The 144,179-nt window shown below is 45.9% G+C and overlaps 1 protein-coding gene across 1 annotated transcript; it reads right to left on the bottom strand.

Annotated features, from left to right (window-relative positions):
- Window positions 1-62,006: 62,006 nt before the first annotated feature.
- LOC139051381 (inner centromere protein B-like) lies at window positions 62,007-127,491 on the bottom strand. Its single transcript, XM_070528399.1, has 14 exons — window positions 127,334-127,491; window positions 122,577-122,720; window positions 121,725-121,805; window positions 120,193-120,433; window positions 116,610-117,521; window positions 111,798-111,980; window positions 101,678-101,802; window positions 93,781-93,936; window positions 92,444-92,528; window positions 87,044-87,106; window positions 85,155-85,234; window positions 80,021-80,308; window positions 74,611-74,753; window positions 62,007-64,967 (listed from the first exon to the last, which is right to left on the bottom strand). Exons 1-14 carry the CDS (start codon window positions 127,339-127,341, stop codon window positions 64,813-64,815), a joined length of 2,664 nt encoding a protein of 887 aa, XP_070384500.1. The 5' UTR covers window positions 127,342-127,491; the 3' UTR covers window positions 62,007-64,812.
- Between the last annotated feature and the right edge of the window lie 16,688 nt (window positions 127,492-144,179).

Here is a 144,179-nt window from a genome sequence, read left to right as displayed (position 1 = left end):
GATTTCAGACCAGAGAGGACATTATGGCTGCAACGACAGCTGAGCTAAACTCCATTCCGAAATAGGCCTTCTCGGAATGCATCCACCAATGGCAGCACCACTGGGGGAAGTGTGTGGAGTCCCAAGGAGACTACTTTGAGAGTGATTAGGTTTCAAATGCTCCAGTTATGCCAGGTTTTTTTTTTTTCTTCAGCCAAACGTCGGATACCACGTATTGCCTTCGTTTATCCATATACCAAGGCATTTATATTCTTTTACCTAAGTTATTTCCTGACCCTGTATTGCCACTGTATGTTCGCTGTTTTTATTCAATACCATAACACCTGATTCTTTAATGCTAAATTTCAGACCCAACTTATCGGCTTCTTGACAACAGATATTAATTAGCCTGACGTTGCATATCACTTTGCTTAGACAGCAACACAATGTCATCCGCATCAAAAAAACCTGGAAGCTGTTGTCTGTCTGTATGAGAGATTAAACCCGATATTACTTCCTTCTAGTGTCCTTTCCATCCTGACTATGTACATCATAAACAGCAGTGGGGATAAACGGCACCCCTGCCTCAAGTCCCCTGTTGATATCAACTTTCTCCTTGCTCTTAATCCCTTCCCATTCAACGCAAATTGTATTTTATAGGTAAATCTCTCTCAAAAGCTGTGGACAATCGTAGACTAAGCCTTCCCTCTCCAGTATATCCGACAACATGTTGCAGTCTACGGTGTCATACGCTCCTGTAACTGTCCGGTATTCGTCAAACCTTAGGCTTTTTTCTACTGCTTTCAACAGAGCTCCCTAACTTCTTGGTCTTAGTTATTTAATCAGCATAACGGGAATCTCGTCTAGCCCTGTGGCTTTGTGCTTTGGAATTTTCTCTTCGGTTTTCTTCCAATTGAAATTTGTCAGCACCAGCCTCTTTTCCATCTGATTCTCTTTCATGCCTCTTTTTCATGCCCCTAAAACCTCGTCATTGCCTGGGAAAGATTCGGCTGTTATTTTTCGGATGTAATTTAATGCCGCGTCCCCTTTCAGTTTGTTTCCATCTCCGTCTAGAAAGCTTTGGCACGTTCTTGTCTCTCTAGGGCATATCTTGGACAGTGGCACAGCAGGTGGTCGATGTTTTCTTCGGTGCCACAGACCTCGCATGCTGCACTGTCAGTCACTCCAATTAATGTAGAGTATGCCTTTGTGAAGGCCACTCCTAACCAAAGGCGACAGAGAAGCCTAGCTTCACGTCGAGGAAGTCCGGGTGGAGGTCGGAGCTGCAGTGAGGGGTTTAGTCGATGTAGTGTCAGTCGTAAGTTTTGCGAGTTCCACTCGGTCACTGTGAGGCTACGTGCCAGGTGTCGAAGCTGCCTTGCAGCGTGAGTCCTCGAAAGCGGAATCGGAACGCTGTGCGCTTCTTGATGAGCTGTGCGAGCAGCGTTATCAGCGGAATCATTGCCACTGATTCCACAGTGGCCAGGTACCCACTGAAAAACGACTTCGTGGCCTTTTTGTTGGACATCATGGTGAAGTTTCACGACTTCGTATGTCAATTGGTCATGACATCCGTGTCGGAGAACTGACTGCGTGCACTGTAATGTGCACGCAGAACAGAACACAGAACAGAATCACAGAACACAGCCCATTTTCTGGGTCTTTCCGAATCAATGAATTCCAGTGCTCGACGCAGGGCCGTTAGTTCTGCCGCCGTTGAGGTCGTGACATGCAACGTCTTGAACCGCAGTGTCATTCCTCGCGTTGGTATACCCACGGCACCACCAGAACTGCACGACGTAGTCGATCCGTCGGTATAGATGTGCACGTGGTTGCTGTACTTTTCATGCAGAAGAAGTAAGTTCAGCTGTTTTAGAGCAGGGGCCGGTAGATCTGCCTTCTTCTGTAGTCCTGGAATCATTATCTCAACTTGTGGACGGCTCAAACACCATGGAGGAAACGCTGGCTTGGCCGCAGGTGCGTACCCTGAGGTAAACGACGCACGATGTGCGCTAACAATACCGCTAAACTGGACAATTCGGCCGCTTTCTGGGCAGGTGCTGCTGGAACACCACCCCCATCGCCCGTCGGCCCATAAAGCGGTGAAGACACTTTTGTGTTTCTTAAGGACGACGGGTTTGTGCGACCACCTGTGACTATTAAGGCAATTTCTGTAAAACCACACGCGTCAGCGAACTTGCCGCAATTTCCTTCTTTCCTTCCCTCCTCTCTCTCCCTGTGATCTTCCCTTTCCCATTCCCCCGGTGTAGGGTAGCCAACCGGACGTTATTCTGGTTAACCTCCCTGCCTTCTTCTTTTCTCTTTCCTCCTCCTCCTCCATCTTCGTCTAGGATATGTTGTATTGTTACAGACTTCGTGCATAATAATTTTATGTGGTTCCAAAATATTCTAGGTGCGAACTTATTTTTCTGACGCATTTCTGACAACCAACGTTCGCACGAAGTGCAACTCTTGCGACGTCATCTGGCAGTGCTCCTCTTCACGCGAGCGTTGTGAGACGCCTGGTAGCTATTAGGGCGGTGTTCATTCTGCACAGCCGGAGTACCCTTGCGTGATGCGTTGCGCAAATAAGTCGTAACCGCGTGTAGTGAGAACGCCGTCCGAGGAGTTGAAATGCTTCACTAAAACTTGCTATTGCTGTCGATGCTTCGCCCTTCGTTCTGTTTTAAAGCGGTCTGCTTTCTTTGTTTACATATGCCGTTCATATTGTCACGTGGTAGTGACTGTGACGAACACAATTGGCGGCGAGGAGTTATGGAGTCGCCATCTAGCGGAAGCACCTCGCTGGCGTAGTATGAGGGATCAAGCGGCGCGTTCCTCATAGGTTTTGCTGTCAGCACTCACTGAAAACACCACGCGCGAGCTCTCCCGGACATTTCTGTAACTACTTTCGAAACGAGAGAAGTTTTTTTGCTGTTTAAATAATAATCTTGGGCAAACTGAAAGCACACAGTTGTTTACAGACGCCATCTCTTTACCGAATACGTACAGTGAACGCCATTGCACGCGGTCGCACCACGATGGAGTCTCCCGAACCGGCTTCTTGCGTGAAAGGTCGGTAAACGCTGAGAGCAAGCTATGTGAAATATCTTCTTATAGTGTTTGTATAACTAAATGGAGCGTAATAGAACGAAGCCTCAATGCAGCGATCGCGCAGATTCCCAGCGACCGGCGCGTCTGCATGCTTGTCCGCGCACTGTTTAGCTTTCTCCGCGCGCGCATTTTCGCACCGTGCCATGAGCTTCAGGCCGCAGAATATGAGCATTTGACAGTATACAAGCAACCATTGTTGCGTGGGTGCTATCAGAGCTGTGCAAAAATAACTTCATTGTAGAGATTTCGACGCCTACGGGGACTGTGATGTGCCGTCGCGACGATTCAATCTTTTTTTTTTTCTTAAAAATTCTTTGACTTTCCATATTATTTCTCGAGTTGCGTCGCACTGTATGTTTATCGGTGTCCTCAGCATGCCGTTTCCCGCTGCTCCTTTTTTTGTAATCCAGTGCATTAATTCATAACACAAACATGACCATATGCCATGCTTTTTTTAAATGTGCTTCTTACCATTGCCTTTCCACTTCACTCAACTTGCCAGTATCTATCGACAAGTTCATAGACCAAACCGTCATGACATTAGTCGGGCAGCGGACTCGGGCGAGCGTCTCAGTGCGCGTTTTCAGAACATCGCAGACCGGGCGCCGTAGCAGCAATTTTCCTCGCGTCTGTGCTTGCTGCATACCGAGTTGTAGCCGATGACTGTTTGCTGGTTTTATGTTTCGCGAGCCAAGCTTCACGCAGCTTCTTGTCCTGCGGCTACGTGTGAATAAGGCTGACTGCGGGCTCCGTTGCGTACATCCGGTATTGTGGCACCGAGCAGTAGCCTACCATGTTGCGCGCCTTCAAAGGCAGCCACTACCTATTGTAGTGCTTTAAGCGTTGTACAGGAGACACTCGAAGCGGGAAAATTTCGCCACTAAATGAGGACCGCAGCGTACGAGGGAATTGAAACTCGTTTTCAGCTCGCTTCGGCGCTCCCGAAGCAGCCGACGCGGCCGCTATGTCCACGTGATCCCTCCTAGCACGTCCCGCCGACGGTGGCGCCAGCTTTTCCAGTGGTGGAGCTCGAGGCCAAAGTGTAAATGGCTAAACTAAATCTTTATTGGGCGAACTTGTGGCCTGAAAGGCAAGTTACACTTAAAGCACAACGATAGCGGCGAACACAGTCGGCGATCGTCGAAAGTCTGATCAGCGGGTCAAGCGCGTCCGCTTGACACGCTGTTCCAGTAATCGCTGGGACCCGCGTGCTTTCCACAAAGTTCTACGTTATTCGCGTCGCGCGCACATGCAATCAGATTACACAAGGTGCGGTCACAGACAGCGGATGGAACCATCGATAACATTACAGAAACTTCCGATACATGCAGGCGTGTCCTGCGCTGTGCGATAACATTTGTTAGGCGGTGAAACGTTGTCGCCCGATAAAGATAAACAAGTAGAAAGCATCGAGTCGATGCCTCTTAAAGGCATCGACTCGATGCTGCAAAAAACGAAAGTAAAGAAAAACCCCCGTAGCAAAGAAACAATAAAATAAGGAAGTTCGTCAGCGTGCGTAAGAGGGCTTAAGACGCACCACGTGGACCACTTCAGATCGTGCGCGGCGCCACTGCGAATGCGAAATGCCGTCTGGCTTGACCTCATAGTACCGTTCGCCAATATGTGGGATGATCTTGTAGGGTCCGAAAAAGCGTCGCATTAGTTTCTCACCGAGTCCTCGTCGGCGTATCGGGGTCCAATCCCAAACACGGTCGCCGGGCTAGTACTCGACGTAGCGTCGTCGGAGGTTGTAGTGTCGGCCGTCGGTACACTGGTGGTTCTTGATCCGTAGGTCGGCGAGCTGTCGGGCTTCTTCCGCGCGCTGGAGATAGGTGGCGACTAAAGCCGCTTAGGGCTCATTCCCACCGGCGACTGACATGGATCGCGCGACTAAATTGGTCGCTGAGCGACCAGTCGCAAATGGTCGCAAACGGTCGCATTTCTCGAAACGCGACCATTTTGGGCCAGTTGCTCTCTGCGCGATTTTTAAGTCGCGTGACCGTGGTCACAAAACTGATAAACCAATCAGCGGCGCACCGGAAATGATCTTTCATGTGTCTACATCCGGCCTCCTCCAGCGTCGCGGCAAATTCCGCGTAGATTCTGAGAGTTCTTGCTGAGAACGATAATCTCCGGGATTGCGACTTGCGGGTCGCGCTCAGCCGGGCTTGCCGGTGTGAACATCAGTCGCCTTCGGCCGCTTTTTGATCGCGAGTATAAAATGTTCGGGCGACCTCCTCAAGTCGCCGGTGTGAATGAACCATTATACTTCGTAAAGTAGCGATTCTCCTCTTCCGCCGTCACTCCTCCTCGTTTCTCCTGCCTTTCACGCTCCCTCCTCGACCGTGGCGCCGCCTACACTGCTCGAGCGTAGCAACGGCGCCAACATGCGTTCCTCGCCACTCCGTAGACGCTTCTCGAGCAAAAATGGCACTGATGCACGGCACGAGGGCCCAGGTGATGCTATTCGGCCAATAGCGACGCGGCGTCGGCCTCGGCCAGAGCGCGCTAGGAGGAGGCGGCATTCTTCAAAGAGTGGCAACACTTTACCATGTTTAAAGGGTTTTAGTGGCGACGTCAAGATTATCTTCGTCGGTGACGTGCGGCAGCATGGCGCCCAGAATCGTCGTCGGGTTCCTCCCGTAAACCAGCTTGAACGACGTGAACTGTTGTTTCCTGCACCGCCGTGTTGTAAGCAAAGGTTACGTACGGAAGGACCGCGTCACACGTCTTGTGCTCGAGGTCGGCGTACATTGCTAGTATGTCGGCGAGGGTCTTATTCAGGCGCTCCGTAAGATCATTCGTCTGTGGGTAGTATGCAGTGGTCCTCCTGTGCCTTGTCCGACTTTACTGCAGAATGGCTTGGGTTAGCTTTGTTGTAAAAGCCGTTCCTCTGTCGGTTATGAGGACTTCTGGGGCGTCATGTCGCAGCAGGATGTTCTCGACGAAGAATTTCACCACTTCGGCTGCGCTACCTTTCGGCAGAGCTTTCGTTTCAGCGAAGCCGGTGAGGTAGGGTGTCGCCACGACGATTTTCTGTTAACGTCGGAAAGGGTCCCAGCAAATCCATCCCGATCTGCTGAAACGGTCGGGAAGGAGGCTCGATCGGCTGTAGTAATCCCGCTGGCCTTGTTGATAGTGTCTTGCGTCGCTGACAGTCTCGGCATGTCATGACGTAACGGGCAACGTCGGTGATCAGGCGCGACCAGTAATAGCTTTCCGGTATCCTCGATTGCGTCCGGGAGAATCCGAGGTGCACAGCGGTCGGATCGTCATGCAGGGCTTGCAGTAATTCCAGACACAGCGCTGAGGGAACAACAAGAAGGTAGTTGGCGCGGACTGGTGAGAACTTCTTCCTTACTAGTAGGTTGTTTTGAAGCGAGAACGAAGACAATCCTCGCTTAAATGCCGTATAGGGACAACATCGGTGTTCCCTTCCAAATACTCGACGAGGCCTTTTAGCTCCGGGTCTGCTCGTTGCTGTTCAGCGAAGTCTTCCGCGCTTATTATTCCAGGGAAGGCGTCGTCATCCTCGTCATCTTGCGGCGGCGGGTCAATAGGGATGCGTGATAGGCAATCGGCATCACAGTGCTTTCGTCCGGACTTGTAGGTTACAGTGATGTCGTATTCGTGTAGTCTGGGGCTCCACCGCGGCAGCTGTCCTGAAGGATACTTTAAATTCGCTAGCCAACACAACGCGTGATGGTCGCTGATGACTTTGAATGGCCTGCCATACAGGTAAGGGCGAAATTGTGCTGTAGCCCAAATGATGGCAAGGCATTCCTTTTCGGTCGTAGAATAATTGCCTTCCGCTTTTGATAGCGACCGGCTAGCGTAAGCTATCACTCGTTCAAGTCCGTTTTTTCCTCTGGACTAGAACGGCACCAAGGCCTAGGCTACTGGCGTCAGTATGGATTTCTGCATCGGCGTACTCGTCGAAGTGCGCAAGTACCAGTGGCGACTGCATGCGTCATTTGAGTTCTTCAAATCCGTCGGCCTGCGGCATTTCCCACTTGAACTCGACATCACATTTGGTTAGATGTGTCAAGCGCTCAGCGATGCGTAAAAGGTCCTTGACAAAGCGCCTGTAGTAGGCACACATGCAAAGGAATCTACGCACTGCCTTCTTGTCGATGGGCTGCTGGAACTTTGCGATGGCGGCTGTCTTCTGTGAGTAGGGGCGGACTCCAGATTTGCTGATGACGTCACCCAGGAACAGAAGGTCATCGTAGGCGAAGTGGCACTTTTCCGGCTTCAGATTGAGCCCTGATGGCTTGATGGCCTCTAGTACTGTCGCAAGCCGCTTAAGGTGATCGTAAAAATTTCCGGCAAAGACGACGACGTCATCCAAGTAAACAAGACAGGCCTGCCACTTCAACCCAGCTAACACCGTGTCCATGCCGCGCTAGAACGTTGCACGCGCCGAGCACAGTCCGAATGGCATGACCTTGAACTCGTAGAGGCCCTCTGGCGTGATGAAGGTGGTCTTTTCGCGATCTCTCTCACCGACTTTTATTTGCGAGTAGCCAGAGTTGAGATCCATCGACATGAAATATTTAGCGTTTCAGAGCCGATCCAATACGTCGTCTATCCGTGGGAGAGGGTATACGTCCTTCTTCGTGATCTCGTGAAGCCGCCGATAATCGACGCAGAAACGTAGGATTCCATGCTTTTTCTTCGCCGTGACTACAGAAGAAGTCCACGGGCTTTTCGACGGCTGGATGATGTCGCGCCGCATTTCGTCGACTTGTTGCCTAATAGCTTCACGTTCTCGCGTCGAAACTCGGTAAGGGCTCTGGCGGAGCGGTTGAGCCCATTCTTCGGTTATTATGCGATGCTTTGCGACAGGTGTTTGCGAATCCTCGATGACATCGAAAAGAAGCTTTTGTATCGTCGAAGCAGACTTCTGAGCTTTTGCTGCTTAATCATGGGGAGACTTGGATTTATGTCGAAGTTTGGTTCGGGAACTACGGTCGTCGGAGTAGATGAGGCGAGAGGACAAGCGTATTGCTGGTTTCCAGAATTTCCTGGATGTAGGCAATCGTCGTGGCCGTGTCGATATGCTTGAACTCCTGGCTTAAGTTTGTCACCAGCACTTTCGTTTTGCCTCCGTGCAGTCGGGCGATCCCTCTTGCGACACAAACTTCCCGGTCGAGTAGTAGACGTTGGTGACCCTCGATGACGCCTTCTACGTCAGCGGGTATTTCGGTGCCGACGGAAATAAGTATGCTGGAGCACGGCGGGATGCTAAATTGATCTTCGAGCATACTCAAGGCGTGGTGACTACGAGAGCTCTCCGGCGGTATCGCTTGACCTTCCGACAGCGTTATCGATAAAGAACACAGTAGCAATACTGTGAAAGATGAAATTAAATTTTATTGGGCGAACCTGTACCCGCAAAAACAGGCCACACTTAAAGAACGGCGACAGCGGCGAACACAGTCGGCGATCGTCAAAATCTGATCAGCGGGTCAAGCGCGTCGGCTTTTATACATCAGTCGTCGAATGTTGCAGAGTAATCTCTGGGACCCGCGTGCCTTCCACAAAGTTCTACATCATTCGCGTCGCGCACACATGCAATCACACTACGCAAGGTTCGGTCACCTCAGTGGCTATGGCGTTGGGCTGCTGAGCACGAGGTGGCGGGATTGAATCCCGGCCACGGCGGCCGCATTTCTATGGGGGCGAAAACACCCGTGTGCTTAGATTTAGGTGCACGTTAAAGAACCCCAGGTGGTCAAAATTTGCGGAGTCCTCCACTACGGCGTGCCTCATAATCAGAAAGTGGTTTTGGCAAGTTAAACCCATAATTTTTTTTTAAGGTTTGGTCACAGGCATCGGATGGAACCATCGATAACATTCCAGAAACTTACGATAAATGCAGGCGCGTCCTGCGCTGTGCGATAACATTTGTTAGGCGGTGAAAGTGGTCGCCTGATAAAGGTAAACAAGTTGACGTGTCAATATGGTAACAATGTCGTATACAGTTTTTCTGGCTGCTGCTAGAGGCTGCTCGGGAATTTAACGTACTCTGAGACACCGCGGTCCGTAAACTTTTGTGGCCGGATGTACAGGCGCAGCTACTTTAGAGGTAAAAATTGGAGGACGCTTAAGCTTCGCCTTCAAGAGTGGGACGCGACAGCGTTCCCGTCGACCCGCCAAGGGGTATAAGACAATGTGCTACGGCACAGCGATCACTTACGATGCGCCCCGCATCGGACTTAGCGCCCACCTATCACGCGGTGAGCGTCGAGCAACGCAGCGTTCGGCGCGGCAACGAAACGTGCGCCTGAGCGAACGGAACGAACCAAAGAACTCGGTGTCTCGGAGGGGAAACGATCTACGCCAGCCAAACGTCGCGATCGGCACGGGCAGAGAGATAGTAATCTAAACCGGGAGCACGGCGAAGCGTCGTCAGCGGAGAGGGAGTCCCGCGACGCGCCTGGCAGCAGTCCCAATGCGCGCGCGGCGCGCCTCCTGTCGGGGCAGCGCCGTACATTGAGAGGAGGGGGTCTTCTGTGTTTGCCGCAAGATGGCTCTGCGTGTGCGGAAAGCGCAGAAGAAATGCAGCGGAAACGCACTTCACAACTCGTGTAATTGTGACTTCTGTACGTTACATGTTCATAATTACCGACATACCCCGCAGTATAACTTTCCACGGCTCGTTTCGAAGGCAACACCGCATTCACTAGAGGCGCGTTTACACCGCTTGGAAGCATCGAACTCGTGGCTGAGTGGTAGCGTCTCCGTCTCACACTCCGGAGACCTTGGTTCGATTCCCACCGGGCCAATCTTGGAAGTTGCTTTTTATTTATGAAGCGCCTGCCGTGATTTATCGCTCACGGTCAACACCGCTAACGCCGACACCGACGCCGACGACACCGGCTTTTCTGCGACACGAGCTCCTTAACGCTATCGCGTTAACAAGGAGCGGGTGGCCGCGCTTCGAGGAGCGCCACGACGGGCGCCGCGAGAAGTATTGCGGCTCAAGCGCAATCAGCGCTAGAGGCGGTTAGCTGCGCGTCGGCTGCTACGGTCCCTCCCACTTCGCCGCGAGCAGCGAAACCTAGATTGCGCGCGCGCTCTAGAGTACACAAACCCTGTAGCAATGGTGCGTCAACAGGTAGTATTCTAAATCAGTTATTAAAGCACGCAGGCATGCTATACGCCTAAAATTTCAATTCCGCCTGTTACTTCTAAAAGGTCCCTTTTGTCACCGAAGGTCGATTTCAGAATTCGCTTGCTAAGGAAGCACAAAAATCACACTACACACAAGGCATATTAATAAATCTATGCTTCAGATGTACTATATGGTGAACACGAAGAAGCCCAGACCACTGCTGCAGATGAAGCTTAGATGAAGGTCTCCTTCCTTTCGAGCACCATGGCTGCAGTCTTTTGCACCAGAGCGCGTGTGGCGAAGTGAGAAGGGTCGTAGCAGACGACGCGCAGCTAACTCCGCCTCTGGCACTGATTGCGCTTGCGCCGCAATACTTCTCGCGGCGCCCGCTTGGTGGTCCGAGGAGCGCGGCCACGCTAGGCCACGCAGGACTTTAGGCCACGCGCGCCGTGTTTTGGCCGCGCCTGTACATAGGCACACTCGTGCGGTATGCGTCGACTCTCCGGCTGGAAGCGCGGCGCCCAAGAGGAGAAGGGCAAACGGCGTTTGTAATTTCAGCTCTTTCACGCCGCGTAGCGATGTTATACTTAGCAGACACGATCGCTAGGGCGCATTGTATGCACGGCGCTTGTCAGCTCAAAATGGCCAGACCTGGTGAGGGGCCCAGCGGTCGTGTCTGCAAAGTATTATATCGTTACGCGCCGCGGAAAGGTCTGACATATCAATCCGAACGCCGTTTTACCCTTTCCCTCGTGGCGACCGCGCTCCAAGCCGGACGGTGACGTACTCGTGTACCTGCGCCTACGTACTCGTGTCCGCAGTGTGACGTCGTTCACAGTGGCACGTGATTTCTAGAATTATTCGAGGCAACATTTGTTATGTGTGTGATCTGTTGCTTGAATTGATGAATTCAAGTATAGAGAAATAATAAAACATACAAATGGAATGGCTGCGTGTTTTTTTTTTTTTTTACTTCGCACCGAAGCAAGAGAGATATACACCCGCCGTGGTTGCTCAGTGGCTATGGTGTTGGGCTGCTGAGCACGAGGTCGCGGGATCGAATCCCGGCCACGGCGGCCTCATTTCGATGGGGGCGAAATGCGAAAACACCCGTGTACTTATATTTAGGTGCACGTTAAAGAACCCCAGGTAGTCGAAATTTCCGGAGTCCTCCACTACGGCGTGCCTCATAATCAGAAAGTGGTTTTGGCACGTAAAACCCCATAATTTAATTTAATTTTAAGAGAGATATACTTCCGCTTCGTCTGCTTGTTCCCACGGTCGTGCAGTCCCGGGCAAAGCTACCGAAACTATGGCATTTTCTACCTTGTTCCAGCGCGTGATCACGCTCTACGATCCGCTTGTTTTGCCTGAGTATTCGTGTAGCACTGAATTACACCCCTAGTCATCTGTCCTTGTGCACAGCGCGCAAAATCGTGCGCTGCGCGAAACCAGACAATCAGAATAGCTTGTGGGTGACACCGTCAGCAAAAGTGCGCAGCGCCACAAAAAAAGAAAAAAAAAGAAACGAGGAGAAAAAAAGCGAAAGCGGGGCCCATGACGTATGCGTCACGCGATCCTCGAGGCCCGGTATGGGAGAACGCCGGGAAAGAATTTCGCTTGCGGAGGCTAAACGGGACGAGTGGAGTGAGCGTCCTCCTTGGCAGTGGAGCTTGCCTCTTGAAATCATTGGTTCGCAGCATTGAAATATTTCTGTCTCGACTATTGATGAGCCTATTCTTAAAAAGAAATTGTGGCTGAACGCTCCCTAGAGGGCATGTAACAACTTCCAGCGTATAACCAGAATTTTCTATGGGACCCTTTAAGGAACCCCAGGTGGTCCAAATTACTCCGGAGCCCCTCACTACGGCGTGCCTCATAATCACATCTATCATTGTTTTGGCACGTAAAACTCTGAATTAATCTTTCTTTAATTACGTGACCTTCAACACTAGCCGCGCGAGAATACAGTGCGCACGAAGCTACCATTCATCTCGGCTGGCCCTTGTATATCATTTGCACCCGCATCAGATTACCACCAAGATAAGGCATAGAGACATTGTAGAGGCCTTTCTGCGCCGCGCCGTGTGCCGCAACGCCCGGACCTAGTTTAATCTATTATTGCTAATTACTGGAGTTCCCTCTAGTAATTATTGTAATGGCCTCGAGCTCCACCTCTGGAAAAGCTGGCGCCACCGTCGGCGTGACGTGCTAGGAGGGATCACGTGGACATAGCGGCCGCGTCGGCTGCTTCGGGAGCACCGAAGCGAGCTGAAAACGAGAGCTTCAATTCCCTCGTGCGCTGCGGTCCTCATTTAGTGGCGAAGTTTTCCCGCTTCGAGTGTCTCCTTTACAACGCTTAAAGCACTACAATAGGTAGTGGCTGCCTTTGAAGACGCGCAACATGGTAGGCTACTGCTCGGTGCCACAATACCGGATGTACGCAACGGAGCCCGCAGTCAGCCTTATTCACACGTAGCCGCAGGACAAGCTGCGTGAAGTTTGGCTCGCGAAACATAAAACCGGCAAACATCGGCTACAACTCGGGTATGCAGCAAGCACAGACGCGAGGAAGATTTCTGCCACGGCGCCCGGTCTGCGATGCTCTGAAAACGCGCACTGAGACGCTCGCTCGAGTGCGCTGCCCGACTAATGTCATGACGGTTTGGTCTATGAACTTGTCGATGCTATAGATACTGGCAAGTTGAGTGGAGTGGAAAGGCAGCGGTAAAAAGCGCATTTTAAAGAAGCATGGCATATGGTCATGTTTGTGTTATGAATTAATGCATGCACTGGGTTACAAAAAGGAGCAGCGGCAAATTGCACGCTGAGAACACCGATAAACATACAGTGCGACGCAACTCGAGAAATAATATTGAAAGGTCAAAGAATTTAGAAGAAAAAAAAAGATTGAATCGTCGCGACGGCACATCACAGTCCCCGTAGGCGTCGAAGTCTCTACAATGAAGTTATTTTTGCACAGCTCTGATAGCACCCACGCAACAATGGTTGCTTGTATACTGTCAAATGCTCATATTCTGCGGCCTAAAGCTCATGGCACGGTGCGAAAATGCGCGCGCGGAGAAAGCAAAACAGTGCGCGGACAAGCATGCAGACGCGCCGGTCTGCGGTCTGCATGCAGACGCGCTGGGAATCTGCGCGATCGCTGCATTGAGGCTTCGTTCTATTACGCTCCATTTAGTTATACAAACACTATAAGAACATATTTCACATAGCTTGCTCTCAGCGTTTACCGACCTTTCACGCAAGAAGCCGGTTCGGGAGACTCCATCGTGGTGCGACCGCGCGCAATGGCGTTCACTGTACGTATTCGGTAAAGAGATAGCGTCTGTAAACAATTGTGTGCTTTCAGTTTGCCCAAGATTATTATTTAGACAGCAAAAAACTTCTCTCGTTTCGAAAGTACTTAGAGGAATGTCCGGGAGAGCTCGCGCGTAGTGTTTTCAGTGAGCGCTGACAGCAAAACCTATGAGGAGCGCGCCGCATGATCCCTCACACTACGCCAGCGAGGCGCTTCCGCTAGATGGCGACTCCGTAACTCCTCGCCCCCAATAGGAAACTCTAGAAGACGGCGCGCAAACCACCATCCTTCTCCGCTCCCCCTCACTTGCTTTTGCTCGCTCCTAAAGCATACGATGCGCAATATGATCTCATCGCACTTGGACTTTATACGAAACCTCACGGCGACGGCAGAAATTCGCCTAGAATGTCCCTATAATTGCTATATCGGAATAAAAAGTAGATGAATACAAATGGGAAGCCTACTACTGTTTGCACATTTTTCCAAGGGCAATTTAGGAAAAGTAGGATACATAAAATAAGAATAATAAATATGAAGTCCTCCCCATGCAAAATGGACATGCTCACATTTGCAAACATTTGCCATTGCAGACGACTGAAAACAGAAATGTGCAGTTTGTCAACTCAGGCACATCGGTTTTCTACTAAAACGACGTTTTCACAAGCGGCGCCTCTGGCCAAAAACATTGACGACAAAGGTTTCACAGAACAGCCATAACAACTGGCGTTCAACGCAATCGCAGATGTTTTCAATCAGGCTCTCTTGACCTCCGCCACCCAGCTCCCCGTTGTACCACTCGCCTGTGTCGTCTGCTCGCTAGACAGCAAAGTAACCTGCAGTGTTGCACACTTCTATGCCATGTATAAACGGCCTTCTGTGTAGTCTTTGCACTGGAACGCGACTTCCGATCGTTTAGCTTGCGGCTTTGCGGCGAACACGGTTCGACAGCTGCCTACGTCGAGATTTGCAGCACAACGATAGCCTCATGGCGACTCTGCAAGAGTCGCAGCGAGAAGCGTCGGCTCTGGATAGCGTGCGCACGATTTTCCAGCGGCAAAAGCAGTTTCCCACGATAATTGTATGAAACTATTGAGAGCGTGAAAAGGTGGTTCCGGAGTATTTCGTTCCCGTGGTCTACACAGACGCAGCCAGACACCTTCGCGGCGACCTCATGACCGCGGTGGTAGCGGATCACAACGGAGGACCGATAGAACATACAACAATCACGGCTGGCCGAGTGCTGGAAGCGGAGGAAACCGCGATTGCCATGGCCATGCATGCGGAAGCGAGTACCGTCATCAGCGACAGCAAGCAGGCCATTGGCAATTTCGTCCGTGGTAGAATTTCCAAACAGGCGCACCATGTCCTCACACGACGCCCCCTAAGCGGCTTGAAAACCCTCGTGTGGACCCCCGCTCACGCGGCTGTGCCCGGCAACGCGTCGGCTCATAGTTTGGCTCGAGATCTCGCGCGCCGAGCCTCGTCCGGGTATGCGGACAGCGTGAATGAGGAGGAGAGACACGAGGAACCCTGCGATACTTATTATGAAATAGCCCATCGGTATCGCTTGAGGCGTCGCGCGCTCCCACCACCGGCCAAGAAACTCGACAAAACGCAAGCGGTCGCGTTTCGGCGACTTCAGACAAACACATACCCACACCCAAAATACATTAACGAAATCACAGGGGGCAGGGAAAGCGACAAATGTAGGCTCTGTTCAGAAACAGGAACACTCACACACATAATGTGGGAATGCACCTCGCTCCCGTCCTCGCTTAAAGGGACCCTGAAACGATTTTGGCGATTTTCTACAAACGTACTGAGTCGTTAGAGTAGGTCCTTCTGATCATTAATTGACACATCTAAGTGCTCTGCGTAAAGCGTGTAATTTATTATAAGGTTTTAAAAATGCACATCGCTGTCGATCGCAGCGCACTGCTCGGCGGAATTTTAAGCCGCCCCTACCCATATGATGCAAATAACCCATATTACGTCACATGGGCGAGCTATCTGATTGGCTGACCAGGGCGCGTGGTCGATAATTTTTCCAACTTTTTGGTAAACAAATGATCTTCGTAATAGTTGGAATGTTAGTTAATTTGTTTTTATAAAAAGAAAGTAGCATAAAGAGAATGCACAAGAACAATTTTTCAGTACACTTAAGCACTTCCGGCACACAGCAAGTGTCGTCTGCTTGTGTTACAACGTACTCCATTTTGACGAGAGCTCCGCGGTCAGAGTTGGTGTCAGTCTTTTCGCGAGCACTATGATTCGACTTTGTTGCCTTGTGTGCTGCAAACGTAGCGACTGGCAATATGTCAAGCTGTGACATCGTGTCCCTCTGCAAGGCAGCGTACGAGCGAACTGGCTGCTGCGCAGGATTTGCGCGTTTGTGGCCGTCACTTTACACCGGAAGATTACTAACGCAATAGCGTTTAGGCAAACGTAAGCGCAAGGGGACAGGATCTGGCCGCTTGACTGTGCCGTAACGGGATGAGCCGAAATGAGCAGAAGGGCAAATGTGAATGGTCTGCACGGTGCAGCCACCTGGTGGCATAGAGCTCAACCATACACAGTAGCAGCAACGAAGCGTTTCCTTCTTTGCTGCTGGTGCGTACTTTTCGCAGGAGTGTAATCATCAACACGTTGTTTTTATAAATGTTTAAAATGTTTTACACCTCGTTAGAGCAATATTAGCGCTTTGTTTGACTGGTTAAGCGCTGCGCCAACAAGTGTCTGAACCATGCAGACCGATCAGGCCGCTCACGTACGTCTACGCCAAAGTTCCGTCATCAGCTTGAGTTTATGCCTCCAGTCATTTGCCGAAATGACCAGCTTGCCTGTGGTTAACGGAATACCAGACACGTTCGGCGCTACGACAGAATGCTCGCAACGCACGCTGCTTCGATAGCTCTCGCTTGGGGTCGACAGCCAAGCAGCTAGCGGAGAGGTTTCGCGCGGGCGGGGGCGGGCTCCAAAATACCCGGAAGTCGACGATGTGACGTCGCATCGTGACGCAGGACCAGTGAAGGCGGAGCTTAGCCCCGCTCGCTCGGCGGACGAGTTGAGGAGGAAAAGCATGGCTGGGGAGGAGGGTAACTTATAATCGCTTGTAGCTCCATTAATACGTAACGCTTCGCTTAAATTGTGGTGCGAATGTTCTACTTAAGCTGTACCCTACGCGTCTACAAAATTTTTCCGAACCGTTTCAGGGGCCCTTTAAGAAAAACAAAAAGCGTTAGGCCAGTACCTAAGAACATGGACCCCAACCTCCACGAGAGCAGAAGGCAGGCGCGAGCCGAATACGTGGAAAAGACACTCGCGCTACTAGAGAACACGGTGTACGCGGATGCTGCCACGTACCCGCGAGAAGGGAAGCGCGCGGCCACGGCGGTGGTGGTGGACGGCGACGGGAATCTGATCACATGTGCGACGGCAAAGGCAGCCGACACAGCGGAGGCCGAAGAAATTGCCGTGGCGCTGGCGGCAGTAGAAGGATATAGGACAGGCAGGCCTCTAAACATCTTAACAGACTCGAAGGAAGCGTGCAGAAATTACACGAGGGGCAGGATTAGCAAAGCCGCCCTCAGAATTCTTGGCGGAGCCAACTTCGCCGAGAGGAACGTTACGCACAAGTTAATCTGGATTCCGGCCCACGCAGGCATAGAGGGTAACGAAAGGGCAGACAGCCTAGCTCGAGAGACCACGTTCCGAGCAGAGCAGTCGCGCGCCCCGGAGTATCACCCACACGCTTGTGAGGGAGGATACACAGAAATCTTAAACTTATACAGAGGGACGAGAGCCAAACATCCCCCACCGCACAAAGCTCTAACGCAGGAGGAAGCAACGAGTTGGCGCAGATTGCAGACAAACTCCTTCCCAAATTTATACATCCTAAACAAAATGTACCCAACACAATACAGAGACAACCTGCCCATGGTGCGGGGCCACACCCACACTATACCATGTCACATGGGAATGTAAACACAATAAATCATTCCACCAACACAATAACCCGAGTGCGGAGCAATGGGAGAGTCGGCTTACCAGCTGCAAGCTCACGGCCCAAAGGGCCTTAGTGCAGCACGCTAGTGAGGTAGCTAGGCTCAGTGGAGCCCTGGAATAGGGGCCCACCCTTGCTGGAAGAGGCTCCAAGTCGCCGGCGCCCAAGACGACCGAGACCTCGAGAAGCTAAATCCTTGATGGAACCAAAATAATGTTTCTCTCTCTCTCTCTCATCCCCCCGTCAGCAGCGAGACTGACTGGACAGCCTGGCTCAGTTCCGGGGAAGTCGACCGACAACTTGAACTGGTGGACTGGGCGGAAAAGGCCAAGCAGGCCCAGGGCCTTACTTGAGCCCTAACCCTCAGCCACGTCCCTCTTTACCCTTCCCCCTTTCAATAAAGTTTATCACCACCACCACCTCCCGATCGCGATGCAATACGGTTGTACGGAGCCTATAGATACAAGCAGTAAGCCGACTTGAGCGCGAATTGCATGATGTCTTCATGTGCGAGACTACCACAGCACCTGCCAGCGGCGCTGTTTATCACGACCTGAGAAATTCAATTTCATAGCATATCCCTAGATATCAACTTTAATTTTTAAGGCAAATATCTTTATAAAAGAAGATATATGCTCTAATACACGATTGCTTAAACAAGGCACAAATTTAACACAAAATACAGGCAACAATGAAGCGTAGCAGTAAAAACTGGCAACACTGCGCAAAGTTTAGATATTTGTTTGTTGTATTTATAGAGTTTCTAAATAAATACGCTAGAGGGAAATGTGGCGCTAGAGTCTACGGTGGGCTCTCCTCAACATACATGGGAATGATGGGAAGTACAGGCTTCGGATTGACTTCAATCATTGGACTAGTGGCGTTTGCTTGCGGCGCAGTAAACGAAGCTATACTCAAGTATTGTCGCATATAATCTAATTTTATTGCTGCAGTATGTTATATAATGTACAACGCGCTACATAAACTTTGTATGACAGAGTTTCTAAAAATACTATTATACGAAACTCTATGTTGTATGACTTTGAGACGGAAGCACGGTTTACTATGGTTTATCACTAGGGCACACCAGGGTATGTATTCTTGAGTGATTCTGTTCCCGATTTAACGCCAGAGAATAATTATTTATTAATTTTTTCAACAGCAAAAACAATGGTGCATGTACTTATATAGAAATACTCATCAAGTATTTATGGAAATAAGAATGTTGTATTGTGAGAAAGTGTTGCGCCCTTGAGAGGAATGCTACAAGTGTCGTCTGCTACGCGTAGCCTGCTCGCTGCAAACGCGAAACTTTTCTCGCAGACGACAGTCACTTGCGAACTCTCTCGCTCTTTCGAAAGGCTGCGTCGGCTGTCACGATTGCTGAACGTCTTCAAGTACTTTTAAGCACATCTGCTGCAGTGCTAGCTAGGACGCTAGTGGCCTCCTACGAGTATGATTCATCATATCTTATATTGACGTACCGCTTCCGAAGCGTTACAACGTGGCTTTGCACTTACCCATTTTGCGACACTAGGCTACAGCCAGGCAGCAGCAACCTTTCCTAGCACAAGTAAGTTTGTATTCTCAAAGTCCTAAAACATGCATTTCAATGAGCACATAAACGAACAATGCATAATGAAGCCCTCAATAAAATTTGGTTGTCAAGCCACTAGAAGTACACCTGTCCATGTCTTGTATCAGTACTGCCTTCTCTTTCTTATTCTGAAGCTTCATAAAGCTCGTAACGCTACAGCGCCAAACCCAACACACTTAACAAACCAAGGTCCAAACGGTCAAAACATGTTCTTTCATCGTTTACGATGCCGTCGCTTTCTCGTCAGGGCTTCGACTCCACACCGCGACACAAACGTCGTCCCAGCCGCTGGCCCAGCGCGCTATCGCCACTTCGAGTAACAGAACAAAGGCAGAGACCTTTGCATCGCACTGTCCCACTGCAGGTTATAGCAATTGCGCTTGGAGCGAAACCAAAACTGCCAAAAAACACTTGTAGACTAGCTCGCCTGTCAACAGAATGCCAATCCGGTCCACTGTTACGTTTCGCCTACGACGCGCGGTGTAGCCGGCGCGGATGCAACGGACCCCGGGGCTTCGTTCAAAGCGGCGGACATTTTGGCCCGTTCGGAGCGGCCGCGACGCATCCCCGCCGAACGCGTCCCGGCATGTTCAGTGCCACGTGTCTTTGTGTGTGCGTGTGTGTGTGTGTGTGCCCACGCTTGTCAAAGCGCGGCAGCCGGGGAGAGGAGCTCCCCAAGTGTGAAGCGAGGAGGTCTGACCGGCGCCGGTCCGTCTGATGCGTCACTACACTCGTCTCTACATGTCTCTCAGTCCGTCCGCGCCTCGCTGTCACGTGGTGTCATCCCGTGACCTTCCTTCTTGCCCGCGACGCCAAGAGTATAAAAGCAGCTGCTCCCGGACGCCAAGAGAGAGGCTCCGATTTCTTCTGTTGAGAAGCGTGCTATCCCGTCTCTCCACTTCGGTCGACCTGACCGGCCGCTCTTTTGCGATGCTAGAATAAACAAGTTGTTCTGTTAGAAGTCGACTCATGCTTTGCCGGGACCTTCGGATGCTTCCAGTGTGCCCCAGGCCGCCAGGCCAAAGCTACCCTTGGGGCTAGCGACCCATTCGCGACAACGGGCGCCAGCGGTCCGATTGCAATAACGGGCGTCAGCACTGAGGTTCCAACAGCTGGTGGCAGCGCTGAGATTCCAGTAGCCGGTGCCATCGGTGGGATTCCAACAGCTGGTTGCCAGCGGTGAGATCGCGACAACGGAGGCCAGCAGCGAAGATATGCGGTTGACTGTATGCTGAGCAGCACAACGACCATCCGGGAGCAGTGCAACGAGCCCTGCTTGATGACTGGTTGCCTGCAGCGGAACGACTGCGCTGAATTCTTGGCTGCGAGGTTTGGTGAGTGCGGGACTTTCTTCTTCTGAGTTTTGCCAGGCTTTTGTTAGTGTCAGAAACAGAGCTGGTAATTGTGGTTGTCGTTGCTGCCGGGTTAGTTTGCGGCAAGACAATAGTAGGCAGTAGAGAAAGCAGCATTCATAGCAGCCATGGATTTGAAGTCGTTGCGCAAACCGAAATTGTTGGAGCTTGCAAGGGAGTTGGGTCTGGATGTCTCAGACAAACTCAGAAAACCAGAACTGCTGAGGGCTATTCTTGAGTTAGAAGCTGAGGATGACGAACTGTCGGAATGCCTTGAGACCATTGAGGAGAGGGCAAAAAGACAGGAGCGCGAACTAAAAGAACAACAAGAGAAAGATGAGCGTGAACGAAGAGGAGAGAAAGATGAGCGTGAACGAAAAGAACAAAAAGAGAAAGATGAGCGTGAACTTAAAGAACAGATAGAACGAGAGCAACAAGAGAAAGAAAGAGAGCGCGACCGTCAACACGCTTTGGAAATGAAGCGTCTCGAGTTAGAGATGGTGTCAAAGATTGATGGTGGGGTAGTTGCACTCTCCAAACCGGAGGGGATGGGGCGACAACAAACCCACCCCGCGTGCGTTTAGGGAAGGTTTCGACTGCTGAACGGCGATAGGGTCCACGCCTGATCGACCGTGAACCAGAGGCATGAGACGGGAGGCGACGTCGTACAACACACACTCGATTTAATACAATAAAATCATGTCCGAGACATACTCGAAAAACATACACATTACCAGTAGCGGGGCCTAGTTCGCGGAGAGCGTGCGGGTCACACAGCACACGCCCTGACGCCACTCGCGCGACACTAAGCCCACCACGTGGGAACCACTAACACTCGCGAAATACAAATAAAATATGCGACACAAATACAAAATACACGCGACAATAACTACGGCAAGCACTACACTAGCAGAACATACAATAATTAACCCTCGATGGCTAAACAAATGAAAGATTAAACGCGATTGGAAAAGAGTCCGGCGGAAAGTTTGAGAGCGGCCCGGAACACGAGGCTTATCTGGGGCGTGCTTGCCGAGGTCCCGATCTGAAGAGCGTCGGGCTGCTGCTACCTCGCTGCCGAAGATCCTGACGAACTTGCACCGTCTGTCGCTCGACCGGCGAAGACTTCGGCCTGGAGATCTCAGCCTGCCGACCACATCTTCAGCTGTTCCCCGGTGCACGACCTCGCTCCTCGTTCCCCAAGCTGCTCTGCTGCTCGCCGGGCCGCCGCGTCCCTCCGTCGCGCTCGGACGACCCACGTGATCAACCCGTCGGGCGGGTTCGGGGACAATGGGCAGCGCTCTCCCTCGTCGCCGTGCAAGCAGCGTTGCGGCTGTGGTGGCAATGTCGGCCCACTCGAGAGGGGCGCGGGCATGCAACTCTGTGACAGATGGAGCGCGCTCGTAATGGAAGTCAGGCACACGGTGCAGGAGAACGAGTACTGTTCAAAATGACTGACCTGATGCGGCCGTTTAAGCTTGGAGAGGACATTGGTTTGTTCCTGGTTAACTTTGAGCGAACGTGCGAAAAGCAGGGGTTCTCTCGGGAAACGTGGCCACAGCGCTTGCTCACTTTGTTACCTGGCGAGGCGGCCGACGTAGTCGCTCGCTTGGAGAGAGAGGAGGCAGAGGATTTCGACAAAGTGAAATTGAGTCTGCTAAAAAAGTACAGGCTGTCAGCGGAGGCGTTCCGTCAGAAGTTTCGGGAAAATGAGAAAGGTAAAAGCGAGTCATATACAGAGTTTGCCTACAGGCTTATGTCAAACATGCAGGAGTGGCTCAAAGAAGAGAAAGCGTTTGGTGACCACGAGAAAGTTCTGCAGTGTTTCGGGCTGGAACAGTTTTATAGTCGGTTACCTGAGAACGTGCGGTACTGGGTCTTGGATAGGCCAGACGTTAGTACGGTGGCTAGAGCCGCTGAGCTAGCCGAAGAGTTTGTGACGCGTCGGGCTCGTGGAGCTAAGGACGGTCAAAAGGGTGAATTTGGCTCCAAGTTTGAGAGGCCGAAGTTCACGCCCATGAGAGCAAAGGGGGACACGCGTAGTGCGGATGCGAGTGAAAGCAGTCCGACCGAACGTAAGGAGACGGCGGCAACCGAAGCCGAACGCAGAAAGCTGTTCGAGACGAGGCAAGCACGCGTTTGTTATACGTGTCAGAAGCCGGGTCACTTTTCGGCGCAGTGTCCAGAAACAAAAACAAAAGTCGTGTTTTTGTCATTATGCAGCACTGACAAAAACATGAAGCTTCTCGAGCCTTACATGCGAGACCTCCTCATGAACGGGAAAGAGTGCCGAGTGCTTCGCGATTCCGCAGCTACGATGGATGTAGTTCACCCCTCTTACGTAGAACCCGATATGTTCACGGGCGAGTGCGCATGGATCAAGTATGCCGTGGAAGCTCACAGCGTGTGTCTGCCCGTAGCAAAGGTGCTTATTGAAGGACCTTTCGGAGCACTTGAGACGGAGGCTGCAGTGTCATCTATGCTGCCCCTCCCCCCCCCCCCCCCCCAGTACCCGTACCTATTTTCGAACAGGTCCGATCATCTCCTGCGTGAGAAGGGGCTTTTGTTTGGTGAGGCTAGCGTTCAGGCCTTAACCAGATCGAAGGTTCGGGAGCTCGCTGCAAAGGCGGTAGTTGCGGGACCGACGTTGTCGAACGATGAAAAAGGGTCAGAGGCGCAGCAAGGTGATATTCAGAGCACGCCCGAACTGAATAAAATTGAGCCTGTAGCGTTAAAGGCACCAGATACTGGAGAGGAAATTCCCGATGCGGGAAAGTTAGAAGAGCTATCTGCAGATTTGCTCATCGCGCCTACGTCAGACGGACTTAATAGGTTGCTAAAAGTCAGCCGGTCGGCTTTGATAGCCGAGCAAAAGAAGGATGGCAGCCTAGAAAACATACGCTGCATTGTCAAGGAAGGTATCGCCAAGAAAAATGCTCGCTTTGTGGAAAGAGGTGGGGTCCTGTACCGGAAGTATCTAGACCGCAGGGGAGTGGAGTTCGATCAGCTGATCGTGCCTCAATGCTATCGTCAGGATCTGTTGCGCTTGTCGCATGGGGGTTCGTGGTCCGGACACCTAGGAGTTAAGAAAACTAAGGACCGTCTCTTGCAAGAGTACTATTGGCCAGGGTGTTTTCGGGACGCAGACCACTTTGTGAAGACATGTGACACCTGTCAGCGGGTGGGCAAACCAGGGGACAAATCGAGGGCGCCGTTGAAGTTGGTACCTATCATTACGGAGCCTTTTAGACGGCTCGTTATTGATACAGTGGGACCTCTGCCGGTAACAGCCACGGGGTACAGACACATTTTGACTGTGATCTGCCCAGCGACAAAGTTCCCTGAAGCAGTGCCGCTTAAAGAACTCAGCTCAGTTGAGATAGTCAATGCACTACTGTCCATATTTGCGCGAGTTGGTTTTCCTGCGGAAATCCAATCAGATCAGGGCACAGTGTTTACTAGCGCTTTGACGACAGCCTTTCTCGAAAGGTGCGGGGTAAAGCTGCTACACAGCTCAGTGCACCACCCCCAGTCGAATTCCGTTGAGAAGCTCCACTCCGTCATGAAGCGCGTGTTGAGAGCATTGTGTTTTGAACACCAAACTGACTGGGAGCTGTGTCTGCCTGGGGTGATGTTTGCATTACGGACCGCGCCGCATGCGGCTACGGGGTTTTCGCCAGCTGAGCTGGTGTATGGTCGCTCGCTGCGGTCTCCGCTTCGCATGCTTCGAGAATCGTGGGAAGGCAGGGGCGACGACCCAGTCGTGGTGGAGTACGTGCTTAAGCTCCTCGAACGCTTAAGAAGGGCACAGGAGTTGTCAGGTGAAGCAATGGCAAAGGCCCAGCAGAGGGCCAAGGTTTATTATGATCGGACAGCCAGGGCCCGTCGTTTTGAGGTGGGCGATGAGGTCATGATATTGCGCACATCGCTAAAAAACAAACTCGACGTGCAGTGGGAGGGCCCAACACAGATTGTTCAAAAACTGTCGGACGTTAACTACGTGGTGAGTCTGCCAGGAAAACGGAAAGCACAGCAAGTTTACCACTGTAATCTGCTCAAACCCTATAAGCAACGGGAAGCAGTGGTGTGTATGATGGTAAACGTTCCCGAAGAGCTTCCGGTCGAGCTTCCGGGACTAGGCTCAGTGACGAACAGGGAAGACACCGATCAAGTCATTAGTGACTTAATCAGTAAAGCACCGCTGTCGCCTGAGCAGAAAACCGAACTGCGCCAGCTCTTACAAGAGTTTCAAGGTCAGTTCTCTGAGAGGCCTGGTAGGACTTCTGTCCTTACTCATGATATAGAACTTACCTCCCCAGAGCCAGTGCGATCCAAGGCGTACCGGGTGTCACCCCGCCAGCACGATATTATGGAGGCTGAGGTAAAGAAGATGCTACAGCTCGGTGTTATTGAGGCGGGTGAGAGTGATTATACCTCCCCTTTGATTTTAGTTGAGGTACCGGGCAAGGAACCTCGTCCTTGTGTCGACTACCGCAGGCTAAATTCCATAACTAAGGATCAAATTTATCCTATCCCTAACATCGAGGAGCGCCTTGAGAAAGTTAGTAGCGCTCAGTTTATTTCCGCCCTAGATCTTGTCAGGGGTTATTGGCAGGTTCCACTTACAGAAGAGGCTAGTAGGTATGCGGCGTTCATTTCACCAATGGGAACATTCCGTCCTAAAGTGCTGAGTTTTGGTTTGAAGAACGCGCCATACTGTTTTTCAAGCCTCATGGATAAAGTGTTGCGGGGACAGCAAGAATTCGCTTTACCGTATTTAGACGACGTAGCGATATTCTCCGCATCCTGGTCTGAGCATATGGCACACTTGCGGGCAGTGCTAACCCGCCTGCGCGAAGCGGGCTTGACAGTCAAGGCTCCCAAGTGCCAGTTAGCACAGGCCGAGGTTGTCTACCTCGGTCACATGATTGGTCGGGGTCGTCGCCGCTCCTCTGAAATAAAGGTGGCCGCTGTGCGAGACTTTCCGCAACCGCGCACGAAGACCGATATTCGGTCGTTCTTAGGTGTCGCCGGCTACTATCAGAGGTACATCCCCAGGTACTCTGATATCGCGGCTCCCCTGACGGATGCTCTAAGAAAGACAGAGCCGCAAACGGCCGTCTGGGACGAGACAAAGGAAAGAGCTTTTAGCGCCCTAAAGAGCGCCCTAACAAGCCAGCCTGTGCTACGATCGCCCGACTACACAAAAGGGTTCGTTGTTCAGTGCGATGCTAGTGAGCGAGGCATGGGCGTTGTACTGTACCAACGGGAAAATGGAGAAGTAGAACACCCCGTCCTGTATGCTAGTCGTAAGCTGACCAGTCGTGAGCAGGCGTACAGCGCCATCGAGAAAGAGTGTGCGTGTCTCGTGTGGGCCGTTCAAAAATTGTCATGCTACCTAGCCGGCTCGAGGTTTATCATTGAGACGGATCACTGCCCTCTCCAATGGCTGCAGACCATCTCTCCCAAAAATGGCCGCCTCCTGCGCTGGAGCCTCGCTTTGCAACAATATTCCTTTGAGGTGCGTTACAAAAAGGGGAGTCTCAACGGTAACGCCGATGGCTTAAGTCGAAGCCCCTAACGTGGGAATCAGCCTCAAAATTGTTTGTTATTGATGTTTTTCTTCCTGAGGCAGGATTTTTAACATATTGCTTTTGTGTAGTGTTTCAAAGTGATGATGTGCTTTGTAGTGCAATTTTCCGATTTGTGGACGCGTTCTGAGTGCTGCTAGACTACTGTAAGGAACTAGGCAGTAGTATAAAAGGGGAAAGAGCCTGACATGGCTTAGTGAGGGTTGTGTCGTGATTGCTGACTGAGCGGCTGAGTTTCGGCGTAGTTCTAACGCTTGCTGGGAACGAGAGAAAAATGGCAACTCTCCCGAAGTCACTTTGCAGTGTCCTGTGTGAACCTGAACGTGTGAACGAGGCCTTCTCGGTGCGCTGCGCTCAAGAAACGCCGAGGGACGACCGACTTCGGTTATGAGGATCATCGAGCGACATCCCTCCGGACAGCGGATGCAGTCCCCTGACCATCGGGATCTCCTTCCCCCGGCGGGGCGGTCTGTTACGTTTCGCCTACGACGCGCGGTGTAGCCGGCGCGGATGCAACGGACCCCGGGGCTTCGTTCAAAGCGGCGGACATTTTGACCCGTTCGGAGCGGCCGCGACGCATCCCCGCCGAACGCGTCCCGGCATGTTCAGTGCCACGTGTCTTTGTGTGTGCGTGTGTGTGTGTGTGTGCCCACGCTTGTCAAAGCGCGGCAGCCGGGGAGAGGAGCTCCCCAAGTGTGAAGCGAGGAGGTCTGACCGGCGCCGGCCCGTCTGATGCGTCACTACACTCGTCTCTACATGTCTCTCAGTCCGTCCGCGCCTCGCTGTCACGTGGTGTCATCCCGTGACCTTCCTTCTTGCCCGCGACGCCAAGAGTATAAAAGCAGCTGCTCCCGGACGCCAAGAGAGAGGCTCCGATTTCTTCTGTTGAGAAGCGTGCTCTCCCGTCTCTCCACTTCGGTCGACCTGACCGGCCGCTCTTTTGCGATGCTAGAATAAACAAGTTGTTCTGTTAGAAGTCGACTCATGCTTTGCCGGGACCTTCGGATGCTTCCAGTGTGCCCCAGGCCGCCAGGCCAAAGCTACCCTTGGGGCTAGCGACCCATTCGCGACAACGGGCGCCAGCGGTCCGATTGCAATAACGGGCGTCAGCACTGAGGTTCCAACAGCTGGTGGCAGCGCTGAGATTCCAGTAGCCGGTGCCATCGGTGGGACTCCAACACCACTCATTTCATTTGCTATCTCAGCGCCGAGATAGCAAATGAAATGAGTGGGCCGGTTGATTGGCGGCTCTCCTTCAGAGAGCTTACGTGGTCAAGTCCTGGCGTACGACGACGAGTGCTAGCCTCGCCTTTATCCATTTCTCGGCAAACATAGGCTACCCAAGCACCGCGAGCGGCGCCACTGCTCCTGACGGGTAGCGCCATCTGTGGCGGAAAAAGTCGCAACTGGGAATATCCACTGCGCATTTCTGCTGCGCCGCGCTGCAGCCGCTCGCTTTTTTGTGCACGTGCAGGGCCCTCTCGTCGCTTTGCACGTGCGGCGCGTCACAATGTATCGCCTTCAGTGCGGCTTCAAAAAGATCGGCCAGCTATTTTTAGGAAAGCCAACTTGTAAAAAGGAGAAAAAGCTCGTCAGTCACGTAAACTCTGTGGAGCAGACAATCAACGGCAACGATGCACAGCTCAATGCAAAATGTATTTCATATCGTGTACGGCGTGTACCTCGAGGTGAGGGTCATTCTGTCATATGCTAAAAAATATTGATTGTCTATACACACTGCGAAATGAAGCCGCGCACTCTCGATGTTTTTTCGTTGTCGAATATGAAGCGTATGCTTTAGTTGTTTTGATATGGCAGCCTTACAGTTGTTGTCGTCTACTGTCGGAGTCGAACGTTTGCGGCGTGCGAAAAAAAAAATTGTACGGCCATGGCATCCCAATGAAAAGCCTGGGAAGATACAACACTTGTGCTTCGTCCGTTGGAGGATCACCCACTGACTTGGTGGCGAGGCAGCTGAAATTTAAGCACTGCGAAGCTAGTTGAACTGCTCACCTCGTTGATTTCGGCGGTTGCGTCATGCCTGCACTCGAGTTTTGTGAAAGTATCGGCTTTACAGGCGCATAAAACCTGCTGCGCGAACGCAGTTCAGTGTGAGTGATGCAGAATTAAAGGCGCGATATGGTATCGTGCGCGTTATGCGCTCGCGTAATTAGCGCGCTAGTGAACGCACACTCGAAACACTGTGCTGAATGTTTATTAGTAAACGTAAGCATATTATGTTGCCTTTATTTTCGCTTTATAGGGCAGCCTGGAGTATTGTGGCAGAGGTGCAAACTTGGAGTTAGTTTTGGAAATGCGCACCATGCCATGTTGCTGAATATTTGTAGAGGCAACTTTGGAAGGCAGCTGCATTTGAAAAGTAGTGGCAAATGGCTTCACTGTCTCGCCCTTATTTTCATTCTTTCATAGCTGCAGTGGTCGTGTCATGAAAAGAGGAATTCTTGCTTTCGAGAAGGAGATGCACCTGCAAAGCTGGCATCACGGCTCAGTGCAAGCACGCAGCTGCGGTGTGCATTTACGTCAACAATAAAGAAGTAAATTCATGCATCAGCCAGCCCCAGAAATGGGGCAAGCCAAGCGGGAAGCCAAAGAGACGCCTAGAACAAGATGTCTCGGACCTATTCCCAAATGAGTTATAAAAACATTCATGCTGTAGAATGCACTGCTTCAGTGAAGTAACTGTGCCAGTACTGAAGGTACGAGAATTAGGGGCTCGTTACGACACACCCGCCCACGACACAGCAGTACTTCGGACCGCGCTTTCGCTTCGGTGGGGCCGCTTTTGCCATTGTGGAAAGTCAACTTCGCGCAAGAAGCCTTTTGACAACGTTCCCAGCTGGCGGCGCGACGCGCCAGTGCCCCGGCTCGACTGAATAGCGCGGGCGCGCACGTGCAGTGGCCGCCTGCAAACTGGTTGCGCCTGGCGGCGCGGGCGCCGTCTATCCCCAGTTTTGCACTGCTCGCTCGCTGGGGCAGCAGTGCGCGCTGTCGTCGCGCGCCCAAACTTGAGCTTGGGTTCCCTATAGCTGGATGCAGTTGTGCCTTTTCTTGCTGCTCTGAAACTCAGCAGGAATACCAGCCTGCGGATAGCCCTCAGACATTTCCGGCTCAGCGATTTCTCCAAGCTCGGTATAGCTGCTCACTTTGCATCGGCTTGGGTGCTTCCTTCCACAGATGCTTCGCGAGCTCTGTCATCATCGCTACAATCACTCGCTGAGCCAGAAAGCAAAACGAACGGGCCAGTTGATTGGCGACCCACCTCCATATCACTTCGACGTGGTCAGGAACTGGTGTGCGATGACTCCCGATAGCGAGGCTGCTCTGACAGAGCATTTCAGAGACACAAACACAGACACGTGCCGACACATGCTCCTCAGCAGAGGCCCACTGTTGCTTGACGTTTAGGACAAAAAGTGTTGCACACTTTTGTTTCAACCTTCCAAGTACGGCCTAAACCTGCAGCCTGTTGTAAACTAAACTTGCAACCATAAATTAGCGCTGTGCATGCTTTTTCTTTTTTTTCACATACGCGGGCGAATCAGAAAGTACTTGCCCCTAGTTCTTATTAGCCAAAATAAGGTATATAGAGGTAACTCCATATATACGTCCTATTCCCCGCACCTTACATTGTTTTCCACGTATACAGTCCCCATGCCGGCTTAAACATTTGTCGCATTGGAACCCTAAATTTGAGATGCTGTGTGTCGTCAATCAGCGGCGCATCCAGCCTCCACGAACGCTCATTGTCATGCAAGTCTTCACGGCCTTTTGCGAAGTCACAACACCACCCACTCACACATCTTAAAGCGACACACCTTTCCCCATCTGTGGGCTGCATTTCCCCGTGGATTTCGATCGGCGTTCGCCAGTGGCGTAGCCAGAAATTTTGTTCCGGGGGGGGGGGGGGGGGGCGTTATAAAAGGGTTATAAAAAATTATGGGCTTTTACGTGCCAAAACCCCTTTCTTATTATAAAGCACGCCGTATAGTGGAGGACTCCGGAAACTTCGACCATCTGGGGTTCTTTAACGTGCACCTAAATGGGAGTACACGGGTGTTCTCGCATTTCGCCCCCATCGAAATACAGCCGCCGTGGCCGGGATTCGATCCCGCGACCTCGTGCTCAGCAGCCCAACACCATATCCAGGTCGTGGAACAAGATGACCCCATTCGTCAATTTTCCACGTTGTTTGTTCTTGATTGCTACATGCAGCCGATCCGGTGTTTCGCAATATCGGAAACGATTGATAGCCTCTCCGGGTTTAGCAAATTCTATCAGCAATGGCCCCTGACGATCGAAAAAAAAAAAAACGTCAACACCACCTTTACGCCGGAAATGACGGTCTTTACTTTCTTTGTGGGAGGTGAATTCGATTCGTTACACTGTAAGCTTTGCCGTCATGTTTCAGGCTCGTAGTATCATGGTTCGTACCCGATCACAATTGCAGACAAGAAGTCGTCACCCTCACTGTGATACCGGATCAGATGAGTCAAGGCGTCTCTTCAGCTCATCAACCTTTGCAATTTTGTTGGGGGTGATTGCACGATGGCTTTGACCCGGTCTTGGATCGTCTTTGCAGCTTTCACGTCGGTCTTTCAACCGTTTACTCCACGGAGGAAGGAAACTAAGGAAAGGCCCTGACGTCACTCTTTGTGAAGCAAAAGTGAAGCCGGAAGTTGGCGTTGCTCATGGCGATGCTCCGCCTTTTGGGCCACCCTCCTCTCTTGTTTACATCTTTCGCGAAACCACGCCGCGCTGCGCGTGGTATCGCGCGCGCTCGTGCAACATCTGGCAGCGCACGGTGCAGGTAACACAGCGCAACAAGACACGGTGACTAACGCAAACACGCCCACACAGCGCCTTTGCCACGGCACGAAACCTACCAGAGCAACACGTGTGAGTGCTCAAAACCATAACAACGCCGCCATTGTGGCCCAAAAGGCGTGGCCATACAGCTAAAAATAAAAATCAAAGCAGCAAAAAAATGACAACCTACTACGTCATTTCCGCCACACTTTTCTCCTAGCGTGCGGAGGGGGTAGGGCCTCTCCTTAGTTTCCTTCCTCCGTGGTTTACTACAATGATTCACAGTGGCCATTGAAATGCGATGTTCAACATACACGGCCGCCATACGGCGACTAATTTCTTTTTGGGAAACACCTTCAGCTGTCAAAAACCTAAGGGAACCACGCTGCTCAATTTCTGAAGCATCCATTACGTCACCCAACCATGTTCAACCCAGTTTAATAGAGCATTAAAGAACATTTACCCTCACACCTGCGTGTCACTTTTGTAAATGAGAGATGCCTGTGTGCTACGGGCATGCCTCGCAGATAATGAACCGAGCCATTATTGCGCGAGGTGGGTAGGCTCACTTTCACTTGACTCGCCCTCGTTCATCAGAAATGCGAAGATACAATGGAATATACAAATGCTTGATAAAGGGCACAAGATTGTCACTGGAAAGAAAGTTCACTGCACGTATACACAAAACCTCGCAACAAGATATACTTAAATATACATATAAGTCACCAATAAATCTACGTATCTAAGAAAAATGTCACTGTATATATTGGGTCAAACAAGGCACATAAACATGTTGCCCAATCGCAGATTCACAGAATCCTAGATCCCGCCCCCTTTCCCTTCACTAACCTTGATGTATCGCGCTCGACGAAAGGCGGCGCGCTTTCTCGCCGCTCTTCTCCTTTGCGCACACAAGACTGAGCCACCATCGTCGGTTCACCCATTCCACCCCACACCCCCCCCCACGCTTTCACTCGCGCATACAGCATGCGGCGCGGGGTCACGATGTTATCGCCCTTGGACTTCGTACGAAACATGAGGGCAACGGCGACAGCAGGAATGCGTTTCGAGTGTCCATATAATTTCAATCACAATAATGTAATAAGAGTATCCGGCAAATGAAGCGTCCCGTGGCCGATTACTTTCCGCAAAACAAAAAGTAACAAAATCGAACTTTCACAATGCGTCGAGTCGCTGTGCCGCAACAATGTTTCTTTTTTCCTTTTGAGGGGCGGGAGCACCGAAATGAAAAAAATAAAAACGCGAAGGAGAGTAACTTGGCCACAATCGAATGCCTACTTTGGGCACCTAATGTGGCTACCGAAAGAATATCGAAGAAAACGTGAGGCGCTTGGTCCACCGAGAACCATACGCATAGTGCTCGGTATTCTACACCGTCGAGACAAGACTTCCCGGAGAGGTTGCGCTCAAGCGAACTCGCTGCAAATCCGTCGAGTTCCCACAGTGATGGCGGCGAGCGACCATTGTTTCTTTTACTCGTCTGCTAGCGAGAAGGCGTCCAAAACTCTGCCAGGCGAAAATCCACCCGGCCAGAGAAAACCAAACCGGAAGGTCGCCGCGCGGTGGTCGGGGCAACACCAAAAAAACGCATGCTTTCTGGCTGGTTCTGGAAGCCCGCGGGTAGGGTAGCGAGAATAAAGAAAAATTGAAGATGCTTAATGTCTCCTCGCGAATAAAAGTCAAAGTAGAAAAAAACAAATAAGAACGTATAGTTACCCTGGTTGCAGGCACGTACCCAGGGGGGGGGGGGCCCCGGGGGGGCCCGGGCCCCCCCCGAAATCAAGTGGCATACCCCCCCCCCCCCTCCCTCCCCCCCCACGCCACTACTTCTCACACATTCCTAAAGCGCCGCCAGATCAATGTTGAGACTTGGCAGCTGTTCATCGGTCAGCATTATGCTGCCTTTTTCACTCCTTTTAGATGGCGGTAGTTATCGGCGTCTCTTGTAATGTGAAGGACAGTTTTTTCATAGATTCCGGACCCGCACGATTAACTCGAGATGCGTTCCGTTGTCACCATCTATTCAACCGTCACGCGCATAGCTGTTGTTTTTGTTAGTTCAATTTTCTTTGTTTAGGCTGATCCTGGGACTAGGAGAGGGATGCGGCTGTTACTAAGCTGGTCTGTACTCTCATTGAACGAGTTGCGGCCGGAGAAAACGCCAATTGCGTTTAACTTTTCCTTTGCTTCATTATTTCCTTGAGTTAGGGCTCGCCGCGACGCTGGCAGATGCCCGGAACCGTATACACGTGATATGGGTTAGATAAGGTGGGAAATAAAATAATGTTAAAGAGCGTCTATCATGAAACCCTGCAATAACCCTTAAACCCATAAGCAAGTTGACTGTCGCCGTTACCTCGTCTGTTTTTCTCTAATTGTATAGCACTTTCCGTGCGAAATTGGCAACTGGAAACAAAAATCGCAACGAGTTGAGAAATTAAGCGATATACTAAGGGATAGAGTCAAGGCAACAACCAAACTGCAAGCAAAAGCGAATAATAAAAAAGTTAACCGCTGTTTATGAGAATATTTATGGATCAACATCTTTTTATTTAAAAAGGAAGTAGAGAAAACGCCACCGGAAGCGAAGAACAATTACTTGTTTTGAATGACGCTTCTACAGTTATCGGTGGAACCGCCTCACGTAGCCACTTCTCTGCTGTGCTTATGTGGGTGTTTTTCTAACCTTTCGCGGTGAGCGCAGTACGCGCTCTACGCGGTTGTATGGGACTGGCGGCCGCACAGCATTGCGCAATTCGCGGAACTGTCAAAACTGATCAACAAGGCGAAAATAACTGATATTCGAAACTATAACATTAGGTGGAGCGATGAAATTAGGAAATTCGCGGGCGCTAGTTGAAATCGGTTGGCGCAGCCCAGGGGTTATTGGAGATCGCACGGAAAGGCTATCGGCCTGCAATGCACATAAAAGATTATTATTATTATTATTATTATTATTATTATTATTATTATTATTATTATTATTATTATTATTATTATTATTATTATTATTATTATTATTAATGATGATGATGATGATGATGGTGGTGGTGGTGGTGGTGGTGGTGGTGGTGGTGGTAGTGGTGGTGGTGGTGGTGGTGGTGGTGGTGGTGGGGGTGGTGGGCCCCCCACCGAAAAAAAATCCTGGGTACGTGCCTGCCTGGTTGGCTTTAGTGTCTTGACATGGGTGCTTTGGCGCAGATGAAAAGAATGCTGATATTTTTTTCTGTGACATGACGGCACAAATGAACCATCACAAACCTCCGTCTCATCAGACCTCGCTGCGTGCTTTGTCAACTTGTCTAATAGTGTGTTGATTTGGCTTGTCTCGTTTTATGTTCCGATGTACGACTTTAGGAAAGTCAATGCACCTTTGGCGTCAAATGTTTATAACAACATTAAACCCACTAAGTTCCTCAATTTAAAATCTAAAGCACAAATTTGGAAATGTCAATGCACCTTTCACATCAAAATTTTATGAGAACTTTATACCCATAAAGTTTCGGGATTGACATACATGCGCTCCGTAGATTCCGCGGCGAGCCCGTTCGCCATCCAAACGACCTTGAAACTTTGTGCTCGGATAAGGCTGCTTGCGTTATGTGACTCCCGGTAGATCGGCGTTGCCGCGAAATCCAGAGCCCGAGTTAGCTATGTTCGCGGTGAAATGTCTTTACGAGCGTGAAAAAGACATTCTAGACAAAATCCAGACTAATTTCCGGCGCCGGGGGTTGCTTTGGTCGACGGTGCATCGACAGCGCGAAAAAATTTCGGGAGGGGGGGGGGGCTGTAGCCCCACAAGATGACGAAGCCCCCCTGGCGTTCGCCCCTTGCTCCATACAAAACGAATTACACTTCGTTACTCGTACGCCATGGACATATGTAGCAAAACCGCCATCTTTTGAACTGAACTTGTGGCCGTACCCTTTGTAACTACTTGTAGCGGGTAAGTATTCCAACAACTGACAGCAGCGCCGCGCCTTGGCGCTACCCGCAGATAAGGCCGGGCTATGATCTCTTCCACCGCTGGGAATGGATATGTTGACTTCGCATTTACAGCCGTACCTTGGCTAAAAAAAAAAATAGGGGCGAAGACTTTCTGATTCGTCCTCGTATAAAGAAACACGTTTTATTGATGAATGTACGCCTGCCACGAGTTCTTTTTTTTTTCCTTTGAAGTAACCATAACTACAATAGTGCCATTTCTTGGCCAATCCCCCATCGTGGGTAGGAGCCACACGCATCACAGGCTACAACAACAACAACAACGACAATAGTGCACAGGGTATGGACACCAGCGCTTGCGTTCGCGTTCAGCGGCCGCCTCGTCGTCTGTCCACAAGGTCGCCTTGCCAACACACGCATGACCATGCCATATCACATCAAAAGCCATACCAAAAGCTGTCGTACGACTTTACTTATGGTGGCACAGCCAACTATGCAAGAATTAGGTGTGTAAAGTGCCACTGAGAAATCTTCATTAGAAATATAGCTATGCTTGTTGGTGTAATAAAGAAACGCGAAAAACTGGGTTCTGAGAAAATACGCAAAATAGAATTGGGAACACCTGTAGCGCTCAGAAAAAACAGATAGAACACCTACCTTTACCAAATTCGTACCTTGTCTCCTCCCAATTCATGTTCCTGTGTAATCTTGCCCATGGAGTGCCTCCAGCGTTGGATTGGGGGGGGGGCTAAAGGGGCTGCAGCCCAGGGCCTCACCTCGGACAGTAGGAGAAGGGGGCCCATTTATTCTAACCTTCTTAGTATATGGAACCATGGGCAACGGAACTTCGAGCGACATGTATGAAGCGAGAAAACCAGAACGAGCAGACGGGGCCCTCCGCTTAAGGTAACAGCAAGTGTTTAACCTGATCATTTGGGGAGAGCTTGTCGAGCTGCAAAAACGGGAATCCTCCGCAACCCCGGCGGGGCCCTTTTTCTTATGATGCGAGGTGCGTTTGCTTGGAAGAGTTTTCGTGGTTTCCTGTCAGTCCGTCTTTCCAGTGCTGTCTGGAGAGGAGGGGCAAGGGAGAAACAGCTAAAACATGTAATGTGGGATGACGACCTAAATCTCCCTTGCCCCTCGTCACCACCACGCCACCCTTCACCTCTCAAATAGCTCCGCCGCTGTCCTTCTCATAGAAAGGTTGTGCTGCAGTACCCAACAGTGCCTATTCGACTTTTCTTTACCGTGATGGTAATTTGGGCGGGGGAAGATGAGACCGATAGCAGATGATGAGACTGATGGCATGGCCTAGGCAGGAAAGGAAAGAAGACGTCACACGTGCTATTGTCCGCGTGCCGTGGGGCATGGAATGTTCACTATTCGGGCTAGGGTTGTGAAAGAGTGAAGGGGGAAGTTGGAGAGATGGACACAAAGGCCTGTCTCCAGGGCCCATTCCTGCCTAGTGGCTGCGCACCCTCGCGCACGCTCAACAGAAAAAGTAGGCCAGACTGGCCGCCGAACTTTTCAGAAAGAAGTAGAAAATGATGACTCAGAGGCGACGGAGGGCGCGTAACTTCGCCCGCGCCAGGAGTCGCCCTCTCCCCTTCGTTCTCGCGCTCGGCGTCGACGGGGCGAAAGAAAAATCGAGAACCTCCCAGAACAGACGATTGCTTCTAGCCAATACGAAGACGAGACCGGAATGGGAGAAGGAGTGAGTTTGTACGGAGAAGGAGGGAATTTGTACAAGGAACTCTATGCGTATGTGAACGCCTGCTTTGGCGCTAGTAAGAGACGCGGCGCGCGTCTATAGAAGGAAGTTGATCGCAGGCTGCGATTCAGCCCCGAGCCGCCGGTTAAGCTTGCATAAGCCCGCCCGCTGAGAAGCTCCCGGGGGACGCACTACTCTCGGCCAGCCACAGACCATCCAGGCAGCGTGCGCCACGCATCGGGACGGCCACCGTTAAACACATGTGGTCGCGTCGGACTGACGCACGCTGCCCGGTGAACAATTAGCATCCATTCATGCAAAAATTCTCGATCGGAAGCATCAAAATGGAGCGTCTAAACGAATGGCGAAGTTAGAAAGAGAAGAGCGTGAAAAGAAGCTACCAAAGATGACAAAGTACCTACGTACGGAATGCAGCTTCCGCGGAGCAGTATGATCGTTCTACCCAGAGTACGTGTCATACTCCCAATAGTACTGACTGTGCTTCTGTGGAGGACTTGCCAACTCCATCACCACGGTTTCCTGGCAAGAAGGTTTGCGTCATCTTGGTTGTCTGGATCCTGTGAAAACGGTGCCAACCTCAGTCGTCCATATTTCTGAGAAACCGACGCTAACCGAGCCCTGTCCTGTTCCTGAGTCAGCAACGTCTATGCTACTCGGGCGGGTCCCTGCCACAAAGCTCCAGGTGTCCAGTGCGCCACACCCGATTTCTACTACTGCTGATCAACAGGTGTCAAACCTCTCCCGTGAGCCTCCTTCTACTGACGAGCGCCAGGAAACAACATTTAAAGAACGACTCACTTGTTTCCTGTTAGTTTGGCTTCAAATAATCATGTTCCCAACCACAGAGTGTGCCTCGAGAGGACGAATGAGACGGCTTCTTGTTGCGGCAACAGAGAAGTACAGACACCCCCGGCAGCAAGAGGTACGTTGCGAGATTCTCCGAAGTGACTCTGCTAAGTGGCCAGTCGTTATTACTGACCGCTTTCGGAGTGTATGCCTTGAGAAAGGGCCATTGTATTTTCAAAATCGGGCAGAAAATTTTCCGTCTTCCGAAAGGCAATACAAAACTCAGAAACGATATATACGTTACCTCATCTTTTCGTACGAAAGGCTGCAAATGGGGAGGCGTACGAGCGTCACTGGTTAATGTACTCGGAGTCCAAAGGTTGCGTTTACTGTTTCATGTGCAAACTATTTTCGATTTCATGCAACCCCAGTGCTTTCACCACGCACGGCTTTTCTGATTGGAAAAGAGCAGAAGAAAAGGTTTGCGCACATGAAAATAGCGTCGAGCACCGGAACTACGTGGCAGCATGGCTCGCCCGCTCTAACTCGAGCAGCATAATTGACAAGGAGCTGATTAAGCATCTTGTCACTGAGACCGCTTACTGGACAGAGGTGTTGAAGCGCGTAGTCGTTGTAGTTAAGCTTCTAGCTGAGTGCAGCCTATAGCGTTTAGGGGCAGTGAGGTGATTTTAGGTTCACCGAGAAATGGCGATTATATGGGAGTACTTGAGGCCATTGCCAAGTTTGATCCCTTTCTAGAGGAGCACATCAAATGCTACGGGAACAAATGAAAATGTCACCCATCGTATCTGTCAAAAACCATTTGTGATGAATTTATCGAGCATGTGGCAAAGGCTGTCAAGGAACGTCTCGTTGACGAAGTGAAACGTGAAAAATGCTTCTCTTTAATTGTTGGATCGACTCCAGACCTTACTCACATTGATCAGCTGCCATTTGTTTTGCGATACTATTTAAATGGGAAAGTGTACGAACGCTTTCTTGGATTTATTCCAATTTAATCGCATATTGGCTTGTATCTTTTCGATACGGTGATGTCCCTCTTGACGACTAATGGCATCTCAATTGATGATTGTCGGGGCCAAGCTTATGATAATGCGAGTAATATGTCAGGAAAATACAAAGGACTTCGCGCTCAAGTCGAACACCTTAACGAATTGGCAGTCTACGTCCCGTGTGCTGGTCATTCACTGAACTTAGTTGGCGCGAGCAGCGTTGACAGTTGCCTTGAGGCAGTCAAATTTTTCACTGTAATTCAGAGACTGTATGTGTTCTTTGCTGCCTCACCTAAGCCATGGAGGTATCTTTTGGACAGCATGAGCGGAACTGGCCAGCGGCTTGTTTTGAAAAGTCTCTCTGAGTACAGGTGCTCAAGACACGCTGAATCATGTAAGGCCATTCTGAAAATTTTCAATGCAGTCTTGTGTTGCCCTGAAGCTATATCAAAGAGCGAGGAAGAAAACGGTGACATTAGGAACGAAGCGCACTCTCTCTTCAAGAAAATGACAAAACTATAGACTGCATTCATGGCGATTTTCTGGAGTGAAATCTTGGAGCGCTTTGACAAAACGAGCGTAGCACTTCAGAAACCAGGCCTAGACATTTCAAATGCAGTAGATCTGCCGAGCTCTCTAGAAGCTAGGCTTTGTTAATTATTTGCGACCTCTCTTTGATACCTTCGAAGGGAGAGCACGCACGCTAAGTACCAATCAATGTTATCAGGATGACGGCAAACGCATCGTTTTGAGTAAGCACCCGGACGGAAAAAGCGATACTGCGCTACAAGGTAGAAAAAAGTTTATCGCAGAGACCTACAATGTTGTACTTGACAGTCTATATAGCCCTGCTTTGCGAGTGCGAAAGGCTGCCTACACTGAAATCTGCGAAAGTTTCGGATCCTTAAAACTGCTGACTGATGTTGGGAGCGAGGCCTCTCTGGCACAGCAGGCTGAGAAATTGCTGAAAACCTACAAAAATGATTTGGAGCCAGCATTTTCCGCTGAAATCGTTCAGTTTGCGAACTTTCTGCACAACTCCGTGTGCCAGGACACGAGTCCCCTGGGAATAATGAAGTTGCTGCACGAAAGAAAGCTTATTGATGTGTTTCCGAACCTTTCTATAGCTTTGCGAATGTACTTAAGTATATGCGTGGCAAACTGTGAGACCGAACGATCGTTTTTCAAGTTGTCGCTGATAAAAAATCGCCTTCGTTCGAGCTTCCTTGACGACAAGGTGAACTCGCTTGCTATCATGCCCATTGAAAATGACCTCCTCCGCGATCTATCCTCCGAACAGACTATATCTGACTTCGCCAACGCGAAGGCGCGAAGGATGCCATTTTAAAAGAGGACTGTTTGCGCCATACATGAATAGTTCCGATAAGTTTGTTGTGTCGCCTCCCAGCCTCCACGTTGCCAATGAAACGCTGAGCAGTGTAATTCAAGATATGCAAATCTTCGTTGTTCGTCTCTTGCTTGTTCTTCTTGTGATATTTAGCGTGCTTATAAAGAACTGTATTTTTGTTGTTTTTGACGATGCCACGTTTGTTTGGTGTCGTCCTTGCTTGTCTTACCTTTAACGAAAATATTTTCAAATAATGTTTTGTAATTACAGTTGGTAATTTTCATCTGCATTCTAGTACATTTTTAGGGTGTTTGTATTGCCTTAAATATTGTATATATCTATTGCATATTTATAGAGTAACGTGTATAACGATTACTGCAGTTTGACGCTTGAATTTTAATAAAGAATGTTTTGGATACAACCATGCGTCTTTTCACGGGATTAAACTTAGTGATGCAGACAAAGCCTAGCTTCAAAAGGATCGACATCTGGGTTGTGCTGTCTTTCCTACGTTCTTGTTCGGCTTGAGTGCACTAAACCTTTTCTCAAAGCCTAGCTTTTGCTCAAAACAGAATGCAGATTAATCACAAAGTGAACATATGTGGTGGTGTTTACAACAGCACGTGCTTCAAGCAAGTTTTGTTGTTTCCCTTATAATAATAATAATAATAATAATAATAATAATAATAATAATAATAATAATAATAATAATAATAATAATAATAATAATAATAATAATAATAATGATGATGATGATGATGATGATGATGATGATGATGATGATATTAATAATAATATCCCGTTGATCGCGCTTAGTTCTTTTTAATTTGGTGGAATCAAAATGAAACATGGAATATTTCCAGTCGCGTAGCAGGCGCAAGGCGGCAGTATAAGGAAAGGCTGCCTGCATGCCCATTAGCCCAAGGCCCCCATTTTTCTTAATCCGGCCCTGAGTGCCTCATTTATTTATGTGGGTTGCTTTTAAGCATTAAGTCTATCGGGAGGCCTTCACAATGAGCGGCTTTCTCGACGTTAATGAAGTGACAGAGCGTCAGGTACTACAAACTAGGGAATCGGAAGGGTTTAATAGGTGCCTTTGGGTGCTTTTTACCAACTCGCACAATTGCAGCACCTATTCAAATGTACGGGGGTAGCTCATTTGTATAATATAATAAAATACATATATAAACAGGTCATTTTCACAATTTATACACTTCAAGTCACCACACAAAAAAATAAAAATAACAGCTCGTTCTTTGTTTTTAGCCTATGTTTTGATTGAGAAAGACATTCAGTTTGTTCTATGCGACGTGCAATAATGGCTGCGTCATATTGTTTTATAGCACAGCACTGGACGCAGTAGCCAATCATCATTGAACCTCAGAAGAAATTAAGAGCACAATTAATGCATATTACTAGACACATATCATCTTCATGCACTTTCTTAACTGATGCTTTAAAAAAGTTGTCACACTATAAGAATATTGCAAAGAAGCTACTGCAGTGAAATAATATACTAGTGCATAATTAAAAAATGCCATTTTATACTACACTAATAATTATAATCGGTGAGTCAATCAATCAACCAATTAAATATTTGCTATGGTGCCCAGGAACCACTCGAGAGCCTTTGTGTTGGTGCACTTAAGCAATATGTGAGACAATATACAGAGAAGTCACATGTGGTGGAAAAAACAATGCGAGATAGAGAAACAAATAGAGGAGAAAGAAAACGCGGAAGCGTAAAAGGGAGTTAATGATACATGATTATCTACGTATATTCATCTTTTATAGACCTTTTCATCGGGCGAGGAGGAAAGGGTGTGCGGCAAGCCTTTCCTCCTCTCTGGTTTGTGTGATCCGTCGCGGCACTGCCTGAAAGTATTGCTGTCGCGTGGTGCGGAACGATTTCGAGATGTTTTAGATCGTACTTTGTGAAATTTACGCAATGTCCGTTCATATAAGGCCATCAGGGAAGCCTTTCCGTGCATCGGCAACCACAGTACGTGGAAATATCTCTTGGGGGCGCAAACATGCGACGCGCATTGTTAGCCGCGGTGTGTATATGTGTTGTGAACTATTCTGTGTATATGGGCTTTAATTCAACGAAGAGAACCGGCGTATCTGTATTGGCAGCATGAAATGGTAAATCTGCTCACTATCTGATCGCTTGGCGTAGGGACTGAAACGTAAGAGCGCATGCTCGTGTACGGCCAACCTAAGGCAACCACGAAACATCGAAGCGGCAGGCGCTATCAAATATTTATGATACACCGGCATCGTTCTCACGCATTGAAGTCTACTAAGCTTGAAATCACTATATGTCTACGCTAACCTCCTGCATGAGGCCGATGGCGCTGCTCAACACAGCGATTACTGGGCGAATCAGCATGATATGTGCTTCGGCATTGCCTTTTTGCCCTGTCCATAATATCCGAGATGGATTGCATAAAAAGAATGCGACGGCTATTTTTGAGGACAAGATTTCCGTGATACGTGTGAGTGCGTCGTAGAAAACGGGACGAAGACAAGCGAAAAAAAAAAAAGAAATCGGTTATCACCCTTATGTCAAAAAAGAAAGAGAAAACGGGCTAACACCTCAGTACGACCTCACATAGTCACGCCGCACAACGTTTATAGATCTATAAACGTTGATACCGCATGCTTGGACCGTGCACTATATAGAACAAAGATATCTGCAATGCAACACCTAGCACTGCTTAGGATGCTCGCGCAGTTCGTAAACGGCCCGCTTTGCTGGACAAGTATAGTTCATACTGAATACATGGTATACTGTTATTACTAACCAAAACTATTTTATTCACGGGTGGAAACCTCATCCACCGAACCAAGCAGTAGCGCAATGTAATCTGCAGCTAACAGTTCGAACGCTTGTCAAAGTATAACAGCACAACTCCTATCGTAGCAGAATGGTGCCCACGCTGTTGCGATCGGCGCGTATGTTTCATTGCTCCTAAGCCGCAGCTTAAGACTAGAGGATAATACTGCAATAAGGTTACATTAGTGAATGGAACTTTCAGAAATACACAGTTGATCTCCGAGGCTGATTGTACGCTCAAACATGCGCACACATCGCGCTGCGCGCTCCACCCGCCTCAACGCCAGCAGAAAGTCCGGCGATAACGACTTAAACCACTTCCGTACGCCTCACAGAACCGTTTTCCACGTAGAATACACCACGTCATACTAAATCGACCGCACGAGCGCGAAAACGAACACTAGAAACTACCGCCGAGCCTATTAGCCCCGAGAACGAACACGAGCGGCGCTGCGAGCGCCGCTCGCGTGACGTCAGGGCACGGACTCGCGCCTGTCGTCTGCTACAGTTCGTGCGTCGTACGGGCGCTTTCTGCGGTGTTTTCGCTTGTTCGCCCTCGTTCTCTCTGCTTGTATACTTATGGTGGTCGTCTCAAATATATTTTTATGACGTCTTCCTTTGCGAACATTTATTCAAAGAGCTAATTTCTTAGACAACAATGCAGCTCTCGAAGGCAACGCTACAGTGCCAGCCGAAGCGACGCAGACCAGCCCATTGCGGGTTTTTCATACGCGGATAGACAATCGCAAAAGCATAGCCTATAGGAATCCAGTTATGATACCATACCTGCCGCGGTGCAACAAGTATGTCACAAAGCTGTCTATATATGACTTCTACAGCAGTTACGTTGATTTTATTCCGCTAAAACAGGTTTGCTCACGACGAGTAGTTCATGGTATAATATCGAATTTTTGCATTTCCTCACAGAAACGCTCGGCAGTAGCACGATGACTTAACTAATACTGGAGCTTAGATTCTACACGCCTCACTTGCTTCTTTAACTGCCTGTCAACATTAGGCGGTTCTTCACGTGTTTATTTTTTTTAAGCGGCGGAAATTTGAAGTAAAGTAATGAAGGCTTACAGCTATTTACAGAGTACAAATAGGAATGTACCAATATATATTCCCTTTTCCGTGCTACACGTTCAACTCACCTCTTTAGAGCGCATTTGTTAATGATTAATAATGCATGTTATGTTCCTCTTTTTTTGTCTATGTTACCAAGTGTATACCATTTATTTATTTCAATGCCGCAGTGTGTTTTGCATTGTTATCGTGGAAATATTTCACTGTGCTTTCATATATTGTATACCTGCAATGTTTTAAGGCCACTATATAGATGTAATTTATATGGCGCTTGATGTGTTACCCCATGCAGCCATATTGTACCTAAGAGGGTGAGATTACCTCAAGCCGCGTCTGTGCGGCTTTTTTCCCTCATCCACCTCCATTTACCACTCCTCTGTACATGTGTGTGTGTAAATGGAAATTAATAAATCAAATCAAATCAAACTCACTTGAGAAATTTACTGGTGCTTGTTGCTTGAGGAATATACATGGCCAATCTGTTTGGCAAACTGACACAGGCTGCTCGGCCCAATTTTTTTAGTGAAGTATGCCTGCTGGACAACATAGCTGCAGCCAGAAAGCAGTCGAAGCGTCAATGACTAGTAGTATGGGACATATTGAAGATATCGAAATTCCCCCTGTGGACGGTCAGAAATCAAGTGAAAGTATATGCAAGGCTTGTGGTGCTTTCTTTATGAATGTTTGCGATTGGATTGGAGCAAACTTAAATTAGCCTGCAAGGTTCTCTTTTAAGTACCGACGAAGCGAATAGTTATCCGTTTGTATAATTAAATAACGCTGGATCGAGACATGGTGAGACAAAAGGTGCTTGAATTTTCCTTTTGTAGGCAATCTAAGCTGCGTAGTAGTAGCTCGAGAATACTTTAGCCATTCCAGTTGGCACTGTAAAAAAATGCTTTATGGTTTTAATTCGAAGTTGAAGTGAACTGATGGGTTTCGCGAACATAGCGAGCCTCGCCATACGGACAGTCGATTGCTACCGTTACGTGATCAGGGGTGTGCCATATTGTCGATAAAGGCTACTGAGGGCCACTATGATACATTTCATCACTTTCAATTGAGTGGCTGTCGATCTAAAGAACGAAACTTTTCTCTCAGGTGATTGCTACTATGGTGTTTGTGAATTAACTATGTAAATACTCTGCATGACACGCCGTCGTGTTAGGAGTCATGAGCAATTCGTTTTTTGGAGGCCTGTTTCAGAGGGGGATGAAAGTAGCAGCAAACATTTTCATAAGAAATGCGCGCCTAACTATTTTTTTACGCATTAATGAATGGCCATATTTGAATAGAACAACACACCAGAGTAATAGGAATCATGATGACAGCTTCGCTGGGCAGTGTCTTTCTAACATCGGATAACATGTTGACGCCAATTACCAAATTTTTCTTCCACGTAAAATGCAATACCTCTCATAGCTAAATACTATAGGAATGTTAAGTGTTTAGCGAAGCATCATACACAACTTCGCGCGTTGAATTTGCAGATATTCTTTTTTTAGTCAAAATTTACCGATAGACACGGCGCATATATGCATTGTAAAAACTTGTAGACCCCTTTAACGCTACTTAGCTTGCGATATCCAAGTCGCAAAGTTTCTCGACTCACACGCTTTTGAAGAAGAAACTGTGGTTAAGGTATTGCAGCTGAAAGAAGCCGACTTATTCTTCAATACGTGCGGCTCGAGCCACCTATACCCCAAGCATACACGAAGGGAACGAGCGCGCGCGGCAGCCGAGCGAGCCGGAGCGAGCGGCGTCCTGGCCGTGACGTCACTCGCGAGAGGGCGCCATTCCTCTTTCTCGGGGCTATGCACGCCAAGTTTCATCCTAGACGCCAGCGCTCGTTTCTCCCCTGGCGGAGCGATTTCATCTCCAACGGTGGTTTCCGTCGCCGCTTCCCTTCGCGGTCGCGCCCGCGTTTAGGTCGCGCTGCGCGCGAAACGTATCTTGGTTGCGACGGCGCCTCTTCGGATGACCGGAAATTATTATTGTGTTGTTAACTGTCACGACAGCAATGTAAACATGAAAAGGTTGATGCCACCAGTGAAATTCTGCCGATTCACAAGAAAATGGTACGAAAGAAGCAGACGACAGACATGGATTACTGCGGTGCGCCGAGCAAAGTAAACATCTGGCAAACGAAGCGAGCTCGTTCATTGATCACTCCTGAGTGTATGACGGTTTCTATATGTAACCCACGTGAAATTAATAATTTCTCGGTACATAATCCTTTTATTCATATTAAAACTTTAAGTTCAACGAGCGCTTGTCCTGTCTTCTTTCTCGTGTTTCGTTTGTGTGTGCGCTGCCCAAGAATGGAAACCACGTCTGTTGTATGCGCTAGCAGTGGCCGAAGTTCACGCGTGCCGAGAAATTGAATATGTGCATGATACATTGAACATGACCGGAGTTCATTCCCGCATCACCACTGCACCGATCGATAGGGTTACTGGACGATACACACCCGCGTCTTGGTCGCGCCGGCATTGCTGAAGCAGGAATGATTAATAATACTTTCAACTTCCGTCTCTTGAGTACTGTTAAAAAATGGCCAAGCTGTCTACATTGCTGCCTCTATTCCATATTGTAGGGGACGTACTAGTTAAAGTTGTGTGCGCATGTCGTACTTGTGCTATGCAGCGATATATCTTGTTTATTTTCGCACAGTGTCGATAGAAGTCCGTTGTCGCCATCAGAGACAACACGGATTTGTAGCAAACATAATGTGAGAGACTGCAAAAATGACTTTAGCTCGTAGGTGCCGTATGTATGTGCCGAATCGTATGTGCTGACGATTTTCCGGCGGCACATACGATGTCGTTTCCAATTACCTGCTCAGCGTCCCTTACATGGTTAAGCAGACGCTGCCCTTTCGCCGCATTGCAGCCATAAAAATAATCGTCAAGCGTACCGATCTTCTTAAAGGCAAATATAGCGTGTGCAGTTTGTTTCACACTAAGGGGAAAACTCGGAACGTATTGCATCGCGATGCGGCAAGCAATGGAGTCGTGCGGCGGCAGCAGCTCGAGCACGCGCACACGCTTGAGGGGCGGTGTCGTGATCTGCGTCGTCTGCTACGGCGGCGCGCGCTGGCCGCATTTTCGGGAATCGTGGTACTGTCAGGGGCAGTGCAGCGATTTCATCGGTACTGCGAGAACTGAGCTGATGTTCTTTAGTAAACGTTGTGCGTCGCCAAACTCTGATCCTTCATTGGCGATAATCGAGTTCCACAAACTTCTTTTGACAACATGGTTCATTTGTTCTTTCGAAAGGCCGGAGTACTGAGCGTGTGCACGTATATTTCTTCACTGTGTGTGCTACCGTAATGAGCAGTGATAAAATGCACCAAGATGTGCGCGCAACGTGCTCAGTCTTTGTTTGACTCGAAAGGAAAACAAAGCACTCAACAATGGGAGTCGAACACGGTGAAACAAACGGACACGATTAAATGAACGTTTTAGGTTCAGACAATGAGCTGGAAGTGATTTTTTTCGACAATCATTCGCTACACCAGACAGACCCTGCCCGCCGGTGGGGAATTGGACACGTCACGCTCGGAACTTCAGTTAGTATCTTGTCATGTCCCCAGCGGCAGCGATGACAACGCTCATCCTGGAAGGCAGTGAAGTGTAGAATGACTTGATCAGGGATGTGTTCATTCGCAGCACGTCTCAGTCGCTGACGATGGTGGATCGAAGCCTATCCTCGGGCGACTGACAGAGGGGATGTTGCGCCAGCGATACTTTCAACGAGCCCCAGACATTTTAAATGATGTTGGCGCCCGGGGATTGAGGCGGCCGCTCCAATAGAGTGACTGCGCGCTCTTCTAGCAGTTCTTGCACAGCACGAGCAGTGTGGATCGGCGTCCTATCGCGTTAGAATATATAGTCGCCTTCCAGAAACGGGCCGTCAAGAATGTATGGAATCAGTACGTCGTCTATGACTGCCCTGCAGCGATGAACTTACATTCGAGGCGTATCAGTGGGAGTCGCGCAATGCTTAGCAAAGAATACCGGCTCATTTCACGCAGTAACGATGTGATCGGCGTCCTGCACCTGACAGTAGAACGTTTCCCGACAATGCGGCCAGCGCGCGCCGCCGTAGCAGACGACGCCGTTCAAGATCCCGCCCCTCGAGCATCTGCGCGAGCTGCTGCCGCCGCCTGACTCAAGCGCTCGCCGCATCGCGATGCAATGCGCTTCGAGTTTTCCCCTAAATGTGAAACAGACTGTACACCGCCCTTCGAAGGAAATGTCCACGCGCACACATGTAGGCACACACCGCGCGCGGCACGAAACGTGCCCAAACACGCGCAGCGCAGGAGGCAATCAAGGCGGCGCGAACGAGAGATGGGAGAGGGGTACCACCCGCTAATAGAATTTTGCTCCGCATGCGGCGCTCTCAACGCCGGCGCAGCAGCGCCGCTCTCGGTGTCGTTCTTGTGTATTAGCCCCGAGAACGAACACGAGCGGCGCTGCGAGCGCTGCTCGCGTGACGTCAGGGCAAGGACTCGCGCCTGTCGTCTGCTACAATTCGGGCGTTGTCCGGGCGCTTTCTGCGGTGTTTTCGTTTGTTCGCCCTCGTTCTCTCTGCTTGTATATTTATGGTGGTCGCCTCAAATATATTTTTACGACGTCTCCCTTTGCGAACATTTATTCAAAGAGCTAATTTCTTAGACAACAATGCAGCTCTCGAAGGCAACGCTACAGTGCCAGCCGAAGGAGTGCAGACCAGCCCATTGCGGGTTTTTCATGCGCGGATAGACAATCGCAAAAGCATAGCCTATAGGAATCCAGTTATGATACCATACCTGCCGCGGTGCAACAAGTATGTCACAAAGCTGGCTATATATGATTTCTACAGCAGTTACGTTGATTTTATTCCGCTAAAATAGGTTTGCTCACGACGACTAGTTCATGGTATAATATCGAATTTTTGCATTTCCCCACAGAAACGCTCGGCAGTAGCACGGGGATTTAACTAACACTGGAGCTTTAGATTCTACACGCCTCACTTGCTTCTTTAACTGCCTGTCAACATTAGGCGGTTCTTCACGTGTTTATTTTTTTTAAGCGGCGGAAATTTGAAGTAAAGTTAATGAAGGCTTACAGCTATTTACAGAGTACAAATAGGAATGTACCAATATATATTTCCTCTTCCGTGTTACACGTTCAACTCACCTCTTTAGGGCGCGTTTGTTAATGATTAATGATGTGAGTTATGTTCCTCTTTTTTTGTCTATATTACCAAGTGTATATTATTTATTTATTTCAATGCCGCAGTGTGTTTTGCATTGTTATTGTGGAAATATTTCACTGTTCTTTCATGTATTGTATAACTGCAAGGTTTTATGGCCACTATATAAATGTAATTTATATGGCGCTTGATGTGTTACCCCATGCAGCCATATTGTACCTAAGGGGGTGAGGTTACCTCAAGCCGCGTCTGTGCGACTTTTTTCCCTCATCCACCGCCACTTACCACTCCTCTGTACATGTGTGTGTGTAAATGGAAATTAATAAATCAAATCAAACTCACTTGAGAAATTTACTGGTGCTTGCTGCTTGAGGAATATACATGACGAATCTGTTTGGCGAACTGACACAGGCTGCTCGCCCCAATTTTTTTAGTGAAGTATGCCTGCTAAACCGCATAGCCTCAGCCAGAAAGAAGTCGAAGCGTCAATGATTAGTAGTATGGGACATATTGAAGATATCGAAATTCCCCCGGTGGAGAGTCAGAAATCAAGTGAAAGTATATGCAAGGCTTGTGGTGCTTTCTTTATGATGTTTGCGATTGGATTGGAGCAAACTTAATTTGCCTGCAAGGTTCTCTTTTATGTACCGACGAAGCGAATAGTTATCCGTTTGTATAATTGAATAACGCTGGATCGAGACATGGTGAGACAGAAGGTGCTTGAATTTTCCTTTTGTATGCAGGAAATCTAAGCTGCGGTGTAGTAGCTCGAGAATACTTTAGCCATTCCAGTTGGCGCTGTAAAAAACATGCTTTATGGTTTTAATTCGAAGTTGCAGTGAACTGATGGGTTTCGCGAACATAGCGTGCCTCGCCATACGGACAGTCGATTGCTACCGTTACGTGATCAGGGGTGTGCCATATTGTCGATAAAGGCTACTGAGGGCCACTATGATACATTTCATCACTTTCAATTGAGTGGCTGTCGATCTAAAGAACGAAACTTTTCTCTCAGGTGATTGCTACTATGGTGTTTGTGAATTAACTATGTAAATACTCTGCATGACACGCCGTCGTGTTAGCAGCCATGAGCAATTCGTTTTTTGGAGGCCTGTTTCAGAGGGGGATGAAAGTAGCAGCAAACTTTTTCATAAGAAATGCGCGCCTAACTATTTTTTTACGCATTAATGAATGGCCATATTTGAATAGAACAACACACCAGAGTATGAGGAATCATGATGAGAGCTTCGCTGGGCAGTGTCTTTCTAAAATCAGATAACATGCTGACGCCAATTACCAAATTTTTCTTCCACGTAAAATGCAATGCCTCTCATAGCTAAATACTAAAGGAATGTTAAGTGTTTAGCGAAGCATCATACACAACTTCGCGCGTTGAATTTGCAGATATTATTTTTTTAGTCAAAATTTACCGATAGACACGGCGCATATATGCATTGCAAAACCTAGTAGACACCTTTAACGCTACTTAGCTTGCGATATCCAAGCCGCAAAGTTTATTGACTCACACGCTTTTGAAGAAGAAACTGTGGCTAAGGTATGGCAGCTCAAAGAAGCCGACGTATTCTTCAATACGTACGGCTGGAGCCACCCATACCCCAAGCATACACGAAGGGAACGAGCGCGCGCGGCTGCCGAGCAAGCCGGAGCGAGCGGCGTCCTGGCCGTGACGTCACTCGCGAGAGGGCGCCACTCCTAATTCTCGGGGCTAATAGACCGTTTCATCGGGCGAGGAGGATGGGGCGCGCGGAGAGCCTTTCCTCCTCTCTGACTTGGGCGATCTGGCGCGGCGCTGCTTGAAAGTATTGCTGTCGCGTGCTGCGGAACGATTTCGAGATGTTTTAGATGGTACTTTGTGAACTTTACGCCATGTCCGTTCATATAAGGTCGTCAGGGAAGCATTTCAATGTATCGGTAACTAGAGTAGGCGGAAATATCTCTTGGGGGCGCAAAAATGTGACGCGCTTTATCAGCCGCGGTGTACGAACATTATTATGCCTGTTTCACATGATGCGATTTTCGTCGCACCGGAAGTGCGATTTCCGTCGTTTGCGATGAAAATCGCAGTCGCAGTGCCGACCCCCCGATTTTCGGCTGCGACCAACCGGTTGGTCGCACAGTCGCACCGTCGCACCGATCGCTGCGATTTTCCGTCGAAATTGCGCGGAGAGCTGTCAACGGAGCTATTTCGCCGGTTTGTTTTGATGGCGTCTCGCACGACAAGTGCAATCGCGGAGACGTGGATCGTCGAATTAGGTACGTGCGCGAATTAAGGGAGAATAAAAAACGTGTACAGATTGCATTCTCCTATTGCTATGCGTTTGTTGACACGCTACACAGCAAATGAAGTGCATTTTCACGTTTGCTTCGTGCGCCTTTGCGAGTTGTCAGTCCTAGGAGGTGTGCGATCCCCAGCAGACGACGAGGTCGTCACAATTTTCTTTTGTTGAGTAGCATGCAAAAATCGCGCTTACGGAGCAGCTTGAATTATTTCAACCTCGGCAAGGGGAAAATGACAAGACAGCAAAGTACCCGAAGTTTCTACGTTGCGCTGAACGCGGTACCGTTCAGTTGCATTTTCTTGTCGGTTTTCAAGCATGAATTTCCCGATGCATCTTGAAAGCTTATCTTGCCTCTTATTAAATTCGACAGAGCAAAAGTGTAGGCTATCGTAATGAATTTGCTACGGTAGCATTAAATCCGTGGCTTGAATAAAATATTACATGCACGTTAAGTTGCACCTCTTCTCTGGAGATTTTTTTTTTCTTGCACAGAAACCAGTAAACATAGACTATGTTGCGGACTTTGTATCCTTACTGCATTTGTATGAACACTTGCTCTGCAAGGTAATTAACTGTACAGCTAGCAGATTAATTAAACTGCTTGCTATATTGGCAAAGTGACAACGTACCCTCCAGCACAATTATGTAGAACTCGTGCAACAATGCGAAAAGCAGGCAAACGGCCTGTTCTTGTGGGGATAAAACAGTATAAAACGACACGCTGAAGAAAAGTAAATCAAAACTGTGCAGTGAAGTCAGCCAGTACAAGCAGTTCTTGCACATTCACAGCGGATCAAGTGTGCAGAAACATTCATGCCTTACATGTTTCTAGTTAGTTTCTAATAAGTTTGTGATCACATATATTAGTGTGTAAATCCATATAACGATATCCGCTGCGATTATTATCTTTATAAGTAATGAAATACCATGCTACTTGCAAGAACATATATCACCCGAGGATTTCAGAACAAATTTCTGCATTTCAACTATACACAATATGTGGCTTATTCAATAAAAGACCATAAACTGGGCTTTTTTGCAATTATAAACTTATACCAAACTTTACTTACATACAGGCAAGAAAAAAAATTATAGGCAGATATATTGTTCTTCAATTTGTTCACCTGCCACTGTGGCTATAGCATTCTGCTGCTGACACAAGGCGAGGGGTTGATTTGCCAGCCATGGAAGTCGCATTTTGATGGGAGTCGTAGGTGAGAAAAAAAGCTCTTGCACTTAGATTTAGTTCATCACCTTTTATTGAACCCTTACACTTCAAAATACTATTGCATAGGGGGGCATGCTTATGCAAAATCTAACACCAATAGAAAGCAAAGAGCGGAATTGTAAAACAACCATCTTTCGTGATAATTTGAGTGTGTAAATATTCATTGCATCGATATGTATTGTTCAACAGCACTGCAGAAATAAGCATGATCAGGTATAGCAAGTACTCTGTCAGGAAGCTGGTTCTACAGATGTACAAAAGGCATGAATGCTTATACTACGTCGCACACATAGCACAAAGAAAACCTTTTTCAAGAGTTGTCCCTTCTGGCAGATATGAGTGGGCCATAAGCAGCAGAAACTTTATTGCAGGACATTGTGTAATACCGCTTATGAAAGAATGAAGAGAGTGAAAAAGCTTTTAACAGCAGTACCTCATGCTGCTCTAATAAGAGGAACGATGAGCAAAAGCATTTCTGGTAGAGCACTTAAACAGTAACTTTCTGAAAGACAGAAAATTCCAAGTGAGAGTTGGAGGTACATTTGACCCACACGCACCAACAACACAGGCATACTACAAGAAACACTACAGCCTATGGTGTATTACAGTCCATGGGAAAGCTATCTTGTACAGAAATCAAGAATGATGCAACAAGCCCTCGACAACACTGCAGATTTTCTTGGCCAGTCTGGCCTCTCGCTTTCTGATAAGTCAGCTCATTTCGACGTCGGAAAAAAAAGAAAGACTAGAATCAAGAACTACCCAAGATTGCACATTGTGATCCACATAGCTAGACAAATATGCCCGCAAGTCAACATCCACAAATCCTCAGCTAGTGTAAGCCCATGACGGCAGAGCCAGCACGTGGGTGAAACAATTATGCAATGCCTGGACGCAACTTCCACACCTGGTGAAAAGAATAATCTCGAAATAATGGGGGTGGACGAGTGCATACTATAGAAAATCGCAGATGCTGTGCTTGTGTCCAAGGTATGGTACGGTATGAATTACCAGCAGCACACAAAAAAGACAACTCATCGAATACAGGCATCGGGTAGTAATAACAGGTCTTTCCAACTGTACCATGCTTGAAGACCTCTATGAAAAAGAGCTAACGAACAAGCACCTACACAGAGTAGAGTTGCAGCCTGCAGCACAAATTTTTTGTCTCAAGAGCTCAGAACCTCGTGCCAAGATACTATGCCAGCTAGCATTTGAGATTCAAAGACGACTGCCCCCCCCCCCCTTCAGAAACACAACCTCGGGAGTACCTGAACTCGAAACACAACAGGCCCATACCGTGGAATATGGGGGCAAACAATTAGGGCAGGAGACTATATGCAACTGCCAAACACACAGAGGAGGTTGCTAATCATGAAGATGCAAGCAAACATAAGGCACATATAGTACACTGATCTGGCAATAGCAGTGTAACAGTAGTATGACACTACATAAAACTAAACCTCATATAAGTGAGTACCATTCCAGGTCATCCTACACCTAGAAAAGCTGAACTGAAGGCAATCAAAGCAGCACTTGTAGTGCAGATTACACCCTGCACAACACCCTGCATGGATTCACTAGAAACTGTCTGGGCCTGCACATCACACAAGATTGTCAGGAAAATCAGGAGATTGATACGCGACTTGCAAGCACATGGCCAGAAATTAAATTACAGGATACATAGCCATGCAGATATTCCAGGACACAAGCGGGCTTATAAGCCCGACATAATAACTGAAAACTAGATGAGTTGGTGTATATTCATTATTAACTAAAGTGCAACAGATAGACAACAGACAAGAACGAAGTACTCGGTGTGTTCACTTCGTTCCTGTCCATCGAATTTCTGTTGCACTATAGTTAATGAATTCATAAGGCTGCACAGGAGAAGAATGATAACTCTGCCCAAGGGCCCAATCTCACATCCAAATCCACGCGTGTGCACACACACAAATGTTGCAAGAGTGCATAGCATGAAGCAGTATCAACAGGATGACGCTAGATATGGATGAGGACTAACTTTCAACTGAGGTTCATTTGTAAAAATGTGGCGAGTTATACAAATTACCAGAAAAAGAAAGGACGACGAGCAAAACGAGAACAAGGTGAAAGCAGGAGCCAACGTCTCGACTAGTGGACTTGTCTTCTTCAAGGTCCACGTTTGGAAACGTTGGCTCCTACTTTCACCTTGTTCTCATGTTGCTCATCGTCTTGAATTTCCATCTCCTGCCTTCCCCAAGTTTTCCCCAGAATAAGAAAGACATCTTTGAAAGATAGATAAAAATTGGTGCTTGATGCAGCCAAACATAAATAAAAATGCTACAGAAAGAAAACAGAGAAAAATTCCAAGTGCAGGAAAAAATCATTACAATTGCCAATCCTGCATGCCAGCACCTTTCAAGAAACACTGTTGTTATTCCAATAGACAGACTGACAGCTTGCTTATGCAAGCACATTCTTCCAGTTCCATGCCATTGGGAAAAAGATGAGTTTCCTGGAAGGTAGCCACATGCACACTTGGTGATCACAATGTTTTTTTTTTCCTGGACTTGTATATCTATATGTATTTTCTCCCTTTCCTGCTTTTATGTTTGGTTTCATCAAGCACTAGTCTTTATCAGGTTTTATTGTTGTACTACTTTGTGGTAACCTTTATAGATCATTGCATTTTCACAATAAACCTTTTAATTAGAAGTTAGCATAACCTGTTCTTACTGCTTCACACTGTACGTTCTTGCTACATTGGCCAAAATAAAAGATTTTATAAGGTCTCATGAGGGCCATTAAAGTGACTTCTTGCAGTCTAAAAAAAAAAAACGAATAGCCTGGCTGCAAATGGTACCAGAGAACACATAGGACAAACAAGAAAACCGAGATGATCTAACAATCAAAAGTTTAATGTACACACAGAGTTAATGCTCGCTGATAAGCAATAGACTGAACATACACAAAAAGGAGAAGCAAAAATTCATGTGCGTTTCCTGATAGGAAATGCATCCATTCTAACGGAGGCCGTGATGACAAGATTAACACAGCATTTTTAGAACTACAGCTTCCGTAATTTCTCTAGGCAGCCGATCTGCACAGAATGCTAGCTTCTTCCTCTACAATGCACGCTCAGATGTGGAGAGTGCATTGTAGAGGAAGAAGCTAGCATTCTGTGGAGATCGGCTGCCTAGAGCAATTATGGATGCTGTAGATGCAAATACACTGGAAGAATCTTGTGTCAGCATGATCGCTGTTATACTTTCAGAGATGGATGCGTTTCTTGTTGGGATCTGTATGGACACACATCAGATCTTGCTTTTGCTTTTTGTGTAAATATAATTTATTGCTTGTCGAACAGCATTTACTCGGCATGTTCAATAAACTTTCATTTGTTAATACACCTCATGATTGTCTTGGTCTCTAGTAGAAAGGTGTTCATTCTTTTTACAGTGAAGCTGTGTATGCCTAGGCGAAACACTCATGGTCCGATCCCAAAACCCCTAGTGTAGGGGTATGAGCCATTGTTTAGGGGGTTGTGAGCCACTGTTCGTCTTACATGAGGGACGGAGACATTTCTTGTTGGGTATACATAGAAATGCTTATGCATGTAACACATAAACATTTATCAACGCGTTATTGCAAGGAAGGGAGACAGAGTGGGACGGGGTTAAGACAAGATCATGATGTCATAATTATCTTGCAACAAAGGTGTGGCGGGCTATTGGCTACACCGATAGTGACGTCGTTTCTCTCTCGCAGCAGAGTGCGCGTGCAGCAGTCTCTCTCCGACTTCCCAAGAGGTTCGAAAATGTGTCCCTGTATTTAATTAAATGAAATGTGCAGCCCCGGTGTGTCACTTCGTAACTACAGTGCATAACTGAGTCATAAACATTATGATTAACGCATTACAAAACACAAGTGCGTAACATGATCCAGAAAGACTTTGATGGACCCGCTGGATTAACACAATGAACCACTCATTGCACTTTCCACGATGGTGATCTTGCAAAGTGCAATGTGTGGCATTCCAAACAAACAATGTGATAAACCCAAGCCAAACATGTGCATAACCTCATTAAGAAACACAGACATAACCAATAATATAGAAAGACTTGAATAAACCATTGGAATTAACTCAGTGATAAACACCGGGGCTGCAGATTTCAGCTTCGCAGGTTTACCGTCTGTACAGGGTGCATGGGCAGTAACTTTTTCTGTTATTGTTTGTTAAGTATTGTATAATGTTGTGCCAGTAAAACATGTTGGGCTAGTTGGTGCAATGTATTGGTACTGCTTTTTTTCTTAATGTTGTGCCCTTCTTCCTTTTGTAACAACTTTTTTTATTCCTCCTTGCATAATACTTCAACCTTGCAGCCTGCGAGGTATATAAATAAATAAGTACATAAGCACGTCATTCATTCATCTGCATACACCTCGCACCATTTCTTGCTCAACAAATGTCACTGTCTTGCAGCATGCATCTACATTAACTGTCATTTGCGTTTCGGTATGGTTTGTGAACAGTGTAAAGGCTGTTTCACATGCTGCGACTGCAACGACGAAAATCGGTGCTGTCGCACGCGTCGCAATGCGATTTTTCGAGGGCTCATTTCACATGATTGCGATTTCAACAATGCGACTGGTGCGACGCCCAGGGTTGCTTACTGCCAGGTTTCGTGGCACACGCTGCATAATTCTTTTATTGTAATGAATAAAACGTTTACAGTATAATATTCTTGACTTTTCTTGATTAGAAGCAAATAATATGTAAGTTTACTAATTTAAAACGTTAGTTAAGATTTGTCTTGGAGTGCGCGACGGCGGTTTCGGTAGTTCAGTGCGACATGGCGCACGTAAACAGCTGTTCGCAGGTGGTTCTGCGCCGTGTGTTGTCTCATCTGCCTTCTATGACCGTTTCGTTCTGCCTGCGCTACAACAATCTCCAAGATGACCTATCGACCAGTTCATATTGCTACCCTCACCGCATATGCAGTATTCGGAATTCGGCTGCCACGAAGTCGTCGTGTCAGCCCAACAAGATCCTCGCGCTACCTGTGCTCAGCGCCAGCTTCTGAAGAAATGATGCGTGTATATTGCCCGTGATTGCGCATATGTGGTGCCTGCTATTAGCCATATTCTTACGCCGAACGCAACAAGAAGCACCAACCCGAAAGCACGCATGTGCCACTGAACGAAGCCTCAAATGATCTGTGTGATTACGACGTGGAATGAAAATTGTGTTGTGAAATTCAACCTTAGCGCTATCCTGGTTCGTCCATCGCCGTGCTTGCGCTGCGAATATATATATGGGAGCCCTCTCTAAATATTTCTAAAGGCGCAAAAGCCGACGCATCAAATGTTTCGAGCAGTTACCGTCACTATTGTAGAAACCTGTACGTTGTAACATATCATTCTAAAGGACACGCTTCTCGTCCACTTTGTTGTTCTGTGTCTCGCGCTGGCAGTATACTCGGAACTTCTAACAAGGAGACCATATCAATACGCGCCATTCATAAAGCAGGATCGTAGGCCTGCGGCATTCGCACTTGCCGTAGAATTTTTCAGCTTTCTGCTCAGCCTCGCACTTCTCGCACGGTTAGCCTGTTTTGTGGAAATAAATATTATTCTTATATTATTAATGTTATTAGATATTATAGTTTCTTCACTGTAATTTATAGCAATCATCCAGATTTCTTAAGCTAGGCATGCATTTAACCTGTATTAGATAAACATTGTTACGACATGCTTATGGGAGTCATTTCAAACTAGATTGCTCAGCCATAGAAAGTACAAATGCAAGTCTCAATGTTTATTCGAATTTGGTATTCCTAAACAGATTATATTGGCAGAATTTTATGCCTGCTTGCATTTCCTGCAATTCAATGTTCAGAGCTGGAAAAACTGATTCCTTTTCTTGCTGTCGAAAGGCTGCTTCAATGTCGATATCAAGCTATAATTATTCATTTCGAAAGTTTTAAGCAATGACTATATGTCTAAGCTTATCAATGCGTTTTTGTTCCATGAACACAATTAAGTTTTCTCTCTCCCTCTTTTGACAGCCATGGAATGAAACCGTTCACTTTCATAAGTATCAGGATGCAAACATTCTGGAGTTTGTCCTGAGCATGCTTGCATCCTATAGTGTGCATGTTTGTATCAAGTTCTGGTGTTACAATCGCAGTGATCTACACATATTGTTATGTTGCAACAAACAAATTTATTTAACTTTCTTTTCAAATCTACAATGTGGCCATGCAGTAACAACTACATTAATAAGCAAAAAAAAACAAAACCTGCAGATTCAGTGTACGTGTTGGAATCTATGCGAAGTTAAGTTTTTGTCAAGTGGTCAATTAAATGCGGTTAAAGTAACTGCGATATATACAATTTGTCTTATTTTCAACAATCCAACATGTCATCTTTTGCAAGGTTTGCTTATACGCCGCATAGGCCACAACCTTAATGTCATGTAGAACTATTTTGCTTATATCGGTTTTCATTCAACAAAGAAAACCAGTGTCTCTGTATTAGCAGCATGAAATGGTAAATCTGCTCACTATCTGATCGCTTGGCGTAGGGAGCAAAACCTAAAGCATAAGAGCACATGCTCGTGCACGGCCAACCTAAGGCAACCACGAAACATCTAAGCGGCAGGCGCTATAAAAAAATTGCGATGCACCGGCATCGTTCTCGCGCGTTTAAAGTCTAGTAGGGTTCAAATTACCACGTCTACGCTAGCATTCCTGCATGAGGCCGACGGTGCTGCTCAACACAGCGATCACTGCGGTTGATGAACCAGCACGATACATATGTAAGCTGTGCGCTTCGGCATTGTCATTTTGGCCTGCATACAGCCATAACATATAAGAGGGATCGCATAAAAAGAATGCGATGCCTATTTTTGAGGACGGAATTTCCGTAATACGTGTGAGTGCGTCGTAGAGAACGGAACGAACACAACCGAAAAAAAAAATTCGGTTATCAGCCTCTTTCTGGAAGAAGCAAGAGAAAACTGGCTAACGCCAAGATAGGACCTCGCATACTCACTCCGCACAACGTTTATAAACATGTAACCGCTGATGCCGTATGCTTGGACCATGCGGTATATAGAACAATGATATATGTAATTCAGCACCTACCACTGCTTAGGACGCTCGCGCAAATCGTAAACAGTCCCTTTGCTGGAGAAGCGTCATTCAGACTGTAAGGTATGTTGCTATTACTTGCCAAAACTATTTTATTCAGGGGCGGAAACCTCATCCATGGAACCAAGTAGTCACGCAATGTAACCTGCAGCGAACAGTTTGAACGCATGTCATAGTATATCACCACAGCTCATATTGTAGCAGAACGGTACCGGCGCTGTTACGATCGTCACGTATGTTTCATGGCTCGTAAACCGCAGCTTAGAAATAGAGGATAATACTGCAATATGGTCACATTAGTGATTGAAACGTTCAGAAATACACAATTGATCTCCGAGGCTGAATGTAGGCTCAAGTATGCGCGCACACATCGCGCTGCGTGTTCCGTTCACCTCAACGCCAGCATAAATTTATGCCATGATGCCTTAAACCACTTCAGCATGTCTCACAGAACCGTTTCCCACGTAGAAGACGCACGTCATACTAAACAGGCCGCACGACCGCGAAAACAAACGGCGTAACCTGCCGCCGAGCGTATACCTGCCATGCAAAAGACCGTTTTTTCGTAGGTGCCGCCATATTGTGAGCGCAGTGGCGCCGCCTATGAGCAGCGCCATACTGGCTTGGGTGAAAGCGGTCTTTCGCATGGCAGGTATACGCTCGGCGGTAGGTTCTGACCTGGCCCCGTTTTCTTCTTTGATGAGCAAGAATTGAGCAATTTAGAAGAAATAAAAAGGGGAGGGGGTGCATGATAAATTATTGATTTCATTTGGCTTACAGCATGCTTGACAGACAAAAGCAGGTGACGTGCAACGTGCATGCCTACAGTATTACCTGGTATATACCACTGCACATCGTATTTACATATGATTTTGTCTGTGGTTGGAGGTCCAGCATGCTGTCTTCACTGCAGAACACATTACGAGACTTAAAAAAAAAAGTATATATATGGGGTTTTACGTGTCCAAATCACAAGACGATTATGAGGCACACCGTAGGAGACTAACAATCTCCATGATCCAAACATTAAACAAGACAGTAACATCACTAGCTTTAGATGTTATTCAAAGAAAAGATGTGGACCATTGTGGAATACCAACACATTCCGTTAATATTGCCGAAACCGTATCAGATCAGACAAAACTTAAAAATTCTTTTATTTACATCGAACTAATCTTAACTTTCTATACCATTGTATTCGTACATCTTATTAAGCAAAACACCTAGTTTGTCTTCTTTCTTCCTTTTTTGCATTTCTGCATTGTTCTCAGTTGTTGAAATACGATATAAAATGTTGAATTTCTTATAATTTATAGCAATATGTTGTATTACGATTTATTATATTTATTAGGGTTTTATAGTAACAAGTCACATGCGATGCCACTGTTTGTCTCAACATGTAGGTTTTATTTTTACTTTATTTATAGCAAACTGTTGTGCAAGTTGATTCCTTTATTTTTTTGGGGGGGGAATAGTCTTCTGTTGAGTTTAAGTTGCCACACTTGTCAACTTGCCACAGCAGTGTCAATCATGTTTTCTCCTACACCTGCTTCCTTGGCACTATTTGCCCAGGGCCATAGGTACTGATGCAAGGATACCTGAGCACCACTATGGGATCTTGCAACTAACCAAAAGAATATGAAGGCACAAAGCGACATGTATATCATTATCACTCAAGCACAAAACAAGTAGTTTTGTGGCCACAGGGCAAGCATGTGGTTGCATCTTGTTTCTCTTAAATCTTGCAGGGCCACTGTTGTACCTTTAGCACTTATATGCTGAAATATCATTACTTGTAGCTGGGCTAGTTGGTACATAGGTGTTATGGAGTGACAGGACACAAGATGAAAACCACGAAACAGGAAAGATGTTTTTCTGCCTTGTGGTTTTCTTCATATATTTCATATCCTGCCACTAACATCAATGCTGAAATCACATGAACCAACTATCCAGCACCTACCTTGTCATGTACAAGACAAGCTAGCCAGACACAGACAGAAGAAACCTTTCAGCACCTACATTTTATTTATTTCTTTGAGTCATTGCATAGCAATCAGGTGGCAAATGCGTGCTCACTTTGGAGAGCTCGCACATTGTGCGGTGCGTTAAAAGGGAATGAGCGATGGCGCTTAGAATTTGGCCCAGGCAACTCGCATGCAAAGGCTTACGGGATTTTCCACCTATTTAGAAGAGCAAAGTTAAGGACCACAGATGACCTGTTAATTTAACACTGGTTAAATATACTGCATTCGAAAACCAAAAAAACGGCATCCATGCTTGTTGAAGCCTCATTTTAATTTGGATGATGAATAGTATGAACAAATTTGCGAGTCCCTGTAGAGGTTGAACCAACAGAAGTCAACAGTGCACCTATATCAGTTAAAAAAGGAGGTGGGGGCACACAATGTATAGGGCACAATGTGCAGTCACAAAATGAATATAGAAATGTAATACCAGACATCACCTAAGGTTATAAATAGTTTAATGTACAAACTGCTGGTAAGCATATCATATTCAAGAGTGAACCACCAAACATAAGCATTGAGGCATCACAAAAGCTTCATCTATGTGAACCCTTTCTACCCTATATGAACAAGTGAACTTTCATTTACTGCTTGAAAAGAAATGATCCTGTGTGCAACAATAACACGACGCATGCATACAGCCTTCTGGTAACTTCTTTTTCGTACACTGTCTGCCTTCAATGCAGTATGAAATCCCTTCTGTCCAGAATAAAAAAAGTACAAAGCTCCAAGGAGCTTTGTAATAAGGGCGGCAATGTAAGTGCCGCAGTAAAAACAGCAAACTTATTGGAAAGGCAAAGGATTTCACTGAGACAGAATGTAATCTAAGTGCATACACATCAAGCTACAAAGTGACACAGCATGAGAGAATGTATTTACAATGCTGAGCTTACATGAAAATGTGCATGCGAAAGTATGTTGGGCTAAGTTAAAAAAACAAAGGAAAAAAAATCATTTTAACTACAGCAAAATAGAAACGAACAAAAATGATACTAAGACATCTGCATTACTTTAATGAAGACATCCCGAGAAACTCTATACAGTCGAATGCCAGCATGGTAAACATGGATATAATGGATTATAAGATATACCGAAAGTAATTTTGTGCCAGATACGACATTATAATGATGTCTGAGTGCACTCCCTTGAAGCAGATTGAAGCAGAAGTAATTCAGCATCTTCAGGCACTAAATTATCAGTTGATCGAGAATTTCGCTCAAGGTGAATCGCATGATGAGGCAGACATTACTCCTACAAATTGCAAAGCATAACAGCATCATTGCTTTAAGGCGTATGTACTGCAGCTGTGCAAGTGATAACCCCGAAACTAATTAATACCTCTGAGTCAGGCGGCAAACTTAGTGACCGCTGCTGTAGAGTGCACATGCCAGCTAGTGTGTTCGAGGGACTCACTATACTGCATCGAAGTGCGTAGCCTTGTTTGCTATGCTTCAAGAAATAAATAAATGCTCAACGCAGAGTCGGCCCTATTTTCAAGACTTTTTGTAATTTCAAATGTTCTGAGCACCTTTGTGACCTCAGTGAAGGGAAAAAGAAAACTTGGAACATTCATTTACGATGAACTCCGCCATTTTGACCCAGTAGATTTTGGATATGTTCCTTACTTGTACTGGCCCAAACAAAAAGATGAATTTCTAGTTTTGATGGCAGAGGTTCTCGTACATAAGCATTTTTCTTTTGCAATAAAACAGTAACCATTTCCAAAACTAAAAATTCTCAGAATCATATCAACCATGCCCTATGACTTCATAGACTTGCAAATCCCGAATGACACATGGTTTTGCCGTCTAGCACACTGCTGCCAAAGTAACACTCAGCGAGATCAAGTGTACTTGCTTAAAGTATCTCCAAATTTGTTCGTCTGAGTGGTGTATTAGCCTGTTTCATGTGGTACAAGTCCAAAATGCGAACACAATGCCGCTTCTGTGAGAGTTTTGATTCACAAGTACCGGCTTTAAGTGATTTCCGACGCAGTGACCACGACTCTGCCAGCAACTAGCGTGCACTGTAGCTGCATGTATGCGTCACACTGTGCTGCTGAGCTTCCATTCGTTAGGTGTAGCATCACTGCAAAAATCACTGCACTCACTGCGACTGCACTCACTTGATCCAACATTAAGTCTTCGAGCGCCACCACAGCTTCGCCGTAGAGACGCCACGCTTTTATATCGACTTTGGTTGGGCGTTGCCTTTACTAAAGCCTATGCCTTCCGCATAGGGATGACCGACACCCCAACCTGTGACCACTGCGGCCATGAAGAATCAATTGGCCATATTTTGTGCACCTGCCCGCAGTACAGTTCACAGAGGGCATGCCTCAGCCAGGAACTAGACCAACTGGACGACCAACCACTATCCGAAAAAAGAATTCTCCAACATCGAAAGGACCTACCGTCACAGAAGAAGGCCGTGCAAGCGCTTTTGCGCTTCTTGCGATCTACCGGCCTGTGTGAACGACTTTAACTGGAACGCCTTTTGTGTGTGTGTCTCCATGTGTGCGCGTTCGTTTTTTTTTTTTTTTCTTTTTTTGCGTTTCCCTCTCTGTCATCTTTCTAACCCCTATCCCCCATCCCCAGTGTAGGGTAGCAAACCGGAGACTCATATCTGGTTAACCTCCCTGCCTTTCCTCTTCATTCTCTCTCTCTCTCTCAGTCTGCAATTAAAACATGTGCACTACATTATTAGGATGGTAGCTAGTGGGACCTACTTTAGAGGTTGTTTGAACATTGCAATTTGATGTGGAAGTGATGGCCGTCTCTTCGAGTAAGCCATGCAAAGGTCAATTTGTACTGCCTGGAATATTGGATCAGGGTATGAAAAAGTTGGGGAGAGAAAGAGATGGACAGAGAGAAAAGAAAAAGCAAGAAATAAAGGAATTAAAAAGAGGCAGCGGGTTAACTCTTGCTAACGGCTTCATCTAGGAGTCCACATGGTTTGCACAATAAAAGCAAATCACCTAGCAGCTATCTACTTCAGTCTCTTTAGCCTTCGTGAGCGTGCACACAATGATTGTGAAGTGCGTTCGTTCGGTTTTCTGCAGAGGTAAAATAAAAAATTAAAAATCTTGCACAGAACATGACAAAATGAGAATACAGAACTGTGCAGACACATCTCGGTAAAATGTTCGTTATTGCACTTGTACAGCAAGTTTAAAACTGGAGGGAGGACGGCAGGGTGATCAGCAGTTACTCCACAATTCTAACACAACATACAAGCCCTCGGATCCTCAATCCCATTTTTGGGAGCTCGTGCGCTTGTTAAAACTCTTCTTGTTGAACGGGAATATTTCGTCCAAGTCGGGCTTGGGCATCACACCAAGGAGCTCCAGGCCTGAAATCGATTTGGCGTGCTGTTGCGCCACAAGCTTGTTCAAGGCAACACCTAAATGAGAAGCAAGATTGGAGGAAAAAGAAAACCCGATGAGGCGCTGATTTACTAACACCAACAGGAAAGAATGAAGGGAAAATTAATTCAAAAGGAAAAGAAGATGTAGTACGAAGTTTGACGAAAATTTTCGTCTGGTTGGGAGACGTGATGAACGAAGAGGTAGCAGTTGCTGACCAAGCGAAGGTGAAAAAACAGTTTCAGATTCTATACAGGTTCCTTGGACATACTAACTGACCAAGAAGCCTCTACAGACTATGGAATGTCTCTGCCTTTTCACCTTCACTTGTCCAGTGACTCCAATGTCTTGATTTAAGGGAAAGAGGAATTAAAGAGAAGCACACACTATAATGAAAAGAAAGAAGTCTATGGCTATAACGTACCAAATATACATGTGATCAGGGAGCAGAAGATAAGTTAATTGCAATAAAAGTCAGTCATAACATTTATCTGTAATATATAAAACCAACTGTTCAGAAATCGCCTGTGGCAAATAATGTAATTCAAATCACATCAGATTTATTGAGCACCAAAGGGATGTCAAGGGATGCAGATAAAAAGCCTATGCAAAGGCTAGACTAAACATAACCCACATGGCCTATCAAAATGCTTCAACTTTCACTCATTCCCTCTGTGGCATATATATTGTAGTTACACATTTGAAGCCAAGTAATAACCAAGTCATACCCACTTAGCAGAAATTGTGGGAGTGCCACCAATCTTGATATATCCATCTCAAACTAAGCAATGAAATGATACATACATGTCTCAGTTAACAATTTTCCAAAGAAGAAACTTAAAAAAAGACCACCCCGTGTCTGTAACTGATTTTGATACTGTTCATTGAGTCCCTACTCAGGTAGCATGTCCAAAGAACACTTGAATTTTGTTCAATGCAAAAGCAAGCTGCTTTTGTTTCTAAGGCTCGCCTTGCAACCTCTTCTCTTGGGTTCTCTGGTTCTAGTGAAAATACATTTTTACTAATGACCACCTAACACCCAAGAACAAAAACCTGCTTTCCAAGGCGTGCTCGCTAAATAATCAGAAAGAATGGATGTCTGTCTGGACAGACAAATGTGTCAAAGGCTAGGAAAATAATGACAAGATGTGTCTTTTGGGTTGATTCCGAATCTCATCTAAATATTTTCGATGTGTGAACGTTGAGATAAGGCTGATGTAATAACTACCATATTGGTCATGGACATGCTTTTACCGAGACAAATTGCTAATGCTTTACTGTCTTGATTTAAGCGCGGGCTACATGGAGCGAATTGTCACGGCGAAAGCGGCGCGGCGAACAGGGACGCGGCGGCACGACGTGGAAGATGCGCTGCATAGCAATACATGAGGCGAACAGCGAGCGGACGCCGCCGCGGGTTCGCCGTGTTGGCGCCAGTGTTATCAGACTTGCTGAACGATGAAACGGATATAAGCACGTTTTAAGGTGGCATATACCGCTTTTATAACTGAAAAAAATGCGTATAAACAGTAACACGAAATAATCCAATATTTTATTGCGTTTTAACTTTCTTTTGCGTAATGCAATGCACGGACGGCGCGTTCATTGTTTTATCAGCCAACATTGTGCAGTGTTGTTGCCGTTGTTCGTCGAAGCCTGCTGAAAGCGAGTGCGAGTGTTGTCAAATAGGGCCTAGGCGCCACTTCTACCGCCTCTCCGCATTCCTGCGAGTTCATCTCTTGTTCGGAGCAGACATCAACACTAGCGCAGGCAGCAACGTGGTTGCGGAAGGCGAGAAAAAACCCGCGCGCGAAAGACCAGCATGCCTAGCGACCGGAACTGGCGCCTCCCGATTGGCTGTCGTCCGCCGCTGCGCGCTCGACGCTTCCGGCGGCCCGACGAAAATATTTGGACAGGCAGGTCGGCGGCGGCCGTCAAATTTTTGGATGCCGGCCGTCCGGCGTTCGCCGCCCGACGAAGTTCGCCGCTGGGACGCCGGTTATTCGCTCCATGTATTCCGGGCTTTAGTGCAACTCAGTGCGAGCATGAAGGAAAAAGGAGAGGTGACAGGATGCACTCATCCTGTCCTTTTCCTTCATACTCGAACTAAGTTGAGCTAAAGCAAGATAAGAATATGATGCACCAACTCGCTAATGCCTCGCCTAAATATGACCATTTTTCTGCCATTCAATTTAATGTCCCCAGTCTTAAAAATAATCATGGTCATATTCACACACTTCATCACCTTAGCATAATTTTTCCGTTTTGTGTTTTTCTGCAACTGCCCTTCTGGTGAAAGAAATTTATGCAATTTCTGAAATTACCATGGTGAATTTGCTCACCGTAACAGCAACGCTCATGGAGGCTTTGCAATCTTCGTATCAAGAGAGAGATAGAGAGAGAGAAAACTTTTATTGTCAAGGTTGAGTGGAGTTTTCTTTCCCAGCGGTGTAGGCTAGCGTGGCGTCTGCTTCGCCGCGACGCTATCAGAACATTCCACCAACCGTATCTGGTCTCCCGGGTTGTTAGTGTTCTTCATCTCCCACTCTTCGTGTGAAAGAGTTCGCCTAAAGAGTTCTCTCGGAGGAGGGTTCTTTTGGCATCCCCACAAGATGTAATCTTGGTCCGCCAGGGGGAAGTTACAATGTTTGCAGTTTAGTGGATATTCACCACCGGTCATTGCAGCTAGTCTTTTTGGACTAAGTGCAGACCTAGTCTGTACTCTCCTGAGGTTAGTGGCCTGTATTCTTGTCAGTGTCTCGTGCGGGGATGGATATATTCACCTCGATTTGCGGTAATGAACGGTCATTTTGTTAAAGGTGTGGATACCTTCATGTCGATCAACCTCGTCGGGCAAGCCCACCTCCCGGTTACTTGCTGCTCGGGCGACTAGGTGGGTGGCCTCATTACTAGGGTTGCCCGCATGAGTGGGTACCCACACTAACTTCAATTGATCGAGTTCTTTGTTGACGATTCTGAATGCTTGAGGGGAAGTAAAACCTGAGGGGTGGTTACAAATCATTGTTTTCGAGTCGGATATTATAATCTAGGTGCCCGGGATGGAAGTGCCCATGGCGATAGCGGTCTCTTCCACCTCCACAATGGAAGATGTCTTAACCGTCGCACAGCTGATGGTGTGTCCGTCACCAGTAGTGACGGCTATGGTGTGTCGACCATCACTGGTGCGAGCAGCATCCATGTATATGGCAGGTTGGTTTTTGTAGCATTGCCAGAGTGCCGCTGCCCTAGCTTTACATCTACCGCTGTTTTCAGTGCTCACGTTTTTCTGAAGTGGGGGAATAATGATCTTGGTCCGGATAGTGTTCGGTATCTGGTGTCGTTGCGGGATGTCTAAGGCTGGGCAATACAGATGTTGAAATCGGTCTTGTGAAATGCGAATTCATTTGGACTGAACTTCAGCCATTCAGCATTACAGTAAAACCTCGTTAAACCGTACCCGCTTAAACAGTAGTTTCATTTTAAAATGAACTCAAATTACTGACTCAGCAGCCACTGAAGATAATACCTTTTGTATCCGCATAAACCATACCAGCTTATTCTGTACGTATCTGTTAACATGTGGTATTTCCAGGTTTTGTTGCAAAATCACGGCAGTACGTCAGCCCGGCACAACGATGAGCCTCAGAGATTGGAACGGCCTCCAAGTGCAAATGCAGAGGGCGCTTGGAATCAGCATCATTTCGGCGCCGTGCCAGAGTCCGAGCGTTCTTTGCTTAAGGTCTGCTGTTTTTTAAAGGCACTACTATTAGCACCACTGCTGTTCAGTCTATGTTCACACTATGTTCAGTCTATCTGCAAGTACATTCAGAATATGATGCATCTGGTATGCAGCACTTTGTTTTCCATAATTAGTTCTTGTTTTAGGCTCTTGTTTCCTTTGTTCTCGTAAAGAGTAATATGGTCTTTCGATAAACTTTCTTCATATAGTTTATTTTGTTGAATTACTTGGAATAACTTAAAATAGTATGACTGATCCAACCTGAACATGGAATGTTTCATAAACAGTGGAGGAGTTGGCACGTCCTGTAATTTTCCCATGTACTTTACAAAGCAGTACTATCGTTTAGTACGTACCTTTTCTGAGCTCTGGCCAACTAAGGTTTAACGAAGCTTCACTGTATTAAAAAAAGAAATTCGTATTTGCCTCCATTTACCATTCTCCGTCTTCTGACACTGCTGATTTTTGTAATGCTTTTGTTGATGTACTTCATAAATTACCTTTCAAGAACAAGAATATTTTTATAATGGGCGATATTAATATTAACCTACTTGACACTTCTAACTACGTCTGTACCAATTACATCAGCTGTTTCTCTAGTTTGGTTTACAGTCTTTGATAAAAGTGCCTACTCATTGCATTAATGATACGATTTTGTTACTTGATCACATACTCTCAAATTTCGATGAACCTATCTATTGTGGTGCACTTGATTGCTACATCAGCGATCACCCAGCACTGTTTTTTTACCTTAGTAATTCTGTAGCTCATGTCCCTCTGCCTCACTTTGTACATCCTTTGATAGCAATGAATTTGCCCAGGTTATTTTGAACACCGACTGGTCACATTTTTAAAATTTCGCAGATCCCGAGGCAGCACTGTCTCAATTTTATTTTGCCATTACTGATACGATACACAGCTGTACAAGAAGTATATCATCCAAGAGATGATATGGGGCTCCCCACGCCCCTTGCACTACTAAATGTTTCTTCTTTACAGAAGAAAGATAACATATGAAAAAACTAAAAGACAGCCATTTAACAGCAAACTAAAATCGCACTATGAAAAGTATTCTGCTGTAATATTCTGTCTTCTCAAAGCAGCTAAGCGGCACTATTACAGTCGGCTGCTTCAGGATTGTGCAAATGACTCAAAGAAAATGGAAACTGGTTAATCAGCTTCTTAAGCAAGTGACTCCGATTGTTCAGGATGGCTTATGTATTAACAGTGCTCCAGGTATCACAAACTTTTTTTTAACACGTCTTGTCTTTCTCTGATATCTCTCTCTACTTACTCTTGTTGTGCAATTCCCCGTTACCGTCATTTATTTAAGAAGTGCAATCTGTTATTACCAGTTTGCGTGCCTTGCAAGGGCATGGGTTTAGATAAGTGCTGTCATCAAATTAATTAGTCCTTTGGCTGCTCTTGTGCTTTCTCACATATTTACCTTGGTATTTAAGATTGGGGTGCTTTCTCAACAGATTAAAAAGGCAGAGGTAGCGCCTGCATTTAGAAAAGGTGACTGTAAGCTTCTGAAACATTACAGGCCAATTTCCATGCTTCTTTTCCTAGATAAGGCTTTAGAAAAACTAACTGAAATCCGTCTCAGTAAATATTTTACAAAGCTTGATATTCCCACTAATTAGCTTGGTTTCCACGAGGGGCTTTCTACGAATATAGCTATTGCAAACTTCACTGACGTAATTAAAAAAATGTATTGATACTGGAATTTATGCCGGAACAATTTTCATTGACTTGGCGATGAATTTTGATTTTATTGACCACAACTTGCATCTTATAAAACTGGAGCATTATGGCATAACTGGACCAGCCTCAAACCTTTTACGGAGCTTTCTGAACAATAGGAAACAACGCATTTCTAATAATGGCGTAAGCTCGGATCCAATTACTGTAAAAGGTGGTGTTCCTCAAGGCTCTATTCTGGGCCTGATTCTCTTCTTAAACTTCATTAATGACCTCCCCCAGTGTTTAGCTTCTTCGCAGTGCACATTATATGCAGATGATGCCACAATTTCTTTTCCCACATCAACCTTGACCATCTAATGCCTGACCTTCAAACAGATTTAGACTCTTCAGATTTGGCCCACTACAAATACAAAAACAAGCTATTTGCATTATTTCTTTTGCAATTTATGGATGAAAAAAGATTCTCCCTGCTCGCGTGCACGAGTGTGTTGGAAACCAAACTGCAAGAGCACAATGCTCACACATTCAAAGGAGTGACCTCGCAGTCGAACATGCCTGGACAAGGGTAAATTCGGGAGACTATTCACATGCGCGCAGCGATTGTTGAACCGCAGGCAACAAGGGCTCCGTTTGTCCGATGTATTCCTGCTTCTAGCACCGAATTTTGTACACGACGTTACTGAAATTACAGTTAAGATTTTTGTTAATTTTATATACAAAGGACGAGTTCGATGCCTCAGCTGTGTCGGTTGTTGCCATGTGACGACATACCTTGCAAGCACGTGGTTTCTGACACGGTCCCTCGCCTTGACTAACAAATACCTTAAATTTTTGTTTCTTGTATATACCAAATGAGGCGGCTGCTTGAAGATAGTAACGAGTCGGATGCTCTGTTTCATGATGTTAAAATAGCAGTTGATAATAGCATTGACCCGTGGAGCACCGGTAGTGTATGTGAGGACCAACTTCGGATCTGATTGGGTATTGGTATTGCTCGCCCTTTCTCCCATCATATGTGCTCGACCTAAGCTGCAGGCGTGTTCAATGGCATTGTCTACTACTTGTGGAGGATATTTTTTTCGTACAAGAGCGGATCTTAGTTCCTCCGCGTGTCTCTCAAATTGCGCAGATTCGGAACAGATTCTTCTGTATCTGAGCAGGGGATGCTTGTTTTGCAGTGATGGGGGTGGCTACTGTAGAAATGCAGATATTGCTGACGATCTGTTGGCTTCTTGCATAGGGACGTGGAAATGCAAGCGCCACTCAGTGACAAAGTGACATCAAGGAAGTGAATACCATCTTGGGAAAAGTTGTGCGTAAAGGAAATTGACGGGTGCAGAGAATAGAAAATGGAAATGAAGTGCAAGAGACTTTGTTCACTGTCGGCCCAGCAGAGAAAACGTCATCTAGGATCGCTTGTAAAATATTGGTTTTATGGCCGAATTTGCGAGGAAGGGGATTTCAAACGATGCCATAAAGAGGTTTGCATAATATGGCGCTATCTTCGTTCCAATGGCAGTTCCACTGATTTGCAGATAATGCTTGTTCTCGAACAAGAAGTGATTATATTTAAGCACTAAATTTAGAAGAGTCTGAACTGTATCTTTCTTTAATTGGCTAGGTTGGCTGGAGCCAGCGTAAGCTGAAACTGTGGAAGTTATGCCCTCAGCGTGGGGTATGTTGGTGTACAAAGATGCGACATCCATAGTGACCAAGTAACCCCTGCCCCTGCCTGTAGCCCCTGCCTGTACAGCCAGGTTTGATGCCTCCCGAACGAAGTGATTTGTGTCTTTAATGTACTAGGGGAATGAAGTTAGAATGTCCTTAATGAGAATGCCAATGAAGCTGGGTATTTTTCTCAGTCACTGTTCTATTGCTGGAAACGATAGGCTGGCCGGGATTGTTTATTTTGTGAATTTTGGGTAGTAAGCAGAAACGGCCGGGGCCAGAGTTTCTCGGTATCAAGGCTTTTAATGTCACATTGGTTATCTTCCCTGCTTTGAGCAGAATGGTGAGGACGCCCTTTATTTTTTTTTCAAATTTCTCAGTAGGATTGCTTGGGAGTTCAGTATAAAAATTAGGAGTTGCCCAGTTGACGGAAACCTTCGGCTATGTAAACACTCCAGTCAACTACCACTACTGCGCCACCTATGTCCGCTGGCTTAATGACAATCGTTTGATTGTCACGCAAGGTTCGCAGCGCTCCCTCTTCCTCTTTTGAGAGGTTACAGCAGACAGGACGATGCCTCTCGCACTCTTTTACAATGTCTTCTTGAACCGCACAAATGTACATGTCCAGATATTTATCGCGTGCCTCGCCAGGTGTCCACGATTTATCGGAGAGTCCAGGTAGCTGATCCCGACTCCCCTCTGCAGTTGTACGATCCCAGAAGTACTCCCTTAGGCGTAAATTTCTCGTGAAATCATCCAGCTCTTGGAACAATTCAAACTCGTTCATCCTTCTGGATGCCGGACAAAAAAGTTAGACCTTTCGAAACTCGATTTAGTTGTGCACTGGGCAATGGGCTCTCATCAAGTTGATGACATTTGAGGTATTGCCCATTGTCTCATGCTTATTTTTGCTGGTTACTTCAGGACAATCTTTTGGTTCGGATTCAAGATTATGACTTTGAGAATCACTTCTGATGGCCATTGGGACATCGTCACGCTCGCATTTCTTTCTTTGTTTTTCTTAGATGCTGACATTCTTCTTTCCCTCGTGTTTTACCAGTTCCAGTGCTTCTAATTCTGCGAGCTTTGATTGACCCAACAGCAGCTGCTCCTCATATTTAAGTTGCGATGCCTAATGCAGGCTGGTGTCTTCACTATCAGTGCCGAACTGCCATTTTGTTGTAAACCCTAATGAAGATTGGTCCACCAGTCGAAACTGCTGAAAATTAAATACTTGTTCTGTTTGCCTTGTAGCATTGCTCAAGTTCTTTAAGTTTGAAAGGCAGCCTGAAAAATTTCTATTTATTTTGTTTATTTAGAACATACTGCAGGCCCAGTGAAGGGCCCTGGCGGGAGGAGCACCATGAGTACAATATCAAAAAGTACAAGGCAAGATATGAACATCAATTTGCAGAATGGCCTGTTCTAAGGCATCAGTGTCAATGAGTGAAGATAATGGCAGTTGATTCCACTTGGTTATAGTATGCGGGGAAAAAGAAAATTTGAAAATGTTTGTTCTGGCAAAGTAAGGTGTTAGCGTTTCAGTGTGCCTGTTTCGTGTTGACCTGGACATTATCGGTATAAGATACAAATCAGGAGCCATTGACAATTTCATATTTTTTTAGTAAAGAGAGGAATTTTAACCTTTGTATTCTGCGCAGAGCTTCAAACGACTTTATGTCATGTTGAACCATTAGAGTAGATGGGCAGTCAGTGGAACAACACTTGAAAAAATATAAACCGAACAGCTTTCCACTGAACTCTTTCAAGTGCATTAACAGTAATTTTTAGTGTTACTCCAAGGTATTTATATTCTTTGACCTCTGAAAGATGGTGAGCGGGAAGATTATATGAAAAGGAATGACTGCTTCTTTTGTTAGTGATCAGCATGAATACTGTCTTGTCAGCATTTATGTAGTTTCATCCCCCATTTAGTACACCATTCACTAATATTACGCAGGTTAGAATTAAGTTACACCAGGTCACTTGGAACATTAATTTTATGAAACGAAACACAATCGTCGGCAAACAACCTAATTTGAACAGGATGAGTGGTGATGTCTAATATCATTAATGTAGATAAGGAACAGTAGTGGTCCAAGGAAAACATCTTGCGGAACACCAGAAGTGACTGAAAGTTTGCTAGAACAGTGACCATCGGTACTGACATACTGAAATCGGTTAAATAGATAAGCAGAAGCCCAGTTAACAATGAAAGAACGAAGACCAATAGTTTCAAGTTTTTGGAGAAGTTTACTGTGTGGAACTCAAAAGATTTCTGAAAATCTAGAAATATGACATCCACTTGGCCGGAATTGTCAAGAAACTGAGTGCAAGTGTGAATTTCGGTGGACAGTCGTAAAATGAACTGACCTTTACACAAAATTTCCCCAAAAGTGCTTTATGTCCCCTTTTATATGTACCATTATTGACAATGTTAACAAAAGAATTTACAACAAAATGGTGTTGAATATCTTGGAAGAGGAAACAAGGAAGAGGGGGGCGGATGGTGCCGAATTTTCAAGCATACAAAGAGGCCAGTTTCAGATAGGGAACAGTCTCACCTTTAGCCCAGGCAGGAACTTCTTTGCGTGGCTTCTTATAATCATCACCTTCATCGCCAGAGTTAAGGTCGCTGATGTCATAGTTGTCTTTGTCCTTGTTGGGCTCTGGAGGAAGCTCGCTCCTGTGCGGTGTGATATCATACCTGGAGGTGAAAGCATTCACATGTACAGAAGATAAAGCAAAACTCCCATGCGATGCTCAAACGCTATCTAAAATGAGCAAAAACCATCACAAAATTCTGCAGGAGTAATTATGGACATAAGTGGACCTATAAGCAGAAGTTGGAAAAATTAATGCAGGAGAAATACTCTGCAAGCTCAGTGCAACAGCCATACCACACGCCATAAACTGAATTAAATTTTGGGGTTTTACGTGCGAAAACCATGACTTGATCATGAGGCACAACGTAGTGGGGACTCTGGAATAATTTTGTCCACTAGGGGCTTTTTAACATGCCCTCAATGCACCTGGCAAGGGGGTTTTTGCATTTCGCCCCCATCGAAATGCAGCCGCCGTGGCCAGGATCTGATCCCGCAACCTCGTGCTTAGCAGCGTAACACCATAGTCGCACATGTCATGAATTTGAAAATTACATTAGTAGCATAATTTCCGATTTGTAAAAGTGATTTTTGAATATTGAGTCAAATACACAACACTTTCTCATATCTAAAGTGCTAAGCAAAACATAAAGGTTCCGTGGAGTCTGTTTCCCAAGAATAAGGAAAGAAGAGGAAGAAGACTGCTTAGTTTCATTATTTGATATTGTTGCAGAAAGAAAGCAGACCCCCCCCCCCGAGTGTAAAATAATGAATATTTACAACTGGTGTGTATGGCGTTCAGGCAACGGCCAGTCTTGGTCTTCCTCTAGTTCATGTCACCTTCTTTCCCTTCACTGTAATATATATCTGGTTGCATTATGTGTATATCTTCAAAGGACCTTGTAAGTGAGAAACAAATGAAAGCTTATCTTGCCTGGTGCAAAACACAGGAACATAACTTTACAAGGTGCATGCAGAATGCTGTGTTCATTGAAGGAGCAATGTGCAATACTAGTGCAGGGCACATCAGTTTATGACTGCCAAAATGTGCGGTGCAGATTCTGCAGAGAACAATTCATCAGTGTGGTTTGCTACGATTTGCATGGGTTGCACTGCACGCGTCCTAAATCTTGGGTCGTGTGCAGATTTAGGTCGCACGCGTCCTAAATCTCCGTACCCTCCTCCTCCACGTTCCGCCTAATGGTTACACTGCACCCTCCTCCTCGCCTTTCCTCCACAAGCTCTCTTCACTACCACCGTCTTTCATCCGTGCTCCGCATTGGTCAAGATGGTCGGGACTGTGGAGGTGTTTTGCTTTCGCTTGTCGTGCAGCTTCATGTGCATCGCCTATAGTCGCAAAGTTCAAATGTAGTCGCGAACGCTGTCAGATTAGGCTCTTAGCGCGAATTAAGTTTGTAGCTTTCTGCCTACACGTGAGATTTTGCTGTCCGCCCATTAAGCGTACAAAACAAACGAAAAACATTCACGGTAGTTGCCAGCATGTAGCCCACAGACCCAATCTTGGCTTCTGGCTGCTAGTCTAGTCCCTGATCTCATGACCAATCACCAAGGCGGTTTACCAGTCTGAAGCTATTGACGACCCCATTGCCACAAGCGCCTACTTGTAGTAAATGTTTGTCATGGCTATGCGATGCATGTAGGCCTAACCAGCCCTGCCTTTTCAGGATCCTGCAGTGCAAGTTATTGTTTGGTGCTGAGTCGACCAAAATCCTAGTAGCCAAGCGTACGGCATTCTTAAAGCTGTGAAATCACCTCGCCAACGAAAGCGGGGGATAGACGACCAATTGAATGGTGGCAACTATGTTCATGGCCACTATTTCTGTGACACTGTGCATGATATGTTAAATAAATCAAGTGAAACATACAGTGTCCGAAACATTGGTCATCCGGTTTACACTTGTCATACAGGAGAGAAGTGCTGGGTCTGGCTCGGCACTATCGCAATCGCTTGTTGCTGCTCGAAAGCAGATGCTGTACTGTTGTCCAAGTACCCGCATGCTGCGGGGAGGAAGTTATTGAAAATAGACACCAGCCCACTGAAGAAACAACGGCCCGCCATGGAGTTAACACAGCCGTTGGTCTACCTCATGCCGCTTTCGATGTGCGAAGAAATGGCTCTTGAAGGCTTAGTTTTGTTTACGAAAGTTTGAGCCACTCCATAGGTACAACATAGCTGCAGATTTCTCGTGCTTTGCTGAAATGTAGCAGGATGTAGATGGGTTCGCCTGTCGGTGCAGTTCGGTGCAATTGACGCATCGGTACCATCACTGCCAGTGGCACATACTGAGTGACTCAGGTTCGTGAGAGGTTCATTGAAGAATGGCACATACCCAGTGCATTTGTGGCGCAGCCTGCTAATGCATAGAGCTGTTGTCCTTGAGATACGAGTTCAATTCCGCTCAGCATGGGAGAAATTTAAGGAATATTTTTGGTCATTGCAGAGTGGCACATCCCCAGTAATGCAAGTTGGTGTCAAAAACGTTCCTTTACTTTTTGCCTTGGAGCGCACTGCTCACCCGCAGTGGCGTAGCAACAGGGGGGGCCGGGGGGCCGTGGGCCCCGGGTGCAAGGTGCCGATGAGGGAGGGGGGGTGTCATATACGTCTGAAGACACCCCTCTTTCCGCCGGCTACACCCAGTGGGGGGGGGAGGGGGCGTGACAGAAGACCTAAGGGCCCCGGGTGCCACGTGACCTAGCTACGCCACTGCTCACCCGTAAGGATGTGTTAAACTTCTGGTATTTCTTATATATAATATATGGGGTTTTACGTGCCAAAACCACTTTCTGATTATGAGGCACGCCGTAGTGGAGGACTCCGGAAATTTCGACCACCTGGGGTTCTTTAACGTGCACCTAAATCTAAGCACACGGGTGTTTTCGCATTTCGCCCCCATCGAAATGCGGCCGCCGTGGCCAAGATTCGATCCCGCGACCTCGTGCTCAGCAGCCTAACACCATAGCCACTGAGCAACCGCGGCGGGTAAGTTGGTGTCAAAGATGCTCATTGAAGAGTGCCACATGCCTATTGGCACATACCCAGTAACCCAAGTTGGCATTAAAGAGGTTCATTGAAGATCACCACAGATAGAGTGGCATATACCCAGTGCTCGAAGTTGGCGTCAAATATTATCTTCGAACAGCAGTACCTGCTCAGTCTTGCATTTACCGTGAGCCATGTCGCCATGAAAGATTAGTTTAAGAGTGACATTTCCCGTCAAATCTCAATATAACGAATCGTGCGGGACCGCCAAAAATCGTTCCGTTATTCCGAGAGGCCATTATAGTGAAATCCACAACATTAACCACTCCGCCCATCAACCCATCAATTCTTAAGTTGTCGTCGTTTGAGCTATCCAAGAAAATGCCGTGGGCTCTCAGCCTATGCTGTTGCTATTTTCCATAGATTCTGCCACCATGCACCACCGAAGCACCCCGAGTGACGCAGGCAATGCAGACGCTAGAGAGAGAGAGAGAGAAAGAGACAGCTTGGCTGCACTGTTCGGTCACAATATGCAACCTAGCATCTCCTGCATGCAACAGGAGGTCTGGACATGCCCATGATCCCACCGGAGGGCACGACCACCGCCAAGCGGGGAACGCTGCTGAACAGGGAGCGCGTGGGCATCCTCTGCAGAGGCAAAGCCTGTCCTCCATTCCAAAGCAGACGCTGACACTGAGGAAGCTCCATGTTGCTTCGAAAGCGCAATGTTTCTTGTGTGTTTGTTTTCACACTCCTTGCCGTAGACACCGCAGCAGTCTCACTTGAGGCGGACACCTGAACTATTTCAAAGTGCAAACGCGCATAAACAACACCATCCAGAAAGTGGGACTGTGTGGCATCCCCACGAGTACAGAGGCTACATTTCTCCATAGGCGAAGCTACTACGACTGCAGAAAGAAGTGCAAAAGAAGGAAGACTTCCTTATATTGAGGTTCAATATACATAGTTTTCTGTAGACAAGGTATAAAATGCTAAATTCCTTGTTATATCAAGAATTTTGTCATATTGAAGTTTGTTATATTGAGGTTTAATTGTATACAGTCGAACCCGGGTATATCGAACCCTGATATAAAAAATTATTGTGTATAACAAACAGCTGTAAAATCCCCTTGAACTTTGTATCAAATTTTCAATTTTATATATCGAATTATTGACATATCGAGCTATTTCGCAATACCCTTCGAGCTCGATATATCCGGGTTCCACTGTATTTTCTCAGGTATACAGTAAACCCTCCTTAACTCGAACTCGCATATTTCAAAATATCGGTTAAACCGAAAGTTTTCCACACCGCGCCTTCCCCACCCATAGGTGTTATGCATTTGCTCCCGCTGATCTTGAAGCATTTTTCGGGTGTAATACGGATATCTCGAAATTTTGACCGGGACGGCTGAAGGCAAATGCCTTTACTGAAAGGTGATACAGGCTCCGAGCGAGCGCTTGGTTCCTACTAAGTGCCGAACACGGTCACAATCTAAGGGCGAATACAAAATTCCTGCGGACGCAGCCATTTTCTGTCAACCGCGTCAAGTAACCTTGGAAGCAATCACGTGGTGTGTGCCGCTTGCGCGCTGGGGCTCATGGGTTTTATCGGGTAGTTGCTCCAGCGGGTTCCAGTCCACCGCATTTCGCATGTGCGAGTGCTCTTAGGTGATTGTGCGGGTACGTTTCCGTTAAATCTCTGTTTCGCTGCGCTATGCGCATGACGCATTGACTGCGATTATTTTGTTGTGTGCATGTGTGTGGTGTAGTTAACGGACGACGACGATGTCCCGCCCCAAGCAGTGTAAATCTCTGATGCTGGAGAAAAAAGATTCATTAATCAAGGAAGGAAGTGGAGAAAGCAGGAAGGTCCAAAACAAGCATAGCCAAAGAATTCAGCATCCCCTCCTCAACGCTTTCGAGCGCACTAAAAGATCTAAAAAATCGGCAGAAGGTCTTGGATGGCTTCGAGCAAAGCTTTTCCAGCAAGCGGAAGCGGATTCGGCTCTCGAATTTCCCGGACGTCGAAGCAGCACTCATGTTGTGGCTCCAGAATGTCAGCGCAGCCAACCTCCTCGTGACAACACAAATGATGATGGAGAAGGCAGACGCTCTGGCGTTGCAGATGGGCCACACAGACTTCAATCGCAGCAAATTTTCGTCATTTTGCTTAACTCGAAACTCCACTTATCTCGAATTTTTTCCCGGATTTTACGACTGAGTTTTACTGTATTTATTTTGGTCTACGAACATGTCTACAAAGTTTACAAATGTGTGAAACTACACATGTGGCTCCAAATAGCTCACTTGTGTAACATTATAGAGGCAAGTGAGCATGCCAATGAAAGTACATAGATGCTATCATACCCGCTCGACCTTGGAGGGCCACTGGTCCTTAAAAACGTGCAGTTTGCTGCAGATGGTGTTTTTGTGACACTGGCCTCAAGGTGATCGGTGGAAGGCACGGTGAATGTCTCTCCGAGGGCTGCTGCAGGCTTGTCCTCCGAAGACAGTGTTACGGTGACGTTCAGAGCAGCACATGCCTTCTCTGGTGTGCTTTCAACAAGGGCTGTGATGGACTGCGAGTCAGACGAAGCCTGAGGCTCCTCAGGGGAGGGCAGAAGGCTTGCCTGGCTTCTTAGTGACTGTGGAAGGCTAGAATAAACAAGGAAAATGGAGACATCTTACATGTTGCTGTAGGGTAGAAGAAAAAAGATGGCAGATCGAACACACTTGTTGGAATCTACATTAAACAAGGCTTTGCTGAAACATTTCAATTAAACACTATCATCATCATCATCAGTATTATAATCATTAGCCTATTCATGTCCCCTGCAGGACGAAGGCCTTTCCCTGCGATCTCTAATTACCCTCGTGCTGCACCAACTGACTCCAAATAGCACCTGCAAATTTCCTAACTGCATCACTCCATCTAGTCTTCTGCCGTCCTCTACTGCGCTTCCCTTCTCTTGGTACCCATTCTGTTACCCTAATGGTCCAATGGTTATCCAGTCTGCACATTACATCACCTGCCCAGCGTCATTTTTTTTTTCTTAATGTCTATTACAATATCGTCTATGCCCGTTTGCTCTCTGATCCAAACTGCTCTCTTTCCGCCTCTTAAAGTTATGCCTAGCATTCTTCGCTCCATCACTCTTTGCACGGGCCTTAACTTGTTCTCAAGCTTCTTTGTCTGCTGCCAAGTCTGCGCGTATGTCAGCACCGGTAAAATGCACTGATTGTACACCTGCCTTTTCAATGATAACAGTAAGCTCCCATTCAGGAGCTCACTATGTCTGCCGTACGCGATCCAACCCATTTTTATTCTTCTGTGAATTTCCTTCTCACGGTCCGGCTTCCCTGTGATTAGTTTACCCAGGTAAACGTACTCCTCCACAGACTCTAGAGGCTGACTTGCGATCTTGAACTCTTGTTCCCTTGCCAGCTTATTTATCATTATTTTTGTCTTCTGCATATTAATCTTCAGTCCCACTCTTACACTTTCCCTGTTAAGGTTCTCAATCATTTGTAACTCGTCTGCATTGTTGCTGAATAGAACAATGTCATCGGCAAACCGAAGGTTGTTGAGGTATTCGCCGTCGATCTTTACTTCTAAGCCTTCCCAGTTTAATAGCTTGAATACTACTTCTAAGCACGCAGTGAATACAATTGGAGAGATTGTGTCTCCTTGTCTGACTCCTTTCTTTATAGGTATCTTCCTACTTTTCTTGTGTAGAATAAGGGTGGCTGTGGAATCTCTGTAGATATTTTGCTAAGGTATTTACGTAAGCGGTCTGTACTCCTTCATTACGCAATGCCTCTATGACTGCTGGTATCTCTACTGAATCAAATACTTTTTCGTAATCTATGAAAGCCATATAGAGAGGTTTATTGTACTCTGCGGATTTCTTGATAACCTGGTTAATGACATGGATGTGATCCATTGTAGAGTAACCTTTCCTGAAGCCAGTCTGTTCCCTTGGTTGACTAAATTCCAATGTTGTCCTTATTCTATTGGAGATATTGGAATATTTTGGTAAATATTTTATATAATACTGGGAGCAAGCTAATGGGCCTGTAATTTTTTAGTTATTTAACATCGCCCTTTTTGTGGATTAGTATAATGTTTGCATTCTGCAGTTTTGTGGGACCCTTGCAATCGATAGACACTTCGTATAGAGAGCCGCCAGTTTTCCTAGCATTGTGTCTCCTCCATCTTTGATTAAATAGACTGTTATTCCATCCTCTCCTGCCGCTTCTCCCCGTTTAAAGCCTTGCAAGGCTTTTCTGACCTCATCTTTAGTTATACGAGGAGTTCCTGTATACTGTTCATTATTATTTTGAATAGAGCGCTCCAGAGTCGTCTGGGTATTGTAAAGGTCAGTATAGAATTCTTCCGCTGCTTTGACTATATCTTCGAGATTGCTGATGATATCACGCTGCTTATCTTTTACATCTTGGTTTGTCCTACGCCAAGTTATATGTATGCCATATGCCATATGTAAGGGTCTTTATATCAGGTTTCTGATTTTGTTTCCTATTTTTCACTAGTTAGGTGAAGCGCCTTATGTGAATGCAACCTTTTGTCATACTTGTTGCAGTCTGCTTGCTTTTTTATTCTTGAGCTTTTTGATGGTACTTCTCACATTGAGCTGACAACCTGTATCAACTTTGCACTTTTTCATGTACCTTTAACACTCCTGCCATGGATGCCAAGGCTACTGGCACTATTGCACAAGCAAGCAAGCAAGCATGTATGCAGTTAAATTTCTTACTAAGTGCAAATTACTGTTCATGTTCTCCCATTGTGGAAGTTTTGTGCGATTTGGATTTCCGGTAACACGCATGTACTACCTAGCTGTTTGTGTTCTGCATTATGTTTTGCAGCATAGTGAATATGTCCCTGCCCAGAAAGACTTTTCTTTCTGGCCTTAAGAATGTGCTTCAGTCCCATGGTACATGTGCAAATGCCAAAGTGAATACATTGTACCTTACCCACCCTTTGCCCAACCATGCCCCCATGTGACTGTGGAGGCAAGAACATAACTTTCGCTAACCGTTCATCTACTCATTGCCCATTATGACCTTACTGTCACTCTTTTCTATCCCACAAAATCTTCGAATACAGTTTCTTTTCTTGTTCTGTCTACATTTGAAACTCCTTACCTAGTGCCACTTACTTCTTTTCATCGACCACATTTATTGAGAAAATTGGCAATTGTTAATGTAATGTCCTTTTATTTTGAAAATGGCACTACAGAAAAAAACAGACAAAACATGGAACCTGTGTTTCGTGTCTATTAGTGTCTGGGTTTCTTTCTGCGGCACCACCTTAAAAATGAACTCTCACCAACTCACCCAACTCGCAGTTTTCTCCATTTCTGTTTGCATACTTGGTTTCTTTTGTTTGTTTTATAAGAGATGTACTGATTGATGCTTCGCTGTCATAATGCATATAACTCATTTTCGTGTTTCACCTTGTCGTTTTGCATTCCTACTTTTTCAATGTTTGTTTGCCTCCTCACTCTTGTTATGCATGTCTAAATAAATAATAAAAGGTGTTCTTAAAGGGACACTAAAGAAAAATACTAGGTCGAGCTAGATTGAAAAATTAGGCTTCTGCAATAACGAATTCGTCATTTGTAGCGAGAACAAGTTTCGTAAGCGCGAAAAATTAAAAAAAATGAAATAAAATAATTAATTAAAAACAATATTGGAGTGCTGCCATCTGGCATGAACTATGCTACATCTCTCGTGATGCAAGCATTCTGTGTGGCTGGCATTGCTGGCAAGCTGCAAGATACGTACAATCAAAGGGTGAGCAGCAGAGAGAGAGAGAGAGAGAGAGAGTGGTAGTGAAGAGGAAGAGGTGTTATTTTGACAACCCCACCCAGAAGGAGCAACTTTGTGTGCGACCGCGACGAGCAATGGCTTTGAGCGACGAATCGGGCCGTCGCATGAACAGATCGCTCGGTCTTGTCGCGCGTTGGCTCAGTTCTGCAAATCTAGAATTCGTCCCTCGTCGCCCGGAAGTGCTATGAACTACTAGCCAATAGCGTGAAGCCGGAACTGTATGTACATAACTCCAGTACTTCCGATTGTCGCATGGAACGAGCAAATGATTGAATTTTTATATGTGCAAGGATAAGAACCTACTGCAAGACTTTCAGAAATATTTTATGCTGCTTTTTACAGTAAAACACATCAACTTAAGTTAATAAAGCACGCGTCACGCTAGTTTCGGCGCCTATATTGCTGCCCTCATACCAGCAACACTGGGGAGACGTCGCTCGAAGTCATCGCTCGCATGGGGTACAACTTGTAGGCGACGAGCGAACGCGACAGCCATCTCCATCGTATCGCTTGTCGCTGTTGTGTGCAAGATCGCTTGCATGGGATTTATAGTACTTCACTGCGTTCAGCGAGAGGAAGAGGATGAGGCAAACGGGAGGCAGAATGTGCTGAGGTAAGCAGTTTAAGGAATGCCACTGATGCAAGTTGCAAGAGCAGTTGAAAGAGCAGGTGAGAAAGGTGACTTGGAGATTATGTAATGTCCTCAGTCTTGCTGCAGGTGATTTAAATCAAGTGGCAGCAGTGGGACATTCGGGGGCAATTTTCTATGCAACAAAGTCTTACATTGGCACACAGAAAATTAAGATAGATTTCTACAGAGATAAGGTATCTAACTTGATATTTTCCTTTAATGTCCCTTTATGAGAGGAATTCCCCATGCAAGACCACTGTACTTCAGTCTTCATTGTAACTCCATCATTGTAAATGCTAAAAAGTGCTTCACAGAGCTTGTCGGACAGAAAAGAAAGAAAACACAAGGAAACACAAAAATTATACACAGAAGCTGACTCTGAGCCAAGCCTTAACAAAAAATGGTTGCCATGATTTTAGTAAACCTGTACAGGAGGAGTGGATGTTTCATTCCACACTCCCCCCCCCCCCCCCCCAACCCCCCCGACCCCTTTTCTCTTTGGTCTTTTCTCTACTGTGCTACAACTTTTTTTATGTAGAGTATATCTGGCCCAAGAAGTGCAGTCTATTGAGAACATGTAAAGGTCGCCAATTCCATTTCTTGAACACGTCAGCTCCCCTGGAGTGGTGCTGATGTCACGAGTAGTTGCGTGCAGCGAGAGCGGGTTCTATATAGCCTTCATGCCTATGAAGGCCAGCAGCCGTAGCTTTAGTTACTAGAGCTAGCGCACATTAAGCCTTCACACGAATTAAAAATTGACAAAATTATCCCAAAATTTATTTTGAGAACAAGGACGTTTCGAAGCTCGACTGGCTCCTTCAGCAGTGAGATGGAAGTAGGCACAGCAGTGCTTATATTCGTTTGTGGTGGTTCAAAAAATGTGCGGATACATTTTGCACAGGTTAGCCAATAGGCACTATTAGCTTGGTTTGTCAGGAACAAATAAAGCAAGCTGTGTTGCCATCCGATACAAAACCTTACGAAATGCGATAACTAACTGGTGAACTGTTTTCTCACCTGTTTGGCATTGCCTGCTGCTGAAGGCTGTTCAGTTTCGCCCTCTGCGAAAGGCTCGTACTCGGCTGACCGAAGATGAGCTGTAAAATTGCACAAGACAAAAAGGGAAGAGCAAAAGTAAATGTAGTGCAACAATGTAGTTGAAACACAATGGAACAAAATTGTACTTTCAGCAGGCTACATATACAATAACCATAACCCCGTGCCCGCTCCATCTCTCGTTTCTTTATATTTTGTTACTTCATGACAGGCTACACATGTTTCACACATTTTGAACATCCAGGTAATACATTCATAAGGTTTTAATTCTGCTTGTGCTGTTACACAACTGCCGTTACTCTTGCTCAAAATAACGCTGCAGGATCAGTACAGACGAACCCGTTTATAATGAACTCGACAGCTCTGCATAAAGTGGTCGTTATATTAGAAGTTCATTATATATGCACTTGCCTTTAGAAATGCTAGAAAATCAACCACACTGAAGCTGGCGTCAGCAGTTATGATTCAGTAGCGCAGTGCTTTGGTCCGAAAACCAGATTTTCAGTGTCACTTTTGTTCCTGCTGCATTCCCATACTTAGTTGCAAACTTCCGTTAGAAACATCCACCTAAAGAACGAAATGCGGCGTTGTATAGCTCTTTCAAAATGGCAGCCGGTTCCCATAACCTGTCATTTTGAAATTGCAAGCACAGCTGCCATTTTTTTATTTGAAAGCTTGCGATATATTTTACTACCAGCAGGACATGACTGTATTCTGCACAAGACATCAAAGCGTTTTAGTTGGCTGGAAGTGCAAATACTCAGAAACTACTGTTGGCATGCCGCCATTCTGTGAAGGTCTTGGACATCATGGTTTTGGCATTACGACTGCGTATAAGCGACACAAGAGCTATAAGATTACGTTATCTATGCCACTTCGGGTGAAAAAATTCATTGTTTCAAAGGTAGAATGTCACCGCAAACCATTATCAGCAATCTGCAATGAGTAAACAAAGCGCAGCCGAATTGTGATCTCCTGATAACAGCGTCGTAGTATTAGCCGATCCTATGCAACATAGGGTGGCGGCAGCGAGTGGTGCAGTGTTCTTTCTGACTCAGGCCATGTCGACAGCAACGTTTGAGCAGCCATTGTTCCCATGATGGAAGGACACAGATGGCAATTTCAAATTGCTGAAACAGGCGTAATGCATGTGGTACTGCGGGGACAACAGTGCGAAAACGAGAGTGACGCCATCATGGCATCCGTTATTGCATCGGTGCAAGTGCCACTACATGACCCACATGATGCGGTGTGTGCTTGCTTCATGTACTTTGCGGTGCTTACTTAGCAATTGCCCTCTCTTTACCATGACCGGGTTCGAAGCATTTGTTGTAACAGTACGCCGATTTAAAATATGGTCGTCATACCTGGAAGCGTTTTCAATAGGCAGGCTCAGACAATTGCAAGTGCACTGAAGTGTGGTCATTATAACCAATATATTGCAATAAGTAGGTTCGACTGTGTTGCTTGAACGAGTTCCACTCACCGATAAGCCCCACTGCTGTACTCAGGGCGAGCCCTTCAGCAGAATTTACAGCATACCCACTGCCTTTTGGTACAAGTTACACGAGAGGGAACAACAACAAAAAAAGCAATAAGCAATAATGCAAGCCCTCCACTGGCGGAGCTGTAAAAGCCACATGCAAATCTGAAGAAAACGAATAACAACGCTGGACATCGGGACGTGACTGACAGACGCGCTTCATCTGTCTCAGTCATGTTCCGTTGTCCAGCGTTGATATTCGTGTTCGTCAGATATGTACAATCGAGCCCAAGTTAGCACCTTACCACATGCCAATGTTTCATTGTACTAGAAATGCCCCATGCCCATAACATAAGACACTACTCACCCTTGCGGCCACTGCATCAGCGCAAGCATTCCTGGCCATCTTCGGAGGCTTGCTTATGCTCAACTGCACCAGAAAAATGTTCTATTAAATTTTTACTCTCATAGACCTGGAATATATGTTTCAAAGAAGACCTAAATGCAGAAAAAGATCTCACAGTCAGAAGACTTGAGTGCGAGACCTCCTGTTATTACATGCAACAAAGAAAAATAACTAAACGCAGTTGATTTGCATTACATCGACCGTAAGAGGAACAACGAAATTGATTGAATTAACCGGCAGCTCGAATAAAATGATGCAGAAAAATCGTGAAAACACACTGCTGATTCATTTTGCAGTATTTGCTTGATTTTAACATGTCCCCAAATCAAACACTCTTAAACAAATTAGAAATATAATGTACACCCGATATCAAAAAGAAAAAGAAAGGGGGGGGGGCAAGGTCTAACAGGCGTTGCACAATAACTCGGTGTTTCTTAAAGTCGGCTTCGTTGCACATCTTTTAACGGGCCCTTCACCAGGCCCCACAGCAAATTTTGGTTATACGCTGGAAGTTGTTACGTGTCTTCTAGGAAGCGCTCTGCCAAAAATATTTTCAAATCGGCTCATTAATAGCCAAGATAGAACTATTTCAGTGCTGCGAACCCATGATTTCAGCAGGAGGGCTCCGCTGCCAAGCAAGACGCTCTCTTCACTCGCCCTGTGTAGCCTTCGCAAGCGAAATTCCTTCCCGGCATTCTCCCATACCAGACCTCGAGGATCGCGTGATGCATACGTTACAGGTCCCGCCTTCTTTTGTCTTTTCCTACTTTTTTTTTCCCCTGCGCTACGCATTTCCACTGACTGTGCTGTGCGAGAGCTGTTGTCTCGTTCGTGCAGCACAAAATTTTGCGCATTGTGCACAAGGAAACATGACTAACGGTATATTTCAGTGCTACACGAATACTGAGCAGATCACAGAGCGTTCTGGTTAACCTCCCTGCCTTTCCTCTTCATTCTCTCTCTCTCTCTCTCTCTCGCAGAGCGTGATCACACACTGGAACATGGTAGAAAATGGCACAGTTTCGGTACCTGCGCACGTGACCACACGATCGTGGGAACAAGCAGACGAAGCGGAAGTGCATCTGTCTTGCTTCGGTGCGAAGTCAAACAAAAAAATACGCAGACACTCCGTTTGTGTGTTTTATTATTTCTCTGAACTTCAATTCGTCAATTCAAGCAACAGATCGCACAGATAACAGATGTCTTGAATAATTCTTGACGTCACCTGTCACCACGAGCGACGTCACACTGCGGACACGACTACATAGGCGCAGGGGCACGACTACATCACTGTCCGGCTTGGAGTGCGGCGGCCACAAGGAGAAGGAAAAATGACGTTCGGTTTGAAATTTCAGATATTTCCATGGCGCGTAGCGATGTAATACTTTGCAGATACAATCGTTCGCGCAATGTATGCTCTGCGCTTGTCAGCTTAAGATTGCCAGACCTGTTGAGGGGTAAAGTGCACCCAAAGGACGGCACACAACACCGTTTCTACCAAGTTGACATTTCCAAATTCCCCGAGTTTTCCAGGTTTTCCCGGAGTACCTTTGCAATATTTGCTGAGTGACACAGAACTTTGTTTTATGATAAGACGGACTCCCTACATCATGCAGTCCAATGGTGTCGCTCTTAGTGAGCATATCAAAAAATAAAAAAACAGCTTAATCCGGTTTTAATAGTAAGGAACAGCGTTTACTTTATTCAAAAAGAAAACAGAAGGGAGGTGTTAGTAAAATGCACAGCGAATAAAATATCTTCGAAAGAAATAGTAAAACCTATTACAAATTGAGTCAAACATTCTCAAGTACGAATAAGAAGAGATGCATAGGGAATATTTTCGAATATGAGCTATTTCTAGCAACTGATAGCAAGCTAATTGGTATGAGGCCCAAACTTTGTCACAAGTGAGATTCTCTCGCAGCAGCTGGTAAGTCAATCTCAACCCTCCTGACATACTCTCAGCCTGCACACAATGCCTCAGTTGCGTTTCACTGTTCTAAAGATTTTTTTTTTTTTTTTTTTTTTGCTTGGATGAGGGGCACCTGGATCTCGGTGTCAGCCAACGTTTTACTTTTAGAGTGCATGCTCCTCCAAAAAAGCGGCGGCATGCTTCCTTTCCCGTTCATTTCTGAATGCATAGGTCCCTTGTCTTCTTGTTCTCCTTCGGCTGCGTGTTCGTCACACGGACTATTTGAAACATTCTCTTGGACAGTTACAGTCAGCGTCCGATTTTTCGGACTCCATAGGGGCCAAGAAAACATCCGAAAAAAGTAATGCATCTCTTTTACAGCCCTGAAAGGCTCAAATCACCATAGGCACGCCCGAAAAAGCTCTGAAGGCCTGCCAGCACACTTATTAGGCGTATCGGTGCTCGTACTGTGACAGAAAATGGCGGGTGCATGCGTGTATAATTAAGGAATACATATTGTGTACCGTGACAGTTGCCCCTTCCTACACTTCTTATGCTTCACAGCGTAACAGTGCAGTAATGAGGTGAAGCCGACTTTCAGGAACCGGCATTATGCAATGCATCATGCTTTTCGAACTTCGAAGCCAATCGCAATGAACACAAAGGCAGTGTCGGTGCCATTGCTGACAGCGGCGAATTCATTCAATGAAAATCACGGCACAGAACGGCCAGAAGAGTAATACCGAACCTCGAAGCAGCTAGGCCTAGCATTGCCAGCGCATCTGCCAGCGGCTGCCAGCGCGTCTGCGTGCAAGTGCGCCGGTTCGAGGCGGCAAGGTTATCAAAGTGACGGCAGCAGTGGTTTTAATGAATGCCGTTTCGGACCTGCGGTCATGGCAAAAAGTCCGAAAAATCAGACGGCGAAGGGTTCTTGCGTCCTAAATTTCAGACGTTCTTATACATTGACCCTATGGGGTACACAGTAGTGCCCCGAAGCCATCCGAATTAACTGGTGTCCGGAAAGTCGCTTGTTGAGTGTGCTCTGGCAACTCCTCCAGCTGACGAGGCGGCATCAAAGACCATTTGTTACAATTCCTCTGTTACTCAGGCCAGCATTACTACCACTTTCGTTCCCTTTCAATAAAAATTACAGCCGATTTTCCCTGATAGAAGCGCAAATTGCCTGAGTTTTCCATGAGTTTTTCCAGACTAGTCAAAATCCCCGAGAATTCCCGGTTTTCCCAGTTTTCCCAGCTGGTAGACACCCTGCACAAGCATTTTTGCATCCCACCCGCGTCGGAATCTCGCCGCCATGGTCGTGAGTTGCGCCCATGGCCTTGTGCTTAACAGCAGAACGCCATAGCTGCTAAACCCCTGGGGAGGGAAAGGTGGGGTAATGCTAACTTTAGATTTAAGTATTTTTTATCAAGTATGAAATTAGAATTACAGGACATAACTGGAGGAGCAGCTATGCATTCATAATGTATAGTCGAGACTGTGCATACACAAATTATGCATCAACATTTTTGTTCTTATATAACGATTACCTAGTGAGAAAGTGAGAAGCATGAATGATGCATATCGCATACATAAATGAGGCAAGGTCAAAATGAATCAGCCCACGACAGCTAGCAAGAAGAATATCTCGAGATTATGCCGACAAACTCATAAGTGCACTTTGCTTGAAAGTGAAGAAGCTGCCTAATTAATATTGTTATGTGTTTTTGTAATAGTTAAACCTCAATATAGTGAACTTCAAATAATAAAATTCTTGATATAACAAAGTACTAAATAACATTTTGTAACGTCTTGTCCATGGAACACCACGTATTTAGAACATCAATATAACAAAGCGTGTTTACACGCTATCTATATAATGAAATTTCACTAGTGCCGTGAAGGAATACCAAGACAATAAATGGAAACTTCCATGGACGCCGATGGTCAAATGACTGGATTACAAGTGGCTGCTTGCAAACGCACCTCGCAAATCACGTGCCATGTGACTATGAGTGTCCACCAAAGTGGAGCAGCATCATGTTCCATATAAAGTCCAAGTGCGATAATATCTTATTGTGCCCCACACGCCGTATGCTTTGGGTACGAGTGAAAGCATGTGAGGGCAAGCCAAGAAAGGTGGTGGCTTGATAAGCGCAGTCTTCCTGCGCGAGCGAAGGAAGGGGGGATCTGCCGAGAAGGCAAGTCATCATGTGTGCTTCTTCCTGCGCGTTTAGTAATGAAGGTTGAATAATATTGACTTTCAGATGCATGTTGAAGCAAGAGGCAGAGAAAGCATTTGCTCTCCGCTGCCAGCCCTTTTATGATAGCGTCGTTCCACTACGGGTGGTACTGTCAGCTGCAGAGGAGGAGTGGATGCAAAAGTGTGGCTGGCCTCGCCTCGTACAGCTGATGTGAAGATATCGTCGACATGGCGTGAAACCGTATTTTTCATAGCCGGCTGTCAAATTAAAAAAGCATAATCTGCCTCTAATTAAAATTTCATTTTTCCAATTTCCCAATGTGGAAAGTTTTGCGACCCCTTCTGTGTAAGAAAGATCCATTGGTCACTGTATTTATTTGCATAAAACATCAAATTTCAATGAAATGAAATTTCAATATAACGAAATAAATTGCCAATTTTACTGACTGTGATGCAGAGGTTTAATTGTAGATGTTATTGATGAAATCAGTGGCTCGATGACGTGTTTCACTGGAAGTAAACCTGCAACCTACAGAAATAGGCATGCCGAGTGTAAATGGACATTTCTGAAGATCACCGAGCAGCTCAACGCCACATCGTTTTCGAAACCTGGCTATTATATGAAATATATAAAAATTATTTCAGCTGTGTTAGTAAATTACCCTTTTACGATAACAAAAAACCCACTCTTATATTGAGAGGAGACATAGCAAGGCTAAAAAAATGGCGCAAAAACAAGAAATGAAACAAGAAAAGTTCTCACACCAGCTTGCCATGAGGTCATACATTTTGGTGTTGTATGCTAGCGTAGAGTTTCTTGCAATAATTACTAGAGGGAGCTCTTGCACTGCAATAATTCAGCAACCATGGGAATGATGGAAAGTACACGGATTTGCCCGATCTTCATGCTTGTGGATTCAGACGTTCTTGTGGCTTTGTTTATTGCGCTTTATATACATTCATTGTCATAAATTTCCGAGCCATCCATGTTTTTTCTTTTCTTCTGATAAACAACCAATTGCCATTAAATCAATAAATATAGAGCTACGGTCTTGTCAGTCTAAACTGACCTAGTGTTCCCTTCAAGCATACTTTTCTTGGTCAAGGTTGTGCTTTCTACTTGACAGCACTTGCGTGTTCCTGTTCAACACAACTTTTTATGTACTTAATTACATGCACAAATTTCTTGATATTGTTAATATATGCAGACAACGGAAGAAACGAGGAAAAGTATTGAAACATAACTTACGGGAGTTGGCTTCTTGGATGCAGAGACCAGAGGAGATTCTGCTTTCCTCTTTGTAGCAGCAGCTGACTTAACATTTCGGCTGCGCCTGTTAAGCAATAAAAAACAACAAGGTTTCTATAAGGGAATGAGGTTCTCAAGTTTGCAACAAAACACTTAACCATGCAAGTTACGATTCCCAAATACCTGCAGCACCGATAAGACTGCCAGAATCGAAGCACTGGCCTAGAGAGGCTTCGTGCCACCACATCAGCTTAGTACCTGGCTCCAGATAATTATGGATTATTTAAAGGATTGCTGACATGATAGTTTAGACTTCTTATATCTGCTTTAAATGATGATCCTCGACCTTGTAACCTTTTAAAAAATACTGACAAGCCTTAGAGCACTTTAAATATTTTCTACAATACCTTTTCTATCAACCAGTTTTGGTTTTGTTTCCCAGGAGGTGCTTGTGTCATGACACAGTAGGCAGTCACATGGTAAGAGAACAGTGCGACGTTTCTGGGTACTTACTCCAGCTTGCTCGGTGATCTGGTGAGCTACAACTTGTCAAGCATCTGATGCAGCAGCATGACCAAGCGAGCTGGAGCGTGTGCCAAAACTTTGCGACATCACACTCCAATATGATTATCTCCTCCATCATGATGTTACGACACATACACCTCAGATGTCAGATTTTATTAAAGTGATGCTGTACATTTGAGCAAATACAAGAGAAGTAGCACAATGGAGTGCCCTAAAGCAGAAAACTGTGAGGGGAACACCTCATAAGAAACAAAACTAAAACTTTTTCATATAAAGCTATTGTAAATAGTTGATAATGATCCGAGACTAGTTGGTATTCCTACTATGGTTTCAAAGTCTAGGACTTTCCATACTGCTTTAATATTAGGCAGTATGGCTTTGTTTCCGTTCGTCTGCAACATTCCAATGAAGCTCATGCTAATCTCCCATTATTTTATGAGACACTGAAAGACTAACTTTCGGATTAATACAATAGGAACTAGCAACATGTGAACCTTTTAACAGCATGGCAACTACGGATTGCCAGCAAAATATTTTGGCCCCTTTGCAGTTTCCGCATATCGAGGGCTTATGGACAGGGGCCGTACTCTTGGCTGATCAATGTTAGGGATACTTTGAATTTTACATAACAGAAAGTCCAGCATGATGCTTCATAAGTAATCTCCCAGCTTATCCAATCAATTTACAGTGAAAGTGACACTTCCGAAAGCGATACACTGAGAACATGGCCTTTGGTGCCTCTGAAAGATAGACATGCTCTACTTTTGGCCAAATTCAAGGCAGCTCTCATTCATGACAAATATAACACGCACTCGCTCTGCTTGAGCTGATGAAATGCAGTCCGTAGCTTTAACCTCTCGAGCTCCTTTTGCCGAGCTTCCCGTTGTCGCAACTGCTCTTGCTCCCGCCGCTCAGCTTCACGTCGCTCCCGCTGAGCTTGTGCCCTAGCCAGCCTTTGCTCTCGGTCTCTGAAACACGAAGGAAGAAGTCTCATGTTTGCTTCAAGTGCATCCAAAGGTGACCCAGAGGGGGGGGGGGGGGGGGGGGGGGGGGGGAGAAGTCAGTTGGACTTTTACTTGACAGGGTCCAAAGCACCCTCACAAGAAGAAACCAGGTTGTTCTCTACCTGCAACCTGCTTCATGATTAGGACAGGAGCAAAGAGCGCTTGCACGGGACAAATGTGAGGACGAGAGACTAGGACCTGTTTGTCGTCCCCACTTCGTCCCGCTTAAGCTCTGTTTGTGCCAGTCCTAATGATGTACCAACCAGCCCAGTTCAGCACACTCCTTGATTCATGAAGCTGTTTAGGATAAGCAAGGAGAAAGATAAGCATTCCATTGCCTAATGTTATTAAAAGAAGGAGGCAGTCCGCAGGATAGCAACTGTTATCAGAAAATGTGCATGAGTTGGCCAACCTAGAGTGAACTAAAAACAACAAAAAAACAAATAAAAAGGCAGTCTACAATATTTCCTTCACTCACAGGTTATGAGAAACTGTCCATAAATGTCTGAAATTTACTTTTTTTGATTTGTAGGTGCTGGAGATTGCACTGAAAACAAACCAACATGGTAGGACAATCCCTTGCGTGTATTCTGAAAATTACAGAGCAATAAAATAACTACGGTATCTATATTTTGTGGACTCAGCCATGCAACATTTCATCATAATAATAATTCAATCCCTGGCTCAATGCATATGCACAAATAATTCATTGGCTCTAAGCATCATGAGGCAGGAAGAAAACTACACTTTTGCCATTGCCTACTGAATGCGCCACACTGAATATCACTCGTAACATGCTAGTGCCTTCAACAGAGTGGTCATCTGTATCGGTACACTGCACTTAGAAGCAAATTGGAGCCACTTTATATAAGCACAGCTCAATGTTTGTAGTTTATTTCTTGCTACAACTGGACACAAATGGTAAAAACAAGCTGCGCAGACAAATGTGCACACCATGGCCAAAGCACTGGTGGAAGAGCCATTTGACCGTCTGGTGCAGGTCTTAGCACAGGCAAAAGTCTGCTCTGGCGCAACAAGCACCTTTAGCGCAGTGTTCAACAGGCATACATATACCAGATATTGTCTCACTTTTAACAGAAATATTCAAGAAATATAGTGGAGCTGGCTTTATGCACAAAAACAAACAATATATGCTAAAAATGAGTAAACTAGTTTCATTATTTTTAATAAAACGGCGCTCCCTGTGTGTATGTCGTGGTATAAATCTGCTCCTTGACTTGCCTTTATATTTGGCTTGCAAGAAACGCTGCATCTTTGAAGCGCTTCAAGTGAGCAAGAAAAATTAAAGTTAGCTGAACTAGGGCACGTCAACAAGACCAGGTCACTTCTAATGTACACAATTTCTCCTGCATAACTTTGCTATGAGCCATGAGAAAACTGATTAAATTACAGTAAAACCTTGTTAATTTGGCCCCCGTTAATTCGGAAATTCAGTTAATTCGTACGCACCGTCTGCTCCCCTCAAACATGTACACAACCCTATGGCACGAAACTCCTGTTAATTCGGACAGTTCCTGGAGCTTAGAGGTGCATGAGGCATATAGGATCAGGTGGCACTAGGGGGTGTTCAAATCACACCGCCAGTGATGGCGTCTCCGAGTAGCATGCGCCGATCTCAAAGCCTATGCTTGCATGCGCTGGGAGTGCCAAAAGGCCGGAAATACCTCAAGGCCGCCACGTTTATTTTATTGCTACATAATAGATAAACCTACGTCTCAAAAAACATGGCGGTAATCACGTACCTCTGGCTTTGCAGTCGCTTTTGGCGCTTGACACTACCTCTGCATCGCTCTGGTTATCGGGATGGTAGCTATCAGTCTATGCTAGCACCCCTAATCTATACATACATGTTTTTTCTTTGTATTGCTGTCCACAATTTCCGACATTGTCTTTTGCTTGTGCAGTTGTGTGGTTGCAGAGTTGTGCAGTTTTTTTTGTTGTTGTCGTTTTTATCGTGTTTATCGGTTTGCGTCAGGTGCATGTGCAAGGACAGCGGAACTTTTTTGTCTGTGTGTGTTAAATTTTGTTTCGTGCTTTCCTTTTTCCGTTTATACTTTGTTTTTTTCTTGACATCGTGCGTGTACCCGCCACTTCGTTGCCATGCCTAGCCGCACCGCGCAAGCAGTGCCACCATGTGCTCTCGTGTCCCACCGAAGCGGGTAAAGGATTTGGCAGCGAAAGTAGAAATAATGAAAGCCATGAAGGCAGAGTTGCCTTGGCAGGTCATAATGAATAAATTCAACGTGAAGAGAAGTGCGCTCAGCACATATGTGAAAAATGAAGCAGAGATTCTTCAGGCGTACGACAGCGACACGTTCGCTGACAACAGGAAGAAACTGCGAATGGCAGCGTACCCGAAACTTGAAGCGCTGTTAAGATGGATTGCCGATTCACGCGATGCAAAGCTGCGTTTGAGTGGCCCCCTTCAGTATGTGAAAGGCTGATACAGAAAAGTGCTTGAGCACATGTTGCTCTGTATGGAGGCAAAAAAAATATGATGTAACTCTGCTCACTGCACATGGTGGCAAATGTGCACACGGTGGCGCATGTGTGAAGCCACACGCCGCTTGCAGTAATTGCGAACTGCTCCTGACACAGCGGCTTTGTCTGCGACGGTGATTCTTTCGAAGACGGGGATGCGGATGTTAACCAAAATGCCGAGGAAAATGGCAGTTGCTTCGACAGACTTCTGCCTCCGGATGTTCCGCTGGACGAATACATCCACATTGATAGTGACGTTGCCGTTGCCGGTCGCCTCAACGACGATGGGATACTGGATGTACTAGGCGACAAAGAGCCAGACTCTGATAGAGAAAATGCACCCGTCATGGATGCGTGTGAAGTGCCGTGCCATACTGGTAAAGAGGCTGATGACGCCCTTAAAGTTTTGGAGGACATCTGTGTCATTTCTCCCGACAGTCTGCGCGGACTGCACCACCTACAAGAACTAAAATTGTGCTTTCCACGCAAATTTCTCATGCGCAACAAGCAACAGTAACCAGTTATGTTGATGTTTTAGGCATTTCTTGAGTTATTATTGTCGAAACCTCGTTAATTTGAACATTTTCTCCGGTCCCGTGAAATCCAAATTAACGGAGTTTTACTGTACAACCACAGAATGTGCTCTTCAAATCCTGCAGGTTTACAAAGAAGGTTTCTAATTATAAGAAAATTAGACTTCAGCAGTTGAGTACATGTAGATACCTTTAAAGTGGCACTGCCAACAATTCTGTTAAGCAATGTACGACTGGACTTTATCTGCGACTTCGTTTTGATCTGACATCATTCTTGAGCGAGCTCCATGTCACGCTGGCATAAGGAACAAAGAAATGCAGCACAAATGGCGCAAGCCCAACTACCCTACAGCGGCAGTATATTGGAACATCCGGTGAAAAGAAATATAACAAAAGCATGAAAACAGTGAATGGAGAACTGATGGCATTGGCTCTACCCATGGCTATGGTTGTTGTGTTGAGTTCCAGTAAGACAATGATGGTGGCAGTGCCATGCTTTAGGCTTTGGTTTCAGCTTTACAGGAAAACCTCATTAAACCGTACCTGCTTAAACAGTATCACTTTAAAAGCAGTAAAGTCAAATCCCCGACTCAGTGGCCGCTGAACATGTGTTTTGTATCCACATAAACTGTACCAGCTTATTGCGTACGTATCGGTTAGCACGTAGTGTTTCCACTTTTCTTCGCGCAAACACGGCGGTGAGTTGTCTCCATTGGGCGGCCCGGCAGAACAACTAGCCTCGGAGATTGGAACAATGGCCTTCAAGCGCCCTGTGCGTTTGCGCGTGAAGCCACAACAACAACAACATCAACATCATTTCGGCAGCATGCCAGAGAGCGTTGTGGCGTCGCGCAAGCAAGGACTCGCGCAATTGCCGAAGCTCAGATAAAGATGCCAGGTGCTCAGCATAGAAGAAAAATTACACATCATGCGTGCTATCGAACGTGAAACGAAGAAGTCGGCGCTGGCATGCGACAGAGATCTGCTATTGACTACGGTGTGTGGCATTTGGAATGCAAAGAAGTTGCACAGAAGCGCTGCTGCTACCGCGAAGAGATGTCGGCTGCGAGGTTCGACTTTTCGCCATTGTTGCCTCTATTGCTGCTCAAGTGTCGGCTAGCAACAGTGATGAGGACGACACGGAAAGCGACAGCATGGGCGATTCAGGCCCGACAGTGGCAGAAGCTGCACGTTATGTCAGCCTCATGAATGCAATCATAGCGACGAGAACAATACCCCGCAATGAAAAAGACGCCCCGCGACTTCTGCAGCACTACCTCGTGCGTGCACGGAGATTACGTAATGACAACAAGGAATCTGCCACGCGAGTATTTGCCGAGAAGAGGGGGCTGGCTGAAAAGCTGCCTCGCAGCTTCAGTAAGTTTGAGGCCACTGTAGCTGCTAGGCCGCCACGGCATCAAACGAAAATAACACTTGTCGCGTGAAGTGAATAAATACTGCATGCTTTTATGCGAAGCATATTACGAGGGCTCAACCCAGCTCCTCAGGCGCGGCGGTGACCATGAAATCACGTGACACCGTGACGTCACGACAGAGGAGAAGTGGCTTTGGCTCAACTCTTGCAAGACGGGCTGGGTGGGAATCGAACCAGGGTCTCCGGAGTGTGGGACGGAGACGCTACCACTGAGCCACGAGTACAACGCTTCAAAGCGGTACAAAAGCGCCTCTAGTGAATGCGGTGTTGCCTTAGAAACGCGCTGTTTCTAAGGCGTGCGTCTCTTGCTCAGGCGCACATTTCGTTGCCGCGCCGAACGCTGCTTTGCTCGACGCTCACCGCGTCCAATGCGGGGCGCGTAGTCGCTGCCCTGTAGCCCATTGTCTTACACCCCTTGGCGGGTCGACGGGAACGCTGTCGCATTCCACTCTTGAAGGCGAAGAAGTAATGCATGAGTTGTTTCTTCGTCTAGCCGAACCAAATATAGCCAAGCAACAGCAGTTCACCAGGCTAAACAGTGGTTCAACAACTAAAATAAAGGCTAGTATGCTTCGCATCCTGGGCTTAACCTTACCTAAGCCACAGCCATTTTTTTTCCCTTTCATCGCTCCCTCTCAGAGTTCCGTTTTTCACAGGTAAGTGGTCGATCTCATGCTATTTCGGTTAAACAGTACTACCATTTAGCACATACTTTTTCCAGAGCTCCGGCCAACTATGGTTCAATGAGGTTTCACTGTACTACCCATTATACCCATGTGTGACTCTGCAAACATACCGGCCTTGATGAAAGCCATCACCATGTGGACTTGGCAATGGTTAGGCCTAATGGCAAAGGCAGAGGATGTCATCAGGAGCTTGCCATGAATATATCCGTGCTAGTACACCTCTTTGGCAATTAAGCACAAGGCCATATCAACAGGATATACTGACGACAGTAGTAGCGAAGTTCAGGTTGAAATGTGGCTCCCACTTTTTTTGATGTGCCCCCCCCCCCTTCCCCCCCTTCTTATGAGGAAACTGGACCGAAAATAGCCTGCGCAGTGTGATTGGACACAAAACTAAAACCACCTTCGCGGAGTTCGTATGCTTTAACGTATAACACGAATGTATCGCGGCGAAGCTGACTTCAGCTGGCTGTGGTGAAGCTGGCTTCAGGAAACCAGGCGGCTGGGCAGCCTAAACGTCAGGCACGCATTAGATTTCCATGTTCAGGAAATTTAATGTCATTGATGCATTATTTTCTACTTGCGATACATAGAAAGTGAGTGTGCATTTCATCCAGGGGCGAATTAGAATAGGGGAAATACTAATGTGAATTAAATGAGCGGTGTGTTCTGGCATATCTTCTGCATCTTGTTATTGCAATAGCAACTATAAGGACACTCCAAACCAATTTTTGCCATTGTAGTCGCAGTCAACTACCAAATATATTTTGGTATATGTATGCTATATGGCATGCGGTCTATGTGGCTTATATTGCCACGCCATTCTATCATTAAAGTTGCTCATAGCAGGTCTTACATTCTTGGCAAAATTATTTTTCAGAATATTGAGAACGGCAGCCTACAAAAACGTCATAAACTAGAACACTGACAATGCAGGCCTTTTATCTAAAATACTTGTAGACTTAAGTATTCAACCTGAAAATCATGGAATTTTATTGGTGTGGCTGTGCGCTACATCCAGGATCGGACCAGGAAAGAGGTATGAACAGAACGAATATGGAAAAGTGGTGGTAAAGTCGCTAAGAAAGACGTTGGCTTTAATTAATTAACATACATGAAACTGTCTGATGGCAGGATTGAAACAGAGGACCCCTAGCACAACAGCTCGCTTTTACTTAGCTTATGTTTACTTCAATTCATACTGCCACTATAGCTATGAGCCGTTCTCTTCATGTATTATTTTCATGTTGCTATCGCAATCACTGCTTTGTCCTTATGGCAAAACTGTCATACTTAATTTGACCTGCCGGATAGATTGATCAATGCTGTCAAACCCATCAGGATCGAATTAATGGAAGTTGACTAATTGCTGAGAGGGCACCACATTTGTGCCTGTTTTGTTAGACCTACTTGCAAATTTATTTCCCACCACATCAGCATGCATGTTTAAAGTGTATACAGTAGAATCCCGGTGATACGATCATGCCTGATACAAAATTCGGGATGACAGAAATTTTTAAAAAGTCCTGACACAAGACCACTAACTTACAATGTGCTAAATTTTGAATGTGGCAAATCGCTCTTAACGTTGCAGCAGATGATACGAACAATTGAGCTGGTGCACCGGTAGCATTTCTGCTGCCAGGGCATATTACATCAGCCACACAGGCTTCAGCAAACACACAGCAATGAAAGAAACTCGGAAATAACCAGGGAAATCTTGAAATGTTGGCCTCAGAACATGCAAAGTGCACAGCTCGCTGCCCCCAAAATTTGCGCGAAACACGCGTGCCGGTGATTCAAATTCAAGTCAGCCAATAGGATCACTCCCTGTGTGCTATATGAATGCAGTAACGAATCGCACTGCTGCTTTTCCCTCTTGGTGCTTCCTTTTCTTGCTTTTCTGCACGGAGAAATACAGCGCTATGGCTATCTGTGTTTATGGCGGTGCCAAGATGGTGGCACTGCACCAATGGAAAGCTGCACTCACGTGATCAGCGGTGCAATAGCACCTCCCAAAGCCCAAATTTCTCTAATTTAGCTGTGTATTTCTTCCAAATATTTCGCCACAACATAAAGGAAAGTCTGAATTGGAGGCGATAAAACAAAATTAGCTATTTTGAGCAAGTTGACCACTGTACCGCCGCATCCTCAATTAATTTACAAATTGCTTAAATGTTTTTGGGCGATTCGAATTTTTACACCATCTCGAGTGGTTCGTGTCGTCGAGATACTACTGTATTCGATATAACAAACATGTTTTCGTGCCAGCCAAACATCTTCAAGAATACCGTTTGAATTGGATGTTGCATTAACAGTTGTGCAAAATTGCATGAATCGTTCCAGTAGATTCGTTCAGTCTAGAAACTACATAGACAATGTGCCTATGTTTGAACTGCCTCGTTGCCTGCAGTTTTGATAGTGTTTCTACCCTGTGGTTGTATATGAGCTTTCACATGTAACCTGAAACTGCACTGGAGGCAATGACTGCTGATGTCCGAAATAGGTAATGCACACAAGGTCATGGGTAAAAGGTAATGCCAGCTCACTTCTTTGCTGCACCAATTTTTATCCGCAATAGTTCTTGCTTGCGTTGCTGCTCCATGTCACTGCTGCCGCTGCTGTCATGCCTCTTGCGGGTGGACTCCTTTAAAGTGGATCCCTTCAGGGTGCCCTGTTCGTAGAGAAGCATTTATAAACCCAAGCCCAGCTAAAGATGGGAGTCCCAGTTCATGAAAGCTCAAGGTACTGGGACACAACAGGCCCAAAGTTTGGCAGTAAGTGTGAGACAGTCAAGAGGAGGCAAGGAGAATTTACAGAAGAAATGGAAGCATCCGTGTTTAGAAGGAATGAGACTAAGAATTGAAATGCTCAAATTTGATTTCGAAGGGCTCAAGTTCACTTCATACAGAAAACATGGGAAAGAGCTGCAGTTAGTTTAGAGCTATGGTGTATGGTACGAACATGAATAGAGTAGAAGCCCCGTGGTACGTCTTTAAAGAGTCTGTGGGGAAAAAAAAAAGTACCAGACGGGAAAACACAACCGTAAGGAAGTGCGCAAATCGCTACAGCACAACGTCAGAAACAGTCAGTGTGGCTGCCAGTGCAGTTATTAGATGCCTCAGTGCTCTTACTGTGACCAGCAACGACACATGTGTGCGTGTATAATTAAGGGACACGTATGGTTTTTCGTGACAGTGGCCCCTACCGTAATGTTTTCTATATGCTTCACTGCACAATATGGTTCTACTGCACTGAAGCTCACAAAAGAGAACCGGCAATCGTGAAATGCAAATAAGACCCTTGCAGGCTACAAAGTAAATGTAGCCCTGTACTTAGCAGAATTGGTCCACTGTGCTTGGTTCCTGGCAGGTATTAATCAATGCACACTTCTTCAGATGCTTTGCCAACTGCTCTGTACATGCTTTCTCCTAATGTTAGTGCAGCAGCTGGCTTGTACAACTTTGTTAGTTTATTGCAAAATTTGGTCACTTGTTGCAAAGAATTGGTAGCTTGTTGCAATGAATTAATAGTTTGTTGCAACATGTGAGAGTGAATTTCTCCCTGCACCGTTACATTTACGTGGCACCCACTCTCAAATGCAATTTAAGATGCGGGAACATTACAGAATGGCGCTGTATCAAATGGGAACATGATACATTGGAATCAATTAGATTTATGTTGGCACCATGAAAACACGACATAGGAGCTGGGAAAATGCAACAGCGAGGATTGTATCAATGGCGTTCCACTATGGTCTTTAGCGATGAAACCCTCATGATCTTATTCCATCTTCTCAAGCTACGACACCATATCTAAAGTGAGTATCACCGAGAATAATGGTTTCTCTTCACAGAGACAAGGGTTGTCCAAGGTTGACGAACTTTTGCTTGTGCACACACATCCCAATATGGCTGGAGTGGGTGTGCTTGGTCATCGTGCAATGATTACACGCAAATTGGCAAGAAGGTTGCAGAGAGGGCACTTTGTGCTGCTTTCACTGCAGCCGAGGCACTTCATTCCTTCCCTTCAGACTTCTTGGAACTGGAAAAACTCCTCTCCACAGTACGTGGTGAAACATTGCTCCTCCAACAGTTTCGTCATGTAGGTGAAGAGTGTGCATGCATTCAGAGATAGACAGTCTTGCTGACCAGCAAGATCTAAATGGGGAAAAAAAACTAAAAAAATGTCTAAAGCTGTTCCCTTGACGACGCACAAGATTTGCAAATCAACAGGAAAGTCAAGCACTTAAGATGAAAAGGTATTCCTCGTGTCACAGTTGCTACCTTACAAATGAAATTGAACCAAGCAGTCAGAAATGCAAAACTGCGGTACTTTCAGAATACATTGCCGAACTTCATTCAGACTGCTCCCAGCAAGTTCTGGGGCTTTCTTAACAGTAAAATGCAAATCAGTCGACTAGATTGTGCATGACGGAAATCTTACAATTGAGAAAGATATTGCGGAATGGTTTAACAGGTACTTTAACAGTATTCTTTTTTTGAGCTCGTCAGATCACCCTTTTTCTGATCGCATCGCACACAATTATGAATATGATATAGTTTCATTGCCTTGCGTTTTTTCGCTTTTAAATATAAAAAGAAAATTGACTCGGGCCAGACAATATACCCAATGCTTTTTTTCATAGATACGCTGAAATGTTATCCCACTCTTTAGTTTTGATTTTTCATGCACCTTTGTCTTCAGCCGTGCTTCCTAGAGACTGGCTTACTGTCCGTGTTATGCCAGCACTAAAAAAGGGGCGATTCCACACTAATTGCAAACTATCGTTCCATATCACTTACCTCCTCTTGTTGTAAACATTTAGAGCATACAATAACTAAATAAATGAAGTTCTGGGAGACAAAGGCATTCTGTAAACCCTGCAGCATGCTCTCCAAAAGGGCTTTTGCACTGTAACACAATCAACTACTGTTTTTAATGATTTCGCTAGCATACTGGACAAATCTTGACAAATTGATGCCATATTTTTGCATTTCAAGAAACCATTTAACCTTGTTACACACTCAAAGCTTATAAAAAAATTGAATTATTCAATTTACCCATGTTTATTATAAATTGCACTGCTGCTTAACTTACGAACTGCAGGCAATTTGTTGTTATTGATACTTACTCTACTAGTGAACTTCCCGTAACTTCTGGCGTGCCTGAGGGTAGAGTTTTAGGATCGTTATTATTCAACATATTTATTAATAGCATTGTTGACACTATTATTCTGCCTGTAAAAATTAAATTGTTTGCCGACAACCGTTTCCTCTTTACTGAAATTATCTGCCTTCCAAGATGAAATCGCATTAAATTCCAACCTTCAAAACAATCAGTCTTGGTGCACTCGTTGGAATAAGGAGCTTAACATCAGCAGGGTATGGAACTTATGGAACAGCAGGGTATGGAAGTCATTTTGGAGCAATATTAAGGCAAATAAAGTTGCATTTTGGAGCAGGCCAATCTGAATTTTAGAGGAATAATGCAATATGGCAGTGCACTTTGAAACCATGACAAAACAAAACAAACTAACATGAGTGCTGTACTGCAACTATTTTAAGCAACGATACTGAAACCGCCTAGTCCATGCAAATTTCAGTAGTAGTGCTCGCAGATTTTCAATTAGTGGTAGGAACCACAAGAAAACATGCATTCTGCAATAATGAGTTTGAAAATTTCGAAAAGTAACCCAAGGCATTTTTTGTATATGCATTTTTCTTTAATGTCTTGAAAGTGTGGGTGAAACGCACGGAAGTGCGCTTCACCAACAGACCGTACGGAGAAGCCAGAGTTATCAACTACTGTGTTTTATTATTGCAATAGCAATTATATGGACTCTCCAGGCGCATTTCTGCCATGGGTGTCACCGTGATGTTCCATGTGAAGTCCAAGGTTGATAATGTTGCTGTGCGCTGTATGCGCTAGTGAAAGCGCACGAGGTTGAGCCAATGATGGCAGCTCTATCTCACGCGCGCAAGGGACGAAAGCAGGGAGAATGCACGTCGTCTTCCATCGTGCACAAGGCACCAGGAGGGAGGAGAGGCATCCTACTCTGGTGGCTGCTGCGCATGGCACGAGCCTGATCTTGAAAGCTATCTGCAATGGGGACATGGTGCATGCGCCAAGTGCTGAGAGCTTTGTGTACGCTGCTGTTTCGCCGCTTAGTTCTGGTTGAAGCGAGATGCAGCACGAAAGTAAATTCGACAGCTGCTGCCGCCGCACTTCCTCACTCCAGTGTTTTGACAGCGAGTGCGCGCATGACACCCTGCTTGATCATTTAGTGAACGTCTACAAGTCACTAAGGCCGATAAAACTATCCTTACTTCGTATAGCTGTCAATTAATTTACTATCGCAATCGATGCTTCGTCTGTTGGGCAAAACTGACTCTTTTTAAAGCCATTTCTACATAATAGACCAAGGTGATTCCAAAGCATCTAATAACTTTCTGGTATAACATAAAACTATTACAATCTGTTTTTATTCCAAATCTGCCATTAGTCCTTCATGAAAGGTCAAAATGGCTCAGGCCTTGCTACATGGGCATAAAAACAGATTGGAATAGCTTTCTGTTATACCAGTCCTGGGGACAAAGACATGCGCCCGCTGAACCTGCTGCAGTGCGGCCTCCCTGATATCTAGGTCATACCTGCCAATCTGGCGAGATAAAAATTGGGAGACTATTCATCCCAACGAGGGGGGGGGGGGGGGGGGAGGTGTTCAAACATTCAGGGAATGTTCAACGAGTCTTTTTGCAGGGACCTTGCAGCAGCAGACTTTGCTCACTTCAAAAATTTGTCCGAGTAGCTTTGCTCAAAACATGGTCCAGACTGACGGCCCTTCACTAGCAGCAGGTGTTAGAGGGTTGTGTTGCACATTGATGAAAAAAATTCAGTCCTAGTTTTTCACGCCATGCTAAAAATTCTCCCACACTCCGCCTTGCTATGCGGTATCGCGAGTAAATTGAGCATCACCTTAGCAACTCGGTGAAACATGTTTTCCATCAGTGTTTTTCATTTTTCCAACCATAGACCACTGCATGTCCCACCTTTCTTCATTCAGAATGTCCTCTTGAAGACTGTATGCCTGTAGTGTGGCCAACTCAGCTTCGAGAGCATCTAAAGCGACTTCAACAAATTCATTGGAATCTCGGGGCAGCAGCTGAGGGAAACTGAATAAAGAAACGAAGACTCAAGAGTGATGCCTGTGAAATAAATTTAAGGTTGGCCACCTCCGCATTCTTCAAAGTTGTGCTTCAAAATTGCGTCCACATCCATAACATTTCGCCTCGTCGCATTTCGGAAACATTTTCTGTTGAAGAGGCCCCCCAACGTGGTTGCCGACACTAAGGTCGTGTTCGACGAGGAATCCCGTAAACAGGCACTCCACACGTATGACACTGTCGCCGCAGTTGTTCCGGATAAAGTTCACTACGGGGTCTTGCTGCTCAGCAGTGCGAACATAGCTATCATGCTTCGCCGTGGACATGTGCAGTTTCAAGTCAGCTTTCCGCCCGTGAGACATGCCGACATCGCATCCACACGTTGTACAAAATGCAAAATGTTCTTTAGTTGGTGTCAAAAAGCACGAAAAATCAGAAGTATAAGATCGCAAAAACTTCTGCAAATAGCTTTTCTTGGGCTTTGATAGCGCCATGGCATTAAGCACATGAGGATTGTAACATTACACAGTGCACCGCACAAACGCGGCCTAGCCAACACAAATCATACACACAAGCAGCAGCAACAAGGTGCACCATGGAGGAAGGCATGCAGGAAATGCAAGAGCTACTATCAGCGTCAAATGAAACGTGAACAGCGGAGAGCGTGGCCCAAGCATAAGTGAAGGTATGGTGTGCGCCGTCCAGTCATCACAAATGACAGGAACGCATTTGGCGATTTGGCCGCACAACGCGATCCCACAATAGAGAAATATTTTCACCTGTGATCTGGTTCATACATCTGAAAGGTAGAAAATAAAAATAAAAGATAACAGAAGCTAAAGTTTGCAGTTTACGGTGACTATTGTGACACAGCTCGCTGAGAAGAACAGCGATGCACAGGGAGCAGTTAGCACCATCATCGTTATAGATTCACTCAAGTGGTTTGGTGCTTGTGCGCCACATCATTCTTTCAATCGGCAAACTTGCGCAGCACGGTATCGCTGGAAGCTGCGACGCTAGCCGGCATTGGTGTGCTGAGCACGATTGGCCGTTTGTTTGACTCTCAAACGAGCGCCGTGCAGCCAAATCAGATGTGCGCGTCTGTTATTGGTGATGACTGGACGGCGCGCCCTATACCTTCACTTACGCTTGGGCCACGCGCTCCGCCGTTCATTTGACGCTGATAGTACATTGGCTCTGGCTTTGGTCGACTTACTAGACGCCGTAGTCGGCTGCTTAGTCATGATACCGATGGTGCTAATGCGGCCGTTGTGTGTGATGCTGACAATTACGATGTGGCTGTCGATTCCGCGGTGCCGGTTTCGCAAAAACCATTATTGCGCGAACAGAGACCACTTTTCAGGAGATATAAGACAGTGATCGTACAATCGGAAAGTTCAGTAAAAATTGGGAGTCTCCTGGGTGAATCGGGAGGGTTGGCAGGTATGCTAGTTCGCTCGCAGCGCCCTCAGCTTATTTTTTGTTGTTTTGCACCTCAGGGAGCACTGCGCCGCCCTGGCCACTCAACTGTGTTCTAGTACACTCCAAATACAGCTGCCTAGGCTGTTTTATCAGAAGAGACGACAGCAGTGACAGCAGCAGCGACAACAGCCGGGAGTGGTGGCGCGTGCGCTGGCCACTTGTCGGAAGTGCCAAAAAGTCCAGTGTTATAAGCACGAAAATTACAAGCAAATGTGCGGCAGGCGCCGTTGCGAAGCGTGCTGGATATGAACAGCTGTATTCTTTTTTTGGAGAATGAATCTGCTCGCTGTTGGTGGCCACTGCCGAAGCACAAATGCCGAAGACGTTCTGGCGCAGCGTGGTGCAAGAATTTGTGTTTGTATCAAAATGGCGCAATTGGTGCACGAGTCCCACCCCTGCATAAGCAAAACAGTCTTCATGAAAGTTACGAGAAAAATGAAGCTATCATCTGCTTACAGCCTTGAATCACAGCCACTTAGAGGTTAGTGAATACAAATATCTAGCTTTTACATTAACCAATGATCTCCACTAGAACTCCCACATTTATTACTTATACGACTCTGCTTTCCAGAAACTTCGCCTTCTCAGACACAAATTAAAACTTGCTCCCGCTGAAACTTGTCTAATTGCTCATACACCCCTCGTCCGTCCTAAACTGGAATTTGGTGCTGTTAAATGAGATCCTAGAACTAAAACTAATATTGGGGCTCTAGAAATGATTCAGCGCCAAGCAGTAAGGTTTATCTTTTCAAAATATTGCTCAAATGACTCCCCAAGAAAACTAATAATGGAACATAATATTTGAACGTTGCAATTAAAAAGGAGAATTCAGACTTAAATTTCTTTTTACTTAACCCTTTCGCTGTCACGGACGTACCGGTACGTCATCGCGCTTCCCCCCCAAAACTGTCACTGACGTACCGGTACGTTCTCTATCATGCGTTCAAAATTTCGCGCCAGAGCGCAAAGCTGGCGCTCCTGGATTGGCCACGCACTCTGTTGACTCTTTCTACAAGTTCGTATATTCGCCCCGACCTGTGTTACTCCATGTATTGAAGAGTAGGGCACGACGGCCACTCCCCACTTTCTCTTTGCTGAGTGGCGCGGTGGCTCCGTGTTTGCTGTATCATGCGTCGCGCGCGTGTGGTTATGGGTTCAAGGGTTGTTCTGCCGTCTCCGCTGGTTTGAAGGTTTTTATTTTTCTTCTGTTGGTGTGCCTGCTACGGCGCGTCAAGTTCAGGCGCACGTGCCGTTGCCTCTCCGAAAAGAGCAAAAGAGCGACTCCTTGCTGCTTTCGCTCTCTCGCCGCACCCTCGCTTTCGACTTGCAGCAGTAAACGTAAAGCCCTTCGAACTTTGTTTAGCCTTTTTCCATCTCTCTCTGTCTTCTTGATCACGCAATGTCCCATTGCTCTCCGTAGTGCGGGCGACTGAAAGCGCATCCTCCCTGCGCGCGGTTACTTTCGGATGGCTCAGCGCGCGGGACCTTCGTCTGCTCATTGGAGCGGTGGCTCAATTCCGATTCAGAATACGAGCCGAGCTCGGATTCGGACTCAGAGTCGCATGCGAGGAAGAGGGTTCCGCATCGTCAGATTCGGGTGTTGAAGGGATTTTATAGTCAGGCTGATGATGATGATGATGTTTACTAACAACAGCTGCAGAACACTGAAATGCGTATATTACATTGACTATGTTATTTGTATACCAATCATAATCAAAAATAAATTGCTATGTTCATTCCCTGTTATGCCCGTTCCCTGAAACCAAGCCGACACTGGGGGTGCGTCACGGTCAGAAAGGTCCGACAGCGAAAGGGTTAATAAAGGCAACTGAACAAGGCCTCATCACTCTGCGTCGCTAACACATTACTGTGCCAGAAATAATGTTTTTAAGTATTCTTTCTTCCCTTGCACAATAGCAGAGTGGAACAGTCTCCCCACTGAACAAATGACCAGCACTTACTCAAATGAACATATATCCAATTAAATTGGCTGAGTTCATGTTTATTTAGCCTGCTGTGGAACCTGCTGCTAATTCACTACGACTTCTACTTTTACACTACTGAAGCTGTGTTGCACAAAACGATTTTGTTGTATTGCTTGTGGCATTTTATTTTATTTATTTTCGAACATTGTGTGGCAATAGTTTGTGCTGTACTTCGATTCTACATGTACTGCTTTATTGTGTATGTACATTACACCTCCTGCTTGGGCCTTTCAAGGCCTGCAGTATGTATTTATTAAATAAATAAAAATTATCCCACGCAAGTATTGTCAAATGTGAATTTCAAGGCGATACAAGTTTTGAAAATGTATCCGGCGTTCTTTCAATAAGACTTGCTCTACAGTGTCCCAATGGATAATGTGAATTTCAGAGCCACCACAAGACATCTTAGGGTAAGAAAAGCATGGCAGCATACAGTTGCGAAGTCAGCATATGTAATCTTGACCTTTCATGATTCTGGCAGAAGAAGCTTTCACACTTGAAACGTGCTCACTGTTGCATGCAGTGAGTGCTGGCAATGTAGGCGAAGAAACAAGTGTAACATTTTATGCTTTTTGGAAGTGCCTGCCCAGCGACATTCAGGGAATAAAGGTCCAGGAAGGCATCAAAGGCTTCAATCCAAAGTTATCACAAATTGGGAAGAATGTCCGAAATTACCTCTATTTTGGTGCTGCGATTGTGGCTTTTTAACGATCATATAGATTTCAAATGATATGAACACTTTTTGAGATCCCAAGAAATTTGTATCAGAGATTTTATTGCATCACATTTGTAGTGGTGCCCCTTCGACACAAACACAGCCGTTTAGGCTATCATAATGGCAGCGCATGCGTCAGGGCTTGTAGAAAAATCACTAAAGTCAAATATTTAGAGGGACACTAAAGGTAAATATTAAGTCAAGCTAAAGTGATAGATTAGTGCTCGAGAATCTATAGCCGCTGATATTATCGCGAACAGAGCCTCAATGATCGAGAAATTGAGGTAAATGCAGTACATGATTATAGACTCCCCCGGGACATTCAAGTACTTGCCCGATTATGACAGAACTCCTCAGGTAAAAGGTACCACTGAATTACTTGTTGCAAAAAACATCATAGTATTGTATTATAAGACAAAATAAAGTGCTACTTGTCCAGTTCCATTTCATTTCTAGAAAAAAGAAATGATTGAAATTAGCCTTGAAAACGACCCGGGCGGTTGAACGGTTTCGTTTTCGCCCGACTCTGCGGCGCACACATGTTCACGTTTCAGATGTTTCGTTATTGCATAGTGCTGCACTTCTTGTTGGCTCATGAAACTCGCACAAACTGCAAGTAGCAGAGAAGTAAACTTCCATGTGATGTCCCAGGATGCCCGAATGGTCTACGCCACTTGACCAAAAAGCAGCTGCAGCGGCGAATCCACCGCTCAGCCTTGGCTTGGTACCGCACTGCCGTCAGTCGGGTGCTGTTTTACTCAGCAATGGCAGCAGAGGGTGGTGATGGTGTATGCAACGTCACCACTCCCCCGGTTCTGGGTGGCAGGGGATTTTAACTCCGGTAAAGATATTCCGACCCTTCAGTAGTAATTTTCTCGTAAACTAAGTCTTTTTGGCACGAAACAAACATTGCGAGGTTTCCGGAATGATATTTAAACAGTCTGTGTCGACTGAGTATTCACCTTTAGTGTCCTTTCAAACAGAATAGAATGCAGGTCTAGCTGGAATTCCTCAAGAACTTCAGGCACAGTGTGGCACACAAGAGTCAGACACAGTTGCATGCATTGCTTCAGCTGTTCGGCGAAGTACGGAAGTTTGCGATAAATAAACTGCATGGACACAAATGTATTCACTGTAGCAATGCTAGTAACTGTCACATTGTTCCAGTGACAGAGAAAAGTTTCATAACTATAAAGCATTTGATTTCCATTCCATCTCTAAAAAACTAAACTATCTGTCAACCTTGAACAACCCTAGTTTTAATAGGACAGTAGAAAACAGGAGGTGGCATGACATTTACGAGAACATCAAGAATGCTTACCTGTCGTGCTTTACTTGTGATAAATGGTCGTGCCACCTTTGAAGGCGTGACCTGCTTTGGTGTGACAGGAGCGAACCTGGAGGAGGAGGAGGACGGGGTAGCCGAAATTTTGCGGACAGCGCTGAGCTTATGTCCCGGACAGTCCTCTCCGAGTGTCTTGGTGGAACCTAGAACACCGCTGACCTGGTGTTCAGAGGAGCAAAGCGGTATTCAATTTCTGAATTGGAAAGCAGCTACAGACATCAGTAAGCAATAGAATTTTAGTTAGAACACTCTCAACTCGTGCACTGAAAATGCGTTTGGCCATAAGGAGGCTAGACTTTTAGCACTATACATACATATATATATATATACTTTCTGATTATGAGGCACGCTGTAGTGGAGGACCCCGGAAATTTTGACCACCTAGGGTCCTTTAATGTGCACCTAGATCTAAGTACATGGGTGTTTTTTCATTTCGCCCCCAAAGAAATGCAGCCGCCGTGGCCAGGATTCAATCCCGCTCATTAATAGCCGAGATAGAAATATTTCAGTGCTGTGAACCCATGATTTCAGCAGGCGGGCTCAACTGCATAGCGAGACTCCCTCTTCACTTGCCCTGTCTAGCCTTCGCGAGTGAAATTCCTTCCTTGCGTTTTCTCGTGCTGGACCTCAAGGATCGCGTGACACATAAATTACAGGTCCTACTTCACCTTTTTTTTTTCTCCTCCCTTTTTTTCCTGATGCTATGCGTTTTCGCTGAAGGCGTCACGCGTGAGCTGTTGTCTGGTTCGCAGAGCGCACGATTTCGCACGCTGTGCACAAGGAAACATGACTAGCGGTATAATTCAGTGCTTCACGAATACTGAGGCAGAACAAGCGGATCGCAGAGCATGATCACGCGCTGGAACACGGTAGAAAATGGCCTAGTTTCAGTACTTACGCACGTGACCGCACGACCGTGGGAAGAAGCGGACGATGCAGAAGTACATCTTACTTTGGTGTGAAGTAAAGCAAAAGCATGCAGACATGCCGTTTGTGCGTTTCATCATTTCGATAAACTTCAATTCGTGAATTCAAGCAACTGATCACACAAATAACAGATATTGTCTCGAATAATTCTTGAAGTCACGTGTCACCACGAGCAATGTCACACTGTGGACACGACTACATACGTAGGTGCAGGGGCACGACTACATCATCGTCCGGCTTGGAGCGTGGTGGCCGCAAGGCGAAGTAAAAACGATGTTCGGTTTGAAATTTCGGATCTTTCCGTGCGGTGTAACGATGTAATACCTTGAAGATATGATCGTTCTCACGCAATGTATGCCCTGTGCTTGTCAGCTCAAAATGGCCAGACCTGGTGAGGGGCCCTTTAAGAGCAAAACAGTTTGGTTTCTACAGCAATGCTTTTTTCTACAACAAAGATACGAGCATACTATATGAGGCATTGGCAAGCTGAAGCAACTTGAGCTGAATTATTGAACACCTCAAACAATGCTGGATAGCTTCGCTGTTCTTTAATAAGGGTTTGACTGGTACAACATCCAATGGCTTTAACAAGCATTTTCCATAGCTGCTCGTAGTGGTGAGACAAAAGCATGCCTACAAAATCATCAATAGTTTCAGTGATCATTTCAGCTAATTCGAAGTGTTCGATTTCATTGAATTTTGCAACATCGTTCTAACCTGCACTTACAAAATTAATGTATGTATTCAGTTCATAAATGTGGCGCTCTTTGGCCATACCTGGCCGTTGCGCCACTAAACAACACACATTCATACATTCAGTTCACAAATGGACGATATGCAAAAGTCCATAAGCAGGCTTTCCCACAGAGCTAACATTTCTTAACAAAGAGATGGCAATGTTCCTGCTACTAGCATTGCCCAGTAAAGTGGAAAGCTGGGCGAGTTGGTGACTAATCATCATACCGTGCGAGTGAAGCAGCACACTGCACAGGACAAAGCGAGAGACAGCGAATGTCATGCCTACTTGTGTGTCTCCGCTTTGTCCTGTTTCAACCACACTGCTTCAACCGCACTGCTTCAACCACACGGTATGATGATCAGCTTGTTAAAACTGAGAAATGTGTTTTGATACCCTAGCTGGTGTGGGGAACAAACGGTGGCAAGAATGGTGTGACTCACTCGCATGTTGATACTTCAATTAACATTTAGCCCGATTCCTACCATTTTGGTTGCGTCTAAAAAGGTGCCGCGAGAAATGGATTTGCAGGTTTAGCATATTGTCATCTACTCAGCCATTAATTTACAAATAAACACCTGCTTTTCTGGTCCTTGAAAAATCAGTGGTAGAGAAGACAAGCATTTACTTGTTGAAGCTACTTTGGGAGAAAAAAAACAAGGTTTTGGGGCAGAAATTTTGTTTTTTTTTTGAGCACAGTGTCCTGGAATCAGACATTATAAATGCATTATGCTCAACCTGTTGAAGTAACAAAAAAAAAAGAAAAGGAGTAGGTAGTACAGTAAACCTTTTGCTTTGAAGTGCAACACTTTTGTTCATTCTGATAAGCTAAGTCACCTAATATAGAAAGTTTCCGTTGCTTTCACTTCGAGCTTTCAAAGAGAACATAGTGAAGTTCAATCATTCGGGTAGAACAAATTTGAAAACAAATACTCTAGTCAAAGGTTAACCCTCTGTGCCAAGGACAAGACTCACTCATTCAGGCATTTTCTCCAAAATATGCCAGTGAGAAGTAACACTTGTCCAGGGATCTTCTTTCATCTACTGACAGTCACACATAAATGGCAATTGTTTCATCATTGTGGTGTGAGCGCTGCGCTATTAAATGGTACCAGTTTCCCAGAAGGCTGATCTTTACAGGTGCCATTGACAGAAATTAAATATAAGTCTGGCTCCACTGCATTAAAAATGGTGGCGCAAAGTGATGATGGCCACCTTTCTCAATGCCACAATTGTGGTGTTTCTGGACATTTCTTTATCTCAAAGACAACATTTTAAGCTGGAAAGCTCAGCCATGTTTGCAGCTTCAGCTTAGTATTGACGATGGTAAGGATAATTCTTCAGAGCCTCTGGTGACTTCTCTTGCAAACATGTGGCTCGGCAAAAACGCTTTGCCACCAGTGCCTCTGCGATTTCTTTTTCTCTCCGTGCCAGCAATAAAGCATCACATCCCGAACAACAAAAAAAGTGTGCCCAACTTCCGTTCCAAGAAATATATTGTGCTTCATATAGACTGTTTTTATGGCTTTGCTTATCCGAAACTCAAGCACATAATATAATTGACAGTAAGCTGCTGATATTGCAATAATGACATCTGTTCACAATAAATTGGCCATAAAAAAATTCAGGACGTACTGGTGATTTTCTGAAAAAAATTCCAACCTAACTTATCTCCCGATGACTATTGACAGTAATGCGATAAGTATTCAAGCGATGTTGCGATGCACTATATTGATGAAGATACGTTAAATTAGAATTTGTAGTAGTCATTCTGAGACTTTCATTGCTTTGACTGTATATATGCAACATACGCTGTACGTTATCGCTGTATGTTATATAATATCGCTATCAAGTTTCCTTCACTTAGTGTGTTATTTAGGTGGTCTACAAGGGCACGCTCATCGCAATGCACATATCCTGTGAGCAATGCCATGAGCAGTTCAAATGCTGCCACTTTAGGATAATGTGCAGTGTTGGCACATATCCTGTGAGCAATGCCATGAGCAGTTCAAATGCTGCCACTTTAGGATAATGGGCAGTGTTGAACAATCAGAGGAAGAATTTTTTTTCTTTTTACAAGTTATTTAGGAGGTTCAATTTTCTGAATCCCAGAAAAATAATGGCAAGCATCAGAACACTGAAAACAATTTACTATTATACTTGTTTCTAGAAACCCTTTTCAATTTCGGCACCCAGGAGGCAATATGAAACCCTGGCTCACTTCGTTGTTGCAATAACCGCAGCTGTTACTCACGAGCACAGAGGGGAGAAACACATGTGCAGCACTTGTATATTTGTAGGAGCAATGTCCTCACACTTAGCCTTATTGCTAGGCAGCACCAGCAAACATTGCTTTGTGCCCCGACGTTATAAAAACGTTGACGATACTGAGCAGTGTTTAAAGATCAATTTCAGTATCAAATTAGAATGTTTTCTAACCTTTGTACGTGTCAAGTCTGATCATTTTACATGCGAGGAGGACACAATGTGTTTCTGCAACTTTGAAAATACTGTACTTTCACAGTTCTAGCACATCCATAATATTGTATAACAAGGAATAAATTTTTGCATGCTTAAAATAAAGATAAATAAATTTAAGCCTATATGTAACATGCGCCAAATTTATCATAGAAAAATATAGCATGCCCTCCACTTCCAGGATCATAATAAAATGAGATGTGCAGAACCTATCGTCACAGAAGGAAAACTGTATTTTAAAATAACTTTTTATAATAGAAGTGGTGCGCTGCCATCGCCATTTAATCTTCACTGGCCACAGATACCTAGCACACAAGGGCAGTACTCTCGAGCAATCACTTTCACAGATACTGCTAACACTTTCAAGAGATTTTATGGGACTCTGCATAAGACTTGTTGAAGTATGTGATGGAAAGCTCTCTTGGCACTGTGCACAGGTAGCAAGCTTGGCACAACGCCAGAAACACTGGCCGCCCTCTACGTGATTCTTGTTTTGAATCCAACTAATGTGCAAGCAACTTTTTAACCCATTTTTTTTAAAGGTGCCTGTTAGATTTGTGTTAATATGTTATGTGTCAACACTCTATTAAAATTTAGATGACTTTCTGTTTGCTCGGCTCCACATGGCCGCGCTGTCTGATACTTACCTTTTTCACATGTGCCCAAGCGGGAGAGGTTTGAGGGAGGAGACGAGCACGCTTCGGCGTGGTAGGCAAGTCCACCCATTCCTCATCGTCAGAGGCAGATTCTGCTGCCGATGACACCTCATACGAGCGACCGGCCGCCTGAATGCCAGCAGGTGTTCCCTTTGAGCTTTTCTCTGAAACTGCGATGAGTGCTGCAGCAGCAGAAGCTGACGCCCTTGTAATGCGCCTTTCTTTCGCCGCCCCGGCTCCAGGTGCAATCGGAGCCGAGTTCTTTGCACCTGGGGAAGCCGCTGGCGATGTGGCGGCAAGCTCTGTTTCGGCGTGAGGTTTTGAGGCAGGAGAGCTGGAACGCAATGTTGAGGATTGTCCATTGCACTCTGGTGGAGACACACTAGACAACCTCCCGACAGGGATCTCTTTGACAGGCAGACGCAATGGTGCGACGTCCACACATGTGATAGCAGGCGTTTCCTCTTCACTACTATGCTTTGATGCAATTTTAGGTGGTGAAGGCACGACTGGTGTACTCAGACTTGCTCGAGTCACAGGCTTCTCTTCAGTAATGGGTTCCGATGAAGCATGCATCTGTGTGGTAGATAAAGGAGCACAGAGACCCACTTCTTTTGTAACAGCTGCAGCACTAGCTTGGTTTCTTGCTGCATTGCTGCTTTTGGGGGGCCCTGAAGCATGCATGGGGGAAATGGGCTCCTTTGATTCAAAGGCCCTTGCCTTCTCCTGCACACTGCACTTGGTATATGGCGAGAAGAGCTGCTTGGATGGTGTAGCCACACGATTAGCAGGCGAATAGAGCAAAGCACGTGATATGCCCGCTGCACGGGGTGGGGTCGCTTGACCTGAATCGGCCACAAGGGCCTTTGCCTGAGCCCGTGTCTGTCTTGTGCTTCGCAATGGCTGCAAACAGAAGGAACATGGAGCACAGTTTAAGATGGGTTAGTGGAAGTCATTTCGGTGAAAAGAGTAGAGGACAGAAAGGACACTGCAAAAAATCTGCGTTGCACGTTTTTAACTTGTTGGTTTCAACTTGTTGCACAGTTTGCACAGATGGCTAAGCAGTCACATCACTTTACCATAAGTTACTATACAAATCGGCATACTGGTGTCAAGACAATGTTTTTGAAATGTTTTGCCTACCACACTAAACCAATCATGTTTAATTTGCAGCTTTAAGAGGCAGTGCTATAGTGCTACAATGATGCATTAAGCTACAGGCATGGCTAAGCACAACTGATGTTGCAGGCATGACAAGTTAATAAAGGGGAGTAGAACCAAAACTGAATGTATGGTAACTGAACAGCGTAGTCCATTTAAGGGAGAGGGAAAAAAAAGAAAAACGTGGCACAGTACATGGCAAGTCTAGATTAGGTCATGCACAATTTAGAGCGTTTGCCCTAATGTGTTGGATCTGCCACAGAATATGTGTATCTATCGTAACACACATGTTAAAAGATTGCTCAAAAGAATACTGACATTTCAGACTCGCATTTTTTTTTTCGCTAAGGGAACGTCCAAGCCCTTTAAAGCTTAGAAAAATTACTGTCAAGTGCTACAATACTCTAATGAATTACTATGTTTGTTTTTACGAACCACTTACAGTACTCGGGACACAACCCATGACATGATACAGTGGTTCGCTCTATATCCATGATTGCAGCAGCTACCACATACAAGTACAGCCTGGAGAAACACGGGCACAGCACTCTTGTTTATCATTATTACTATTATTTTCTTTAAGTGAGTAACGTCACCACACCTGGTCTTAGTGCTATACGATATCAGCAAATTTTGCTATGTGTCACGGCGTCACGATAATCTCAATGATGCCCAGACAGGCATTGAGAGAACTTCAGTCAAATTAACATATCTCTGGTTTCTCAAGTTTCACACTTAATGAGAAGAGAAAATGAGTAGCTGTCTTTTTCTTTTCATTCGTTACGACCATATATAAGCAAAAAGACCATGAAGCGAGAGAAGGCAATTATAACTTATTAAATAAAATGTAGAAATAATGAGGAAAAGCGAAATAAATGTAAACAAAAATACAACTTGCCACAAGTGGAAGCCAGACCCACATCCTCTGCATCATGTGTGTGGTGCTTTACCAATTAAGCTGCTGTGGTGGCCATTCTCCCATCCAATTTCTAGGGCTTTATACATGTGTAAACATTATCCCTAGGATTGTTAGCCAGTGCCCATATCACAGCCATGACAGTGAATGTGGAACATTCTTTGAACCCCAAGCATTGTGTAGTACATGGGCATAAGATAAGCACACAACTGGAAAATAATCCTTTGCATGCTACCTCAGAGAACCTAGGCTGTCAAAGTCAATGCCCTTGCTATGCGACAAGTTTTTGAGCAGCTAAAACATTACAGCTGTTTGCAACTATAGAAGCAAACAATGAAGCCAGGGAAAACATGTGGGAAGTTAACTATTACTAATTAAACCGCAGAAATAATGAGCAATAAAGGAAATCGAAGTGGACGATAAGACAACTTGCCACAGGTGGAAGCCAAATCGCTCATTTTCACATTATGCATGTGGTGCTTTACCAACTAAGCTATTACAGCGATTAAGTGCCATACTTCTGCATGCAAGAAGGGCATGGTAGCTTTTCTACAACTGAAAACATGCGTCGCAGTGAACTTGCATTAATTCAAGCCTGATGGGACTGACGAAGTTGACTGAATTATCCGGTGGGTCGAATTAAACAAGATGCAGGAAAATAAACCTGCCAGAACACACCACTGACTCAATGTGCAGTAGTTGCCCTATTCTAACATACCCCCGAATTCAATGCATGGCCACTTTCTGTGTGTCCAAAGCAGAAAACTAATGCAGAGATGACATAAAACTCCCCAAAAGGTAGAACTCTAATACACATCCAATTTTTAGCAAGAAAAATAAGCAACGGTCTAATGTGTTACACATGGGTGGCCGACTTTTCTAAACTAAGCTTCGCCGCAATACGTCCTTGTTATGCTGTAAAGCCATACGACATGTCCTATTGCACTCCGGAGACAATTTTCTTGAAAAAAGGCACACGTTAGGGTTGGCTAAATACCGTGATCAGACATCGTGAGTTATGGCTATTGCTTGAAAAGCCTCCTACAGCAAGCTGAAAATAGGTGCTTTCAGCAGGAGATGATGTGTCTTCAACGCATTCACTGTCCAAGCTTCGCTGAGACAGATGCTGCGATTAAAGGGGTCACCACAGGGGCCAGGCACATGTGTGCTGACTGGTCAAATCTGAATTCTCTGGCAAAGGCCAATTTTAGGATCAAAATAAAGAAAGCTTGGGCCATAGAAATGGACGGGCAACGACCAGGACTTAAGGTCAGGGTCGAGTCAACCGAAAAATTCAATTAGCCGGAGTCGAATTACCAGAAGTCTACTGTACTTCACTGAGCCAGGCTGTAATAGCTGAAGTAGAAATATATAACAACAAACCATCAAGCAGCATATCACACCTTCAATAGCGCGTGCCCAGTTTATACAGCGCCTTACTTATTATGAAGGCCTCCATACCATGAAACGAAATAAACAAAATTAGACATTACTTACTTGACGGGGGCTTGGCTTTGCAACAGGCATAGCTGCATTTACCCTAACTCCAAATACCACTTTTTTGTTGGCGGCCCTGGTAGCCTTTGCCGCAGATTTGAGCTGCACGACAGCATTTTCCTTCTCGGGGTCCTCCGACGTTGTGGATGATCTTTCATCTTGCACAGTTACAATTTTCTTTGGTGAACTGCGCTTCTTGGCACCCTTTGACACTGAACGAGTCTGCCGCTTCGGTAGGGCTCTATTAGACATGGGTGCAAAAATGAGCATAGTTGGGCACCTTTTTTTAAGGATGACTGATAAATAAAAAAGAAGATACCTTACATCGTTTTCGAAACTTCAATTCTCGGCGAGAGCTGACTAAAAAACAAGATACGAGTGCAGTGTGACATATGCACACAGCTTATTTGCTCTGGATCTAGTACATGCAATTTTTAAAATTGTAGCTATTATTAAGGAAGGTGGCAAGGTAGGCATGTTAAAGATAGGCTATCTTAAAAAATGAAAGCATGCTAATTCTAATTTAAGTGAGAATTTTGTACAATGGAAGCAGCATACACATCGCTCAGAATTGGCATATAATACAACACACCGCTTAATCACAAATGTACTAGAGGGATGATATCAATAAGAATTAAAGTTAAAGTAAAGGTTTCCTTTGATCATGGCTTTGCAAAAAGCCAACCGGTTTCCATTTTGATCCCCACTTTTTGTTACCGAAACCCGTTTGAGATGGCAAGTAAACACGTTCTTTAGCATAACCTGTTTTCTTTATTGGAGAGCTTGCGGCAAATTAGGCCCACTGCAGGATTTCATGGTTGGAATGTGTGGTTGTATTTCTGGATATCTACTATATGCACAGTGAGCTACAAATGTAGCAGCTTCAGTTTCTATGAAAGAAACAACATAAAACGCATAATACATTTAATTGACACAATGTATTGTACATATCCCTGATAAAACCAGTAAGCTTGCATGAAAACAAAGGAGAGAGAGAGAGAGAAAGGGAGGGCACCAAGCTTTCATGTGAATAAAAATGATGCACGTGCATCCTCTCACACACAAATGAATGATTTTTCAGATAAAAAAAAAGAATACTCCACCTATTACGGAAAAAGTAAACTGAAAATAACAGACAAAAGCTACATGGATACAGGACTTCAGAATGGCAGGAGCAACTAGAAAGAATGGGATGCCAAGGTGCAGCAGCATCACCACTAATCAGACACATTTCAGACACTAGTCATACACCATACAGCTTTTCAATTCACCAAACTAGGAAAAGGCATCTTCTCCTTCCTGCGGGGGTGCTTGAACTTTAGGTTAGCAAAATTTATTTGTACAGTATGCATTTTTAAGAAAAGTCTCACACAAATGTCTTGTGTGAAACAGCTCAGAAATTTGTAAGCGCAAGCACATATATAATTTTTCCATGAGAATTATAAGTGTCAGCTGAGGATGTTTGGTTGATCTTATCTAAAAGCATCCCCACAAAGAAATTTCAAGAGTGTGGAAGGTGGTTGGCAACTCACGCAGTAGAAGATGACTTCTTTGCACTGATGCGAGCCTTTTGTTTTCGTCCAGGCGCTTTTGGCACGGCAAGCACACACTCTCTGGGAGTTGAGAAAAGAAGCAGCAACTTGGACTTCTTGCACAAGTTAAATACTAAGTCGGGCGACCACGTTTCGCCACTTAACAACTGTAATCGCACAGCGAGGGACGCGCCTGAATGTATCCGATGTTTCTGGAAAGTTATCGATGCTTCTACCCGGCCGTCTGTTGTCGCCGAACCTTGTGTTATCTGATTTCATCGCGTAACGTGAATGGTGTAGAACTTTGTGGAAGGCACGCGGGTCCGAACGATTAGTCTGGAACACTCGACGACTGCTCTATAAAAGCCGACGCGCTTGACCCGCTGATCAGATTTTCGACGATCGCCGACTGTGTTCGCCGCTTTCGTTGTGCTATAAGTGTAGCCTGTTTTGTGGGCACAGGTTCGCCCAATAAAAGCTAGTTTTGTATTCCACCGTACTGCTTCTTTCTTCGCCGTCACTACCACGTGACAGTATCATACAACTTAAAAGTGTCACTGACACAGTGTGAAGCCGTCTCCATTATGTCATATGCATCCATTAGTTTGCCTGCAGTCCGACACCTACGTAAAACTTAATCTGGAAATGTGGCTCACAAGAGCAGTCGTTGCAGTGTACAGGCAAGTATGCCAAGCCGTCTTTATTTAACTTTAAACTGTGTTCCCTGGCTTGGTCATACAAGCAATGGCTCCTCTGCCCTATGTAGGACTTGCTACACCTGCTACACCAAGCACAAGTTTTTCCAAAACATAATTTATGAACCAGAGAATAGAAACTGAAGCAGCTACTTACACGGAGTTTGCAGCGACCTTAATGTTTTCCAACACATCTGCAACATGAGCTCGTGCACGCTCATTTACATTGTGCAGTTCCTGGTGGCAATCTTTTAGGCTTTCCTGCAGGTTTGCAAGTGCCGTCGCTAAGGAGAAAGAGGTCCTGCAATGTACAGTATCCATTCTCAAATTAGTGGCAGGCACAGCCTTTCCTTCAAATCTACATCTGGCAACTATTTACAGAAGACCAATACTGAGAACTTGTTCAAAAGGTTTGAAAGTAGGAGCACATTAGTGAAACAGTCCAGTGTTTTAAGACAACAGAGCTACAGCTTCCATGTCCAAACAAAACACCCAGCAAACAGAAAGCTGCATGGAGCATGTACTCTTGTTAAACTGGCGGTTAGTGGAAAATAAAAGGCTAAATAGACGACATAATAACCATGTTTCATGTTCTGGCTGCATTTCAACATACCATATTTATAGTGTTCATATAACGTCTTTATGTCCATAATATGCACTACAGTGTTAATTATTGCATGTCTTAGGGCCGAAATTACCGCGTATAAGAGAAAATTAACGCATAACATACAAAGTTTTTGTAAAAATGAACTTATGCCATAAAATGACTGGTTATTTGGGCTACTTTCTGCGCTTAGAGCATTTTCATAATGACCAAAAATGCTGAAAAAAAGGAAACGGGCAACAGCATGATTTAGAGGGCACTAGAGCAAAGAAAACGGTTACGTCATTCGTGGAAGCTTGCATTGATAAATCAGCAACCAGTTTAAATTGCAGGCATAAGAGCAGCGCCAGAAAACACAAAAGGGAACGCTGCCAGACACGGACAATCGCTGCTTTCCTGTCTGTCCGTGTTCCCTTCTTTTGTGTTTTTTTGGCGCTGCTGTTATGCCTGCAATAAGTGACCAACTCGCCTAAGAACTCATTTTACTGAACCAATTTAAAAATGAGTTTAAAGGTTTTAAAGATAAGTGAAACCTAACTATGTACCACTGCAAATCATAACTTCAACCTTTCACTGTATTTGTTACGCGTCTGATAACAATAAGGCAATTATAACTTTAGTTTATTCGTAGCTCCATAGTGTGCATTGACATTTTAATTGTCGGTTTTATCTTTTTGCAAGCGCCTAATGGCGGCCCCGCCTCTGATACAGTACCTGTACGCAGCCGTTTAATATGACATTCATTTCCCACGAATAATGATTCAAAGAACGTACGAGACAGGGACCCATCTTTAGAGAAAACATCAGATGTTACCAAGAAAAAAAAACAGCAGTATTAAGGTAAAAATGCATAAAAAGCAAATTAACGATCGTTTGAGCCGTTCAGGCACAAATGGTGAAACGTGTTAAAGCTCGTTTTTTCATGAAAGATAAGATAGGACAGCTACGCCGAATTTTGCAAGAATAACCGAAAACCTGAACCCTAGCAGTTTGGTACGGATCCACCACAACGTAAAACTGGTAGCCCGCTGGTAGCCAGACCAACGTTAATAGACTAGCTTCAGTTGTAAAACTCCCCGCCCGCGCGCTTACAGCCGCTGTCGCCACTTCTGTGACAGCCGCCAGATGGCCGCGCTGTTTCATCGGGCTCCACTGCAGACGCCTCGTCACAGCCTTGAGCTCGTGCGGGCGGGCAGTTTGCGCGTTTCACGCTCGCTGGCGTTCTCCCTTGTCCGAATTAGTGATACCACGAGAAGGCGGCATCCACCTACTGCAATAAGATTTATCGCGCGAGTTCGTTAATACTGAGAGAAGGGTAAACTGCACGAAAGAAGGAAACACATACAGCGAAGCGCAGAAGCTGCGTTTCTAGATGCCGTGTGTTTCTTCCTGTCGTCGCGCAGTTTAGGCTCACGAGCCTGAATATCTGGCCAAAGTGCGTGATTGTAGGATCAACTTCATCCCCACCGAAGCTTCTCACGACGCCAAAGAAGCACTACAAAAAGAAAGATGAGGTTGGTCTTTGTACACACTAGCCACAAAAAAAAAAGAAGTTGGGTTTTTCATTCCGTGAAGATGGTAAATCAGCGAAGCTGAAACGGGCGGCCCCTGTGTTTATCACAGGGTTAATCCCGAGGGTTCATTAAAGTATTTCTCAGTTATGAGGTTACACGCACAAGCGGCTGCGACGGAAACAACGACGTCACTGACGGTATGCCCGCAGTCCGCAGTTGTCGCTTGCGTTCGATGTCTCGAGTTTGCTCGGCGGCGTGGTTAGCAGCCTTCGCCTGCGATTTGGCGCTTGTACATTCGTCGATATAAATTTCTTCAAAATTAAGTATTTCCGTTGCGTAAGACCATGAGTGGCTCATACTCCCTTAAGCAATATGGCTCATACCCCGTAAACGTGGCCTCCCCATTACGACGACAGAAGTGAAGCAGTGGCACGAGCGCGTGCCGTTGATTTCGCAGAGAGTTCCCGGTCGGCACGAAGAATAGCTGTTTCACGCCGAGCAAAGCATCGCATTGCTGTGAGCACAGAAAAAGTGGTACGCCGAACTGTCGACATCGTTCCGATAGCAGCTCTGAAGCCAGGTACGCTGCACGTCGGCATCGTCTGCTGACATTAAGAAACTCGGCGAAGGCTACAGTTCCACGGATGACACGCTTGCTAAAATTCGCCGTCAACAACGAACCACAGAATACACCAACGCTGCACCGCACGCTTAGTCCGACCCACCCGCGTAGCCGGCCTGTGAGGAAGTGTAGCCGGGCGCGACTGCAGCGCCACGAAGGCGCGGGCTGGTGGCGGTTCCGCGCAACGGCGCCGAGTTTTAAAACTGAATATGCTAGGAGAATGCCAGCAAACTTTAGAGTAGGAAAAAATCGAGAGGCAGACATAGACAAAGAGACAGGAAGGTGGCTGGAACCACCTTCCTGTCTCTTTGTCTATGTCTGCCTCTAGATTTTTTCCTACTCTAAAGTTTGCTGGCATTCTCCTAGCATAACCATGTACCAACTAGCCCAACAAGCCACTCTCATGAACTCATTTAAAACTGAAGCTAGTCTATTGAGCCAGACGGCAGCCAGCTAGTTCCGGTTCTGACAGGAAGTCACGTGGGCTGGGATCCCAAGACAACCCGAACCTGCCCGAAGTTTGCAAAATCGAACGCCGGTGCAGCTGGCCAAATGTAAACATGCTACCAACATGGCAGCGCCCGTCGAGGCCGACGCGCGCTCGGCGTAGTCGGCCCATTTATGCGTTGCCACCTTGAAAATGTATAGTTGCATTCAAGAATACGATCGCTTTCGCGCGATTTCGCGCGATTCGTCGCAGGACGCGTAGTGGGCCAATCTCGCCTTGCGCAGCGCAACAGATGGCCTCCGACGCGGCAGATGACAAGACGCGAAATCGTGATTGTATACTCTAAAAGCGATAGCTGGAAGATCCCTGTTCGCAGCGATCACGTCGCCTACCGGCGACCAGTGGCGTAGCTAGGTCGTCTGGCACCCGGGGCCCTTAGCTCTTCTGTCACCCCCCCCCCCCCCCCCCGGGTGTATTCGAGGGAGGCGGGGATATCGACAATTTTCGGGTGTCTTCAGACGTATATGACACCCCCCCCCCCCCTTGCTGGCCCCGTGCACCCGGGGCCCACGGCCCCCCGGCCCCCCCTATTGCTACGCCAGTGCCGGCGACATTGATGAGTTGGCGCTGTATCATCACAAGAGATGAGAAAGCAGGTTATCGGGTACGTCTCATACGCATAAAATTTCGCGCCGACCTGCTTAGGCTTCGATTTCAGAAAGTTTGTTGTGGGTGATGGTGCTTCTCAATTAAGGAGCTGGACGCGGCTGGCGCGTGAAAATGCACGTCGCCTGTGACCAGCGAAACGTTTCACACTAAAAACAACATTGGTCGCAATCATGAGAGCAATAAGCCAATGTACGTGTGTCTAAATGTACCGAGTGCAATCAGTGTATTCTTAGATCAACGGCCTGCAGTTCGAACACATATCGGTTTCGAGCTGCCACCTAAGCATGCGACAGAGAGACGGAGCGAACACGGGCTAACTGCAAAGCCTTCGCTAACTGCAGAGAAAGGAGAGATATACATACGCGAATTATGTGAAAAGGAACGCCACCAGAGAAAGACGAAACCAAGATGTACCGCAATGTGTGAATGAGCGTCTACAACTTGCGTGGAACACGATGCAGATAACATGCACGCATGAGAGCGCGGCGCGCTGTTCACCGCCGCGAAGAAGCAATCAGGGGGGACACACACACAAAAGCTTCAAACGGTTCACCAAGGCTCGTATAACACCGCTTCGCGATGCGGAACGGAGCATTAGCACCTAAAAAGATAACGCTAGAAGTAAGGAAATCCGGAGATGACCGTATACAGTTGGCTGAGCGAGATAAATTTAAGTCCACAAGCGCCCGCGTTGAAATCCGTGAAGTCCCCGTAAAGATGGCGGCGAGCGCCCATCGCCTCTTTTTGTCGTCTGCTAGCCAGAGAACTTCCAGAGAGCAGCCAGACCAAAATCGTCCTGGCAGGTTCTGGCAGCCCGCGGGTAGCCAGAACCGTCCAGCGCGAGCAAAACGAACGCCCGGCGGAAGTGCGTAGCGCGGTGGGCGGAGCAACCCGAGAAAAACGAAGACGCTCTGGCTGGCTCTGGCAGCCCGCGGGTAGCCAGAAGTGGAAAATCGAAGAAGCCCACTACTGTGAACTGGAGACCCCACCCGAGCGTGCCATCACCTGATTTTTCTGCACTACAACACAGGTGAGTTGAGCGTCGCGAAAAACTCACCCGGCCATTTCGGGTCGGTTCCCCTTCGAATGTTGAGGAATTGTCAACAGTAATCGCAGCGAACTATAACGAACTGTGCCTAGAATATACTGGCTGGTGCGCCGCGCACCAGCTCTTTTTAATGGACGAGCGTGGCGCCGCCTGCAATGAATGCCCACGATGGCCGGCAGAGGTCGCTGCCACATGGGTGGGTGTAGAGTTACTGTATGTGCTACCGCAGGTAGCACATACAGTAACTCTACACCCAGTTACTGTATATACTACCTACGGTAGCATATACAGTAACTCTAGGTGGGTGCAGACTGCGCGTGTCATCCAAGGTCGACTCAAATAGGTCGCGAAGCTTCGGGCGAAAAGCGGTTCAGTACAGATTGTCACCGACATCAGCATGGGGGGTTATGGGAGCAGCGATCGAAGCGCGACTATGTTTGGAGGGAACAAACATTGGGAAAGAAAAACGCGTTTTTTAATTCAAACGAGGCACAGTTAGATTCATTCAACGAAAATAAAATTCCTAGTCAATTTTATATATTCGTGATGAGTTAAGAAAATACGTTTAATTTTACTATTATTAATAAATGCATTTCTTTTCAGCGCCCATCGCTACAGGGGGTGTTGACGCCACTATCACTCGCAGTGCAATGCACGTCTTGAAATGGGCAGAAAGGCGCACTCGTATCACCTGTTGAATACGCCCCCCTCACAATTTGTGCTTTCTTGCTTGTCGAGGTTTGCTTGAATTTGGTAACGCGGGTAGCTTCATTGCTTCTTAATCTGTTCAGTCAAAAGTAGTGAGTTACGACTGCCAGATAATTGTGTAGTTGTTTTCGTGCGACTGCGCTGGCCGACGGACGTGGCATCCGACAATAGGATCAGCACTCTACACCTAAAGCTTTCGTCGGCCTCCAAAGAAAGTATGTTCTGTGCAGGGATGCGATTTCGACAACCGTACGGCTGGCCTTTTACTGCATCGCTTTCCACGCTGAAAGCTCGAAACGCCCATCAAGTCGAATGGCGGGGCATATGAATATGTAGCTCCAAAGGAAAAACAAAACAAATTTCGCGCCTTCGAAAACAAAATGACGTCACTTCTGCTTTTAACGGACAAGGCGTCACGTTATTTTTTTTTTTCCGCCGGAAGTGTTCCCACCACATACAGATGGCGCTAAGACCCATGAACCGGCGATGGACCGCCATGTTTTGAACGTATGGGCTCCTATGGAAGCTTCGCTACCAGGTATATTTACCTTGTGTCGTCTGCTTCGCATATCAGTTTCGCAGTTGTTGCATCGGTTTCTGTGTTTGCGTTTTCAGTGGTAGCGTTGCGTGTTTGTGCTTGGTGTTGTCAAAGAGTGAGTGCGTGGCTGTTATGTTCGTGTGCCTGTCATTGCGAGAACTATGCGGCGGTGGTGAAAAAATGCCGAAGCTGAGACAGTGCAGGGAGAGGACCTGCTTTGTGCCGTTGTGTGGAAGCGGTTACCGCTGGAACAAAGGGCGTGTATCCTTGTTCACTCTACCATCTGATACGAAGCGGCAGCAGAATGGGCAAGAATGATCAGGAGAACGGACAGAAGGCCGGCACCAACTGCTGCGGTTTGTGAAAAACAGTTCGAAAACAGCTTAGTCAAGCGCGCGTTCTCTATCACCGTGAATGACGTTGTCCACGAGATACCCCGCGATAAAACACGCCCACGGTGGAAGTATTCTTCCATCGTGACCACGCCTGAAACCCTAAGCTATACCCACGATATTTCCTGAGTTTGCTAAGCATTCAGCTTACTTTTCCTGAGTTAGGGGGAAAAAAAAGAAGAAAAAACGAGCAGTAGTGCTTTGATCTACTATACTGCAGGTTATGTTGCACGATAGATTACTGCCCAAAATTCTTGACCACCCGCCGTGGTTGCGGGGATTCTACTTCCGGCTACCGTACGGTGCGGACGCAGAATGTCTTGCTCCTCAGGGGCGGTTTCAGCGGCCCAGCTGGGTCGCGGCATCAGGTTGAACGATACGACATCGCAGGAATACCAGATCATTTTGCCGCAGTTGCCTTCAGGTACGACCGTTACGACTACTGTTTTTTTGCACGCTGATGTAAAGACAAGGCCATACCGTGTCGAACATTTCCGAGATGCTTTAGACCGTCTGCAGCTCATGCCGGAAGTTGTGGCCCTAGGAGCGTATCAAATGAATCACGTCTGGGCGATAACATTCAAAGACGGAAAAGACAAGCAGAAGATTTTGACAGCCCCAGCCTTCAGTGTTAAGGAGCAGCGGTGGGTCGTCATAGACCCCTGCAACCAAGACATCAGGATGAAGCTGTATTGGCTTCTGCACACCACGCCGGACGAGGACGTGAGAACTGCCCTGTCGCCTTACGGCACTATTAGCGATATATCAAAGGAGAAGTGGCGTGTGGCAGGCTGTAATGACAAGGGTTCCCACACGCGTCTAGTATCCCTGCGCCTGAAGGCTGGCTACACCGTGGAAGACCTGCCACACCAGCTCCGCGTCGGCGAAGACCATGCACTAGTGCATGTACCAGGGAGACCGCCGCTCTGCCTCCGGTGCCACGGCACGGGTCACATACGGCGCGAGTGCCAAGTTCCACGATGCGGGCTCTGCCGTCGCTATGGCCATGACGATACCCAGTGTGTGCGTAGCTACGCAAACGTAACAGGGTTCGGTAGAAATGACACTGTGAACGAACACCTCATGGACCAGGTCGATGCGGAGGAAACCAGCGGAGGTGGGGTTGCATCGAGCTCTGGCGGCAAGCCATTAACGCAACCCTCCTTTGAAAACGCTGAAGGAAAGGACGACAACCAGGACAGCAAAGCCAACGAGCTACAAGAAACAGCAGAAGAGGATAAAGTCTCGGACAACACAAGCGTTCCTGCGACCGTCATGGAAACCCATGAGTTCGAACTTAACAAGGAAGACGCCGACAAAGACGGAGGCAAAAGCGGCACCTCAGCTGTCTCAAAGAGGCCGCGTGAACGGAATGAAGACGTCGGCAAGCGAGGCGAAGACTGCACTGGCAAGCCAGTCCTGAGGACACCAGTCATCAGAAGAAGTTCGTTTAAAGTAAAACCCAACGTGCCGCCAGATAAAAGGACCACACCAACAGTGACCCCGCGTTAGCGGGGTTGCTGACCGCAATAGCACTTGACGGTTGAACTGGGTCGGACGAGCAGCGCTGTGTGTCAGCAATGTGTGCCGCCAAGGAACACGCTTCGGCCTCGTTTCACACAGCGAGGCCACTTCTTACAGAGCGGCGTGAGACTGTGAGTCTGAGTCCCAGAATCGTGAATCTATCGCACTGCGGTCGGCTTGACCCTTCACATTCAATGTCCTTTAAATTACCGTCAGCGCTTCGGATAGGTACTCTGAATATAAGAGGGTTAACGGCAAGAAAGCGACAAGTACAGTTAAAGCGTCTGTTAATTGAAAATGATATCGACATCTTAGCGTTACAAGAATCGAAAATTGAGAGCGAGGAGCAGGCTGACCGCATGGTTGATAATTATAAAGCAAATTTTAATGTCTGTGTATGCCATGCCATTGGAAAGTCGGGAGGATGTGTAATCTTTTTAAAACGGTCTATTGGTATTATTGAAGAAAGTGTCACAACTTATCAAGATGGCAGATTAGCACTTTGTGATTTTTCTTTTCATGGAAAGAAATGGCGAATTATTTGTGTATACGCACCTAATACATGTTCTGACAGAAAATGTTTTTTTGATTACGTAGCAAATTTTTTAAAGTGTGACAGAATTGTCGCGTTACTTGGTGACTTCAATTGCGTTTGCATGCCTGAAGACACGGTTAGTAATAATCCAGTTCGTGACAAGAGTGCGCTGCAGCTTCGAGCTTTAACAGAGGAATGTGACCTTGTGGACGTTGGTGATGTTCTTCGCGGAAACCATGCGCAGTTCACACACTTTCAGCTTCAAAGCCACGCAAGGTTAGATCGCGTGTACATTTCGCAATGTATCTTGGCTTTTTGTACTAACTACATAGTGAAACACGTTAGCTTTAGTGACCATAGTCTTGTAATGTTCCAAGTAGGTAGTAAAAGAAAAACAAGTGCGTTTAATTGGGACCTTTGGAAGTTAAATGAAAACCTTTTGAAAGACGAAGCGTTTGTTAAACTGGTGAGCCAAAAGTGCAAAGCTCTGTTTAATGATACCACAAGCTTTACCGCGGTTTGGGGGAATTTTAAAACCGAAGTAAAAATGTGCGCAATTGAGAGGTCAAGCATCCTACGATATAAAGAAAAACAAAAAGAAAACGAACTACAAGCCACACTGGACTATCTTTTAAATGCCGATAGCACGATACCCGGATTGTTCAGAAAAGAAACTAAAGAAGTGAAAAGACAGATGGAATCCATCACTGAGGAAAGATATAAAGGCGCCGTGGTAAGGGCACGTGCGGAACGGTTTTTGGTGGGAGAAACACCCACCAAACGCGCGCTAGCTGAAGAAAAGAGGTATGCTACCAAAAAGGAAATAAAAGAAATACGCTATCGGGGCACGGTTTCGTCAGACCAGAAGATTATTGAACTGGCTTTCCTTTTTGTAAAGGATTTTCTGTCACTTATGCCCAAACTGGATGAGGACGTTAAAATTGGTCTTGAAAGGCCAATAGCAATAGAAGAAATTCAGAAAGCGATTGATGACCTCAGTAACGGCAAGACACCTGGACCAGATGGCATCGGGACGGCCTTTTATAAGTTTTTCAAAACAGAAATTTCAGAAATGCTTCACCGTACCATAACGGAGGCATATGACGTCAAACAAATGCCCATGTCTTTTAGGAAAAGTCATATTATACTTATACCGAAAACTGAAGACCCTGAAAGATTGCAGTCGGTAGAAAATTATAGGCCAATAAGTCTAACAAATGTTGATTACAAAGTGTATATGAAGGTTATTGCAAATAGACTTCAAACGGTAATTACCGATATTGTTGGTGCACACCAAACATGTGGAATAAGAGGAAGAAGTATCTTTAGCAATATTCATACGGCAAGAACAATTTTAGAGTGCTGTGATGCGTCATGTGGCCGTATAGCCATGATTCAGTTAGATTTGGAAAAAGCATTTGACAGGGTGTGTCATAACATACTTTTTGCATTGCTGGATTACGTAAATGTAGGAGCGGTAATAAGAGATGGTGTGAAAATGGCATACAATCATTGCCAGGCTAAAATCGTAATTAACAGGAAACTCAGCGAAGAGATAGACGTGCGTTCTAGCGTCCGTCAAGGATGTCCCACATCAGCCTTGTTGTTTGCTATTTACTTAGAGCCCTTTTGTTTAAGAGTGTTGAGCAATGAAAAAATAGCGGGTTATCAGTTTTTATCGCATGAAATAAAAGTTTTGGCCTATGCAGACGACATCGCGATTTTTTGTGAAAATAAAGAGAGCATACAAGAGGCAGTCAGTGACGCAAGAGCTTTCTGTAGACTCACTGGAAGTGCCATTAGTTGGAAAAAGTGTCTCGGGTTTTGGCATGGGGAGTGGGATTCTAGGCCAGAACAGCTTGAAGGTATCAACTTTACCACTTCTCCGTCCAGGTATCTTGGCGTACCTTTAGGATGTTATCAGGAAAACACCGAACAGTGGACTGATCAAGTGGAACACGTTAGGGCACAGACAACAAAGTGGGGCGGATGCGACCTGTCGATATTTGCGTGCGCAACAGTTTGCAATGTGTTTCTCGTGGCGAAAATTTGTTATATGCTACAGGTGCTATGCATGTCGCGAACGTGTGTGCAAAAGATCCATAGAATTTTTGCTATCTTTCTCTGGAGATCGACTTGGGAGAGGACCGGCAGAATAAATCTCTTTCATTCTGTCAAGAAAGGCGGGCTTGGCCTTTCGCACTTGTTTCTCAAGCAACTTGTTTCGCGATATTTTTTCTTGCGTGATCAAAGTGATGGCTTTCTACGTACGGTCATGCAAGTGCGCCTGCGTGATGCACTACCACAGTACATTGTATCCTCCTTTTGTGCACCGTATGTAGCGGCAAAAGGATTTTTGAAAGAAGTTGTTTATGCTGCTCGTTTTCTTGAAGTGCATTTTTCTAGGGATTATTTGTCATCAGTAAGCAAAAAACAACTGTATAAGGATTTAGTTGATGTGCTATGCCCTGTACCTTTATATCGTGCAAAGTATGCATTAGGACCCGAACGGGATGTACTGAAACGTTTTAAAAAAATGCCTATTAGAGCGTCAACTAAAACATTTTTCTTCTTACTGCACAGTGGCACGCTCCCTGTTAAACCATGGTTAAAAGAAAAAGGTATCTATCTGCCTTGGGGTGTAAATTGTATGATATGTAACAAGCCAGAAACAATTGAACATATTTTCTTAGATTGCTCTGATTCAATTTTCTTGTGGGACGTCCTACAGAGGACGCTTAAAAAGGATTTTCCGCTAACGCCATTCGGAATTCGGTTCTTGCCATTTGCGCAAACAGGGGACGTGCCATATGATGTTATGATGTTGGTTACAATGCACAGTGTCTGGAAAACAAGAATGGATTTCAGACACGAGCATGTGGATCCCAAGCCAGCCAAGATATATTTTGCTGAAAATATTTCATATGTTAGAGATGTGTTAAAGGCTCTTAACGAGCCACCTGAATGGTTGCCCATATTCGAAAAGTTATTGGAGCTTAAACCTTACTAACCAAGCTACACGGGACGAGCTGAAAGTCCCGTTTTTAGTATGTATCGACATGTGTCCAGTTATGTTGAATTCAGAGTTTCGAATTCATGTGTGACGTGTAATTGACGAAATCCGGAAATAAAGAAAAAAAAAACCGCCGTGGTTGCTCAGTGGCTATGGTGTTAGGCTGCTGAGCACGAGGTCGCGGGATCGAATCCCGGCCACGGCGGCCGCATTTCGATGGGGGCGAAATGCGAAAACACCCGTGTACTTAGATTTAGGTGCACGTTAAAGAACCCCAGGTGGTCAAAATTTCCGGAGTCCCCCACTACGGCGTGCCTCATAATCAGAAAGTGGTTTTGGCACGTAAAACCCCATATATTATTTTAAAATTCTTGACCACATTGTGCAGGCTTCCTTTGCGTAAGTAAAGCTGAAGCTAGTACAGATGCTGCTTCATTATTGCACTTCCCATTTTGACAATGGAGGAATTGCTTGTCTATCTTAGCCAGACGTCAACCGCTGTGAAGCCCGGGGAAAATGCTTTTACTGTGTTCTTCAGCAAAAACAAGTTACATGTAGCGAGTATAGCTGATTTTTCAGGTCAGCTGCAGACAGCTGGCCTTTCCTCAACCAGGGTGCCCAGAGCATGAAAAACCAGCTTTTGACAGCAGTTGCAAAGTTCTTTGTTTTCTTGAGGTTTCGTTTTTTTTTGTTAAAGGCATCAACAAAGAGAGGGAAGCGCAAAGGCAACAGCAGAAGCTCCTGAAACTGCGTCACTGCGCGATCTATTCATGTATGTGTGCATTATCTCATCTAGGGCTGTCTGCGATTGACTGTTGTTACGCATGAATAAAATCTTTGTTACGCTTAAATGAAATATCTGTTTCCTATTTTCGTTCACGTATATCAGACATAAAAAGAAATCTGCACGTATTTACCAGGTATAAAAAAATGTATAGTACACGGAACACCAAGTGCAGTCCATTTTACAGGCATTTTTTTTTTTGTTGCTTATTATCCTATACTCGGGGCCCAATGGGAATTAGGCAAAGACTGCTGCAACGCGGTGCTCCCTAAACGACCCCACACAGAATCGACTCCTGCAACGCACGGAAGTGACGTCACTAAATGTCAACGTCACATGCACGCGTATTTCCGTTTTTTCGAGGGCGCGCGGTTTGATTATTTGTTCGCACGTGACATTCAGTACGCATCCTGCGCATCCCGTCAGCCGCGCTTGCGGGTCGTGCTTTTCTGCTGCCGCTGGTGCTGGACCTAAGGCCTGGTTCTGCTGCATTCACGCAAGCCTTTGACATCATCCTTTTATATGCGCGAAAGCTGCTTTGCAGGGTTATTTTATATTTGCTAGCGTTATTTATATCTATTCTAATAAGTATTTTTATTGTGTTGGTTGCGTATTTGCCGATCTTGCTGTCCTTGTTCGCGACCGCTTGCTTCGTTCAACCCTAGCGCGGATTTCCCGGATTCAACGTATATATAGTGCTGACTAGAAGGTAGCCTCCTTTCGTTTGTGAAAAAGCTCAGATTTATTTTCTCGCAGTCTTTTTTTTCTTCTAGGTTCATTTTAGATTGCACTGCTTGCAACATGACACGTGTTTTGGTTGCCGGTGACTCGATGGTGAAATACGCGGACCAGTATTTCCCATCGCGTCGTAGTTTGTCAGTCAGTGTTGCCGCGCATAGAGGAGTAAGGATTGAGCATTTGCTGTCAATGATTGCTGACAAGCTAGCTGGTTTTGATGTTGTCATTGTGCACGTTGGCACTAACAACACTGTTGACAGTGTCAGCGTGTGCATGGACAAGTATCGCCAGCTCGCTCAGGGGATCATTGAGAGAAATCCCATGGTGCATGTAGCTTTTTCTGCCATTCTTCCTCGGGGGCAGAATCAGTACAGCTTATGGGAAGCTCAGTCTTCATGGTTGCATGACCTGAATGGTAACTACAAAAAGATTAACAGTGCCCTGATGCAGTACTGCCACGAGTGCGGCTACACATTCCTGGGTGGTCTCGTGGACAACTGGCCCAGTTGCCTGAGCAGAGATGGTGTCCACCCGAGCCGCTTTGGTAACAAGGTGCTGGCAGACTTCCTGTACCAAGGGGCCTGCACCATGTCCATCCATCTGGAGAGAAGCCGCATCCAGCAGTCCTACAAAGAGACCCAGGCACCTTCTTCATGGACCAGTTGGACTCGGCAGGACAGCATCCCTGCCATCTCCGAGGCTGACTTTCCCCCGCTTGGTTTGCATACTTTAATTTCTTCGCATGCAGCAAGTGGACCTTCCACAGCACCAGCTCCTGTCTGGAAAGCCAGCACTGCTCCCTTGCAGAGGCACGGCACCAACCAGCCTACCAGAACCCTTCAAGGTGCTGGATTTTCACTTGTTGGCGGTGTCCGTGTCCGTTGCAAGGGAAGCAAGGCTTGGTTCACCTGGGACAGCCTGCCTTCCCCCACTTTCCATGGCACAAGTGTACCAAGTAGGGGAAAAGCCGAGGGGAGGTCTGCTGAGCCAATGATCCCTGGTCGAGGTGCAAGCACCACTTGTGTCTGGAAAACTAGGAGAGCCACACAAAAGCATGAGAGTGCTCCTGTTGTGTGCTCACCTGTGGGGGAAGGAGAGGCCAGTGCTCAAGAAGCAGCTGTGCCAGAGGCTGTCCCCCACTGTGGCGACGGGGAGTGGAAAGTGGTAGTATCGAGGAGGAGGCGGAAGGCTGCAGCACTTCACAAGCAAGAATGGAGCTGTGACCTGGCTGCAGACAGGAAAGGCAAAGTTCTTGCTGTGACAGCTGCCAAGTTCTTGAAGTTCGCTTCACCTTTGAAAGCAGTTGTCAGCCAGAAACAGACATGCATTGACAGTATAAAGTCTGAGTCTGCTCCTTCTGCTGTCTCTGGTAGCAAGCTTGAAGGACAAGCCAGTGCCCCTCATGACGCCATTTGTGATAATTTTGGCAAGGTGCAGCATGTGGCTAGCAGGCAGAATAAAGACTGCTTGGTAGCTGCTATGGCTGAGTGCAGACCTGTCATAAAAGGTGTTCCAAATGAGGTCATTGTCTGCAAATGCTGTAGGTCAGAAACAATGCAAGATGGAGGGCAGATGACGAGCAATCCTGGCACAGAGGCTGGTGACCTTGACAAAGCTGCGTGCATTGCTCCCATGCGACGTAGGTGTTGTGAGGCTGCTTTGACATCCAGCTGCAGGCCTGCCAGCTCTGATGCCCAGGCTGTTTGTGAAGGAGCTGGTGCTAACACAACCAGAGTTCCTAACACTGTCACTTTATTGCGTGGTGGAGGCAGCAAAGTTTATTTAAATGCAACATTTGATAATTTTATTTCTTTTAGGCAAAGCTTTGATGAATAGTGCAGGGAGGGCAAGCACATAGTCACAATAAGTAAGTCTCATAGAAGTCCATTTGCGACAGAATCTAAGGAGTTTGAGTATATTAGGATTTCATATAGCTGTGTTCATGGTCGTGCTATAAAACCAAGAGGCACAGGAAAGCGACCCAAGCAAGCATACAATGGTACTGGTTGTGAAATGGCAGTTTCAGTAAGCCTGTGCAAATCACCTACTCTTCACTACAAAATAATCAAGCTGCAAGCTAAGCATAATCACGCCACGAAGTATTATGACTTGTATCCTCAAAGCAGGCTTCTAAACGATGCAGAGAAGGTAGAATTCTTTGATTTTGCCAAATGTAATATTGGCCCAAAGTATTCTAAAAGTTTGGTCGAACAGAAAACGGGCAAGAAATTAACTACAAAAGATGTCAACAATTACAAGCAAAAGTTTTCTATTCCTATTCTCAATGAGCGGGCTCACAGAGAAATGGTCTTGGAAAAAATAGACACCTTGTTAGCAAATTATCCAAACTGGGTCATTCACTATGAAAAGAATCAAAGTAATAACCTGAAATTTGTGCTACTTCAGACAACGCACATGCGTGAGATTTTGGAAAAGTACCCAGAGATTTTATTTATTGATGGAAAATATAAAGTAAACATTGAAGGCTATATCTTGTACTCTATATTGGTTGAAGATGGTGGAGGCCGCGGAAGACCTGTGTGTTATGCCTTTTTGCGGAATGAAACGACTGAAATTGTGCAGGCTATGTTTGCCAAGTTAGCAGAGTTTAACCCGTTCATTGTATCTGCTTGCAGAGTAGTCATGATAGATAAAGACATGAACGAGCTACGCATTTTGACTAAGATTCTTCCTAATTCTGAAATTTTGTTGTGTACATGGCATGTGCTGCAATGCTTTCAGCAAAAAGTCAATGAGAAAGCTAGACTGCAGCGTGATCAGTTACTCCCTCTGTTAAAAAAAATTGTTTATTCCTTCACTGTGCAGGACTACTTAGACAGGCTTGCTGAGCTCGAAGCTATGGCGTCTAAATATTTTATTTCTTATTACATGCAGAACTGGCACTCCTGTAAAGAAATGTGGGTACATGCATATCGGCAGAAACTTCCTACATTTGGTAATAACACGAATAATCGCATTGAGTGTCACAATCAAAAGATTAAAAGTTATCTCACTTCAAGCATGCATTTGGTTCAAGCCATAGAAGCATTAGTAAGTTATATTGAGAAGGATTTCTTATCTCTAAAATTTTCCAAGTTTAAGGAAATGAAGCTGAACTTAAATGTAAATGATGTCAGTGAGCCATTTCAACTAGACTTGGCCCGTAATTGCACTTCTGAGGCCACAAGTAAAGTACTTGAGCAGTATAAACGGTTTAAAGAAGTAGGTTATTTGGTTACTTCCACTGCTAATTCTTATGTAGTGGCTTCAGCAAGTTCTGAGCACAGTGTTTCATTATGCCTGACGCGTTGCATGTGTGCTTTTTATAATCAGTACAGTTTGCCTTGTGCACACATTATAGCAGCTCGCCATTTTGCCCAGCAAGACCTTTTTGACAAAGCATGCATACCGGACAGGTGGTGTAAGGATCATTCCCTGAGTGACAGCTGCATGGTCTCAAGTGCCACACCAGTGGTGACAAGCAGCATTCAGCTGCTGCCATCTGTGAAGCTCGACACTGCTCAAGAAAAGTATTCTTACACCTACAAGAGGCTTTGTGAAATGTCCAAGACTGTGGCTAATGTATTATCTAATTGTGGTGAGAAGGAGCTAATGGAAAAACTTGCATCATGCGAGGCATTCTTCAGAAACTTAAGCACCTTTCCTAGTAATCAAATTACAGTTAGCTTACAAGGTACACCAGCTCCATTACCCCAATCGACTGCTACAAGCAGTTGCAGGCATTCGAATAGTACAAAACTTGTTGTACCTTTGGTAAAAGCAAGAAGAGGACGGCCAAAGAAAGTCAAAGCTGTTAAGCGTAAGTTTTTGCCATCGCAAAAGCAAATGGTAAGCCTTGCAATGGTGACAGCAGACATGTTAAATGTCTGCAAGCGCTACTCTCTTTCAGATGCCGATTTAAATGCCTTAGTACAGGGCACCTCAATATCAGACAGCGTGATTAACGTAGCACAATACTTGATTCATCAAAAGTTTCCTCACTGGGATGGCTTTCAAGATGTGCTACTTGGCCATCGTTTACTATTTACTAAAGTAGAAAGCCTTTTTATTCAAATCTTGCATGTCCGAAATCCCGATCACTGGCTTACGGTAACCAATGTTGAGGCTGATGAAAACACAGTCTTTGTATATGACTCAATTGACCAAGGTACTCCTTCTGATGCCGTCAGGCAAATCTGTCACATGCTAAAATTGCAGTCACCAACGCTGACCATTTGCACTAAAGGGGCACAAAACCAGTGCAACACGCTTGACTGTGCCTTGTTTGCAATTGCAAATATGTATTATTTAGCATCAGAAAGGAGACCAGAAAATTTAAACCTTAGTCAGAGTATGCTGCGCAGACATTTGCTGAAATGCATACAAAAAGGCAACATGGAAGATTTTCCACTCACAAGCTCCCCCACTACTCGTGTGCGGCCAAAAGATTGTATTTATGAGTTGCATTGTGTATGCAGGCAACCGCTGTATGGCAGAAAAGTACTGGACATTTCTTGTGCATACTGTTCAAAAAACCTTTCACAGGGAATGCCTTCGCCTTTTACCAGATAATATGGATAAAAAAATAATTGTGTGCTCTAACTCATGTTTGGCTAGTGCCAAGGAAAAAATCCACACTTGTAGTACGTAGCATTTTTCTCTTTGTACGGCTTTAGCCAAACCTGACTATAACAAACCAGCATAAAGTGAATTATCCTGTATATTGCACACACAAAACTTCCTGACTGATATTCATGCAAAACACTCACTTGTAAAAGAAGCCTTTTTTTCGTACTTTGTTTTAAAATAGTGCCTAAATGTTAGAACACTCGGAAACATACCAGCAGTGTACTTCAAGCAAGCTCCTATCGAGTCTCTATTTTGAGTGACTGGCAAGCTCTTTAAGGCTAACGATTGCTGTCTACTATGCATGGTTTTGTTTACAAAAATGCAGGTAACTCTGACTTAATTTTTCCACTGAGGACAACAAATTCATGTAGGACAAACACAATACAAAAGTTTGTTTCCTTTCGTTATAGGCGCATTTGGATTTAAAGAATTACCTGATATAATGAACCTATTTTTAGTGCATAGGCCAGTTTGTTATTATCGGGTTTCAGTGTATCTACAAGCTATCAGTAAACACTGACACAAACCGGTGATGTGAAACTTTTATTGTTCCAGAGCCCCGTTAGCAATATGCCTGTACACTTCGATGCTGTTAAGAGGTTTATTTGTTCATTATCAATGCATTAACTTAGATCCATTAGCAGCTGTGCAACTGCTTTATGGTTACCTGCAGCATCGGGATTGCTTAGGCCCAACCACAAGGAACAAGTTTACAACATATTTTTGGCCGGCTATTTGATTTGACGTGGGCACAATTCAGCATCTAGAGAATCAACCCCAGCATCTCATCGTTCTTTATGATGGCAGCTGGCGTCAACAATCCGTCAGGAATGTGTTTCTTGTGGTTGAAGCTTTAATGTGGGCAGGTTCACTTTGTATTATTCAATTTGAAAACCTGATCAATCTGCTTCTAAGTAGTAGCAAGTATTTTGGATATGCAACTGTGTTACAAAATTTGCTTGCCTTCGGTCTGGTACTGCTTTAGCAACCGAAATCTGTACTGACATTGCCCCATTACCTTCCCATTGCCGCAAGTCTCTCGGCGGAGCCTGACCGCTACAGAGCGCGTTCTCGGGTGGCGGATAGAGAAAACTCTTGTCAGGAAGCTGCGCTAAGCAGCTTCATGCAAGACAGGCACTTGTGCCCGCGGACCAACAGGCTAAGAAAATCCTCAACAGCAGCACTCAGGTTGTCACAGTGACATGTTCATCTCAGAGTGCAAGTTGCAGATTATTTTTAATCCTTTGTACTTCACCTGCGTTTTTTTCCCTCTTGTACAGGTCCACTGATGTACCAGCTGCATGCATTCACACTACCATCAAGTCATCAGGAGCGTCTGTACCTCTATCTAAATATTACACTATTGTCTAAGGTGGAAAATCAGACTTTTATATTTTGCTGTAATGGTTCTGCCAATAAAAGATTGATTATACATATTTATTTTCTTGCAAAGCTGGCATTGTGTATGTAACAGGCCAGTGCAGCATATAAGCTATAACTTTTTTTTTTGCAGATGCATAACACTCACCTGCTATGAAACCAACTTGCACTGCATAGTTAATATGAAACACAGAAGATGATTGTGCACCATCTTGAGTGCCTTCGCATTTATTTAGTAATATTTTGGATCAGCTATGCAGCACAACTTGGCTTCCATGTTGAAGAACAAACTAGCCTACACACAAGTTTCTTTTTGCACTAACTACGTTAAGTATGTGCCAATTAATTCCTAGGCGAGTCTTTTTTAAATACTGCTCCTTGATCAAGTGCTTGTCACTGTCAAAATTGAGGCAAGGTATAGCTTTGTCTACAATTTTTATTGGTTGTGAACACAAATGAACAGAGACAGCGTTTAAAAAATTCATGCTAAAGGGCAGCACTCTGTAACAACCCAACACTCAAGTCCAGATTACACTGTTTTGCAATAAACTCGAAAAGCACAACACACATTTACTGTTCGATTGTCTTTCACTGTTGCATGGGTGATCAAGTATTGGGCCCCTGTACCTAATCTGAGCATACTTTAAATAGTAACACAATTCAGTCATCCAAATTGCATTTTTGCGTGCACTATGCGTACATTTTTTTTTTTCTAGAACATTTTCTGGGTATCCCATAGACATTTCGCTGCAAGACATGTGCATATTACATGGATGTTCAGTGAACGTCTAGAAAAAGGGCATTTTGAATGTTACCTGAAAACAGCCTCAATATTAATTCAAAGTTATTCTTAGTTTGTTTGACTGAAAGAATACAGCACATTTTTATGGTGTACGGCAGTGTAGCCCATCTAAATGTTACTTTAATGTAGCAGAGAAATCTGCGCTGATTAAAAGAGCTGTGTAAAGGTAACCTGCTTCACTACATGAAATGGGTATGAAAAGGTGCCATATCTGAGGGATAAAAATAATTTCAAGTTCACAATTGGTATAACTTGGTGTAGAGCACTCACCTAAATAAACCTTCCCATTCTTTGTTCACATACTGACTTCTACTACACTATAACACTGTTGAGCATGCAACAATTTTCAATTATATAAGTAGCAAAGTGAAAGCTCATTTGTATTAAACATCTAGAGGAAAAGCTACAAAAAAATGTGGTGTGGAGAAAACACATAAACATGCACAACTCAAGCATTTCGTGATTAAGCGACTAGAAATTTATGGCTTTTTATTATTTCGCTGCAGGCTAAGCTAACCAATAAAAACTAAGACTTACACAGCATGCTTTGCCACATTGAAATTCATATCACCCTGTTGTTTGGATACTTCAGGTCACGTGTAGGTGCTCTAGGTACTCTAAGGCTTCTACCATAAAGTGAAACCGTATGGCTTAAAGTGCCTTTTCTCTGCACCAAGAAAGAAATGTAAATAATCATGTGAAAGTTACTACACACTTCTTTCCTTGGCATTTCAGAATTGGTAGAGCACACTTAACATACACATAGCGCAAAAATTTATTCGTTGACTGCCCCACTAAACATCCTACCATGCTGCGGTGAAACTATGCACTTGACCCACCCCCTTTCCCCCGTGCCTAACCCATATAGGTCATGTGCAGAGTGTCACAGAATTCTGTTTCGAGGATTCTTTGCATGTGCTAATGTTTCTCCAGCCATTGAGTGTAAGCAAATTAAAAAAAACTAGACTAAAACATAGCACTGCTAACTGTCTAAGTATGCAATAGGTTGTGATGATTGTGACATTTCTATGCATGAGTAATCTTGCACATACTCATTTATCAAAGTGACCTTCCTATAACTTGTACCTCCCACAAACTTGTGATTTCATGCACACTGTGACACAATCGTACACACTCATCATCATCATCATCAGCCTGGTTGCGCCCACTGCAGGGCAAAGGCCTCTCCCATGCTTCTCCAACAACCCCGGTCATGTACTAATTGTGGCCATGCCGTGCCTGCAAACTTCTTAATCTCATCCGCCCACCTAACTTTCTGCCGCCCCCTGCTACGCTTCCCTTCCCTTGGGATCCAGTCCGTAACCCTTAATGACCATCGGTTATCTTCCCTCCTCATTACATGTCCTGCCCATGCCCATTTCTTTTTCTTGATTTCAACTAAGATGTCATTAACTCGCGTTTGTTCCCTCACCCAATCTGCTCTTTTCTTATCCCTTAACGTTACACCTATCATTCTTCTTTCCATAGCTCGTTGTGTCGTCCTCAATTTGAGTAGAACCCTTTTCGTAAGCCTCCAGGTTTCTGCCCCGTAGGTGAGTACTGGTAAGACACAGCTATTATATACCTTTCTCTTGAGGGATAATGGCAACCTGCTGTTCATGATTTGGGAATGCCTGCCAAACGCACCCCAGCCCATTCTTATTCTTCTGATTATTTCCGTCTCATGATCCGGATCCGCCGTCACTACCTGCCCTAAGTAGATGTATTCCCTTACCACTTCCAGTGCCTCGCTGCCTATTGTAAATTGCTGTTCTTTCCCGAGACTGTTAAGCATTACTTTAGTTTTCTGCA

The sequence above is a fragment of the Dermacentor albipictus genome, unplaced genomic scaffold, assembly GCF_038994185.2.
Source record: "Dermacentor albipictus isolate Rhodes 1998 colony unplaced genomic scaffold, USDA_Dalb.pri_finalv2 scaffold_11, whole genome shotgun sequence".
Classification (NCBI taxonomy): Eukaryota; Metazoa; Arthropoda; class Arachnida; order Ixodida; family Ixodidae; genus Dermacentor; species Dermacentor albipictus.
This window is presented reverse-complemented; position numbering and strand designations above follow the sequence as displayed.

Bases quoted from the DNA above. Each gene is read 5' to 3' on its own strand.
- LOC139051381 (XM_070528399.1), bottom strand. The intron at 121,806-122,576 runs GTAAGTAGCTGC...CTCAACTCCCAG, and splicing joins AAGGTCGCTGCAAACTCCGT to AGAGTGTGTGCTTGCCGTGC. The intron at 64,968-74,610 runs GTGAGACTGTTC...CTTCTCATTTAG, and splicing joins AGTTCCTGCCTGGGCTAAAG to GTGTTGCCTTGAACAAGCTT.